The following is a 144179-nucleotide window of genomic DNA, read 5'->3' on the forward strand; positions in this document are numbered from 1 at the left end:
GCCTTGAAGGCAGCGGTCGCAGCGTGGCCTGGAAGGAGTAGTTGGGGGCAAAAAACACCATTGAGCGTCACAGATAGCCTGTCTATAGTTTTACACAGTCAATAGATAAAGCATCATCAACTCCTGTGTTTCACATTGCATAGGATTGAGTGCATGCTCGGTTCCCCTTACAAAGCTCTGCCTTCACAAGCTTTTTTAAAGATTTTCATTAGCCTACAAGAGTGAGGACCAATGAAATTAAAACATATTTTTTGTTTCTGAGGAAATATGATCACTTCATAAAACGTAATACAAATCTTCAAAGGTTATTCAATCTTATATTATTCACTATTGTAATAATTTGTATTTTACTCTTGTTTGCTAACTCTTGACCGTTGATGGGAACGATTTATTCATGTTTTAGTTTTTTACAACGTTTGTTGTCCATTCAAAAATGTGAAAAAGCAGACACTCCAAGTCCCATAATACCTTGCGTGGCAGATGAGACTCGCAGGGCTGGGAGTGGTGGATTGCTGTAACGTGACACCACATCCGGCTTTCTGAGCAGCTGCTTTTTCTCACCCGGGGCTACATAAACAACGGCCGAGGCTCGACCGGTAAAAGTAGCCCGAAAGCCCGAACACAATCTGCTAGACGCGCTGTAACCATAGACAGGCTGTAACCCCGCTAAACAGACATCACGGTACGTTCACGGGCTGCACGAGCTTTAATGTTGCTTTCATCAACTTTAACCTGATGACATACGTTTGATTGGAGCAGAATGTGTGTGTCATAACGCCGTCTATGTGGTGAGCAAAGGTTAAATCTGATAACGTTAAGTTAAAACCAACGAATGTCAAACATTAAACTAACTTCACCCCAGTACTGGGAGCGGGCAAGGACGTACTGGGAGCGTGCAGGGACATAGCCTACGAGCTGTTAAACTCACTCGCTCGGTAGGACTTCTGTCTTGGTAAGTTAGAAGCTCATTTCGATTAAACAAACGCATTATTAAGTGAGTCCTGAAAAAAAAAGTCGTTGTCTTTAGTGTATCGCTCAGTGTTGATAACTTTAACTGGTAAAGGTAGCCTATTGGTGGCTTTCTTTTAAAAGAAAGTTTCTTAAACAGGTTAATCTATTAGAACATAGGCTAACGTTAAACACGCACGTTTTTACCTAATGAGCAGTTTTTTTTTTTTTTAGCCCATTACCCCTAACGTTATTCACAGAAACTTCACATCATTCACATTAATGCATTTTTAAAGCATGTTGTAGGGGACAGGAATGCGCTTTTCCTACTCTTCACGCGGTTATTGCTTTTAGGTTTTAATGTCATGGTCATTTTAGCTGAGATATTGTACTGATATTTTAGTAGTTTTAATCCTTAAAAGTGAATGTATTATAACTTTGTGAGTCTTAATTAACATGCAAGGAAAAAAAGAAAACCATGCAAATGGTTAAAGGTCCCATGGCATGAAAAATGAGAATCGAGTGCCATACGTCAATGAACCGACTCACTCCTGTTTTTTTCTTTTACTTCATTCGTGCCGTTGGCATTATATATATGTCAATGGTTGGCCGTTGTGTAGCTGGTATTCTTCTGCTACTGTGTAGTAATAGCTCATTAGCGCCTCCACTGGACTGGAGTGGTGGTGGTAGAATCAATCAGGAAATTAGCTACCTAGACCCTATGCCGAACGAGACCGAATGTAACCGTGCAACCAGCCGGCCCGCTCGAGTCTAATGTAACCGTGCAACAGGCCGGCCGCTCGAGTCTAATGTAACCGTGCAACAGGCCGGCCGCTCGAGTCTAATGTAACCGTGCAACAGGCCGGCCGCTCGAGTCTAATGTAACCGTGCAACCTGCCGGCCGCTCGAGTCTAATGTAATCAAGCGGTGTCTTGGTTCTCAGCAAGTTTTTATTAACCAAGCCTTGTTTCTGGTGCATCTTAGAGGATTGTGTTCACGGCAATTCACACATTATCGATGGGAAGTACAGTACATCACATACAAATACACGTCATGTTATTTTGGTAGTTATGTTAAAGGTCCCATGGCATGAAAATTTCACTTTGAGTTTTTTTAACATTAATATGAGTTCCCCCAGCCTGTCTATGGTCCCCCAGTGGCTAGAAATGGGGATAGGTGTAAACCAAGCCCTGGGTATCCTGCTCTGTCTTTGAGAAAAGGAAAGCTCAGATGAGCTGTTTTGGAATCTGCTTGTTATGAGGTCATAACAAGCAAGGTTACCTCCCCTTTCTCTGCTTTGCCCGCCCAGAGAATTTGGCCAACCCATGAGAGAGAGACATCATGGCTTTCAAACGAGAAAAGTGGCAGTTGGTCAAGGCCACACCCCCACCCTCCACCTTGCCCCTCCCACTCTCCTCCTCAATAGCTTCAGACACAGAAATGGCACATAATAAGGAAAGCTCATTGTGGGACTGGCTCTAGTGGCTGTAGTTCTGCACCAAAGCTGAATTTTGGGAAAGAGACTTAAGATATAGTATTAGGGGACCACTAAGGTCTATATAAAAGCATCCAAAGAGCACCATGTCATGGGACCTTTAAGTTAAATGTTAGAGAAGTGAATGTTGCTACGTGGTAGCTAGGCTAGGCTGTCACAAGGAGACCGCGCACCAGGCTACTGAACGAGACTGTAAGGACCGTAACCGAGGGTACTGCATGAGTCTATATTCAAACGGGTGTCTAGGTTCTCGGCAAGTTTGAGTTATCAACCGATAGCAGAAGCCTTTCTCGTGCATCTTAGATGATTGTGTACATACAAATTAATAGATTATATTATTGATGGCTATCACATACAAATGCATGTCATGTTATCTTAGGAGATATGTTAAGTTAAATGTTTGTTACGTGATAGGTAGGGCTGTCACCAGGAGACTGTGCACCAGACTACTGAACAAGCCCGTAACCGTGCCTAATGCGTGAGTCATGTAATCAAACGGGTGTCTAGGTTCTCTGCAAGTTTGAGTTATCAACCAATAGCAGAAGCCTTTGTCTCGTGCATTTTAGAATTGTGTTCATGGAAATTCATATGCTACATTACCAAGGAGAAAGTATTAGGCCTATATCACACAAATACACGTAATGTTATCTTGATATTTATGTAAAGTTAAACGCGATCACCCCCCCCCCACACGCCGCCGAGGGCAACCGAACCGGTGACCAAATCTATTAACTCGGTAGGCCAACCAACGACCGTCTGCTTGAACCGACTCCCGTAAAAGAATCGGTTGTCCCATCACTAATGAGGTCATAAGGAGCAAGGTTACCTCCCCTTTCTCTGCTTTGCCCGCCCAGAGAATTTGGCCCACCCATGAGAGAAAGAGAGACATCATGGCTTTCAAACTAGCAAAGTGGCAGTTGGTCAAGGCCACACCCCCACCATCCACCTTGCCCTCCCTCTCTCCTCCTCAATAGCTACAGAAATGGCACATACTAAGGAAAACTCATTGTGGGACTGGCTCTAGTGGCTGTAATTCTGCACCAAGGCTGAATTTTGGGAAAGAGACTTCAGATACAGTATTAGGGGACCACTAAGGTCTATGTAAAAGCATCCAAAGAGCACCATGTCATGGGACCTTTAATTTATGCCAGTGCATAAAATTCTGGGACATATTTAATGAGTTTTAAAGTTGACGGGTTTTTTTATAGCTTATTTCAAATCTTCAATTATTTCTATTTGACAATAAATATTTATGACTACATTGTAATATATATATTTTTTTTTTTAGTAAGTTGTGAGACTGTGTAGGTGTTTTCTTTTTTTTTGATCAGATATCATTTAATGAATATAAACTGTTGAAGTTGAAGCCGCGGTAACAAAGTCCCACCCATTCACCTGCCAAGGTGGGCTGGCTTTAAGGTGGACCAGCTATTCTCATTTTAGTGACATGCTGCTTCCTCCAAAATTTGCCTTAGTAATCTGTCGCTCGCTGTAACCGACAACCACTACGTGGTATGCAAATAATTGTGAGATGATATCACTAATATGCAAATGAGCATATGACATCATGTGCACCTAAGCGCTCCTAAAACCCTGGGCTTCACTTTTACGGTCTTTGCATCAACCCCTGGTCTGGACCTAAAACACCTTTAAAAAGTATCTACTCAGACTGTAACCAATGACCGCATGCACCAAATGCTTGCTCTTGGGGGGTGGGCGCGGGTGGGGTTGGTGGTTGGGTCTCTGTAAATGATAAAGGAGTGGTATAGACCTACTCTATCTGCAAAGTGTCCTGAGATAAGCCATGTTATGATTTGACACTATAAATAAAATTGAATTGAAATATTGGTGCTAAATTGTCGTCAGATAGCTGACTACATAAAGCTGCGCTGACACTACGTCTGCTCAGAAAGATCTGGCTTGCAGACTATCCGTTCACTATCCGCCAGCTCCCTGGCTGTCTGGAAGTTTTAGCAGTTCCACTGCCTGATTTTTGCCACATGGCTGCTGCTGTCATAATGTCCGATATATAAACTTTAATGAGCTTGTTTTTATTTTATTGAAGTCGTGTTTTACATGCTGTGCTAAAACCGTAGTCTGTGTCTTCCAGTCGTCATCTTCTTTGACTAAACTTTATTGGAATTTTCGCTGGACCGACTGGGGGTTCCTTGCTTATGTTCCGTGTGAGCACCACGTCGTGACCGATAAATTGATTTGTACAATGTGACTACATTCAAAGCGTGCAGAATGACCGGTAACCCAATGTGCAAGATAAGGCACAGTGTCTGCACAGCTTTTAGTAACAAACCCACAGCCATCAACTAGGGGTGGGAATCACCAGAGGCCTCACAATACTTCTGTCACGATACGATATTATAGCATTTTTAAACATATTGCAATTTATTACCCATTTCCCAACTTCAAATTTTTCCCATTTTTCAATTATGTCCACAAATGGAAATTTTGTCAATATCTGTTTTATCTAAAAAGAAAAATTTCTCAGTTTGTTCATCTCACTTCATTTTTACTGCTGCAAATTGTCAAGCAGACAAACTGACCAATACTTATATAATTAAAGATAGATATGTGGCAGCTGTGTATCGATAAACTATTGCCACAGAATTTTTTATTTTTTTTTCACCCCTACCGTCAACTAATTTTACTTTGAGTGTTGCTAAATTCTGATTATAGCACAGAAATATGTGACGAGATGTTTTTCCAACAGAGCTGCCCACCTCAGACCAGAAGAGAAACCGCCCAGACAAATCTTCCATGTGAAATAATGTATTCATGTAGGACCCCATCATTCACAGTAGGAAGCTTCATGTTTATGTGGAGGCAGCCCACCTCGAGTCGGAACAAAAAAGCTTGGACAAATTGAAGATTGATCGATAACTAATATAATCAAACAAATATTGCAATATTGAAACTTATTACTTGAGTTCACTGTGTATTTTTCTTTGTGTCCTCTTTTCTTTTCTGTCCTTCCTTCCTAGATCCATCATGAATTTCTTCCTGGAAACGATCAAAGTCCTCCTGCTGTCCATCTGGTACAATGTGGAATCTTTCATCCACATCTTTGTGCCCACGAAGAAGAAGAACATCACTGGTGAGGTGGTGCTGATCACGGGGTCAGGTAGCGGGATCGGCCGCCTCATGGCTCAGGAGTTTGCGGCTCGTAGCACTGTGCTGGTGTTGTGGGATATTAACCAGGACGGGATGAAGGAAACTGCTAGACTGGCTAAGCAGAGCGGAGCCAGCAGAGTCCACTACTATCTGTGTGACTGCAGTGACAAGAACGAGGTTTACAGAGTGGCTGACCAGGTAAGGTTCCTCGAAAATCTGAACAACAGGGCACCCATTTACAACTCTATCTTTTCTCCAAGTACCATGCACAGCTTGCTGTACTTGGCTATCCTCCGTGGTTTATTGCAACCCGTTGTTGAGGTATGCCAGCTGCCAAAAAGTCATTTTGGCCATCATTTGGTATAGGTTGAATAACATTGTACTTGTGTCAAGTCTGATAAATCTCTTCATTATTTAGTATTTATGTATAAATACATTTTTGGTAAAACCGCTCTGCACTGGCTGTGCCGTTGTTTTCCTATGGGGAGAGCAGTGGAGACAACTAGAAGGAAGCACCACCCTCCATTGACAGTATGTAAATCTGGGCGTTGCCTGGAAAAGGCAAAGCACTACCCAGCCCTTGAAGGGTCAACAGTTGTGCCATGGTACTGCCTTCAGAATCATTATTAGATTACATTTAATGCTAAAATCCTACAAATATTCTGACTTTATGCTGCACCCTGGGAGAGTCCATACATATACATACTGTGTGTGTGTGTGTGTGTGTGTGTGTGTGTGTGTGTGTGTGTGTGTGTGTGTGTGTGTCCGCTGAAATCTGCTCTACAAGCGTAAAATAGGACAGTCTTCTATTTATGTTTTTTACGCGAGGTGGATCATAACACAGAAATGGATCATAAAGTGTCATTAATTCTTTTAAATTAAACTACCAATATGACTGTGAATGAGCGTATTGGAAGTTTCATTTTGAGAGTTCCTGTTTTTATTTCTTGTGTCCCTCACTTCCCTCTGGAGAAACAACAACCATCCTAGAGCAAAAGCTCTCCGTCTCGCCTGTGACTCACACAATCCTACACAGTGTGTGCGCTGCAGTAGCCAAAGTCGCTCAACAACTTTTTGGGGGAGAGTCATTGACCCCTGGAAAAAGTCTTAGGAGAAACACTGAAAGGTCTTTTATGAAAATGAAATCATTCATCTTCAAACACAGGAATATTAAACCGTGCAGTGTGGTGATATAATAAAAAGGGTTGTCACAAGTAGAAATTTACTTTTTTATAAATGGGGAAAAGTTTTGCCTTCTAACAGACGGACACAACGGGCTCAATAAGTCTTTCATATATCAGTCTATCCTGTTGCTAAACCAAAATCAGTGGGCTGCCAGTTAAGAACTGAAACAACTTTGGGGTTTTTCATTTGCTGATATTCAGTAGAGGTGTTGAAATTAATCAAATAATTGATGCATCGTGATGCGGACATGGACGATGCTGCATCGATGCAGTGGCATTACAACGGCCACTTGGTATGCCATGGGGTCAAGGGCAATGCTAACTTTAGATCAGGCTACTGGTTGCTATGTTAATGTAAAGGGAGGAAACCAAGCAGTGGATCAAACCATTGTGAGTCAAGGGAGTGGGGACTCAAAATGGCTATCCTTTAAAATGCATTTTTTTTTGCCCCGTTTGTGTTTGTATTGTTTTACTACTTACACAGTTATTTGAAGTATATATCATATACAGGGCTGCTCATGAGTATAGGAACCCCTGCTAAAGTTGACTAAAAAGAGGAATAATAAAAAAAAAATGTTGGAAATTGATCTTAATGCCTTAATTGAAAAAAATAGGAAAAATACAACCTTTGAGAATTTTCTTTGTGAATGAATAATGTATCATAAATAAATAAATGTTCTTCCTTAAAATACAGGGGGCATAAGTATAGACACCCCTATGTTAAATTCCCATAGAGACAGGCAGTTATTTCATGGATTCAGGATGCTATGCATGATGTGGGCTATTTTAATTCCAAAAGCCAAGGGAACTTTACCAGGATGCATAGTATCCTGGATCCATGAAATAACTGGCCTTTTAAAAATAAACATCTGCCTGCCTCTATGGGAATGAACGTACACTTACTATTAACAAGCTGAGCAATCGCCGTTTTGCATTGCATCAGTTCATTTAAATGGGTCCGGGCTAAGCCCCCAACCTCCTCAAGTCCTAGAAACACCCCTGGTTAGCTCACACAGCCAGACTAAAACATGTGGTTTAGCTGTGACTCAGGTCACTGATTTCAGCCTGCCTGGGTTTCCTGATACTGTGATCCATCTGCCTGGAGATGCCACAGATGTTAGTCATGTAAGTCATTAGCCTCTCGCTGGGTTGGTGAAGACCAGAAGGGATTTTAGAGTTTGATGCCATGGAGGCACATTCTACTGCCTTTCAACTTTTAAAGGGGCTTGCACTTGGTGACAAAGCAGCAGACTGGATTGGTCCAAACTAGGATGAGCACATAATTGGTCTGCTTGATATAGAAAGGAATGTTTAGCTTGTGTTACAAAACCAGCTAATTCCTGGAATGGTGGTGCTTGATAAGAAAACATTTGCCTATTCTGCCTTTGGGGATGTCTTTTACTAAATGGGATTGCATCATACATGACAGACTTTCCTTTGCTCCATGCAGGTAAAGCGAGAGGTGGGTGACGTCAGCATTCTGGTCAACAATGCTGGGATCGTGACAGGAAAGAAGTTTATGGATGCTCCTGATTCCCTGATTGAGAAGACTGTGGAGGTCAACATTATGGCTCACTTCTGGGTCAGTCACACACAGCAGCCACACAGCTAAGCTTTGGTCCATGTCATTTCTTAGGGAGACTTTTTCTTCTTTGAACATACAGATTTAGAGGCAGGTCAGTCAATATTGTAGAGTTATTTTCTCCAGTTGTCTCCCCATTTAGCATCTCTTTATTATCTCTTCAAAGATAAAGTTCTATCCTTAGGTGTAGAGATGCATCGATCGATCGATCAATCTGTGATCAGCCAGCTGATTGGCCGATCAGTCTCATATATCTGACACAGTGGCAGCTGCGGCACACCGTACAGCCACACACACATCATCTCCTGTGTGGTTCTTCAGTTCTTCAGCGCCAGTGAAGACCTAAAGCTCACAATTTGTAACACCTGCAGGTCCAAAACAAGCCGTGGAGGAGCAACCTTAAAAACGTGGACCAACTAACTGAATCAGACCCATATGACAATGACACGGAGCGTGTTGTTTGCTCGCCTGTCAATGGCGTCTTATAACCTTTTGACCCCTCTAGTTGCTCTCACTTCCGTTAAAACATGGGAAAGACCAGATGATTCGTTAGAGAGTAATTGTTGCAAAATTATACTCTGTTACAGTAATACAGATTTGTTTCTGCCACACAGTATCATTTTTCATTAGCTCATGCTACTTTGCAGCACAGTAATACAGCAGAGACCTTATTTATTGATATATTTCAATATCGGTCGATCCAGCTTAACCGCACTGGGTTTACCCACAATTAAATTTTCCACCTAATGTTAGCTGTACAAGTAGTCGATTAATCCAATATGTAGTTAGCCAGCTGGGGCACACCTGCCCGTTTGCCTGGTTAACAATGAAGACGACAACTCCCATGATCCCACGCAACTTCACGACCTCATCAACAGTCAGTGTATACATCCAAGGTTTAATTTAAGGGACCTCTTAGTGGCAGAAAATTACATATTGGACATTTAAAGGAAAAAATACAAAATGTTTGTGTATGCAGGGCAGATTTTTTAAAAATCCTAATTCGGCCAAGAAAATTGCAGTGAGATGCAGTTGAAAGCTCTAGGAGTTTTTTTTTTTTTTTTTTTTTTTTTTTTTAAAGTTTATTTGACCTTTTTTTTTTTTTTTTTGGGTTAAAATAATCAAGATAATGAATTGACTTGCAGTGTATTTAAATGGCATACTTTGAAAGTGGTTGTCAATGAAATCCCTGTTTAGGTTTCTATATTTAGATTGATGGTTTGTGTGTTTTCTGACTCTTTCTGCTCAGACCTACAAGGCCTTCCTTCCTGCCATGATTGCCAACAATCACGGCCATCTTGTCAGCATTGCTAGTTCTGCTGGACTCATAGGAGTCAATGGATTGGCAGGTGTGTGTGTTTTCTCCTCATCATATGCATGTCACTAATGTTAGGAGCATCTTTCAAATTTAAAATTCTGGTGAAAATTGGTAGTCTCATGATCGGACTGCCACCTCCTTCCTTCATTTAGTGTGACATCTTTAAAAACTTAACGTCTTTCATGCCATTCAAAGATATACGTATGTCTATAAATTTTTATTTGTAAGTCAAGTTAAAACACCTGTACAGCTGCTTTCATGCTTGTTACCATGTTGTGACCATTGGATTGTGCTTGTAAATCCTGTCACCTGGTCAGTGTGTTGTTGATGAACACACTGTTGGAGTTAGGGATGTGCTTAGTAGAGCTGTAATCAGGACTTAAAGTTAGGCCCGACAAGTACATTTTGATTGACAGTTTTTTAAAAGCCTCTACCTGTTTACAGCCCGAAATTAACGGAATGTCACATCTTTTGCATTTCACATAACCCACTGGCTCATTATTCTCATTATGCACATGGTCAAAAGTTTTCCACCCTTCAGACTTTGCTTTCTTTGCCGGTGCAACCAAAACGTAATCGCCAGAGGCCATCCTCTTCAAAGATCTTCAGCTCTAGTGTTTAGTGCATTCTTTCTGTCAGGGTCAATCACAGCATCTGTTAAGTAACGGGTAAAGCAAATGGTGGTCTTTAAATCAGTAGAAGTGTTTTCTGCCTCTGCCTCAATGAAATATTCACACAGACGCAAACAACCAATTAACAAAACACAACTATTAAGCCCTACTGTTAGTGTTCAAAACTGCATTTAGGGGAGAATGCTGATTCTCTTCTCCAGATATTTTACATAATACTGTAGGATACCATAGAACAGGGATCTGCAACCTAAGGCACCCTAACCAATGGCACAGTAGCAATAAGTGTGCAAGATCATTTTTGGGAAATGTTCCAATCCCCATGCCAAATGACCTCGTTCACAGCCATTGACAGAATCACAGCCTGTTATTTACGGTAGTTTGATTGACTTTTTTCCCCCCATCTGCCTTGTGCGGAGACCCGCCATATTCTGCCTCTGATTGGTTTGTTGCCTTCTTCACAGAATGCAGTGTGATGGAAAAAACTAACACTGCCTGAGCAGGCACGGTAGATGATGTACGCAAACAAATGCTGTATAACCATTAGGGTTGGGTGTTTTTCACATTTTTAATTCTGAAATTCCATGCGATAGCCTACATTTATTCTGTACTTTCCCTCTGTAATAATAAAAAAAAAAAATTCTGTTGTAAAAATAATCCCAAACCTATTTATTATATTTACTTGGAACATTTTGTTATTTATTTAGAACATTTTACACACCACCCAAACCCCCCCTTTAATTTTTTTAATTATTGACCAAATGCATTATACAAAAATCAGGTAAACGACGATAGCACATATAAATCAAGACATTTTACAAAAATCTACAGTATTATGAATAAAAATAGATAACAAACAAACAAAATAAAACAAACAAACAAATGGATACATCACATGAAATACACATAAAGTGAGGTATATGTAAACACATAAAATCAAATTTAGTCAGAGGTTTCGGAGGGGGGGAAACTCAATTTTTTTCAAAAGTTTTAATACCTTTGTTGTTTAGCAATCTTAGTAACTTGAGTAAATAATTCACTTCTATGAGAAAATGTAAAATGTTTAGTTTATAATGTTGACACTCCCCTTTAATTACCTGTACAGTAAAAGGAGCAGCTTTACCCTTTATGGCGTATTTCCAGCTCTAGGCCAGTTGTGAATAGGCATCCTAAAATAGGCATCCTAAAATATAATGGTTATAACATTTTAATAAAATAAATTACACTACATTTATAATTACAGCAGTGCTAAGCAAAAGGGAGTAAGACATACAAAAATGTGGCACACAATTGGAGCAAGCACAGATGATGGCAAAGGCGTCAAACAGTTCATGCAGTAAAAACAATACAGAGGAGACAAAGGAAAAGAGAATGGGCACAGAGGCCACATTGAAAGCACATAAAAGACATAAGAACATGGAGGCAGGCAGCGGAGGTGGAGCAGCAGCAACAATGACTGTTCAATTTTATTTATAGTATGAAATCAAAATAAGAGTTATCCCAAGACACTTTACAGATAAAGTAGGTCCCCAAGAGCAAGCATTTAGTGTGACCGTGGCAAAGAAAAACTCCCTTTTTAGGAAGAAACCTCAGACAGACCCAGGCTCTTGGTAGACTGTGTCTGACGGTGCAGGTTGGGGGTGTGATGAACCGTGGCAATAACAGTCACAATAAAGATAACGAACAGTGACTAGAAGTAGTAGTCGTAGTAGTTCATGGCATAGCGGGGCACTGCAGGGCGTTACAGGATGTAGCATGGCACAGTAGAGCATAGTAGAGCATAGCAGGACGCAGCAGGACACTGCAGGGAACTGCAGAGCGTAGCAGGGTGTAGCAGGGAGTGCAGCAAGAGCACGGCAACAGCTGCAACAATGATTTTGGTGCCACCCTAATCAAAGCAAACCTGCTGTGCGAAAAAAACAAACGTAAGGACTCCGGGGAATAAGCTCCCCAGAGCTAGGTTAGTAACAAGCATTTCTGGGACATGAATGCACACAGTTGGAAAGAGAGGAGAGAGAGAAGCTCAGTGTGTCAAAGGAAGTCATGGGGTGTGGCCTACATCATGTGATTCTGCTTCATTCAAGGAACACCCACCTGGATTAAAGGTTTTTAAATTCGGAAGTTATAGATCAAAATGCATCTACATTGAGTATAGCGCCACCCAGGGGTACAGATGTGTAGTATTTGGTATGTGTATGACAATTATCCATTAGGGGTGTGACGAGACGCTTACTCCACGAGACGAGACACATCACGAGATTGGGTTCACAAAAACGAGATTTCTCGTCGAGGTGAAAAGTTGTCTCGTGAGGCGATGTGATGTCAGCGTGATGGAGCGTGGAATTACTATTGAAGATCCCCCTGCCACTTTTAAATCATTTGTGTGGCAACATTTTGGTTTTCCTGCGGAAATAATGAACGGCAAAAGAGTGACAGACAAGACGAACACAATATGTAAACATTGTAAGAAAAAAATGCCGTATACCGCGGCTAACACGGGCACTATGCAAAAACACTTACAGCACCCCCACTCCTCTCTACTAACTCGCGGGTGCAGTAGTTAGTAGTACGGCATTTTTTTCTTTTCACCTCGACGAGAAATCTCGTCACGTTTTAATCTCGCGAGATCTCGTACAACGAGATCTCGTCACACCCCTATTATCCATCTACCCTGCAAATTGGCAGTTGCTCACAATCGTGTAAAGAGGGGAATCCAAACGTGGTTCCAATAGGTCACACCCACTTTGACCATTCAGTACACCATTGTAGGCGTGGCCTCATGAGTATTTCGTAAAAATTAGATGAGCAGTTCATGAGAAACTTTTCGTATTTGTAGCGCTATAGGCCAATCTTCGCCAAATTTGTTGCCGAGCTTCAGAGGGTCATGTCGAAGAAGAATCTAAAGTTTTGCGTTGATAGCCTTTTATTTTGGGCGACATATGCAAAAGTTCGTGTTTTCATAACTAGCTACACAAATTTGTTCATATGTAATTTTTGAATGGAGCAAAATTCTTTTGAAAACTTTTCGTCAGTCTGGATATGCCATGTGCCAAGTTTTGTGCAGATCAACCTAGGAGGAGTTTGATAAAGTAGATGTCGCATTTATTGCGATTTATAAAGGTTTATAAATGTGTGATGTTTTGTATGGGAGTTATAGGCCAAAACTTTTTTTTGGTACAGCGTGTGTCAATTTTTGTGCCTGAGGTTCCTGCAGAGTTCTGGACCAGTCCTGAAAATGGCGCCGCCTGACCATGCATGGTTTAGGCTGTAGCCACACTTTCTCCACTCCATAAATGCTTTACAGTCATTTTTTCAGGTGTTAGAACTGTACTCTACAGTCATCAGAGAGTAATTTTCTGCTGCCTTTCTTTAGAACTATTTTAATACACAGGGTAGCGAATTATCATGCAATGGTGGCATGTAATTCATTAGCGAGTTTTGGGATTTTAGAAAGTGAGAAAATATGTTTTCATAAAAAGTTAAAATTGTATTTATTTAAAGAAGAAATGGTGTAGAATATTATAGATTACATGTGTTTTTTTTATGATCTTGAAGATTTGAAATGGACTTTGGCAATTAACTTTGAGCTATCTATCCTTTTTTGTCACCTAGAAGTAGAGCTGGGCGATTTGTTTCCCTAAAAAAAAAATCTGCGAATTCTTTTTTATAAAAAACTTGATTTTCGATTTGATTTTCCCCCCCTCCCTTCCATTTAAAACAAAATAACTGCAAACTGTAAATATATTTTTAAAATATATATTTATTGTATTTAATTAAAGTGCATCAACATGAACAAAATTGCAAAGGCAAACCCTTTCTCTAAGTGAAAAGTCACTGTGCAGTGTGCAACAAAGATTGTTAAACATCAATCTGATTTTTTTGAAAATATGAATCGATTTGACCTACCAACTTGATTTTTAAATCAAATCGATTTTTTTCCCAGCCCTACCTAGAAGATACATTTGCAGGTACTTTCTTTCTGTTGATGAGCTATTGAAGATATAAATGATTATGAGCAGATGTATGGATTAAACCGGTTTTGGGCTTGTGTTGAGCGTTGTGTGATGTATTCTTTACTTTTGTTATGAGTATGAATGTTATTTATGTAAGTTTATGTTTTATTGTACCTTCGGAGTATGTTTTTGCTGTTCATTTTCCCCCTAACCCTTTTAATTTAATTTCACAAAATGTTGACACAGTGGCAACACGCAGTGACAAACAAGGCATAATTGGGCAACAGTGTGTCAGTGACCCTTACAACCTTTACCCACTCACAGACCAACTCAAATCAGGTCAGAACCAGATGGAGACAGACAGCACAGGCACACACGCATTCATATAGACATACAGACCAAAAAAATAAATAAAAGTAATTTAATGGCAGCTGCATTAGAGCAGTAGAGTAGTGAAAAAAACGAAGGCCTCTTCTGAGTCTTGAGATATATTGAATGAGTTAACAAATTCCAGGACAGGATTCCATGTATCTAGGTACTTCTTGGTAGAGCCTGAGTGAGAATCTAAACTTTTAAAGCTTTAAATTGTAAAGCACCTCCTTAAGCCAGCGGTCATGTGTTAGGGGTCCGGTGAATCTCCAGTTGAGCAGGATCAGCCTCTGGGCTAACCAGGTTGTAAAAGCCAGGGCCCGCTTTAGTGCTACAGAGAGGTTAGTGTCAGGGGGAATGCCAAAAATGACAATAGATTGGGAGGAATGGTCTGGCCATAACTCTGCTTGTGTCGAAAACACAGGCTTCTAGCTTAGGGCAAGACCAGAACATGTGACTGTCGTTGGCAGGGGATTGAAACTGTTACAAAACTCTTAAAATCACAGGTAGAGAACTGGCTGGATTTGATTTGTACAGAAGTAGGTTATCCACAGACAGTGAGACTTTGAGTTGTGTTGGACCATCCAATACCTTTTGAAAACTTCCTCTGAACGGCCAAACGGCCAGGGGTTCTTTTTTTAAGAATTAGGGAGATAGTTGCCTGGTATGCGACGCTGCAGAAACTCTTCGATGTACACATATTTTAGGACTTCCGCGTGGAGAGCGGGTAAAGTTTTGTAATCTTTTGCAGTAAAGCTGGCCTGGCGACTTAACGATTGATTGATTGAGGAGAGTTTGTTTGTCAAAGGAAGTCATTAGGCCTAAGTGACACACCCCAAGCTTCCATCCTTAACAAACAGCCATGTATATCGGCTCTTCCACTCTCTCCACTGCTGGCTGTTCCAATTTAAGGGGAGAGAGGAGCAAGAGGGGTTAGGATTGTGACCGGCCTCTGACTATCTGTTACCACCCCCATCGTCAGCCAGAGAGGACATTATTTCTTCAGCTTCTTCTTGCGTTGTCACCCCGGCGGGAGGTGTGCTAACAGTCCCCCGTGTTTCGCACCCTGGATGTGAACCATGGCCAAGATTATCATAGTTCACAAAAATGCAGTGCAGTGACAATAAAGATATTTCATGCACGAGACTTGTATATAACGCCTGTGACTGCCGGTGCGATTCTACCCGCGGTGGAGTCAGCTGTCACTCTGTGAGTAGAGAATCCAGTCTGCAGTGTTTAGACACTTCACTGATAAACCAGAGACGTGTACAGCAACAATGGACATGGTCAAAGTTTTTGTAGGCTATCATAGAAGTTTTTGTAGGCTATGATAAAACCCTCTCTTATCTATGAGCCTCTGTCTCTCTCCCTCTCTCCCTCCCTCCCTTTTACTGTTGTTGAAAACAACTGAAGGAGCATTCTCAGAGATGGGGCTTTTTTATTTAACATCAGGTAATTATTTTAGATAATTTTTCATTTACATGTGTTGCAGCTGTATATTTTCAAAAAGGAAAGGACCTCTTACATGTGGCTTTGACTTACAACTGAACATTTAGCCCACTATGTAAAAAAAAATAAAAAATAAAAAATATATTAGATATATATGGTTTATCGCCATTTAGACTTTTTGGTCCATATCACCCAACACTACTTGGCTTTATTAGTAGATGTTAGGTCAAAGTCTGTTTGTAGCCTGAGGCGTTCTTTATAAAGGTGAGGGTCTGGGTCAGATGCAGATGGTTTGTCATCAGTGTCCTTAACTTTTTGTAATAGTTCCGCCGTTTGGTACGTCTGAGCTCTACCGATAGCTAGGTTGGGCTGTATTTGCCGATAACCGATTAATCGAGCAATAGTATTTAGAATTGATACACCCACAGCAATGCTACACAAGCATGTGTGTTGTCTAAAACAGTTCTCCTACATATTTGGAGTTATCCAGTGCAAAAATAAACATAATGAGCATTATAATTCAAATAAAGGACAAACTATTTACATTTCTTCAAAAAAGGCCCAAATGTATGCCAAATCTCAAAACACATTCTTCTCTGTAGAACGGTTTAGAACGGTAACGGACGATCTCTGACCTGGAGGAATCTATCTTTCCCACTATATACTCTCTATTCTCGCTTGGATGCCCATATAAGGCGTAATGTGTGACGGACCTGCCTTCCCATTGGTTGAAAACCTAAACCAAGGCATCATGGGAGATTCCCTTGTCGGTAGCATGGAGTTAGCGGCAGAAAAGTCCAAAAACGTGATGAATTATGGACAAAGGCACAAGTTCCAGGATAGAAAATCACCTGTAAAGGCTAGAAAGACCCCAAAGACACACCCGTGACAGCTAATTCGGTACCTTTTTAGCTGCAGCAATCAGTAAGTCTCTACGTTTAACTGTTATTAAATTATCTAAAGATGAATCCGAGGTGCCGTTTGGGATCGTGGACGATCCATTTGGGTTGGACTTGTGTTTATTTTTGTCAGTTTTAACCGCTTGAGGTAAGTTAGCCTACTACTAATGTTTAGCGTCCTCTCAGCCTCGAAAGCAAACAAACATACTGGGCTGTTCTTTCTCTACTAATGCAGCATCTATTCAACAAATTAATAACTTTGATATGACAAAATGTACTGTATACATACCTTTTTGCTGTCGATGCTTTAAAAGCGCATCTGATGTCAGCCTTCTCCGCACAGCATGTGCTCTCCGTGCAGCGCGCAGTAACACATGTCGAAAATAAACAACACGAGGCATCAGTGATAGTTTTTATTTCGCCTCTAGAGGCCGCTATTGTAATGCATGATGCCAGCAGACCCTTCTCAGCTCTCGCGTACTGTGTAATGAATGATAGCACGCACTTCTCAGCCGCTCCAGCAACGGACGCAACCAGAAAATATTATCGGTATGGATTTTTGCCAATAACGATAGTTCCACCAATCAACTATTGGTGCCGATTAATTGATGATTCGGTCGACCTCTAGAAGCCTCCCAGAGTGTAACACTTTCCACACCCTGCGAGTCATTCAGCTCGAAAAATAAAGTGATTTGGGAGTGCAGGAATTGCTAACGGTGATCCTCTACTAGTAATGAAGAGTCTCCATGGTTTTGTAAGCCCAAGTTGTTTGGCAAAACAGGGCTCGAGAGTTAGACCAATTTGGTCGCAAATGCGCCCAAAATTTGTAATGGTGCGACTAAGATTTTTCCTAGGTCGCACCAGTGCACCTAACGTCCTCTCATCCGCTGCCTCTCCACGAACGAAGCGATGCCGTTTATATGTTGCGGTACATGACCCATTCCTTCTGTAAAGCCGTGCCTGTGTTTGGATCTCTCCTCCGCGCAGCCCCGCCCCCATTCACTCACACACCGGCCGGCTCACCTACAACATCGGAAAGCGGCTCATGGAGAGGCACAGCTCCGTGCTGACATTTGTCTACAGTTTTAATTGTTATTAACACAACTGTATATGGTTAAGTATGAGAAGGAAACCTGTATTGGTACCAGTGTTTCCGCTGGTAACTCTCTGTTATTGTGGCCGCCACGGCGAAAAACACAGAAGAAGTTATTGAATGGAACCACGGTAACTTCAGTTTGTTGAATAATAGTGTGTGAGACGGAGCCTGCTGGACCTGGGCGAGAAATGTGACCCATGGCCACATTATCATAGTTCATAAAAATGCAGCGCAGTGACGATACAAACATTTCATAGTCTACACAATACGTAGCCTATGTAACGCCGCTGACCCGCATTCGACCCGTGCAGGACCCATTCATAATGAGTCAGCCTTCACTCTGTGAGTAGCTTCAGTCCATCGTACTCCCCCTCTCTCCCTATATGAGCTACTGGGCTATCTGGTGTTATTGAAAACAAGTGAAGGAGCTTTCTCAGCGATATATATTTTTTAAATATATCCCAGGCTATTTATTTCAGATAATTTACATGTGTTGCAGCTGTATATTTTCAAATTGGGAAAACCCTGTCTTTGCATTTTATTTCAATCACATCTGTTTTGATAAAAGAGCTTGTGACAAAGTGGCTTTGACTTAAAACTGAACATTTAGTCTACTTTGTAAAAAATATAAATTAGAGACAGAGAGATATATATTGTGTATCGCCATTCAGCCGAAAAATACAGAGATATGATTTTTAGTCCTGGACTAGTGGAAGAAGAATTAGAATCAGTGTGGAGGGGCCCAGCTTGCAGAATTTTGATGCTAGGGAGTGTGGCAAGCTGGTTTAGCCAAGGCCAAAGGGGAAGAAGGCCAAATTACATGTGTTGGCCATTGGGCTGGGCGATATATCGATATTATATCGATATCGTGATATGAGACTAGATATCGTCTTAGATTTTGGATATCGTGATATGACATAAGTGTCTTTTCCTGGTTTTAAAGGCAGCATTACAGTGAAGTGATGTACTTTTCTGAATTTACCAGACTGTTCTAGCTGTTCTATTATTAATGATTATTTATCTAAAATCTGAAAATGTGTAGAAGAAAAATGTAACAATTTCAAACGTTGGAAAAAAACTAAAACAAACCTTATGGAGTTTTGATTTCAAAAAAGGTACTCCTGTTGTTATATAGTATTTATGTTCACATGTTATTGTTATTTGAACAGCTGAGCATTGAACCAGGTGAAGAAACCTGTTTATTATTTATTTATTTGATTTTGCAACTGTTCACTGAAATAGCCGGTTTCTATGAAACTACTTGTGACATGTCATATTTGGCTTTGAATTTGACTGAACATATGCTCTCACTTTGCGGAAAAAATATCGGGATATATATCGTATATCAATATTCAGCCAAAATATATCGGGAAATGACTTTTGGTCCATATCGCCCAGCCCTAGTTGGCCATCTTAAAAATTTCATTTATTAAGTGTATGTTGTACCAAATTGGGGTGCTCAAATGCCACTTATCGGTGTAGAGTAGTTGATTCTCCACCTGTTTAAAGTTGGTCATGTGTGGTGATAATAGGGCCATAGGTTAGCATACACTTTTTTGGAGACACACCTGCAAAGGCAAGGTCTTGTAGTCTTAGACTTCCAGAGGTTTTGCTCTATTGCTCTCTCAGCCTGTAGCTGAAAGGCTCTATGGTACACTTTAAGGTTGGGGAGGGCCAGGCCTCCCGTGTTTGTGGTACGTTGCAAGGTAGAGTATTTTAGCCTAGGTTGTTTACTATTCCAAATATACTGCCGGATTGCGGCATCAAGTTTCTTCCAGAAATTTATCGGTGGGGGTCGGGGGATTATTGTACTTAAGAAGTTCACATGATGAACTATGTTCATTTTAACAACAGCAATCCTGTACCATAGCAATGCCGGCAGCACAGACCAATTAGTCAGATCCCTTTTGAACACTACTTAGTATAGTTTCACAGTTGTCCTGGACAACTCGCTGTAGCGATGAGTGGATGGTGATGCCCAAATATGTAATTTTGCTTTGGGTTGGTATTGTATCACTAATAGCTGAGGTCACCTGTTTGTTGTTCAACAGGAGCAGATTAGATTTATTCCAATTGATTTTATAGCCGGAGATTGAGCCAAATTCGTTGAAGATCTTAAGAATGTTTGGAACAGAGTCCTCAAGGTCAGATATGTACAGTAAAGTATCATCTGCAAATAACGATATTGAGTTGTTATTGGATTTAATCTGGACATATTTTATTTTGCCTTGTGGCCTGGGCTAACGGTTCAAGAGAGATTGCAAATAGCATGGGAGATAGCGGGCATCCCTGTCTCGAACCCCGCGCGATGGGGAATGGCTGAGAATGCAGGCCATTGGTTGAGACTATGGCCGTGGGATTCACATACAAAGTACGTACCATGTCAATGAATTTGGCTCCCAAACCAAGCGTCTCTATTACTTGCCACAGGTAGTTCCATTGTAGGCGGTCAAAAGCCTTTTCCGCGTCCAGTGGTAAAACTGCTGCCGTTGTTGTGAGGTTTTTGGCTTCTTCTATTACATGGAGTAATCTGTGTATATTGTCTGCAGCTTGACGCTTTGGTATAAACCCTGATTGGTCAGGCTGGACTAGCTTCTCCATGAAGCGTTCTAGGCGTAGTGCCAAGACTTTGGAATAAAGCTTAATATCAGTCCCATTGAGGCTGATGGGCTTGTAATTGAACACTCCGTAGGATCTTTGCCCTTTTTGTGTATGACCGAAATTAGTGCAGTCTTGGTTTGTTGATGAAAGGTGCCCCTTTCAATGGCCGAGGTTAAAGTTTGTAAAATGATAGGTCCTAGTGTGTCAAATAACTGTAGTAAGAGTTCTGATGGAATTACATCCAACCCCGGTGTTTTCCCTTTTTTAGCGTTTTTTAGCGCTGATTTGAGTTCCTCTAACGTAATAGGTTGACCCAGTTGTTCTGCCTCCTCTGGGTCAAGAAGAGGCAGGTTTAGCTCTTTTAGGAACTTTTGGCACTGCGTCGGATCTGGATTGCAGGAGCATTCATACAACTTTGAATAAAAGGATTGGAAAGTGGCAGTGATCTCCTTAGGATTTGTTGAGATACCTTGGTCCGTGCGGATGCTGTTAATAGCTGCTCCGGACTTGTTTTGTTTTAATTTCAGAGCTCTTGAATAAGCGCCATGTCTATTTTCTTCATAGTCCAGGAATTTAGCTCGTTTGATCGGCCCATTTAGCCCCCTGATGTTAACAGAAAGGATTGAAAGTTCAGCCATCTTCAAAATTTACACGTCTCGAGTACCCTACCAGAATTCACTGATACATTTGTAATACAGGGTGAAGTGTTAGATCTTAGCACAGTGTGGTAAAAACACAAAGCATAAAATAAATCTCCTAACCCTCTGAGACCGCAGACCTGTAGGATACGTGGCCGCATCAAACGCAGCTCTCACAAGAACTCCAGCTCAAAACCGCCCCTCCTGTCACAGAAATTTGCCTCGCCAGTCTCGTGCTGCATTCATAGTTGTTGTAAAATACCCATTTCCCATTCAGTGGTTGTTTTTGTTGTTTAACAGGACTTTACCGGTGAAATAAGTTATTGTTATAAGTTATTATTATTACATTTTTAATAAATCATTTCATTTTGACTCTGTGGCCTTAGCAATAAACAAGCCGTTGTTTAATGTCGCCGAATGTCGTTTTGGGCTCCTATTTTTTATTTAATTTTTTTTAGCTCAACTTTATATTTTTGAACAGACAAATACAATTGAACAAGGTGCTCCTTTATTTATAAATATATATACAGTATACATTTTTATCAGTGAGTAAGTAAATTCCTGAAAATAACTGAAAAGGAGTAGGCCTTTTTCTTCTCTTTTGTCGTGTCCATAAATGTAGCTTCTGGAATAGTCACAAAGTTCCATTTATAAAACATAACATAACATAAGTGTTGACGCTTGTGTAGTATGACAGATTGGTTGGTGGCTCGTTCTGTGGATCCCTGATCATCCTTTCACATGTTTTTTTTTTTTTTTTTTCTCCTCTTCTCCCTGCAGACTACTGTGCCAGTAAGTTTGCAGCAGTAGGTTTCGCAGAGTCTGTGGGTCTGGAGCTGCTGGCAACTGGGAAAGATGGCGTCAAGACCACCATTGTGTGTCCGTACTTCATCAACACTGGAATGTTCAATGGATGTCAAACTAAGTAAGTTGACTGTTTTTCATTTTAACAGACCTGCAAGTGGTGCATGTTTATATTATTAATGCTCAAAGTACAAAGCACAAGTCTCAATAAGCTATGTTTGTTGCATTTTGTAGAATATTTTTTTTTGTCATATTGTACTGGGGTGGAGGCAGAAATCTCAGAATATCTCCAAAACTAGACAAATAAAAGCCAAATTATCTGCATGGAGAGATCCCAGTGTAGTACAGGTGTAACAGTACACAGTAGTTGTGGTTCGCTTCATACCCCAGTTTTGGAGTGGAGTTGGGTATTATTATTATTATTATTATTATTAGTATTAGTATTAGTATTAATAATAATAATAATAATAATAATAATAATAATAATAATAATTAATTACATTTTATTAAACAAATCTCAAAGTTATATTAAATAATACATTTTATTTGTAACACTTTATATTTAAACAAATCTCAAAGTTATATCAAATACGGACAAGTGCTAGGAAAGGGGGGGGGAGAGGAGGAGGAGGAGGAAAAAAAACCTTGTATTCAATGGAGTGATTTGAGGATGGGGGTGATGTGGTCATGTTTTTCGCACCCTCATTAGGATCCTGTAGGATTCCAGTTCTTTTGGTTCTTGATTCTGATCCTTTGATGGGCAGGGTGAAAACAGATCACATGCCAAACATATATATTTTTTTAAACTTGTACTGTGTGTGTGTGTTTCACTTTGCTGGATATACCAAGCTAACTTTCCCTTCACTTTCCTAGAGCTTGACGGATAGCTGACAAGAACTAGGGGGGGAAAAAGGCGCTACCATAATGCTGGCTCTTCTGTGTCTACCCTCAACAATTAAAGCCTGGCTTAAATTCCCTCAGGGCCTTTCACTAAGAGGAAACTCAATAAAAAGCCATTTTGCTGACACTAGATATCAAACAAAAGCCAGACAGACACTATATCGTATTAAGTTGCTCACAAAATACCCCCGCGAATCAAATCTATACTTCAACGTTAACCGGCAAGCCACTAAGCCTGTTTGGAAATGAACACCTTTGCTGAAGTGTTAAAGTCGTTAACGATGATAATGAAAAGGCGAGACAGCACTGCTGCCTTTTAAACGCTGACGGTGGCGATATCAACATGTATCATTGACAAAAAGGACAACACTAAAATGTAATAAAACTCTATTTGCATTGCCTTCCACCTTTTCTTCCGCCCCCTCTGTCTCTCTCTCTCTCCACACACACACACACACACACACACACACACACACAGAGTGCAGTAGACAAGCAAAACTCACTCACTCACTGAATCTGCAACGTTCTCTGTCAGGTAAATGTAGTACAATGTTTTCCTCTGAAGTAGAAGTACACTGTAAGTCAGTAGTAGGCTGTTTGCATATTAAGTGCTGTTGGTGATCGGCTGCGCTGACAGCAAATAGCTGTTGGTGATCGGAGCGGAGTAGAAACCTTGCACTCCGTGGCGCACGGCTGACTTGTGTGCTCGCAGCTCTTAACCATCTTCCCCATACTGCCTGAACAAAACAAAATGTAACTCTTTGTGCAGCGCTGTTGTGTCCAAAAAAGGGCAATGTGTAGTTGTTGAGGAACAGATGAGCAGAACAAAAATTCTTATTTTGGTAACACTTTCTATAAAAAACGGTGCAGCCAGGATGTTTTGGATAGGGTGGTTGTCATTACCCATTATGACCCTCCACCACATTTCTTAATGAGTCCAGTCTCCTGCCCAATGTTAAGCTGACCTTTTTGACCAGCTTGTCCAGTCTGCTGTTTTAATCTGTCAACAAACTGTAGCAAAAAAACTGGGTACTCGCCACCACAGTCTGAACATGAAAATGTGCAGCATGCAAGCTTTGTTTTTGTGATGTACAAACACAACATTTTTCAGTTGTTTTTTTTTTTGTACAAAATACACAACCTACAACTCAAAACATGAACACATCCCGCTTTGTCATCACCACACCCAGACAAAAATCAAGAAAAGATGACACAGTGACTACAATATTCAAAACCATTCAACATAATGGTATCAAAATAGACAAGAAACCATAAACCAAATAAAAATATGTATAAATTACAACACCATAAGCCCATAATACACGTCTCTCCCCAGCACAAAGCTTCTAAGGAGCCCCAACATGTCTTTTTTTTTTTTTATGTTATTGCCTTCTATTTTTTATGAATAAAGCTGAGGTTAAATGGGTTAACCAAGTTACAGTTGTATGTTAAAAACAAGAAGCTTAAACAGTCAGACGTGTCTTTTAGTCCTCTACTCTATACGGTGTAATCACACTACAGATCGCATCATACCTCTGTTGCTTTTATAAACCTTTTTATTTAGCTGTTGAGTCACTCAAAATACAGTACAGATAGGTGAATGCCAACTGTTGGTATATTTGGCAGGGTAGAGGCATACTCGTTAATGCAGCTGTTTAACACTTTTCATCTGCACGTGCAAACTCACACTCTCTCTCCAATAAGGTCTTTGTTTTCTATTGCATGTGAAGAAGTTGGCGTTGCACTGACAGGGTAGATACACACTTGTGAAATCACCCCGGGTCCACGAGACCCGTGCCAGCAATCATGCTAGAAAAAATAGCATCTGCAGTAAAAGGCATCCAAAGATGTCCATTTTCACCCTCTGTTAAACTCTGCGGATAACCCTCACCAGACAGCCCTTTGATTCCAAGCCATTAATTCATGTCAAAGTTAGCACTTTTCTCACTAGACGTAATGCAAATCCCCAAACTGTGATGTTTAGGGAACATGACCAGTGAATGCACCATGACAGACTGCGGTTTGGACCCAAGAGCCCAACATTGAGCTTCAGGCAGCCATACGTATATTTACAGACATATCCACATCCATTAGTATAATGTTTAAGTCATCACTTAGCTATATCAAAATATTGTAATTTATATAGTAGCGACCATCTCTGTTGATGATGCAGCCGTTTATCATAATGCGTATTACTTTGCGGTAGTTGTTTCCTTTTGAACTTCCTATTTTAATTATGGAAAACACTTTGCAACTTTGTTTTGAAAACTGCTGGATAAATAAAGTGCATTATTAAGGATTGTTAGAGTATTGTAGTGTATTCACACACAGTTGTGGTTGGGCGTATTGGCACCCTGTAGTCACCAGTGGAATTATTTCTACTGAGAGTTGTTCAGGCAGCATCTCTAATCACATCTCAGACGATGCCATAAACTATAATGATGAAACGTTTTTGATCACAAAGTCAATAATGCTCTCTTTGATCGCTCTGATGGCTTCAAATGATTGTCTATTATCGCCTCAGGCTACCTCTCTTCGGCTTAAATGAACCAATCACACAATTATGTTCTCCCCTCTGATCTCGCTGTCCTCCTATTTATTTCTTTTCTCTTGTCTTCTTCTTTTTGTATAAAACAAGTACATTGCCCGTTCAAAATGTGCCTGTTTGGAACGGGCTGATTGCTTGGCTTGTTGTGTAGCTTTCTCCAGAACCATTTTACCCCAAAATGACTTACAGAAGGACCCCAAAGCACTTAATATGTAACCCCGCTGTATAGCCTACTACTGACTTACAGTGTACTTCTAGATCAGAGAAAGACATTGTACTACTACATTTACCAGAGAATGTTGCAGATTCATTGCTTAACGTGGTCCATGTTACATGGATGTGTTTACTACTGTTGCCAGGCAGCCTGCTTTCCTTTACGTCCGGTTTCTTCTTCTCTACTACTTCTTGCTTATTTACAGATGATTTTGTCTGTACGCCCTCTGGTGTTTTGGAGAATACTGCAACGAACAATATGTTGAGCATAAACGTCTCTGTGCACGCTCATAGTGCGTGCCACGCACGTTGTCGCACTCGAGGATACCAGACGCTTAACACTTCAGCAGGGGTGTTCATTTCAATTGCCAACGTTAATGTTATTATTTTTATAAGTGAGCAGCACACTTAAACAACTGGACCCATGATGAGCATAGAGTGAGAAGGAAGGAGTACGGTCTATTTGATCTAGTGTCGGTTTATTGAGTTTCCTCTTAGCAGCGCTGTTTTTCCCTCAACCTTTTTACCTCAACCTTTATTGTTTGGTGATTTAGTTTAATTTACACTTTATTAATATCCAATGCTGTCCAAACTGATCCAAATTCCAAAGCCCAAGTTCATTGGGTACCCAGCAAACCAATTGTGAAGTAGATTGGATGAACGGTTGATCAGCTATTTCATAGAGAGAGACACACACACACACACACACACACACACACACACACACACAGAGAGAGAGCGGGAGGTTCCCCGACTTATTGGAGCGATGCTTTGTCACTAATCATGCAGATTTCTTCATCTCTTCCTTTCTCTGTGATTGTTTTAATTCAAGTGTGTCATCAAGAGGTAATGGATTCCTATAGATGTTCTTGTCTTAGATTTCTTGAGGGGTTTGTGTGTGTTTCTGTCTGGGTGTAACTGCCCATACAGAAAGCCACAGTGCTAGGTGGTTGTGAGATTGACTGACCTGTCATGGCAGAGGAGTATAGAGGAGATGTGAGAATCCTACTTTTATGTGAAGGTTGGACGCGTCGGCTTTCATTGATCACTGTCCGTCGGCATCTGTCAAAGGCATCCAGCTGATTGTCTGTACGGCATAAGAGAATTGGTACACAAGAAGAAAAATGGTAGTATGAGGAAAGCAAACAAACGACACAGAAGTCTCTTCTCATTTTTTTTTATCTTCATCTGATCAAGTCAATACACAGAGCTGGCAAAAAATTACATTTGAATGTTCCTTTACTTTAAAACTGAGCGTACACCTCTGTAGGTGCCATAGCAAAAGTTTGTATCCGATTTCCCTTTTATTTATTCTTATTTATTTTCTTTAAGTGACAAATACATTACCGCCGCCTGCTGGCATGGAGAGTTATTTCCTCTCACGCAGGTGCAGAATGTAAGTGGTACGTGGCCGGAGGCTGTAGTCTCTGCATTGTGTTCCAGTGCAATTTTTTTGGCCAAGACAAAGGCGACATGGGCCGACGTGAGGTGACGCCACAGTCGGCCTTTGTCGCCGCTGGTTCTCTGCCGTCGGCTTGGTGTGTCAGGGTCTTTATTTGTAATGACAGCCCTGAAAGCTAGGGACCTCCAAGGGACAAAACTGGAACCAAGATGAATAGAAAATGAAACGTTATGGGCGCCCAGATAGCTCAGTTGGTAGATCAGGAGCCCATATATAGAGGTTTACTCCTCAACGCAGCGGGCCCGGGTTCGACTCCGACCTGCGGCTCTTTGCTGCATGTCATTCCCCCTCTCTCTCCCCTTTTCATTATTCCTGCTGATTCCTCAGGTCTGTATCCACTTTTGTCTTTATGAAGGCTCAGTTTTTCGGTTCGACAGCTTATAAAAACCTAAGTTCTAGGTTCTTTACAGTGTTGGTAGTACCCACATACAAGCTTTTGGGCATTTTTCTGTGTTAAGTTGTTTTCCCCTCTGTGGGCGTGGCTTTTCCAAGTATGACGCAATGCGCTCCATCTCTATTGCACATTTGTGTTACTAATAAGACTAATAAAACATGTTGACTGTGGCTTTACATTACTGATATGGTCAGGTCTGCGTGCACATTTTCTTTAGTCCCAACACACACACTTTATCGTTACCCTGGTAGCCAAACTGTAGTCTCTGGCCCATGATGGAATTCTTATTTCCAAGTGTGGCCCTTAGTGAAGTTGAGTTTGACACCCCTGCTCTACAGAGTGGACTAGCAACATGACTAACTCAGGTCTTTTTTATATAAAGCTCTTAAAGCTATAGTGCATCCACATGATACAAGCCTTCTGTGACCGAGCAAAATTTGAGCAAAGGCATAGCCCTCAGAACCACAGAGCTTTTCAACCTCTTTCAGCTCATTGTTTTGGTTTAACAGCCCACATGTGTAGTGTTTCGGTCAAGTCTCACTGCTCTCAACGCAGTGGTTTCCAGCAGCATCAGTGGAAACCGCTTTAAATAGCCACTGTACACTACTTGCTCAGCAGACAGACAAAGTCGGAGTCTAGCTGGTAAACATAGTGGAGCATTTAGCAGCTAAAGGGACCGATGTTTCCCTCAGGAGTTGTTAGACCAAAAACGGCTACAAGAGAAAGAAGTGTTAAAGATTAGTGACCTGCTGTTTGATGTATGAATTGTCTATTTCTTCCTACTTTTGTGTCATACAAAACACAAACTTTATCTAGCTCTAACAACTTATAAGCCCGAGGTCTCTGTTGTGACACGTAAATTGGTAGACATTGGAATAAGAGTGACTTTCTTTTTTTATACACACACACACACACACACACACACACACACACACACACACACACACACACACACACACACACACACACACACAAATATGCAGGGTCATTGTGGTACACTTCCAGATGTCCTGGGGTTAGCTTTTAAAGGTGTTTTGAGACTTGTGTCCATCCCTTTTTCTGTCTCCCTGCCTTCATCCATCCAACAGCCCCCTGAAGGCACCACAACACATGCTTTACACCAGCACCAAACCCCTGACCTGTCACTTTCTACTTTTCACATCTGTACTCTGTACAATCTTTGACATTGGTCCAGTATTAAGCGAGGTTGCTGCAGTCGGCAGCGGTGAAACAAGCTACAATGTTAAGTTAATTGGACAATTGTCCAGCTTGTATTTACCTTAACAAAAGTGCTGTTTTGTCACTGACAGGCTCAGATTAATATTCTAATTGTCTGACAACATTATGGAAAGGATCCCTTCAGAGTTAGACCTTTAAAACCTCCTTTGAGACCTTTCTATTTAAACAGAAACAGCTCTGACGTCGCTAGCGGTAAACCTACCAGACTCCATTAAAAAAAAAAAAAAAAAAAAAAAAAAAGCAATTCTTTTAGCGTGTATAGAGCCAATATATTTTCACATGTAAATCTGTAAACCAGATTCCTCCCTAGGGAGGTGTTCCAATAGCTATTTGGAGGGATTATATCTCCAACCTGGCCTGGGAACGCTCGAATCCCCAGTCGGAGCTGGTTAACCAAGTTTGGGGTCCCCTGTTGAGCTGCTCCCCCGGTTTGGATGGATGGATGTAAATCTGTAAACCATGTGTTTATTTCAACCAAAACTAGTTGTGATGGTTGCAAAAGTGGAAAGACGACCCAAAACGCCTTTTCTTAGTTTTATGTTAAGTGTATTTTACGGTGCTAAAATTACTGTTGATTTACATGGAATCTGGTAGGTTTAGCGAATGCAATTTTGCGAATGTTTTTTATGTTTAAAAAAAGGATCTTACTCTTTAACAGAACCTACTTAGAAATCCTTCCCATAAGTTGTCAGACACTTAGAATATTAATCTGAGCCTGTCAGTGGCAAAACGAGCACTTTTGTGAAGGTAAATACAAGCTGCACAATTGCCCTATTAACTTACATTGTAGCTTGTTTCGCCGCTGCCGACTGCAGTATTGCATGTTACGCCAAAAACACACCTATGACGTCCTGCCGTGCGCTTGGATTGTTAAAATAGGGCCCTTAGTCCTTATATTTAATAGAGCTCAACAGTGACCCTCTTTCTGAACGTCTCTAGTTCCCGTCGCCTTCCCGTCTGGCGAAATTGCACCAAATTTGACACAGCACGTCATTGGGCAATGTACCCGCCAAGTGTGAAGAGACACACACACACACACACACACACACACACACACACACACACACACACACACACACACACACACACACACACAAATGGAGATTCTGTGCTTTATTGTTAGGTGGTTACATCTGCATCCTGTGTACCTGAGTAAACAATCAAACAAAACCAAAGAATATTCCACTGAGAAAAATCCGTAAACTTCCACATATGGTTCAGACATTACATTTTAAAGGGATATTCCGAGCCACAAGTCATCTCTCGCAGTGCAAACGGGGAACGCAACAGTTGGTGAGTGGTTCAGTGCTGTTAGCAGTCGTAGTTTTTTCTCTGAATCTTTTTTCTTGTGTTCTTCAGGTGGCCAAGACTGCTGCCAATCCTGGATCCAGACTATGTAGCCAAGAAGATCATCAATGCTGTGCTCACAGACCAGGTCTTCCTGCTGATGCCCAAGAGCATGTACCTCATCACTGCTCTCAAGAAGTTAGTGTCTACCTTCTCTGTTCTCTTCCACAGAACCTCTCTCTACAGAGTAGTTCATATCCTCTGAGTCAATAGTGCCGGCCTTTTAGAACTACAGTAAAGTATGTCCATCATTTATATTTTTAAGCCTGTATGTCAAGCCTTAAAGTCTACTGCCTGTTATTTTTAATAGGCCATGCTTACACTAATGGATAAATATAAATCACCACTATTGTCAGACTCTAAAAGCTTTCTGTCCTCACAGAAACACAGTTACACAGACATGGCCAAAAACTCTGCTCAGTCTCAGCAGGTTAATATTGGGTTTCAAAAAGTAAAGTAAACTAAAGTTTCTGGATCACAGGTCATAATCACTACCACTAAAACAGCCAGAGCCTCAGCCATTTAACATTGGGACTTAAAAAATTGAATTATTCCGTCATCTCTCCTGCTTGGATTTTTCCTGAATACCTATTCTGCACATTCCTATGTTGACACAACAACAGAATAACCTTTAGAAAACCAAAAAGGTGGGTTTTTGGTGTTGTTTTTCACCAAACACCCCCCTTTATTTGCCAGGAGCAGCACCGATTAATGTCTGTACTCTCCTTCGCCTCTACTCTGCAGCCAAATTTGGATTAGTGCGCATTGGGACAATGAATGGGACACAGAAACTAATTTGCAGGCCGCGTGCGTGCGTGCATGCATGTGTTTGTTTATGGCCTCCTTGATGGTTTTGGTAATCCATGGTTTGGGGCTGTGGAATAATTGAACTGTAGTTCTGGGTACAGCTGCTTTATTGTTTTAACAATGAATCTACCACAGACTGAGTGAATCCATGGATGTCATCCGTTACGTCAACAGTGTTGTCCTGAAACGTGCTGCAGACTGAGTCGTGTAGTGCAGACTGTAGGGCGGCCTCTGATTGGTTTGACCATTACCTGACCTCACATGTCACTGGGCGCATGCGTCATAGTTTGGTTACATACTTTGACCTCAACAAGATGGCCGCATGGTCGCTCTTACTGAACGCAGACCTGCCAACCTGTACGCATTTTGCGTTGTAGATACGCATTTTGACATCAAAATACGGTGATACGATTTGTCACTTTAAACTGTGCGAAAATCAGGTAACTGCTCTGAGTTCACTCGTTGATGGTAGTAGGTGGATAAAACCTATGGCTAAAACAGCGTAGCAGCCACAAGCATGCTGGAAAAAAAACTAAAGAGTTTGACCAATCACAACGTCGGGTTCCTTTCTCTAATGTCAAGCGGGGATATCGGGGGGGATGTACTGATGGTAAAACAAAAGCATCAGATGCAAGTTATTCCTCCCTCATTCCCGTTTAGTTTGGTTGGTTTCCCCCATATATCTGTGTTTCCCCAAGGGAGGACGGTGCTTGCAAAGGTAAACTGATTTGATGTAGAAAGGTGAAATGAATTAATTTACGTAGCCTACCTGTCAACTTTGGAGAAATATTATTTATATTATTATTATTATTATTAATAAAGCCTTGCATTTGGTAAACAAAGTCTTGGATTTTGTTACAAAGGTCTTATATGTTTTGCCTTTTCTAGGATTAAGTTCATACCGTAACAAAATTAACTGTTACTAATGTAGGCTAATTAAAAACTGACCGCAGCCCGTCGCTGGATGCACCGGAGGACCGAGACACAAAGGAAACATGCCTCTCTGACCGGTACCGGCAGGTTAGCGGTTAAACTGAGTGGAGGATATGCGGAATGTGTCGGTGTTTGTCGGACCTTGGCTGGCCGCTCAGCGCCTTCAGACAAAGCTCAAGCTAACAGGCTAATGGCTTATTAGCTAGCCAAACACCGAGCGGTAACATCTGCAAAGATTGGCTCTGTGAGCGCATTAATCTGCTCGGTGTGTGTCTTATAACAAACAAAGCGAGCAGCCGACGGACTATAACACCTATTGATCCATGCAGGACTTCACTGTGAGCGGACTGTTTAGAGATGATGTGACCGGCAGGTAACGTCAAAGGTTATCTGCTACTGTAGCAGAGCTGCAAATAAACTCTGTGTTCTGCAGGTATTCATGCACGACTGTTGTTGGTGATTTCCAGAGGCGGAAGACTTACTCAGATTATGTATTGCAGTAAAATTTAGAAAAAACAGTGTTGTAGAGTTACAAATGTCTTGTCCGTTACAAGTCCTGCATTCAACATCTTCCCTATGTAATAGTACAAAAGTATTATCAAAATATACTTAAAGTACCAAAAGTAAAAGTGCTCATTATGCACTGTAATATATTTTATTGGACTATATTATGATCCAATTAATTGTATTTAATATAATTGTTTTGTTTAATTCAAGTAGCCTACTTGAACATAATTATTTTCTAGGGTTTAAAATGTATACAGATTTGACATTTAATGGCATTTTTTCCACGTGTGTGCAGCCGTGTTCATGAACCAGAACTTCGACAATAAATCAGTAAATTCCGGGCGCCCAGATAGCTCAGTTGGTAGAGCGGGCGGCCATGTGTAGAGGTTTACACCTCGACGCAGTGGACCCGGGTTCGATTCCGACATGCGGCCCTTTGCTGCATGTCATTCCCCCTCTCTCTCCCCTTTCACTTCTTCAGCTGTCCTATAATTAAAGGCCTAAAATGCCCCAAAAAATAATCTTAAAAAAAAAATAAAAAATCTGTAAAATGCTACTCAAAAAAATGTTTTGAATGCTGTATAGTTTGGAGCCTCAGTAATATTGATACATGTCAATGTAGTGAGTTCCTGGGACCAACAGGTGGATATTTAAGTGAGGACCGAAAGAGTGATATCCGGTGGCATTTCTGGCGGCACCGGAGCAATCACAGAAGGGGAACGTTGTGGATGTAGACTACAGGGCTCTGAATTTACCTTTTTGTTGCCATTCTCAGCAATGTAGTTGGCTATAATCCTCGGTCGGGGTCGGGTGGTTGATTAAAATTGGCCTGAGCAATCTGGATTTGCACACAGGCACTAGGATTAATGAGTAAATAATCTGATTGGCAGCTTCATATAGAGCTGCAAAGATTAATTGATTAATTATCAACTGTTACATAAATGACCAACTCTGATAAACGATTAATCAATTTAAGTCATTCTTTATGAAAAAAAGTCAAACTTGTGTGATGTCAGCTCGTTCAATGTGAATATTTTCTAGTTTCTTCACTCCTCTGTGACCGTAAACTGAATATCTTTGAGTCGTGGACAAAACAAGACATTTGAGGATGTCATCTTGGGCTTTGGGAAACACTGATGGATATGTTTCAGCATTTTCTGACATTTTAGGGACCAACCATCTAATCCATTCATCCAGAAAAAATCCACACATGAATCCACGATGACGATAATCGTTAGTTGCAGCTCTAGATCACTCATTGGAGAAATGCCTAGCAATTGGTGCTGCCAAAGTGTCTCAGGAGAAAGTGTTGTGACGAGTCTCAGTCAGGTGGGCTGTTCATTTCCCAGCTGCTTTTCTGACAGCATGTCAATAATCATGTGTTGAGAATAGGTTTAGCTGGAGTTCACTGAGTTAGTTGATAAATCCAGCAGCCGCCTGCTGGAGGAGACGTTCACACTTCAGTATAATCGCTACTGTCTGGTGCTAATAGAGCAATTCTTCTGTCTGCATTCAGAATGCAATTTCCAATTATTGTTTGGCTACTGTAAAGTAGTACCACTAGTGCTGTCAAACGATTAAAATATTTCATCGCGATTAAATGCATTAATGTCATAGTTAACTCGAAATTAATCGCACATTTTTATCTCTTATAAATGTCCCTTGATTTCTTTTTGTTCCATTATTTTTTTCTCATTTTAATGCTCTTATCAACATGGAAAAGTGGATTGGCTTGCTTTTGTCGCCTGGCTTTGACAAGGGGGTGGAGAATTCCCATTAGCTGTGTGCTTGGCCATCAAGTGGTATTTCAGATTGGACGTGCTGCGATGATAGCTCAGTTCACAACGACAAAACGCACAGATCACTTTGGTCTTGTCAATGGAACCATTTGGCAACTTTTTAAAATAAACTTTCCATTCAGAATCTTATTGGCATCCATTTCGGTGTCTCGCGCTCGCTTTCCACTCAAAACGTAACGTTAGCCTAGTACTCTTTGGCCGGCTCGCAAGCCCAAACAAGTGTTTGCCTATTTTATTTGCGGTCTAGCTAGATCTGGTGTGGTGTTGTAGTTTTTATAACGTTACTAGGTGTTGCAACAGCATGTGGAAAAGAACGACAAAGTTTGCTAGGCCAAAAAGATTGTTAATCTCGCAATAAAAAAATGTACGCCGTTAAAATGGGTTTTGCGTTAAAGCCATTAATAACGCATTTAACTGACAGCACTTACACCTTTTTATGGTTTTTAAATATTCAATTTCTAACCACCAACATTTTTAAAGCGCCCATATTATGCTCATTTTCAGGTTCATAACTGTATTTTAAGGTTGTACCAGAATAGGTTTACATGGTTTAATTTTCAAAAAAACACCATATTTTTGTTGTACTGTACAGCTCTCTCTCACTGCTGCAGATCGTCTTCACCTGGTTTCTGTTTTAGCTACAGAGTGAGACCTCTTTTCTTCTTCTTCTGTACTATCTTTGATTGCACTCGCACATGTGCAGTAGCTCAGATGTAGAGCATGTCAGCTAGCTAACTCTAGAGACAGTAAAAGAAAGCCTGTTTCTCCAACTTTGGTCAGTTACAAGGCAGGATTAGCTGGGAGACTTCTAAATGAGGGTGCACATGTAAGTAGTTCTTTTGTAGATTATGGTGAACTTGTGTGTGTTGTAGCAGTGCTTTGCTATTGAGAACGAGGTAGCATGCTAACGCTAACGCTACGAGCTAACGGTTGTGGTTAGCCAGCTCGTTTTTGGATTGTGACGTCACAATCTGAGCCGATTTTGAGCAGCTCACCCGGAGACTGAAGGCAGGACACATTCAGAAACCGTATCTCACTCAAAACAGCATGGATGGATTTTTTTCAAAGTTTGTATGTGTGTGGAAGCACCAAAATAACACCCCAAATCCCAGAAAATGTTTTTTTCATAATATGGGCACTTTAACCATCACTTACTTGTATGTTTGAAAGTTTGAACAGTCTTGTGCAGTCTCTTCAGGCCAGATGGAAACCAAAATCCTATAGAGGCTGTATGAGAAATGTGATCAGAAAAACTAGCACAAAAGATGTGGCAAAAGATAGAAGGTCTGACAGAGACACTGTATGTTGATGCACTGCCTGCAGCTGTGAAAGCAGCAGAAGTAGATGAATGTGTTGTATATTTGTTCCCTGCCCTCATCCTGTCCCTCCATCATCCTCTTCAGTGTTGTGCAGTGGAAGCAGGCCTCCCTCCTTGGCTCTTACCTGGGATCATCAGTCCAAGGAGACTGCCACACTAAAACCAGTCTGCACTACAAACTGCACTAGTACACATTCAACATGACATTTGTTGTCACTGTAGAACACAGTTGGGGCAAGCTTTTTCTTTGGCCTCTGGCAGTTTAGTGTGCATTCAGACAATCCACTCTCCCTGTTACCCAGAGGCACAACTAAACCTGTTTGTAATGTCATCAAAAGACAAGACGGTGCAGAGAAACTGACTGTTTGCTCAAGTTTTTGTTTCTGCAGGTCCCTGATGATGATTTTCAGAGCATTAAAGCTTGCATATCCAGATATACTGTCCAGTCAGCTGTGTGCTCTGTGTCTGTAGAGTAGCTCCAGGTCATATCATCAGGACTCGGCACACAACTTGTACATGTTTTGATGAAATATAAATGTTATTTTTTTTATATCCAATATCAATTGAGTCACTTTGAGTAAATAAAGACTTAGGCACTACAATGCCCTGTCGGTCAATTGTCCCTGCAAATGCAGATATTGAAAGTGTTTAATAAAGATTGTTGATTTTGTCATGAAGCTGAATTGTGTGTTTTATAATTAAGCCAAAAATCCCACAAGAAGGGTGTATAACAACCAAGTCCCACTCCAGACACTAAGTATGTAAAACTACCGTATTTTTCGGACTATAAGTCGCTCCGGAGTATAAGTCGCATCAGTCAAAAAATGCATCATGAAGAGAAAAAAAACATATATAGGTCGCACCGGACTATAAGTCGCATTTATTTAGATTATAAATACAAGTGTTATTCAACTACACAATAGCACACAGAATAATACGCTGAATACGGTAGGTGTCCGGTATGTTAACGTAACACATTAACAGTTATTGAACTATACAATAGCACACAGAACAACTAGCTAGCAGGGCGTGGAGCATGGAGGTATTAAAAGGCGTGGAGACGTAACTGCACCCTGAACGAGCCCCTCCCGACTCGTTCCTCCAGCTCTGGCCGTCTCGCTTTCAGCCCGCGATTAGCCGATTAGCTTTCTTTGTTTTCTTCATTGCAGTAAGAGTCACCTTTTCGCCAGTCTCCCTCATAAGTTTCTCCCTCATTTCAAACTCTCTTTCTGCTGCTCGATTACCGTTTTCGGCTGCATATTTTACTACCTGCAGTTTGTTATCTCTTTTCTTTCTCAGTTGTCTTTAGGGGGAGTGTTCTAGTTGTCACAAGCCTAGAGCGCCCTCTCGCGGCTGTAGACGGCAATGTTTTCATGTAAAAACATGTTAAATTATATATATTTTGAGATATAAATCGCACCAGACTATAAGTCGCAGGACCAGCCAAAGTAGGAAAAAAAGTGCGACTTATAGTCCGGAAAATACGGTACTCCGTTTTGATCAATATTTTGTTTAACATTCAATTCAAATTCCGGAAGAAAATTTTACAGTGTGCCTACTACTTGGTGCACATCCGAATAACACTAGCTAAGTAGATACATATGTCACACTGTGTGTGTGAGAGAGAGAGAGAGTTATTTACATTGAGTCTGGTGGGTTTAGCAACACAAGCCTCAGCAATTCAATATATATAATTTGCTTAAATTTTTGTGTGTTGAAGTACTACACTACCCACAATCCTTAGCATAACAGCAATGTATCTGATTGGTGGAGATCTCTGTGTGTGTGTTTTTGTGTGTATGTACCCTCTCTCTCCCCCTCCTTCCCTCTCTTCTCCCTCCCTCACTCCTTCTCTCTCCCTCCCTCCGTCTCTCTCCCTCTCTCTCCCTTTAACTCTCCCTCTCATTTCCTCTCTCTCCCTCCTTCCCGCTCTCTCCCTCTCTCTTTCCCTCCTTCCTTCCCTCCCTCCCTTCCTCTCTCTCCCTCCCTCCCTCTCTCTCCCTCCCTCCCTCTCTCCCCCTCCTTCCCTCCCTCTCCTTCCCTTCCTCCCTCCCTCTCTCTCCCTTCCTCTCTCTCCCTCTTTCCCTTCCTCCCTTCCTCTCTCCCTTCCTCCCTCCCTCTCTCTTCCTCTCTCTCCCTCCTTCTCTCCTCTCTCTCCCTCTGGCTTTCCCTCCTTCCCTCCCTCCCTCTCTCCCTCTCTCTCCTTCCCTCTCTCCCTCTCCCTCTCTCTTTCCCTCCATCTCCCTCCCTCCCTCTATCTCCCTCTCTCTCCCTCTTTCCCTCCATCTCTCTCCCTCTCTCTCCCTCCCTACCTCTCTCTACCTCCTTCCCTTCCTCCCTTCCTCTCTTCTTCCCTCCCTCTCTCTCCCTCCCTCCCTCTCTCCCTTCCTTCCTCCCCCCCTCCCTTCCTTCCAGAAGTCTCCATGATAGAATGTGTGTGTGTGTCAGAACTTGTTGCTATGGTGATTTCCACAGTGCAGGGGTAGGGAGGGGGAGAAAGTGTCTTCCATGGGTCAAACATATACATGTATTAATGATAATTAATCCTCTTAGGTTTCTTCTGTAATTCAAAAACCGTGGGTCCAAACGGCAAAATATTATGATCACCAGAAAGATAAAACTATGGCGAACGCATTGATGTGGTTTTTATGTTTGTGGTATGAAATATATGGGACACAGAGCAGGTAACAAACAGAGAACCATCTGCATCCTTCAGGTACTTTTTTCAGTTTCTATCGGCAGTTGGTGTGTCTACAGCAAAAAGTTTGCATCCAGTGGATTCCATAGTTACATGTCTGCGACCGTCACAAAATGTCCTACATTTTGACCAACAATGATGTATGAAGAGTGAAAACTGTATGGGAGAGAGCAATTTGTTTGGAAAACTTTCAGATAATCATAATGCAGTTTCACCCTCTACCTCTCCGCATTCTCTCCCCATACAAACACATTGGAAAATCTCAACCGGTCTGAAAAAGTACTGCAGCTTCATTTTTTTTTAGAGTTTCTATTGGCATTTGGTTTGAAAGTAACAAAAAGTAAAGGTCCGATGGATTCCATAGTCACATGTCTGCGACCGGGATAAGATTTCCTACATTTTAAACAACTATGATGCATGTTGAGTGAAAACTGTACGGGAGAGAACATTTTGTTTGGAAAGATTTCTGAGAATCGTACTTCAGCTCCCCATTCTGACTCCCACTCTAACTCTCAACATTCCGGCCCCATACACACACGGGAAAATCTGAAACGGTCTGAAAAGACGACGATACGTAAACTGTGATTTCGTAGAAACCGTGCTTGATATCCGAATGCCCATTCAGCCCAATAAAGGCCAAAGTCTTGTCTTCGGTTTAAACTTTAAATTTTTTTTCTACATTAAAAGTTTTTTGTTTTTTTTAAAGGCGATACAGCATGGTCCCAAATACGGCTTGTTTTGAGCGATGTTAAGCGATTTCCCGACGATTTCCCATTCAAGTATATGGGACAATTTTGCGCGTTTTTTTGCAGATTTCGTGAAAACCGTGCGGCAAATCTCTTAGAAAACACATAGCACACCATTCCCGAGCGTTACCCACGTGATGATGTCATGTGTGTGCGCGCGTGTTGGCAACGCTTCGTGAGCCTTAGTGGGACAAAAAACAGGCGGAATAATAATAACTAGAAAATTCCGGAAGAAATTTTTACAGTGTGCCTACTACTTGGTGCACATCTCAATAACACTAGCTAAGTAGATACATATGTCACACTGTCACAGAGAGAGAGAGAGAAAAAAATACGAGTTTGATGGATTTAGGATGCTTAAAGTACTGATTATTTATATGGAGTCTGGTGGGTTTAGCGACACAAGCCACAGCAATTCAATATATATATAATTTGCTTAAATTTTAAATACATACAGTGTTGATTTAATGGTGAAGTGTTAATTGTCTTAACCTTTTAGAGCTATACCTTTTTAAAACCTATTTAAGACCTTTCTGTTTACCAGAAACAGCTATGAAGTAGCTAGCGCTAAACACACCAGACTCCATTTAAAAAATAGTACTTTTAGCGAGCATAGAGACAACATATATTTTCACATGTAAAACGGTAAACTATGTTTTTATTTCAACGAACACTAGAGTTTTGATGGTGGGAAAAGTGTAGAGAAGCCTAAAAACGGCTTTTCATAGCTTTATTTGTTTTCTGTCGACTTTGAATGAAGTATGTTTTACGATGCTTAAAGTACTGATTATTTACATGGAGTCTGGTGGGTTCAGCGACGTGAGCCTGTTTTAACATTGAATCATTAATTGTCTTAACCCTTCAGAGATAGACCTTTTTAAAACCTATTTTAGACCTTTATGTTTACCAGAAACAGCTATTAAGTAGCTAGCGCTAAACACACCAGACTCCATTCAAAAAATAGTACTTTTAGCGTGAATAGAGCCAACATATTTTCACATGTAAATCGGTAACCTATGTGTTTATTTCAACCAACACTAGAGTTGTGATGGTTGGAAAAGTGTAGAGAAGACCAAAAACAGCTTTTAATAGCTTTATTTGGTTTCTGTCGACTTTTAATGTAGTGTGTTTTATGATGCTTAAATGACTGTTTATTTACATGGAGTCTGGTGAAAAACAGCTTTTGGTGATTAGGTCTGAAGTCAGTCAGTTGGTCAGTTAGTCCATCATTACATCATGTTAGCTGAGAAATAACACTTCTCCTTCCTTCCTCTCCTCCTCCTCTCATCATCACAATAGAGATAAAAGTCTGGCCGACGCAGTGATGTGGTTTTAAGTTTTCTTGTCCTCTCCTTTTCTTCTTCTCCTGTGGCAGTATGTGTTGCTAAAGTGATTCAACACTGCTTGAGTAAAGGCCATCGACACCAAAGGTATATAGTTAATATCGTTAGTAACAGCTTATCTGAGCTACCTTTACTCTGCTTTCCTGTAAAGAGAGGACAACATGGCCTACAGTAAAGAGGAGGTGTGTGAGGGTGTGAAGTTGTTGCTATGGTGATTTCCACAGTGCAGGGGTAGGGAGGGGGAGACAGTGTCTTCCATGGGTCAAACATATACATGTAATGATAATTAATCCTCTTAAATTTGTTCTGTAATTCAAAAACCGTGGGTCCAAACGACAAAATATTATGATCACCAGAGAGACAAAAGTCTGGCGAACGCATTGATGTGGTTTTTATGTTTGTGGTGTCAAACATATGGGACACAGAGCAGGTAACAAACAGGGAACCATCTGCATCCTTCAGATACTTTGTTCAGTTTCTGTCTGCAGTTGGTATCAAGAGAGCCAAAAGTGGACGTCTGTTGGATTCCATAGTTACATGTCTGCGACCGGCACAAAATTTCCTACATTTTGACCAACAATGATGTATAAAGAGTGAAAACTGTAGGGGAGACAGCAATTTGTTTGGAAAACTTTCAAAGAATCATAATGCAGCTTCACCCTCTAGCTCTCAGCATTCTCTCCCCATACAAACACAATGGAAAATCTCAACCGGTCTGAAGAAGTACTGCAGCTTCAGTTTTGTTACAGTTTCTATCGGCAGTTGGTTTCAAAATAACAAAAAGTAAAGGTCCGGTGGTTTCCCTAGTCACATGTCTGCGACCGGGACAAGATTTCCTACATTTTGACCAACTATGATGTATGTAGAGTGAAAATTTTACGGGAGAGAGCAGTTTGTTTGGAAAGAAATTTCAGCGAATCGTACTGCAACTCTACTGTTTCTATCGGCAGTTGGAGTGTCTAGAGCAAAAAGTGTACGTCCGGTGGATTCCATAGTGTCTGCGACCGCCACAAGATTTCCTACATTTTGACCAAGTATGATGTATGAAGAGTGAAAACTGTAGGAGGTAAACCAATTTGTTTGGAAAAATTTCCGAGAATCGTTCTTCAGCTCCCCACTCTGACTCCCACTCTAACTCTCAACATTCCGGCCCCATACACACACATGGGAAAATCTGAAACGGTCTGAAAAGACGACGATACGTAAACTGTGATTTTGTAGAGACCGTGCTTGATATCCGAATGCCCATTCAGCCCAATACAGGCCAAAGCCATGTCTTCGGTTTAAACTTTTAATCTTTTTTCTACGTTAAAGTATGGCGATACAGCTTGGTCCCAAAGGGGGCTTGTTTTGAGCGATGTTTAGCAATTTCCCGACGATTTCCCATTAAAGTATATGGGAAATTTTGCGCATTTTTTTGCCGATTTCGTGAAAACCGTGCGGCAAATCTCTTAGAAAACACATAGCACACCATTCCCGAGCGTTACCCACGTGATGATGTCATGTGTGTGCGCGTGTTGGCAACGCTTCGTGAGCCTTAGTGGGACAAAAATGTGGCGGAAGATGGAGAATAAGAAATAAGTATGAGAAACAATAGTCATTGTGCCGATTGCTGCTATTGCAGCACATCGACACACTGAACTAGAGAATGCAATTTCTGAAGAAATTGCGGTGTGAATGCTGTATGTTGAAAGGCTGACGCTACACTGCTGATTGCTGACTTGAATTGTGTTAGAAGGTAAAGTAGTGAGAATAGTTGAAAAAGTGGGAATGGTTTTAATAGTATGAATTACTTTGAAATGTTGAATAATACCCAGAATGTTTGAAAATGTTGGCATGTTTTAATTGTTTTTTTGTTGAAAAAGTGGGAATGGGTGTAATTAGTTTGAATGTCTTTGTAAAGTTGAATAATACCGAGAATGTTTGAAAGATGTGGAATATAATGATTTCATATTTTTAATTAATTTTAAGATGAAGCGGAATTTGAATGAAGAAGCAGCTAAAGGAGAATGAATGAGTCTGAAAAGCAGGAAATATGTCATATTGGGCAATCTCAATCAACTGACACAGAAACACGTACAAATGCACACACACACAGACACACACACACACACACAGACAAAGAGAGACACAAACACACACAGACAGAGAGAGAGAGACACACACACACACACACACACACACACACACACACACACACACACAGACAGAGACACACAACCACACAGACAGACAAAGAGAGACACAAACACACACACACAGACAGACACACACAAACAGACAAAGACAGACACAAACACACACACACACACACACACACAGACAGACAAAGAGAGACACAAACACACAGACAGAGAGACACAAACACACACAGACAGAGAGAGACACACAACCACAGACAAAGAGACACACACACACAGACAGACAAAGAGAGACACAAACACACACACACAGACACACACACACACAAACAGACAAAGACAAACACACACACACACACACACAGACAGAGAGAGACACACAACCACAGACAAAGAGACTATGACGACTCTTGTATCAGAGAGGCCTTCTCACAGAAACAAAGCTCTGATGCACCTTTGATAGTCCTGCTCCTAGCTCAAAAACCGTAACTCCTATCTCTAAATGTTTAATACTGTGAAAGACATAACACCCTGCTGATCATCCTGTCCAAGAATGGTGTGTGTGGTGTAAGAAATGTGAGGACAGCAGCTGTCTGAAAAGGGCCTGTTTCTCTTCTCCTCCTGGCATTTCTGTTAGGATTTAGTACAGGAGGCAGTGCGGCAGTTGGTGGAGATGGCTTCACTTGGAAGCTCAGTGTGCCTCATGTGAAAGTCGTATTGCCTCCCTGAGCACATCGTTAGAAAGAGCACAAGATTACCTACATTTTGATGCATGAAGAGTTAAAACTGTGCATGGTATCGCGAGGTAGAAAAAATTTAGCTTCTGCCTCTTTCCACTCTGTCAGTTGGGCCCTGCCCTCTGAGTCCGAACATTCCATCCCATACACACCAATGTAAAAATGTCAGAAAGGTTTTTTTCTAAGCCTCAATGAAGACAGATTATTTTAAAAAGTACCAATGGGTTTTGAAAGTTGAATACTAACGCTGAATGTATGAAAGATGGGGAACGTTTTAAAGTTTGAATGGAGTTTCTCGGTGAATGTATGAATGAGTAGCCAGCAGTTGAAAATGTATGAAAATGTGTCAACTTTGAACATTTTGTACATCCGCTTTAATGGGGAAAAAATGTCCGCTAAACGTTGAAAATCTCGGAAATTACAAATGGTATGAATAATAAAAACAGTAGCACACCATTCTGAATCAAGCCGAACGTTTTGATGTATGAATGAAGTTTCTATGTTGAAAAATGTGGAATGAGTTAATGAGCAAAAATCCGGCGGAAGAATAAGAATAAATACATTTTATCGGTGTAGAATATAGATGTGAATGCCTCCAGCATTCACACCAATAAATTTTATCGGTGTAGAATATAGATGTGAATGCCTCCAGCATTCACACCAATAAATACATTTTATCGGTGGAGAGTATAGATGTGAATGCCTCCAGCATTTACACCAATAATAATAAGTATGAGAAACAATAGCCGTTGTGCCGATGTGCTGCAATAAATCGGCACACTGAATAAGTATGAGAAACAATAGTCATTGTGCCGATTGCTGCTATTGCAGCACATCGGCACACTGAATAATAAGTATGACGAATGTGACTTTTTTATAAATGTATTGGCTAACGTTAGCTAATCTCCCTCTTCTCGCCTTGGCCTACCAACATGTGTCACTCATGTTACGTCTAATGAACAATAACTTAGCTGGAGTGAGAAACGAGGCATTGTGAGGTCTAAGCTAATGTTACATACCGAGGAGGAGGGTCTGGCAAAGCGAAACTACGTACAGAGTAACGTTAGTACAACATCACGGAGCTAACGTTACGTACCAAGTATAGTCGATACAGGGAGGAGTGACAGGCTGCAGCTGGAAATCAGAAGGACGGGAAATAGTTTTAACATGACTTTAAAATCAACATCCATCGAGCCAAAGTGCTTATGTTAAGATTAGTTAGCTCGTTCTTGTTTCCTGTGTCACTAGTTATAGTAACGTTAGCTTAGCTGGGAGCTTCATGGTGACAGCTAAAGTTTATGTAAGCTGTCAGTTAGCTTCGACTTCATATATTACCTTCTAACAGCTGTATTCTCTCAATCTGCAAGAAACAGGTTGCTTATAAATCACTAAAATAGTAGTGACAGCACCGTTTGGCTTAGTTATTAACCATCTGAAACCCAAGTCATTTTTGAACGTTTTGCTCCTGTCTAATTATTCAACTGAGCTAATTTATCATTATTTTTGTAAGTTTTGCATCTCAAATTAACAAGCACAACCACGGCCAGATATAGGAATAACTCCTAAATGTCTTTTGAGCAGTATAACAAAGTTATAATGGCATAAACATAAAAAGGAAAAACGTAAGTTACATTTATTTGATAATTAATGTCATAATAATAATCATAATTCTCTGGGCGGGCAATACAGAGAAAGGGGAGGTAATCTTGCTCCTTATGACCTCATAAGGAGCAAGATTCCAGATCGGCCCATCTGAGCTTACTTTTTCTCAAAGGCAGCGCAGGATACCCAGGGCTCGGTTTGCACCTATGGCCATTTCTAGCCACTGGGGGACCATAAGCAGGCTGGGGGAATGCATATTCATGTTAAAAAACTCATAAAGTGAAATTTTCATGCCATGGGACCTTTAAAGTCAGTAATTGAGTCATAATGTCTGATGTGGTCTGGCAGTGAATTCCGCAGCTTGGGGCAGTGAAGCTGAAAGCTCTCTCTCCCAGAGTGCCGAGGTTCACACTAGGGACATGCAGTAGGCCTGCTGAGGAGGATCTCAGTGAGCGGGCAGGGGTGTAAACTTCCAGGAAGTCAGTGAGGTAGGTGGGGGTATAATTGTGCAGGGCCTTGTATGCCAGGAGCAGGACTTTGAAATGTATTCTGTAAGCAACTGGAAGCCAGAAGCTCATTAAGATATGATGGTGCCTGACCACATGGTTTACCCACATAAAAAGTCTGAAAGGGGCTGGAAGCACATCCCTCGTTAATTAATTTTGTATCTGGCCTGGTACCACCCACCGTGCGCGGATTCGTTCGGTGACTACATTCTAGCATCTACCTCAGGTCGACCGGTAAAAGAGCACCGCATGTCTAGATGACTAGAAAAACTGGAGAATCAGCCATGGCTTACATGTTTGAGCCTCACGACGACCTCAGACAGGAGGATGACCGTCTTGCGGTGCGTCACCTGCTCAGGCGGCTTGTTTGCTGGCATGATAGTGTGTTTTTGCCTTCTGCTTTGCGCTGGAAGTTTCAGGTTTCTTTGCTGACTTTTTCATATCGGCAATTGGTTTACGGATTACGGATTGGTGACATTCCTAATCAAGCTGCTCCAGGATACGTTTGAATCTGATTTCAGAGAAGTGCACAGAATGCTCCACCTTTAGGAGAGGAATGTGAAAACGCCTATTAGGTTAGCAACCGTTTGCTTTATTTGCAATTGTTTCTCAAAAGCATTATATTATGTCTTACAGTTACATGCCAGGATGTAACGTTTGTGTCCCTTCTCTGTCCTTTCTCACACAAAGAGTCTTTGGATCAGAATAGAATCTGTTTTAGGCTCCTGTTACTGCTGTGAGTCTGTTCAGCTTTACAGATATCACACATAGCTAATGAGCAATTCCAGATACAGAACACATTTTGCAATGTGCATCTCGTATCACAATTTCACTCACTATAACCACTACTACGGTCATCAACGTGCCAAAAATATGAACAAGAACGTGGGCTTATTTGCTAACGTTAGCTACCCACTGTTACCTCGGAAAAATCCAGCAAGTCAGACGCAGAGGGACCGCAGTGTTCGCTAATGTTAGCTTCTTGTCTCATCTGGGGTCTGATAAACCGTAAATTCATCAAATTGTCTGCTCTGCAGAGTCGTAGTTACGACTTTATGGCTTTTCATCAACAGGAAGGAGCGGTGGTGTGCCGCTGCTACATGTATATAGCGAAAACCCTGCCTCTCTAGTGACAAGCATTGCACGGATACAAATCAGTATATTCAAGGTCAGACATTTTAATAGACATGAGTGGAACAAAAACACATTTTTGATTCAAAGGGGACTTTATCCTTATTTTCCGCTATCGAAATCTCACTCCCTAATTTTTCAACTCAAGAACCAAGAACAGAACCGATAAGTCTGGACCTTATCAATATGAATTTTGTTTAGAACAGGGTTTCAGGGGGCATTGCTACATCTAAGTAAACACTTTTTTCCGTTCCATTCTGTCTCTTTTCACTGTAACAGTCTGGTGAATAATCGTGGTTGACACTGTGCCTGCTGACATTGACTCACATTCTCAAGCATCACTACAAACTGATAAATCCCACATCCTGCTTTCAAACGTCCGCGAGCACAGTTATGGCACTAATGTGCGTAGGCAGTTTTGATAAATGAGAAAACGTACCTGAGGCCATCTCAGCTGGACCTTTTCTTTGACTTCATCAGTGATTCACTGGTTTCAGGGCAGCGTGGAGCTTTTTTAGTCTGTTTTTCTTTTACTAAACGCCCTCCATTTGTTTACTTCATTATATTTTTACACATTTAGAGTTCAGCTTCATTTTTTTTTTTTAAACAAGCAGGGACTTTAAAGAGAGGACAATAAACAGAAACAGGCGATAAGAACAGGAAATTAAAACAACCTACCCGATGCAATGAATACACACTCACAAAACTACAGGTCAAAATGTGAATAACTGACAGATCCAGGCATGTATGGAAAACAAACCTATATGAAGGAACAGATGGGAGGAAGCTTGGACAGTTCAAGTCAAAGGGGGTGGATGACTAAGCAAACAGTGGGTACTGGGCGGAACATTAGAGTTTATATGATGTGGCTAGTGGCAGTCAGTTAAAGCATATGGGACTGGAAACTTGGGCTGTAGCCAGTGGCTGTAAAGATAGTGGCAGCATCCTTAACTGAATGATTTTTTGCATTTGTGTGTACGAATTCCCTGATTTGTGTGCATTAAGGTTGCTGGCAATCCAGCCTTGGGTGTAAAAAATACACCAGTCCACAAAAATCTCTACCCTCTGAATTAAATGCTGGATATTTAAAACATGATCTTTCAGTGGTCGGGGGAAAGAATCAAGGCTCCCCTCTTCCACTACGTGTTTGCTAAGTGATTCACATATTCACAAAATTGGTTCTTTAACTTTCCATGATCTCCTATAACATTGTTGGATACGGGGGCTGCCTCCAGCTCCCCCAGTAGGGTGTACCCCCATGTAGACTCAGTCCTTGGCAGCAGCCAGGGTTTGAATCCGACCTGCGGCCCAGGTATTGTGTTCATTCACAAAGAAAATTGGTGTCCTTAAAGGTTGGATTTTTCCAATTTTTTTTTTTAAATTAAGGCATTAAGATCAATTTACAAAAGATGATTTTTGAGCTTTGTGCTCCTGGTAGGGTCTCCCAAGGCAACGTGGTCTCAGGTGAGGGGCCAGACAAAGAATGGTTCAAAAACCCCAATGAATAAGCGAGGTAGAGATGGAGTGACCCTGCCCGGAGGAAGCCCGGGGCCCCCGTCTGGAGCCAGGCCCAGACGGCGGGCTCGTCGGCAAGCGCCTGGTGGCCGGGTTTGCCACGGAGCCCGGCTGGGCACAGCCCGAACAAGCTACGTGGCTCCCATCTCTCCAGCCCATGGGCCCACCACCTGTGGGAGGAACCGTTGGGGTCGGGTGCGATGCCACATGGGTGGCAGTGAAGGTCAGGGGCCTCAACGGACCAGACCCGGGCAGCAGACGCTGGCTCTGGGGACGTGGAACGCCCCTGTCCGACAGACTTTCAACTCACACCTCCGGCGGAGCTTTTCGTGCATCCCTGTGGAGGCTGGGGGCATTGAACCCGAGTGGACAATGTTCAAAGTTTCCATTGCTGAAGCTGCGGCGAGGAGCTGTGGTCTTAGGGTCTTAGGTGCCTCAAGGGGCGGTAACCCACGAACACCGTGGTGGACACCGGTGGTCAGGGAAGCCGTCCGACTGAAGAAGGAGTCTTTCCGGGATATGTTATCCCGGAGGACTCCGGAGGCAGTTGCAGGGTACCGAAGGGCCCGAAGGACTGCAGCCTCTGCCGTGAAAGAGGCGAAGCAGCGGGTGTGGGAGAAGTTTGGAGAAGACATGGAGAAGGACTTTCGGTCGGCACCAAAGTGCTTCTGGAAAACTGTTCGCCACCTCAGGAGGGGGCGGGGGAACCATCCAAGCTGTGTACAGTAAGGATGGGACACTGTTGACCTCAACTGAGGAGGTAATAGGGCGGTGGAAGGAGCACTTTGAGGAACTCCTGAATCCGACTAATACGCCCTCTATGTTAGAGGCAGAGCTGGAGGATAACGGGGGATTGTCGTCGATTTCCCAGGCGGAAGTGACTGATGTATTCAAACAACTCCACAGTGGCAAAGCCCCGGGGATTGATGAGATCCATCCAGAAATGCTCAAGGCTCTGGGTGTGGAGGGGCTGTCCTGGTTGACACGCCTCTTCAACATTGCGTGGAAGTCTGGGACGGTGCCAAAGGAGTGGCAGACTGGGGTGGTGGTTCCCCTTTTTAAAAAGGGGGACCAGAGGGTGTGTGCCAAATACAGGGGTATCACACTTCTCAGCTTCCCTGGTAAAGTCTACTCCAAGGTGCTGGAAAGGAGGGTTCGGCCAATAGTCGAACCTCGGGCTGAGGAGGAATAATGCGGATTCCGTCCTGGTCGTGGAACAACGGACCAGCTCTTCACTCTCGCAAGGATCCTGGAGGGAGCCTGGGAGTATGCCCAACCGGTCTACATGTGTTTTGTGGATTTGGAGAAGGCGTATGACCGGGTCCCCCGGGAGATACTGTGGGAGGTGCTGCGGGAGTATGGGGTGAGGGGGTCTCTACTCAGGGCCATCCAATCTCTGTATGACCAAAGTGAGAGCTGTGTCCGGGTTCTCGGTAGTAAGTCGGACTCGTTTCAGGTGAGGGTTGGCCTCCGCCAGGGCTGCGCTTTGTCACCAATCTTGTTTGTAATATTTATGGACAGGATATCGAGGCGTAGTCGGGGTGAGGAGGGGTTGCAGTTTGGTGGGCTGGGGATCTCATCGCTGCTCTTTGCAGATGATGTGGTCCTGATGGCATCATCGGCCTGCGACCTTCAGCACTCACTGGATCGGTTCGCAACCGAGTGTGAAGCGGTTGGGATGAGGATCAGCACCTCTAAATCTGAGGCCATGGTTCTCAGCAGGAAACCGATGGAATGCCTTCTCCAGGTAGGGAATGAGTCCTTACCCCAAGTGAAGGAGTTCAAGTACCTTGGGGTTTTGTTCGCGAGTGAGGGGACAATGGAGTGGGAGATTGGTCGGAGAATCGGCGCAGCGGGTGCGGTATTGCATTCAATCTATCGCACCGTTGTGACGAAATGAAAGCTGAGCCAGAAGGCAAAGCTCTCGATCTACCGGTCAGTTTTCGTTCCTACCCTCACCTATGGTCATGAAGGCTGGGTCATGACCATAGAAGACCCAGGACTAGGTGGAGGGATTATATCTCCAACCTGGCCTGGGAACGCCTCGGGATCCCCCAGTCGGAGCTGGTTAATGTTGCTCGGGAAAGGGAAGTTTGGGGTCCCCTGCTGGAGCTGCTCCCCCCGCGACCCGACACCGGATAAGCGGACGAAGATGGATGGATGGATTTTTTTTTTATTCCTCTTTTTAGTCAACTTTAGCATGGGTGTATTCACTTATGCTAAGCACTGTATGCTAGTAGTGGCTAATGTAGCCTGGAGCCTCTAGCTTGCAGCAGAGATGAACAGAGGACTAAAAAGGTCTACTAAGTTCACTGCTTTCAAATGTAGTCTTCAGCCCCACCTGACACCGACCCAAGTGACATCATCAGTAAAATAGTAATAATAATAATAATAAAAGAACAAATTTGTATAGTGCTTTTCAAGGTATTCAAAGTTGCTTTACAGAGCAGAATAACAGGTCACAAAGAAAAGGGCTGCCTACAAAGCCAGTTTAAATAGATTGTCAGGGTCTTTTTAAAGATGGGCAGGGCAGCAGCAGCAAAGGCCCTGTCGTCCCAGGTTGGTGTCTGCAGACCTGGGCCCAGGTGCAAAAAAGACACAGAAAAAGAGTCAACCGTTTGAATGGCAAAGGCATTCAACCGATCCAACGAGCTGACCATCTGACGCCTGCACACTGGCCAGCAGGATGCCCAGCAGAGAAGTGGCAGTCAATGTTCAATTCCTCCCTGCCTTTTTCTGTTGGTCAACTCGTAGTCATGAGATGGCTGCAGAGATGGTCTTGCTAGCTTGAGCTCATCTTCTCTCCGTCCGACGTCCACCGAATGAAGCTCAACTAATGTTTGGACAGTTTAGCATAAGTATTGTGGCGCTGACAAGAGGCGACTGGAGAGGTCTGCACCTCTAGAACGTTATAAAGTCGCACATACGCCTAATTATGTTTTATAAATGTTAATTATTGTGGAGCTGGGCACACGTGCAAGAGCATCATCTCCACTCCCACAGGTTGCTATAAATAGATGTTGAAACGCCATTAAACATAATTTACATATCAATGCGTGTGCCCGCTCAACGCCTCATTAGACCTTCCAGTGAAAAATATGGCAAAGAAAGTGCAGTTTAACCCATCCTCCGCGAGGATCTTCATCAAAGCAACTATATCATAACCCATGGCTGTGGCCGTTTATAGCATCCACACTGCAAATCCATCACATTTCTGCAAACCGTCATTGCGGTAAAACCTTAATTATTATTATTATTGCACGTCAGGAGGATGATCAATGACTAATACATAGCGCTCATGTTGAAACTGTCTTTAACAAAGTGCTTCGGGATCAAACTAAACGATCGTTAACAGACGACGGTAGTAATGGCCAGCAGGAGGCCCCAGTGTAGTAAACTCATTTCAAGCACCGAAACAATTCGTACAAAACATCATAAGTTAAGGTTTGTTTTCAAAAGAGATTTGAGGACTTTCAAAAAGCCAACATCAACGTTTCAGCTTTAGTGCCAAATTATCTCTTTACACACTGCTCTAGAAAAAATGTGGGTGTGTCAATACAGAAAGCTGACTTTGTTCTGAACATTTTGAAATGAAACACATGGGATCAGTTATATGCAAATACCTTAAAAAAGTAAAGCAATATGAGAAGGTATGTAAAAATGCCCTTAGATCTCAGAGGGTTAAGGTGACATATTTTAGGAATACTCCAACAGTTTACATTGTAGTGGAGCACTGAACTCCAATTCTAGCCAACTCTGATCAGGTGAAGAAAACATCTTGTGTCTTTCCAAGTAATTGTGTCCAGAGAAGTTGTAAATAACAGTGGGTCTCCCTGCTACTAATGTTGTAGTGGACAGGGAATTCTTCAATTCAAAGATTCCCACGCCTAGTTGCCCTAGTTGTGGCATTTCTGTGAAACACTTTATAGTCCAATCTGGTACCATGTAATGATTCATGTAAGTATCAGTCAGAGCTCTGACAGCAGCTCAGTGTCTGCTGTTTAGCCACAGTTCTGTCTGACAGCCAGTGCTCTGAAGCGTCTACCTCACAGCAGGAATAATCTACCTGCATGTTCCCCCAAAACTGACGGAAGAGTTGATCTGTGACACTATAAAACAAGGGGTTAGATTAAAAAAAGGACATGGATGGATTAGTGAGTGTGAGAACAAAGCTGCTGCACACCCAGAGCAAATCTAAGGTGATGCATTTTTAATGTCCCTCAAATGCAGAGCTTGACTGAGTACAAGCGCCCGGCAGAAAACAACAGAGACATAATATAAGAAGTAAATCAGCTGAGTCTTTATGAGCTTCAGTAAAACAAAACACAGGCCTCAAGCTGCCATTTCTACAGCCATCAAACAGCATCCGTTTTATGGAGACACTGGCTGTCTTTATGGCTAGATACAGTTTATGAAGCATGATAATGTTCCAGTCAAGAGCTGTTTTTTAGTACACACCACGTACAATGGTGTGATTTCACTTGCTGTTTTATGTGCAGATGTATGCATTTAACAGGTGTATAAAACAGCTAGATAAATGTAGCATCTCATGGAGCTGTTACTGGTAATTCTTGTCCAGAAATGAAAATTCATCCCTGTAAAAGCCTCTGGATAGTCTGAGCTTCTGACCATACACTGTTGAAAGAACATCTTTATGTTCCCTTGTTTTAATATGTTTTACAACACTAATTCTGATTAACCAGAGAGGGTGTTGTCAGTTTAAGTTCCCCTATACAGGTTTTACACATGGAGATCAGTTTACTTATCATTGTTGGTATAGTGATAGCACTTAAAAGTGTCCTTCTCTTCCACTATGGTTTGGTTGCAGCTCCCTCGCTAAAAAGGTTGAAATCTCCTTGTTGAAGTACATTGTGCTGATATGCCTCTCTATTTACATTAAGTAAACATTTGAAAGCAGAACTTGTACTGTACGGTCACAGGCGGTTTTACCATATGGCATAGGTAAAGGGCCTCGTGAGTTTGTGTTTTTTTGTAAATTATTTTAATAAAACTCAACCTGTAACACATGTAGACATCATGTCAGACTCGGCTCGGCTGCTGCTCATCTAGAGATTCAGCGTGTCCCCCTTTTTTTTGTCTAGCCATCACTAAGTTTGGGTATCGTTAAAAATGTTTCAATAGGGTACCGATACCAATAACGTGACTTCGATACCGGTTCCTGAACTATACAAAAATAAATTACAGCATTACACATTACAGTGCAAATCTTTTTATCTATCTTTCAGCTCCTACTACTTGAGCCCCATATCTATGCAATGTAGAGTTTTTCCTGTGTGTCTCTACGACATGTAAAGTTAGACAGCCAATCACAAACATTATTAGAGCGTGGTAGAGGCATGCTGCGGGCTGATTGGCTCACGGACACTGATGAGATTTACGCCTTAGTATTAAAATTTGGTATTTAATGACGAGGCATTTTTGGATACTCGATACTAAGGAGGCAATTTGGTCAGTGCCTAAAAAGTCGAATTCCCACTTAGCGTTCTAGCGGCCGTTCTTTTTTGAACGACACCCGATAACCCACTGTCAAGACATCTTTAACTGAGAGCCCTGAAGCCGTGAAGCCCCGCTCCTGCACACAGGTCACTGTTTTTTTTTTTTCCTCCTTTGATCTCCACCTTTATTGTCCAGTGGTTTAGTTTTATTCACAGTTTATTAGTCTATATCCACTATGTTCCACTTCCAGGGATTCTCCGGTGCCGCCGGAAATTCCGCTGGATGTCCGTTACCTTCCTCTTTCTTTGTGTCGTAATTTTAAACTCCGGTGGATTTATGAGGACTACGATTAACTGCTCCTGAGATCTCTGCCGGGTAAATGCAGATAGCTAGTCTGCATTTACTAGACTATCTGTCCAATCTGAGTTTTCTGTTGCACGACTAAAACAACCAAGGCTCAGAGCCTTGGTGCCTCTGCAAAATAGCCTGTGTGTGGACTAGCCAGACCTTCCTCTGCAGCGCTGTGAAGAAAGGTCTGGCAATGCGAGACTAGCAATTAATTAATATCCAATATCCAACATTGTCCAAACTGCTCCAAATTTCAAACGCTAAGTTCATTAGGTACCCAAGAATCCAAGTATGAAGCAGATTGGATGAATGATCCTCGAGATATTTAAAGCTATAGTGCATAGTTTCTGCCGCCCCCATCAGGAATTCTAAGTAATGACAACAACAGTGTCGGCACGTCCACATGATACAAGCCTTCCATGATCGCTCCCCACCTACTCCATGCGGTTGCTAGTAACCAAGGAGAACACGGAGGATAAAAAAACATAATGGACTCTTCAGGAGACACGAGTTTCTGCACGGGAAAGTCACCAGACAACACAATCTTCTGAACATAGCCATACTGAGAAATACAGAAAGAGTTGTTGAGCTTGGTAGCAACTCAACTCTGGCCCATCAGACACCGCCTACCAAGAGTCTGGGTCTGCCGAGGTTTCTTCCTATAAGGGAGTTTTTCCTTGCCACTGTCGCAATAGCCACTGCTAATGCTTGCTCTTGAGGGAATTACTGTAATTGTTGGGGTTTTGGAATTTACAGAGTGTGGTCTAGACCTACTCTATCTGTAAAGTGTCTCGAGATAACTCTGTTGTGATTTGATACTATAAATAAAATTGAATTGAAATTGAATTGAACTCATTTGGCAATAGCTTGAATGAAACGGACGTTCATTAATATCAAAACCTTACGCACTAAAGCTTTAAAATACAACAAACTAACACACACATTCATACATACATAAAGAGGTTCCTTGATTTATAGTTAGATAAACTATTTTATTGGTGGGGTGACAAACCAGACATTGGTGATGACAGAAGCTGGCTGTGGTAAAGCAGCATGTTGAGGAATTGTGTGGGCAACACAGTCTCACTCCCTACTCGTCAAATGTATGACGCATGGTCAAGGACCCTGGCGTCAAGTTTCAACGAAATAGGGGTACCCTTGACGTTATTTTTCGACGAGGGGGGTCCGTCAGATAGACATTCATGTTATTCCCTCACCGTCGGATATCGACGAAAGAAAAAAACACGCCCCCGCCCCTTAACTCGAAATCTGTGACAGTTATTGGTATTTTTAGCCCAATAACCGCTGTTTTAATCAACAATATTCACGAGATAGTATCATGGTTTATATGTATTTCTTTTTATGTTATTATTTCGGTATATTTCGCCAGGGAAGCTGGATTGCTTTTTGTTGATTTATATTTTTTAAACTATAATGCTACATCTATCAACATTTATTTAGATGTTATCATTGTATTCATTTCTTTACTTTAATAATATTATTTCGGTCTTATTACCAGTGAAATATTACAGTATATGCTGTAATATAGAACATTACGATATGATCCGAGCAGGAAGCATTCAAAGCCGATAGGCCTATCCCCCAATGCAATGCGGCCATTCATTTCAAAGAATCGGGCAGCGATCAGCTGGTCTTTAACGCCAGGATCGCTTCAATATACATATATACAGTCAGTGATTGTGTCACCAGCAACAACACGTTGCTCAGTTTTATTCCAGTAAGTTATGAACCATAATAACGTTTAAACGAATCTGCGGAAAACTCCGGAAGTGACGTAGTACGTCCCGCTCAGCAGATACGAAGATAAAAATATATAATATTCTTAATATTGATGTTTTTTTCTAACGTTGTATTTGAGGAGTTAAACAATAAAGATAGTTATAATAATAAAATACAGTTTCATGTATTTGTCTCATATATTGTGTGCTCGGCCGGCCGGCGGGCGGCCTCAATCTGAAGTGGAATCAAGCCATTTCACGGCAGACAGCAGAAAGAGGAGCCGAACGAGTCCCCCCACCCACCCCGGAAAAACTACAAGTGCTCAAGCTTTGTAACAGCTTCTGTGGCGTTTCTTATGGGAGTTGTAGTTTTAAAGTATATTGGTATATTTCTCATAAGTAGAAGTTGGCAGTGTATAATTTTGGATACACCCTGGGGTTTTTTGGGATGGAGAACACACTGGTGTCATCAGATTTTAAAAATCGAATCGTTAAATAGGTGAATATAGCTTATTACCATATTTGACAGTGCTTACAGTGGATAAACTTTGGTGACCATATCTACATGACAGCTGAGGTCCAGAGCTTTCTATAACAGCTGGTTTTATGTGTGTAGAACCTTCTGTTGCTAAATGACAGGCCTTCATACATGTACTGGGTTCAAGGTTCAGAGGTCAATATTTCAAAGCAGGAGTAATGTATCCTCTTCAGACTGACATATGTTCCTCTCCAGGTTGAGACCTTTCCAACGATGTGTTTGCTATAGTCCTACGACAACGTTTTAATTTTTACACATCATGGAGACCACTTAGCAGGAGATAGCCTACTTTATTGTCCCCAGAGGTATATTTGCCTTGAGTTCAAATGCTTCACAAATAACACTTGACATATTGTTTTATCATACAGCTGACATACTTAAAATAGAAAAACAACATGAACAAAGTGATATAGGCTAGACTGAAGCACATCACACAGCAACAATCTATTGCTCATCTTTCACAAACAGTGACAAGAGCAACACAACCATGCTTCATATCATGAAGCTATTGCACACCCTCAATCTCAAGCAACATTATTTAAAGTTTTAATTGAGGTAGGTCCAAATTAGGCCTATATCATCATCAACGTTTTTATAGTTTAGAAATGTTAAGTTTACCCATATCTTCTGCCAGAGGATAAGAGCTCATACTTGGCATGGAGAATAAAGATAGAGCAGACCATATTCTGTGTGCTTGCCTGGAGAGACTGGTTTCTATTCCTCTACACAACCTTCATGAGAGTCATAATAAAATTCTCTGTAATGCAGCCTTGTATAACATAAACCATCTGATTCACCGTGGGTGTCTGCTCTAAATGATAACACACACTTTCAACACGGGCCTTCCAGCCAAAGGTGCATGTTGTCCATATGAACACCATTGGGCTTATAGGAGCAGAGCCGATGGATTGGTTCATCAGTTATGACCTCTGATATCCTCTGACCCAGCTCTATCTCGAGAGTTACCTCAACTTCAGTTTCAAAGGTGTGTGTGTGTGGGGGGGCACCAAGGAAAAAAGGTTGGGAACCACTGCTCTGACCCATGTCATGACCCTTTTCTCAGCTTGTGAAATGGTTGAATGAGATGTGTGAGTTTTGTCTTTGTGCAGTAGGGCTGAGGTAGAAGTGTGCCAAAAATGCCATACAAATGTTGTATATGTATACATACCCAAACAAAGCTATATACATCTTACTCAGTGAACAAAAACCTCGGTAACAATCTGCTTATCCTTTTAATTTCCTGAAAATGCTCCTTAAAACTAGTCCCTTCTTAATTTTGAAAAGGTAGTCTCAGTAAAGGCTACAAAGGTTAGGATGGCTACAAGCTGTAACCACGGTGATTGATATGAGGATCATGTTCTGAATATAATAATGAATATGTTAGGCCTACCATAAATTAAAAAAAAAAAAAAGTAATTTATTTAAAACAACTAATAATGCAGTGTGATTTTAAATCAAACTAAGTCCCACACATAAATATACTTATGTTTTTCCCCTTTAGTCTTTGCTATTAATATTCATCAACTGCAAAATTAGAAAATTGCGTTTTTAAATAACTATGTATGGAAAATAAAATAAAAAAATGCTTCTCTTTGTATATTGTTTTTTCACAACAGTACAATTCAAAACAAATGCAAATTAGTCAAACAAGCCATTAGGCTGTATTTCTAAACACTCAACTGTAGGTTTTTTATATAGTATATATAAGGCAAATAAAAGTGCTAAATATAAAACACAATTTTTTCATTATTAGTATTTTATTGTGTAAATTCTCACGTACAACTTGAAACATTCTTTCACAGACGAGATGTGGAATTTCCACGTCACTTCCGCGGATTCGTTTAAACGTGAACAAATACATGAAACTGTATTTAATATTATAACAATCTTTATTGTTTAACTCCTCAAATACAACATTAGAAAAAACATTAATATTACGAATGTTAGGCCTATATATTTTTTCTTCTTCAGATCCGCGAAAGGGGACGTACTACGTCACTTCCGGAGTTTTTCGCGGATTCGTTTAAATGTTATTATGGTTCATAACTTACTGGAATAAAACTGAGCAACGTGTTGTTGCTGGTGACACAATCACTGACTGTATATATGTATATTGAAGCGATCCTGGCGTTAAAGACCAGCTGATCCCTGCCCGATTCTTTGAAATGAATGGCCGCATTGCATTGTGGGATAGGCCTATCGGCTTTGAATGCTTCCTGCTCGGATCATATCGTAATGTTCCGTATTACAGCATATATACTGTAATATTTCACCGGTAATAAGACCGAAATAATATTATTAAAGTAAAGAAATGAATACCATGATAACATCTAAATAAATGTTGATAGATGTAGCATTGTAGTTTAAAAAATATAAATCAACAAAAAAGCAATCCAGCTTCCCTGGCCGAAATATACCGAAATAATAACATAAAAAGAAATACATATAAACCATGACACTATCTCGTGAATAATGTTGATTAAAACAGCGGTTATTGGGCTAAAAATACCAATAACTGTCACAGATTTCGAGTTAAGGGGCGGGGTGTGTTTTTTTTTTTCACGATATCCGACGGTGAGGGAATAACATGAATGTCTATCTGACGGACCCCCCTCGTCGAAAAATAACGTCAAGGGTACCCCTATTTCGTTGAAACTTGACGCCAGGGTCCTTGACCATGCGTCATACATTTGACGAGTAGGGAGTGAGACTGTGTTGGTGTGGGAGCATATGGTTGTCTTCAACATGTTGGTCATTAACTTAAAATGTAAAACCTGTGTGAAAGCTGTGTGTAAGCTGAGCGCCCCCTACTGACTTTATACTGTAATAAATGCTCGCACAAGTACTTTTCAGCTGGTGGAAACAGTTGTACATTGTATTCTGTGGCTTTAGTGGAGTTTTGTCAAGTGTGAGAAAACCTTCCATTACAATCTCAGGGCACAAAGTTGGAAACGTGGAGGAAATACGAGTTGCATCATTGGACGTCAGTGTTTTGGGAACTTTACCCGCGCTGGGTTAAAGTGCACACCACTCACTTTTCTTTCATCCATGCATACACGCTGACACCACTGACTTACGGACTGCCACACTTAAAGCATGGATTTAGTTAGCTGAGGTATATAGTCGGCGGTAACGTTATTACTGTACGTACACACCGCCGCCGACTTGAGCTGCAAAGAAACTCTGGCCGCCCTTTCGAGGACGCTTGTCAAAAAGTCCGGGGAAGCTGTTTGACGCTTTGGCCGCTCTGACGTGGCCGCATTCTTCCATCATGTTCAACACGCGATTGAAGACAAAGCACAAGCAGCCACTGCACGGCCAATACACTGACACTAGAAACCTTTTATAAATTACATATATAAGGACATAATTTGTATTGTTTGTTGGTCACAGCGGCGTCTGTTAGCAGTTAGCCGCTGAACCGCAGCAGAATGCAGGCAGAGCGAGCAGCCGCCAGCTGTTGACCCGTGCCGGACTTCACCGTGAGCAGATTGTTTAGAGACCATGTGACGGCACGTTAACTGGTCCCTATACGCAAACAACGTCACATCATAAATGATAGGGGAACCCAGCAACGGTGATTATGAGATTTCCCTCCATTTTCATGGAACTAATGTCTTGGTAGGAACAACAGTTTACATCGTATGTTTCTCCAGAATCAGCCAGCGAGAAGGACGTCTATATTCCGATTGGTTGCTGCCGTTTGCCGCTGAACCACGTCATAGCTCATTACCATAAAGTTGACCAAAGTTCAACTTTCTGATTGACGCTCAAAACGCCCAAAACGCGACGCTGACAGTTTTGACGCTCCTTGCAGCTGAGAGAAGCCAGCTTCCATTGAAAATGAATGACTTCCGGTATCTTTAGACGCTCAAGTCGGCGGCGGTGTGTACGTACAGTTAGTGTTGTAAGTTAGTATGATAGACACAATTTGAGTTGCAATGGACAAGTGACGCTGTTCCTGTAGGACATCTGCTCGTGCTCGTTGTCTCAAGGGAAATGAACAAGACCAGTTTTTTTTCAAACTGGACCCAATGATCAAAAATCATTAAAATTGGTCCAGTAATGAGTGTGAACACCGTGACCTGCCCTCAAGAACCGAGCTACAATGTAACCTAATGGGACAATTGTGCAGCCTTGATTTTTGTCCACTTAAAGTGATTGTTTTGGGGGCTGTCAATAGGTCAATAGGTTATAATACATCCATGGTTTCGTGTTATCTAAAAGATTTTCAAGTCTCACAGCCCTGTTGATTAGAGGGGGGAAATCCTCTCTCTCTCTCTCGCTCTCTCTCGCTCTCTCTCTCCCTCCATAACATTGTACTCTGGCTCAAATGAATACAGGTGGTCATCGAACTATAACGACCACATCGTCAAAATCATTTAAATATTGAGACAATCTTTTACATAACAGAAGCCTATGATTTCTGTAGACTACTCCGAAACAACAGACTCCCAGAACGCCTTTTTCTTGACTGGCGTTCCACTCTCCACACCGCTGTCTTCAGACAAAAAGTCACCTCGTGAGATTGATAATGTTGTCAGACACTTTTAGTAACAATCTGAGCCTGTCAGGACAAAATTCCAGGCTGCACACTTGCCCCATTAGGTTACATTGTAGCTCGGTTCGCAAGGGCAGGTCACGGTGTTCTCGCTCATTACTGGACCTATTTCAATGATTTTTGGTCACATCAGTCTAAGAGACACTAATGCATGGGGAAATGGGGTTTAAAAAAGGTAAATAACAAAAACGGTAGTTACCTTTTAAGCTTGCATACAGTATATGATTAGGATTGAAAGGTTTACCTTTTGTTTCTAATTGTAGAATTTAAGTAAAACAGTCCTCTATTTAAAGAGCCCCTATTATACTGCTTTTCAACGTCATATGTGTACTCTTGGGGTCTACTAGAATAAGTTTACATGCTTTATTTTTCAAAAACATACTATGTTTCACATATTGCCCATTGCTGCAATGCCTCCGCTTGAAACACTCTGAAACGCTCTCGGCCCACCTTCCTGAAAAGCCCAGTCTCTGACTGGTCAACCAAATTCAAACAAGCCTCTGGGCGAGCTGTACCAATGGGCAGCACATATGGGCTGGCATTCTCAATCAGTGACATCATTAATGAAGGAATTTCAAACAGGAATGTGGGCGAGCCGTTTTTAGTCAGTTGAGGAAAAAGTGCTGTCTGTGGGAGAGAAAGCTCCATTTGGAGTGAAATGTGGCTTTTTTTGTACTTTATACATCTGTTACATACACAAAAAACTATAAAACACAAAAAGACGGGAAAAAACCTTTAAAATGCTGTGCAATTTAAAAGTTGCAAAATGTTTTTTTAAAGTTCAGGTAAAGTAAAATGAACTCCGGCTTGAAACACATACTTGTTCAGTCTCCTAATAGCTGGGGAACAGCCAGCAAGTGAATCATCATAACGGGTGTCAAGGAACTGAAAAACAAAGATTAGTACCGTAATGTGTAATGTTAAAATTTATTTTTGTTAAATGGATTAATAAAATCGGTATCCCAAAAAGTATAGTTCAGGAACCGGTATCAAATTCACGGTATCCGTATCGAAAATCTTTGAATGATACCCAGCCCTTGTGTCCATGTCCATGTGTGCCATTATTCTAATGTAAAATAGCCATTAACAGGTCAAAGGCCAGAAAGCAGAACTGTTCAGGGGTTTAAATGTTTAAAGGAAGAATACGACTTTGCCTCACTAAAATCTTTCTAAATTGACGACTACTTTGTAAGGTTTTTAAAGTGAATATTTGAAATAAAGTGCAGAACTATGTAGAGAAATACATTACATTATATACACTATCCAAAAAACCCTATCAAATAAAACAACAATGTTCTTTTTAAATCTGCTTTGTTACAAAAACCAGATTATTTATACACACAAATTCCTTTTGACCAAGTAATAAAAGGTGAGGCCTGAGGGGTGTATGTGTTGGATGTTGAATAGAGGAAGTGTTAAGTGGTTGCTATGGTTACCATGTAGAGTAAATCAGCCTGCATAGAGGTAGATCTAGTCATAGCAATACTGGCGAGCGCCACTTTCGGCCGCTGAATGCTGCAAGATCAGCATATATAGTGTAGACTTTGAGTTTGTGAAAAGCGCTATATAAATTCAATTTATTATTATTATTATTATAGATTGATAGATTGTTACCTCTTGAAGTAATGTTGAAATGAAACCAGTGTTGTATAATGTTTGCAAGAGGAAGCAATACAATATGTTCTCGTATTGATTTTTTGTCCCACCCCTACTAGGTAATGAAGAGTAGATTTCAATCAGCAGTATCAGGACTTTCAATCAGCAGTATCAAGTCTATCCATCCCCCGTCCTGCATCAGAGTTCAGCCATAGACTGAGATGAATCCCTTTAGATTTTAGACCTGCACAGTGAGGTCCAACCATCAGCTACTAGTTCTCTGACACCCAACGTGTGCACCACTGTGAACAAAGGCCTTCTGATTGCTTGACAAGTGCTCCCATCTCTTTTAGACTTCTAGAGCAGCTCAATGACAGGGATTGATCAGTGATTGGGTGTAATTCTCTGGCTCTGCTGTCTTCCTTGCTTTTTATTATGTCCGCTCATCATCTTTCCCTCACTCCTCACCACTTTCTCACATCATCATCATTCCTCCTCCTCCTCCTTCCACACCATTCCTTTCCACATTATTTAACTCTTTTCCACACCACTCCTAACACCACCCTCTCACCTTTGTGAGTGGTGAAGGTAAACATTACATAGAGATGTTAGTTTGCAATGACAGAGAACAGCCGAACACAACTTTTCTCAACTGTAATTTCATCAAATTAAGACTTAAAGACTGAGATGTTTCAGGTAGGATTGTAGCTACTTTTCATCTATTGTTGCGGTCAAATTGGTGTGTCAGAACAAATGGAGCTTCATGTTTTTAGTTTGTACAACAGCACTGCCTCTGTGGACTTTTGGCTCCTTATAAACACAGACCACTCACCACCCTACAGTACAAATGAATGAATGTGCTTTAAAGGATCAGAGGCAGCGAGGTGTGTGATACCGGATTAAATGTTACAATGAGCTGCTGATGTTTGCAAGAAAGCTGTTATCCCAGTTACACATTGAGTCCTGACACTTTTTTTACATAGTACCGCTTAGTTTTGTGTGAAACCGCTTGGCCTCCTTGCTAGCTAGGTAGCTTAGCTCTGTTCCACAACACATGTAACGTTATCTTACCTGATGTGTTTTATCCAGCACCTGTTTATCAGCCGGAAAGAGAATGTGTGAGTGGCAAACTGACCCTGTGAGTGGTAACCATTTACCCTCTAGGGTTACACTGCAGCCCGGTTCACGGCTGCCAGTTACAGCGTTCTTGCTCAATACTGGACCAGTTTCAAAGATTTTTGTTCACATTAGTCGTGGTGCCTACATTTCCCATAAAGCAATACATGGGACGCTGCATTGGCTCCAATAGGAGGAGGGCAGTGTGAATCACTTGAGCCAGATGATTAAAAATGTGTAATATCTTTGATCCCTTCAGTGCTTCAGCAGAGTTGTTGGATAAGAGAGCATTCTGGAGCTGTCTTCTGTCTCCGAGGAAAGAGCCAATTATTCTCTTTTAGAAAGCTTTTTGTCTCTGGAACACAGCTTACACAAATGGAGTTAGTGTCTTGCCTGTCACCTCTGTTCACTTTGCATAAAAGCTAATGTATTCAAGCTTTTAATAATGTGTTGTATTATCCAGCTCCCCCTTTGAAGACAGTCACTGTTAGTCACCCAAAAGCTGATAACATAGCCTCATTCAGGAAGAGATGCAGGAAGGCATCATTGTGAACAAAGCCTTTTTGCATTAGTACAAATCTTATTGTTGACACTAACAAAAAAAGATTGTAGAAGAATACTTTAAAGGACGACTAAGTTTCTGTGGCTTGGCCGAGCTACAAAAACATTTCCCATAAAAAGGTGATTTTATAGAGTCCTTAAAGGACAATTCCGGCACAAAACGAACCTAGGGGTTATTAACTGATGTGTACCTACTCTGTCGCTCTCTGGGACATGTTTTCATGCTAATCGAATGAGTTTGGAGCTTTGACGAGGCTACCGTGGACTGCTGGTTAGCTTACAATGTTAGTATTTGGGGCATGGGGACGCTCAAATTAAATCGTTATTTAATACCACTAAAAAGGCTCGAAATATCACCACACCATAACGTTAGCATAATGAGGGTCCCTAAATGTGAAAAATGAATTGTCCTTTAAAGGTCCTATGACATGGTGCTCTTTGGATGCTTTTATATAGGTCTTAGTGGTCCCCTAATACTGTATCTGAAGTCGGTTTTCCCATAATTCAGCCTTGGTGCAGAATTACAGCCACTAGAGCCAGTACTACAATGAGCTTTCCTTAGTATGGGCCATTTCTGTGTCTTTAGCTATTGAGGAGGAGAGGGGGGGGCGGGGGGGGCAAGGTGAGAGTGGGGGTGTGGCCTTGACCAACTGCCACTTTGCCCTAACCCTTCCAGATTGGCCCATCTGAGCTTTCATTTTCTCAAAGGCAGAGCAGGATACCCAGGGCTCGGTTTACACCTATCGCCATTTCAAGCCACTGGGGGGGGACCATAGGCAGGCTGGGGGAACGCATTTTAATGTTAAAAAACCTCATAGAGTGAAATTTTCATGCCATGGGAGTTTCTAGTTACGAGTTGTTATAAAAAATTTTTTTTTTAAGATCAATTGAGGCTGCTCAAAAAAAAGTAAGGAAACAGCCATCATTTTCTTGGTCACGGTAACCAAACTTTCTTTTGTCTCCCAAGCAGATGCAGGGCTTAAAGTATACGCACAAGCGGCACATACAGGTACTTTGCTAAAATTCAAGGCCGCGCCCCCTTTTGGGGGATAGAAAACCGACGGTCCCATAGAAGTCAATGCAATTTGACGTGTGTTTGGATCATAATGTGTGACAAATGTGTGTGGATTTTTTTCTTGTTAAACAGATGGTTTGTTGTATTCACGTTTCTTATGAGCCTCATATATCAGTGTGGAAGTCTCGATTAACCTGCTACACAACAGCTGTTTCTCTCCTGATGTGACAGCGCGATTCTTCCCTCTCATAGGGAGCATCGGTGATGCTGGTCTCGTCCAAAGCCTGGACCCATCTATCAGGATCTATTTTAGGACATGGCAAGAGAACAAATCAAAGACTTTGTGGATGTATTGTTGGTGCAACAAACTACTCAGCAACCTTTCGGCATAGTTATTAATTCAAAACAGTTTGTTTAAAGTAAAATTTTGGAGCGAGTCAGTATTGATTGATATGAATTCCGCTAGTTTGGCTCCAAATTCTGTATCAAAAGCTGTGTTTTGGAGAAGGGAATTATTAAATTGCCACCTTCTAGATTTTTCTCCTAATATATCACAATGGAATGTGGTTATCAGCGCATTGTGGTCAGACAGGATTGCTGGTTCCATTGCTATCGTGTGGCACATTGCCATAAGTTCACTGGAACACAAAAAATAATCAATGCGGGAGTGGGTGAGGTGACGTGTGGGAAAAAAAGGTGTAATCCTTGCTAGTAGGATTGTGCATTTTCATCTGTAAGATCATGGGATTCCACAACTGCATTAAACACGTCCGATATGTGTTTTTGGGCTTTCGTGTGGTTGACCCCTTATCTATCCTGATTTAAGTCTAGTACCGCATTCATGTCTCCCCCTATAATTAGTGAGTATTCATTGAGAGAAAGCAATTCATTGGTTAGGCGTGGGATAAAGCTTTCATCATATGTAGCCGGTGCATATACTGAGACAAAGGCCATTTTCCTACTCCTTATTGTAGTACATAAATATGATATCCTGCCTGAAGAGTCTTTAATACTTTTGTCTATGGTGAGTGAGCATCTCCATGACAGCAACACAATGGGGGCCTTGGTTTTGGTTGTCATCACTAGATGCAGCAGCAACTTTACATCTCTCTTACATCTCAATCGCAATATGATTCCTGAATAAGCGCCACGTCTATGTTCTTCCTACTTTTGATCGGCCCGTTTAGCCCCCTGATGTTAACAGAAAGGATTGAAAGTTCAGCCATTTTCAAAATGTACACGTATATATGTCTTAAGTACCCTACCAGAATTCACTGATAAATTTGTAGCAAAGGGTGAGCTGTTAGATCCAAGCACCGTGTGATGAAAACACAAAACATAAAATAAATCCCTTAGCCCTCCGAGAACGCAGACCCCCTTCCCTCTCTGTAGGATATGTGGCCGCATCAAACGCGGCTCGCACAAAAACTCCAGCCCCTCCTGTCACAGGTTAACTGAAAAAGGTCTAATGCTTTCCTATGTTAAACATGAACAATATTACAAAAAAAACCTTGAAACTAAGTCCAAACCATCTATTAAGTTCGGAAATAAACTGTATGAAAAACAAATCAGCCATGTAGGAGTAGTAGACATAGATTATAAAATGTAGTATAATCAAATGCTCCTTATAACTCTGCTCCCAAGCTCATACATTATAATTTCAACCAGCTGTTACGCTCTGAAATAGACTATGTGGGAAACAAACCATGTAAGAGTAGTAAATATAGATTATAAGATAAGTGTTTATTGTGCTCATAGGCTGTGTAAAGTAAGCAGTCCATGTCCGTCATGCTTTCAGCCGCATCAAACATCCCTCCAAAGTCAGATGGTCAGGTGTCAATTTCTGCCAACGCTTCCTTCACTGCGATGCGTACCCCTGATTGAACCCCGCTTTGTTGCCTTTCCAGGACCCTGGCCATGGCCTCCTCCATACGTAGATCTGCGTTAGCATCAGAAATCTCGCTAGCCGTCACCATGGTAGCATCGTTGGCAGAATTCTTTGCTCGGTTAAACGTCAACGGGATCTGCTTTTTCACTCCTGCAGGCATTACACTAAGTTACTGTAGTGACAAGTCAAAGGACTGGCGTCGAATAAAAAAGAATAGACCTGGTTTTCAATAAAAATACGGAGATAAGGCGGAGAGCTCTAGCCTCGAGCAGCCATGCAGTTCATTGGTCACGTGATCCTCCCTTACTGAGAACTTTAGTGTTATGATTTTACAAAAATATAACATGTAACATTTTACATGACCTACAGATCTACTTGGAATAAGTCATTTCATAGAGTACACACCAAGGTTATTATAGTTTTGCATTTTTCATTATTTTTTTTATTTCGTTTTGACTTTTTGTTTTCAAATTCAGTTTAGTTTTAATTAGTTTTTAGAGTGGGTTTGCTAGTTTAGTTTAGTTTTTTGTCTGTGTTTAATCTTAGAACTTTGACCCTCTCACTGTCTTGTGTTGTTGTGTTTTTACTTCATCAAAGTTAACTGAAACATTTTAGTCGCCTAAAAATATCTTGATCAGCGTTCGGTTGCACCTTACTAACAAAGTTAGTTAGCTAGCTAGCTAGCGCTAGTCAGGAAGACAGACAAAGAAGAAGTGACTTCATTCCTGTCCTACAATAAGAGGCTGCCTTATAACACTGGAATTGTTTTTTTAAAAGTGGCAGACTGAGCCTATAGAAAATATGTGTTGTATTCTGATATACAATTTGTTTAGTGAAACTAATAATGAATTTGATGTTTTATTTAGCAGAATTACATTATATTGTTCTGTCCAATATTTCCTATACTTCTAAGCAGATTTTCTGCCATATTCTGATAAAATGCCCCTCCAGCTGAATAATGGTCCCCCCTGTGCCACACCACCTAAAAAATCCTGGAATTGCCCCTGTATACGCAGCCTATTTATTTTATATAAACTCACTATTAAACTATATTTTGCAGCTGCACCATGATCCTGCTCCCTCACAAATATTAACATGCAATCTCCCAATATTAAAGGAATGAAGTTCCATCGCTGCGACCAATCACATCATGCGTGCAGAGTGCAGTGTTATAAACATCATGTAAACAAGCTAACGTCCAGTGTCTCTCCAACCACATTTCAGCTAAAGCTAATTAGCGTTTGACGGACAAACTCACTATTAACATACAGGTTAATTTAACAGGCAGAAAAAAACAGTAACATTGATCCATCACTAAACGGAGAGAAAACCGACGAAATGTAGGCCTATTGCTTATTTTGTTAGTAGGTTTTTATAATCAGCAAAACTAACTAATGTTAGCTGAGGTCTAACTCTGAGAAACACTAAAGTATAACGTGCACGATAGAAGTATACGTAAAATAAAATAACATAGAATTGCTACTTTAGTAGTTGTAAGTAAGCCCTATTGCTAAATCAGAGCAACACAAATACATAACTTTTACCGTTCATCCGGTTCCACTGCTGAAAGAATGAGATGAATGTCAGGTCTACCAAAAGAAATTCTAGTGAGTTTTTTCCAATATAATACATCCATGCTACAAACGTAACACGTAACAAGTTTTTCACCGAAGTTTCTCCTTCTTTCATCTTCCTGTGGAGTCAACCAGCATTTCGGCTGGTTGACCACTCTGCCATTGTAATCCATTTTGGATGAACTCCTAACTTTGGTGTCATAGTACTTCTTACTTCTTTTAGCAGCTTTCTGAGCATTTTCATTTGCCATGGCGTATGCTTCCTCCGTTTCTTGTTTCCATTTCTGCATGTAGTCTCGCTGGTTACTAGAACCTGACTGTGCACAATCCAAAGCGCTTATCAACTGGAAGCCTGGGTGATCTCCTAAACAGAAAATAGAATGGTGAATGGCCGGTCAATTCACAACGGGTGCAGTTATAGGCATAAACCAGTTCGTTCAGAGACTCATTCCAGTTTGAATTTTGTGTTTCAGTTAGTGTCTTTAGCATTTGCACCAAAGTTCTGTTCATACCCACTGATTTTTGAATTCTCTCCCTTGGTCATAGTGGATGCGGGTGGGAAACCCAAACTTCAGGGCAAAGTCATTGAAGATGAGATTTGCAGCAGTTTTTCCTGACTTTGATTTGTTGGCGTAGGCTTGAGGGAAACAGGAAAAATGGCCAACAGTGACAAGGATGTACTCATATCCCCCTTTGCATCAGCCGAGATAGAGGAAATCAATACATACCAGTTCAAATGGCTGTGTTGTTACAATGTTTGTCAGAGGAGCTCTTGTTTTGTGGCATGGCTTTTTCTGCTTTACACAGGTACAGTCACACAGTGCTCAGTGTCATATGGCCAGAAGAAGCGGTCATGTACTAGTGATTGTGTACGAGTGACACTGAGATTTACATAGATACAGCCAAAAGTGACCAGGTTGCAAGGGATTCTTTCTTTTCTTCAACTGGTTGTATCATGGTGGCAATGGTGTCTGGTGGAAGCTCCTCAGAACAGTCTTTCATCAGTGACTCTACATCCAGTGGCATCCTCGACAAAGCATCTGCATCACTGTTCTCTTTGCCCGGCCTGTACTTTATTGTCAAGTGGAAATCAGCCAACTCTGCAACCCACCTGGAAGTGGTTGCGTTCAGTTTTGCAGTGGACAGAGTATAGCTGAGTGGGTTGTTATTGCTGTACACAGTGAAGGTTAGGCGCATAGTACAAATAATCACATAATTTATCAGTGATTACCCATTTTAGAGATAGAAATTCTAGCTTGCCATTGTGGTAGAGCCAGCGTTTTTCTCAACTGTTGTTAAAGTCCTATAGCCATAGGCAATGACCCTAAGCTTCCTATCTTGCTTTTGATAAAGTACTGCTCCGAACCCTTGGTGTGACGCATCAGTGTGTACAACGAATGGCTATGTGAAATCAGGGAAACTGAAGACTGGTGGGTGAAGCAAACAGTCAATCAGCTGTTCAAGTACGTGTTGGTTCATGTCAGTCCACAAGATTGGCTTGTTTCAGGGCACCAAATGGCTTACTTTCTTTGTTTTTGTCTTCTGTGGTTGGTAAAGTACTTTCTCTGAATCTGCTTTCAGGAGGTCATACAGTTGGCCTTCCTAGAAAAGTTTTTGATGTACTGTTTGTTGTAGGTGAGTAAACAAAGCATTTTTCTGAGCTGGATCTTTTCCAGGAAGGAGGTTTAATAAACTCTGAGTCTAACCCTGATGTCTGAGTGGATTTACCCTGAGATGGGAAACTCAGAGTTTTCGGTTCCAGAACAGCTGATTTGAGTTGGTTCAATCAACTAAGAGTAGGTTCACTCAGGGTTACGCGCGTGCACCACCACTATAAAAAGGCAGCATGAATGGAGGCCTGATTCTACGATTCACCATGGTAACAACCACAAACAAACGGGTCGGCAGAAATACTCATGCGCACAAACAGCGAGTTTGAACATGTATTTCGTTAAAAAAACAAGACAGCGGCTGCTGCTGCAAAAGAGATAGAATTGGTGTAGGAGAAAATTGCTGCTCGAGTCAATGCATAAGCATTAACATTGTATTAATTTCATATTTAATCACAGTTAATTTATAATTTACTGGTGAAAACTGGAATTGTATTATATTAGGTGCAATCCTGCGGGCGAAAAAGTAAGCTATACTAATCCCATTCTGAGGTTGCAGCACCATGATCATTAACAGAACTATAATGTATAATAATTTATTTCTTTTTAATGGCTCTCACTGGTTTGTGTCCAGGGAACATTACAAAAACGTTAAAAAAACGTTTCAGAGCGAGTCACACTTTTCTGACGGCTCTGCATACAGTGGCTTTACTATTACAGTATGATCTGCTACACTGTTATAAAGAAAACTGCCGTTTGCAAAAAACATAATGCGACACAAAGAATCTGCTTGGATGTTAAAGCCTGTCCACGATGGTTGATGTTAGTGATTTGCGGACGGATAAGGTATCTACATATTTAATGGACTGTGATAAAAAATACCTCTCAAATCGGTTATGTGGAAATGAAAATACATCTATAGTCGGGACTCAATATCATCTCCCGACGTAAACTCTCTGTGAATTAATACAGCTTTTTCATCAACGGGATCGTCAACAAAAGGACATGACATGTTTGAGAAAAAAACTTTTATAATCTGCCTAACATAAACCAATACGTTTTTTTATTCATGCAGATAACAAACTGCATTAAAATGCGCCTGATACAGACGAGAATGAATGAATGAGGAAATGAGTGAGAAGAAATCTTGAGTTTCTCTCAGTCTCAGAGGGAGGAGAATGAGAGAAACTTGAGGTTTCTTGAAGAAAACATTCTCCCGACTAGGTTAGGTTCACAGGCTCAGTTACCATAGTAACTGACTCTGAGGTTAAGTTACCTCTTTTTCTGAAACGGAAAACCAGAGTTTCCCTCATCTCACAGTAAACAAACTCAGAGTTTTCACTAAACCTGTTTTCTGGAACGGACCCCAGGTCCACATTCTCTGGTCTGATGTCCTTTACTGCTTTAACTGCTTCAAAATGGGCTCGGCCAATTCTGCTGCCCTCTGCAGACACTATTGGACCCAAATAACAAACCTCAGGTTTAAAGAGATCACACTTGGCTTGAGTTTGATGTCATTCTCTTTGAGGTGCTGCAAAACTTTCTACACATGGCTATCGAAGGTTTTACTGAAAACTAATGAATCATCCATATAAGGAATGCAGATGTTATCCTGGAGCCCTTCCAGACACTCCTTCATACAATCCTGAAAAGCTGCAGGAGCATTCATGAGTCCCCATGGGATCACAAATGCTGTCAGTGGTCTGCTTTCTTCAGAGATACATCCCTGGGGGTAAGCTTTTCCCTGATCTAAGAGCAAGAACCAGGATTAACACCTAAATGGTCCATGATGTCTTGGACCTGAGGGAGGGGCTGGCTGTCGGGATGTGTCTTTCTGTTCAGGTCTCTGTAATCTATAAACAGCCGGAGGGTCCCATCCTACTTCCTGACACACACAACAGGTGAAGAGTATGAAGAGTTTGACTTCCTAACCCAGCCCTGTGCTATGAGGTCATGAAGGTAACCCTTCATCTCCTGGCATAGTGCGCAATTGACTGGTTCAAAGTAATTTTCAATTGTTTAATGTAGCCAAGGAGTGACACTCTTCTCTAAGCATTTGCCTAACTACCTGTCTCTGAACTTCGGTAAGGTGAACATTGTTTCAATGAATGAATCTTCTCTGGCACAATTTGCACATTTTTGGGACTTCTTGCTAGCTATGGTTAACCCTTTCCCGTTTAAAGGGGCCTCTCTCAAAACTCCAGTGATTGTACATCCAGCTTGAAAATGTTCTTCTTCCCACAGGCTTGTGCAAATTTCAGAATTGGCCTCCATTCAATTCATGAATTGGAATTTGAATTGAATTGACTCCGCCCCACAGGAATTTGAATTGGTATGACAGGAAGTGGAATTAAATTCATGGCAATTCAAAGAAATTCCACGGAGTCACACATCAGAAAGAATGTGTTGAATCAGTGTTAGGAAGGTTACTTTGGAAATGTAATTGCTTATTGTTATAAGTTACTCATTATAAATGTTTGGATTACTTTATTTGGATTACTTCAAATTGCATCAATGCAAAGCAATTTCCTTTTAATTTGATTAGTAACTAATTTAATTACACATTTTACCTCAGTAATACAACTAAATAAAATTACATTAATTTAGTATTTTAATAACATAATTTCATTACACGTAACTAGTCACTCCTCAACCCTGCATACATTTTGTTCTAAAATATAGATAACTCTTTAAGAGAACAAATAATTCTATTAATTCCACAATTGACAAGAATTGTTTTCTTGATTTACAATAAGTAATAAGCAGTGTAAGTAAGTGTGCTTGCATGCTTTTAAACACATATAATATCCAGTGTTGGGGGTAACTCCTTACGAAGTAATGTCATAATATAATCACATTTGACTGTAACTGAGTAATGTAACACATTAATGTTACTGTTACTGTTGTGTTGTGAGTTGAAGGTGTGTTTAAGCCCTGTATGAGCTATATGCCAGGCTCTTGCTGTGTTGGCTACAGTTATGTAATGAGTAAAGTAATGAGTTACTATCCATAGAGAATAATAAGTAAGGTAATGCATTGTTTTTTTTTAAAGTGAATAATGTGTATTACACGTTCTTGACTAGTGACCCCAACACTGATGATATCAAATAACAATAGCATAATACCATCAAGAGATGGTTTTCAAAATAAAAGACTGTCTGTCTGTTAACTTACTTGTAGATGCCTTTTGAAATTTGAAGTAGCCTTGATTGAGCCACAGACTGGAGCACTGCAGTGCTTGAAAATGGCTCTGTGGTTTCCAGGTGTTCTTGTTGGAATTGGTTCTTCAAAATTAAGTACCTTTTAGGCCTGCTATTATTTTCCATTTTGCTGTTATTACAGGTGTCAAATCTATAAACGTTTGTAATCTGAAGTTGTAACGGACTTCTCATACTTTAAAAAGTCCAGTGTTGACCATCAAATTGTGTAGAAAAGAATCTTTCAAACAAATGTCCACCTCAAATTGTTTGGCAACCATTTTAAATACTTGGTTAAAGTAAAGCATTCTGTTAAATGGAGTCATGTTCTATCATGTTCCACAAAATTACAATTACAATAAATCAAACTTCATTTTTTGTTCTGTGACTAGAGCTTTTAACATTCATTGCTGGGGGAAAACATTTCCTGTTAATGTAATCCATACAAGTAGTTCAAACTAATCATCATCATTTATAGAATATGTAATGTAATCATATCTGACATACAGTATATTGTAAAGCTTCATTGTTAAACACCACTTAAATTATGTATATGAATTTCTTCGAATTTTTATTGAATTGAAATTCTGCTTCCTTTAATTCAAATTTGAATTGTAATTCTAGATCCTGTTTTTGACATCAAGTCAAGAATTGAATTGGAATTTAGGAGTCATTCTCAATTAAATTCTGAATTGTGCACAAGCCTGCACTCCAACAACGAAAGCACAGTGTACAGCGTCCCTCTTTTCCAGTCTGCTGGCAGACAAAACACCTCCTCGGAGCTTTAGCAGAGCGGTTGGAGTAAAGGTTAGGTGCATTCAGGTGCTGCGCAGAGTCAGGTGCTTGGGGCTGCCTGTAGTTGTTGTATTACTGCTGTTGGGAAACAGGTTGCTGGGGCTCCCTATATGGCCTCCTAACTGAAGGTGGGGCATAGGTTTGTGACTGAAACAGGCTGCTGTAATGTCTCTTTAATCTGAGCTATCTCTGCATTGAGACCTATTAGAGAAACTGCACCTGTCTTAAGTTCAGCTAACTCTGTTAACTGTTCAGTGTGTACCTTAGCTTTTGCTTCCTTCACAGGACACTTTGCAGATGGTGTATCTTCTGACTGGACTACACTTACAGTTGTAGCTGGCTGTAGGGCACTTAACCTCTATTTGTTTTGTCTTTCTATCTCATTAGCACAAGCAAGAGTCATCAGTGATCAAGGATTTGTCTTCTTCTTTGTTTGCCTGATATGTCAAGGAAATCACATATATCCAGTAAATTGTCTTAGTGAAGATGTGCATTTCTCATATATTTGAAAGATGAGGAGTATGTTTCAGTGAATTACAGTGCATGCTTGAATACGATGTGTACTATGAAACTACTTATTCCCTGTAGATCTGTTGGTTTTGTTAAATTAATTCAAAGCATTTATAACATTTAAAGCATGTGACCGAAGTTCCCACTATGGGTCAAAATAATGTGCTGTGACCCAGAGGTAACTGTGATTACTGAGAGAAACCACCTGTGAGTGCATCGGTGCTGCATCCCTTCCTGATTGAAAAATTAGAGGCGTTAAAAGGAAATTTGCATTAACTTGTTATTATCACGTTCATTTTAACAGCCCTAATTTCTTTGTTGTGTTTCTCTCCGCAGCGTCCTCCCCATGAAGCAGGGCATTTTGCTGGGCCAGTACCTGGGAGCCTTCAACCTCATGGACACATTCAGGGGACGCTCCACAAAACAGGAGTAAATGAAGAAAGAGAAGAGAAGTTAAGGATGAGTAATATGGAAGGAGACATGCAAATATTAAAGCTGTCTACCTATTGTGTATTGCTGTAATAAGACAGAACAGTAGTCGTGAAGGTTGGACTTGATTGCTCCTCTCATTTCAATGGTTCATGTATTCAAGCATTGAATGCCCGTTAGTCTCTTTATATCTCTCTGTATCAATCCTTAATATCCTTAACGTACCTGTTTTTAAATGGCATGATCATTAGTAAAATTTTAATTGTGATGTTATTAATAACAGTTTGTAATTGAATAGAATATAGTGCTCATAATGGCCTCCTAAATTCAGCCAGCTAGTGTTGTTACCTACTACTACTTGTTGAGGACCAATCATGATGATGTAATGGTGTATCATCAGTCCACAAACAGCCAAGTCAAACAATTTCCTATAATAACAGGGCTCAAAGTCAAATGCCATGTTTGATTTGAATGTCCGTTCTGTAAATTTGTAATATTGTGGTGTGGTTGTAGCCACAACTACAATTGCTTCAACACCGATGGAAACAATACAAAGTGGGATTTATAGAAGCAGAAGTGTTGTTCGTCTGCTATTAAGAGAAGGATAAGTCCCATTCTTCTCATAAGCAAACCCATCAAATCAAATAACAGTGACAGTTTACTTATGCCAACTAACTGTAGACAGAGCTCATTATCTTTAGAATATTCAAAGCTCCAGCATTAATAAAAATGACATATCAGTAGAAGCAGGTTCTAGGCCGTCGTCACCATAACAAAACCTTGTTCACTGTAAACTGATGCTCATCCGTAATACATAGATGCATCAGAGGTAATAAATCTAACTTATTATAAATTTATACTTCTTACTAAAGCTGGATATGTTTTGATTACAGTAAAAATGCTGACACTGCTTTATTCTGATATATTAGCACTGTTGTGAGTGGAGCCATAATAATCATCTCTAAAGGGTTTTGGGCACACTTTTGTTGTTAATCTGGCTCAGGGTTTTTCAGTCTAAATCATTTCCCATTAAAAAAAGAAAGTGCTCATATTCAGGAACAGTCACCCCTACTATGTGATACCTCACCTTGTAAACTTTGGACCACCTGAAGCTCTTGTGTGTTCAGACTGAACAAAAAGCTATTTTCTCCTTGTATTGAGTTTGAAAGCTTGTTTGTTTTTGAAGAAAGCAAATGTACGGACTGCTAAGACATAGCTGTAATTAGCTAGCACTGTAGCAGCGCGTACTAGCATGCTACAGCTAGCTGGAGTGTGAGAGGAGACTTCTACTTTTCTTCTTGGTTCCATATATTGATGAAAGCCTCGAGATGAGCACAAAAATATGAAATCTAAACATCTTTATACTTGTGTGGTCTTAAGCACAAGAAGGCTTGTCATCTTCAGTGAGTAAGGTGAACGTCAGCCCTTTATCCCTCGTTTCAGCTTAGTTTACTCAATGGTTTCCTAGCAACACTCCCAGCTGTGCTTTAACGTTCCAAAATGTTGTGGATGGTGGCATCGTAGGGGGCTTGTATACAGTCTGTGCATGTCTCCTGTGGATGAAAACATTCTCAGAAGTCGTTTTTGAAGTAATATGCATGTATTTGCACTCAGTCTCTTCATTTCACTTATTAAGCACATTTACTACCACACAAGCCTCAGTCTGTAATGGTTATATTATAAAGATTATAATACAAATCACTCATCCAATCCACTCATTAGTTTTCATTTAACAGTGTCATTATTAATATGTAATATGTAATGGATTGCCATCATTTGAGTGTGTGTCATTTGATGTATTTTTTATATGGAACACAACTTCTGTAACAGTCATCTTTACTGATCTATCTTCATTAGGAGATATTACCATAGAACTGTTAATATTAATGGACAAAGCATCCGGTTCAGGGTTAGGGTTAGTGCCTTAAACCTGCATTCTATCTGAGGTCCAGCAGGGGGCGACACATGCGGTTGCAAAAGGAGGTCGGTTTCTGTAGAAGTCTATGAGAAAGTGACCCACTTCTCACTTGATTTATTACCTCAGTAAACATTTTCATAATGTGTTTATGGTCTCAATCGCTAGTTTTAAGTCTTCTGCAATACAGAATGATGTTAATTTTTTAATTATGCTCTCGTTGATCTTAAAATCGACAAAAAAGCAGGGGGTGTTTTAGGGCGTGACTATGATGTGATTGCCAGTGAAAGTGTGTAACGTAACGTTCCTCCCTTTCGTCTAAAATCACATCATCACATCCGCAACCAGCACTGCACCTGCACCCGTAACGGCAAACTGGACGACTCATAGCAGATCGCCACAAACCAATGGGTGACATCACACATCCTCTGTCCATTAATATTAACAGTCTATGGATATTACGCACCTGTTGTCTTAAACATGCTAATCGTTCAATGAGTGCTAAAGGAAGATAACAATGTCAGGAGTTTAGAGAAATGTATCTTAAGGTACATTTTACTACATGTCATATGTTTTCAGAACTTTTAAGTGCAAACTACCTGGAAGTGAAAATTCTGATCAATAAATTAACATTTTAATGTTTGATTTCTGTTTTGAGTGTCTTGTTCAGCATCATGACTAAAGCGAGTTCCCTTACAGTCCCATCCCTTTATCTGAGGAGTGTAAAGCCTTGATTCAATTCACTGCTGAAAGTTAAACGGAGAGCCTTGGCAGCTGAATGGATACAGCGCACCCCACATAACTGCAATGGCACACCTCCTCTCTCTCTCTCTCTCTCTCTCTCTCTCTCTCTCTCTCTCTCTCTGTGTTTCCAAGATGCATCTTTGCTGTCAACACAAAAATAATTTACAATTTGATGGTGTCATTTACACTGTAATGCTAAGAGTTTGATGTATAGACTACTGCTGTATTGAGTGAATGTTTTCAATAATGGTAAAGGTACTGTATTTTTATAGTTCCTTTTTACCTTACTGGACACACACATTCTTAGATCAATGAAGGAGCCAGGGATTGAACCGTCAACCTTGTGGTTAACGGGACGACATGCTATACCTGCTGAGCCACAGCCACACTAAGTGCTGGGTATTTAGGGGGTATTTTAGAGGATAGGAGAAATGACTTATTGCCTACTGTGGCCTCCAAGAAAAGACTGTAAATAATTATTCAATTAAATTTTATTTATTTTCAAATCATAACAGAAGTTAACTCAGGGCACTTTACAAGTAGAGTAGGTCTAGACCACACTCTACAATTTACAAAGACCCAACAATTCCCCCAAGAGCAAGCATTTGGTGCAACAGTGGCTAGGAAAAACTTCCTTTAAACAGGCAGAACCCTCAGGCAGACCTCGGCTCTTGGTGGGCGGCCATCTGCCGCTGCCGGTTGGGACACAGAGACACTGATACAGATATATAGAGATATGATTTCATAATAATTATAGTAGTTGGTATGTAGGCAATTATAGTTATAATAAAGAAAATAAAACTAAGACTAGAAATCATAGTAGTAGCAGTGCACGGCGTAGGAGGGCGTTGAGCAGGACCGTGGCAGCAGCTGCAAACACGATTCAGTGGCCACCACAATCCAAGGAAATCTGCGAGGCAATAAAGCACAATAACTCAGAGGAAGAAGCTTCCTGGAACTAAGTTAGTAACATGCATTAATGGGACATAAATGAACATACTGTAGATGGAAAGAGAGAGGAGGAGAGAGAAGCTCAGTGTGTCATAGGAAGTCCCCCAAAACTATAGCAGCATAACTAAAGGCTGGTCCAAGGCTAACCTGAGCCAGCCCTACAAAGGGTCGGTAGATAAATCTGACATCAATGCAAAACTGGACAGTGTGTTCCTAAAGTAGACACAGAGAGAGATGTGTAGTTTATTTCCCCCTGTCTTTCTTACTCACACACCGGTAAAAGAGACAAACCTAAGTTAAGACCTAAATTAAGAATGAAATATTTCGGGCAACACAACCAGAAAAATGCACCTACAGAGCCATACGCAAACTGTAACGCTATGAGCTCAACACCATAAATGCCATAAAGAAGCAAACAGACAACTTTTTAGGGTTACAGATCCATACAGACAGAATGCGATTTTCCGGGGGGATGCATGGGACAAAGTGTATCCCGCCCTCAAAGTGACCAATGCTACTTCACCAATAGTTGCTCCTCGAACTGTGAATCAACATCCCTCATAATCTTTACTTAAAGGGAGTGTGTGCATTTCAGTTGGAATGCTAGGGTGGAGGGTGATGTGTATACGTGTGTGTGTGTGTGTGTGTGTGTGTGTGTGTGTGTGTATGCTTGCACTATCTACCATATTATACCTAAAATAGAAGTATTTTAAACTATGTAAAGCACTGTAACGTGAACAGTTTTAAGTGCAACAGACTGATAAAACCTGAGCGGGAGCTGCTGGTTATATTTAGCCACTACAGAGCTCTGGGACCCAGGCTACCAAAAATATGAATGTATTTTCAACAGCCGCACAACCTTACTGCATAGTATTTGTCTTATCTGGTGCCATCACTAGGCTGATTTAAGAATTGAATTGAGGCTGCTATATTTAACAGTGAGTTCATTTCATTCAGGTGTGAGGATGGTGGATCAGGAAAGACAGCAGAAGGCAACAGGTAGGTCTAACATTAGGTGGAAGTCTAGAGGGAGCCACTTGATACCAACAGATTTATTTCCTAATATTATTAATATGGAAAAACTAATATGGAAAATGTATTACATGATGTTTGTTTGACAATATGTCTCAGTGGAAAAGAACACTGGGAAGGATTGAATGAGACAGACATGAGGTCGGCGATGGCATCACGTAGAGATGAGACCAGTGATGACATCACGTAGGAGTTCTATTAGACCACACAAAACTAAATGTCCAGTTCGGGCTCTGAGTCCTCCTCACTTTCGTTTCCTTTTGCACTTTAACGTTAGTGTTGCTTACAGATGAAGTCTGATTACTTCTAATGCCAAATCGAAATAATTGAGTATGTTTTTTATATGCTATTAGGCAAATCTTGCCATTGCGAATGAAAAATGCATTTCTGTATCAAAACCCGGCGCATGTGGGAAATATAACAATTAGCCTATGTCTGACAGGAGGGATGTAGATGTATTGTAATGAAAATAAAGTACATTTATATATATATTATACCATATAATTATTTATAATTATGGTAGGCCTACAGTGGCTGATATACTTTAAAATAAACCTTTATTATTTAAACCCCATGCATGATGATGTCCAGCACACACATGATTAACACAATCTCCCCTCTTCGCTCTTCTTGCCGACTAATTTTGGCTACATTAAACATACTCTGAGCATGCATATTAATAATTTCCCACGTACAATGCACATTGCATTGTGTGAGAGGGGCTGGCCCCACTCTGACACGTTCAGACTACCGTAGTCTCCGGCGAACACAGGAGAACGCAGTCTGAAGCAGCATGGCAGGGGCAGACGAATGAATGTGAAATAAAATCCTACTACAAATAATATGCAATTTAGGAAGATGTTATATTCATAGAAGATAATAAATTATAGATGATAATAATCTTGAATTAATTAAAAATAACATAACCTTTGTTTGCATTTCTTTTTGTTGACTAATGACCAGTCACCACTGCAGGTTCCATTGGGCTGAAGATTGTCCACAAGAAAACTGAACAAGTAAGAATAACTGAAGATTTAAATGTAGAGGAATGTTACATAACATTGTTTACAAAGGCCTCCATGTCAGACGCAGAGATATTCATGACTGAATCATTGGGATTAGCGATTATTGACACTGCTTGTACCCGTAGTGTGTGTGGGGAGAAAGCTATACTGATGAAGAAACAAAGAAAAAAACTAAAAAAGGTCAAACTGAAGTCCTAACATTGATAGAAAGTATATCTCCAGATGAGAAACGCAAAGTTTCAAACTGTAAATATTAAAGGGTTTAGGCCTGCCCGTATTTTCAAATCGGGCATGTTCATATTTGGGGTCAGGGTAGTCTATTTGTCTGTCTTTTGCTATGTTTTGTATTGTGCTATGGACCATTTTTTGTGTGTGTCCTGAATAAGAATATGATGATGATGATGATGATGATATATGCACGACGTTCTAATTCCGGGATTGCTGCTGGAAATTTCGACAGATTTCCCTCTTTTTGGATGTCCGTTTCCTTCCACTTTCTTTGTGTTGTAATTTTAAACTGGTGGATTTATGACGACTATGGTTAACTGCGCATCAGATCTCTGCAGGGTAAATCCAGACAGCTAGCTAGACTATCTGTCCAATCTGAGTTTTCTGTTGCACGACTAAAACAACTTTTGCGCATACACATGTTCCACCAAAACAAGTTCCTTCCATTTGCATTTTACATTTTATAATGTCATTTTAATTATAAACAAATGACAGATATGTTAATTGAATATATTTCATGGAGCTGTATAGGCCTGCATAAACTGACCAAAGTAAAGCAGGTTATGAACAGGTTGAAGTTAAAAACCAAGATTGTGTCTTACAGGAAATACACCTATTAGCTAGGTTCTATCATCTTCGTACTCTACTAACTCTGCAGGTGTAATGATATTAATACATAAATCTATTCCACTGCAGATTGATGATGTAACTGAGGATAGGTAGATTATTTTTTTATTTAAAGATTCTTTTTTGGGGCTTTTCTCTTTATTATAGTAACAGTGGCTAGACATGAAAGGGGGAGAGAGATGGGGGATGACACGCAGCAAAGGGCTGCAGGTCGGATTCAAACCCGGGTCTCTGCAGGACGCTCTTACCGGGTGAGCTAGAAGTCGCCATGGATAGGTAGATTATTATTCATACAGGGCCACATTATGTCTACACGTCTTAATTTAATCAATGTATATGGACCAAATGATGACAATGTCCATTTCTATAACAATTTGTTTTTAATAACAAAACAACCAGGCAAGTATATTATCGCAGGGGACTTTAATTGCGTTCTTGATCCAAGTACGGATATGTCCTCTGGAGTGGACAACACTCACACGCCAAGATCTAGGAAAGCATTACATCACTTTATAAGCTAACTGAACCTAGTGGATATATGGAGACATCTAAATCCATCAAAGAAAGAATTTTCCTGTTGGTCTAGTGCTAACAAAAGCCACTCTAGAATACATTACTTTTTGTTGTCAGCAGAACTTCTCTCTAATATCAGAGGCTGCCATTGTAAAAGTACAGTCATATCGGATCATGTAGCCGTATCATTGGTTTACGTGGAGCCAAAGTTTGATATTTACTCTGAGTTTAACACATCCCAGACAACGGACACAATTACATGGGAAGGCATTTATTAGAGGTCAAATTACAGGGTGATGTGTATACGTGTGTGTGTGTGTGTGTGTGTGTGTGTGTGTGTGTGTGTATGTACGCTTGCACTATCTATTTTTGTTGTTGCTTTCCCCTTTCACAACTTTAAGCTGAGTTGACAACCATATATGGAGAAAACAAGACCGAAATGTAGTGCTTATATCGAAATTGGCCAAACTAAAACAAGTACTGAATAGGATCAAACATCTTAAATCCAAAATAGTATTTTGCAGGAATCTCATTTGATTGCTTCAGACATACCTTACCTGAGTAAAAGATTGCCAGGCCAAGTGTTTCATGGTTTTTACAACACTCACGCAAGGGGAGTAGCTATCCTCATAAACAAGTCTATAACCATTTTAAGTCACAAAAACTATTCAAGAGTCATCTGGGAGGTATATTATTGTTCAAGGAAGCATCATGTCGCAGAAACTAAATTTTATAAATATATGTGGTCCTAATAAAGACAATTCAACCTTTTTTGAAAGACTATTTCTGACTGTATCTGATTTGGAAGGCCTTTACATTATCAGAGGGGACTTTAACTGTGCTCTCGACCCAGTGTTAGACAGATCCACTCAAGTGGGCACAACTCATGTACAAACTAGGAAAACTTTGAGCCAAAAGTTACGGACAATAGAAAACCAAATTAAAAAAGCTGAGACTGAACTTTATGATAATATTTACCCTGAAAAAAATGTGTCTATCTATGCGCTATGAGAGCTAACAACGATAAATTAACCACAGATAAGGTGGCTAAAAGTCTAATGTGGACTTAAACTGAAAATGCAAGCTGAAAGAACAATTAGCAGTATAAAGTCTCTGTCCGGCAGCTTGAAAACAGAACCATTAGAGATAAGCAACACTTTTAGAGACTTTTATAAATTGCTATACAAATCCGAAAATACAGAAAACCGTAAATAACAGAATACATTTCTCGACAAGTAAAAATTTCGGACTGTAGCGGAACCAGGTTTATGGTATCTTCGCATCCTCGACCGCTTCACACGTTTCAGCACTGGAAACTTTGTGAAAACAAAGAAGTCATCTGAAATGATCAACTCCTTTATTCACACTTGGATTAGTGTCCATTGCGCCTCCCAGAGGCTATATGTTACCGGCCTCAGACCTAGGGGAATCTGGGCAGGTACAAAGCCACAGGCTGGATAGCACTGTGGGTTGGAAAGAAGTGGAGATACAGAAATTATGTCTTTCTCAAGCACTGGATGTTTATTTCTCTCAGCCAAATATCTCTTTTTTGTTGTTGTTTTAGTTTCTTTTCAAAAAGTAATTAAATAACAATGCCAACAGATAGCCCTAGCACACACTAGGACACGCGACAATTACCAACACATACAATTATAAAATACACTATACTTATATAAATATCTCAATACTACGAGATCCTAAACTGTAGCTTTAACCATTACATGGACTATATCATATATAAATGGTCTATAATTACACTGAATACAATAAACAAACCAATATGTAACACATTGGTATAGATCAGATAAAATACAACATCCATTAATAACTATTATTAATAATTGTGAAATAGATACCAGTCTTACGGTATAACATATCAAATATACATCAACAAATGACACGATAAATCATATTATATCTTGGATGCAACAACGGGGAAATGAGGCGCCACACGCCAGCCACAACAACGGGACGGGGCCGCCTACTCACGGGACGCAACAACGGGGAAATGAGGCGCCGCACGCCGGCCACAACAACGAGACGGGGCCGCCTACTTGCGGGACGCAACAACGGGGAAATGAGGCGCCACACGCCGGCCACAACAACGGGATGGGGCCGCCTACAACGGGACGGGGCCGCCTACTCGCGGGACGCAACAACGGGGAAATGAAACGCCACAACGGGGGAAATAAAACGCCACAATAACGGGACGGTTATGGTTAGGAAAAAAGAAGAACGGGGAAAGAAACCGTCACAGGCCTTTCGCCTTATCAATACTACTCGCTACCGTCAGCGTTCTGGGATCACGAAATATGCTTCCCATTAAAATGCATTGCTTTCAATTTCGTAATCGCCACACGAAAAAAAAGGCATTTACGTAACTTGTCCACGACTTAATAGATTACATAACGTAACTATATAACGAACTGCCATGAGACCTGGTTGCCTTTTCATGGATCAAATACCAGGAATACTATATTAAGATTTAAACTGGTTACGTGACGGTGTGATAATTGATCACCAAGACAACGCATCGGTCGGCCGTTTGCGCCTATGTCTACCGGCACGCGCACATCAACTGACGGCAGCGTAGCCTCCGTAGGACATTGACAAGCTCTGGCTAACAAAAGGTATACTGAACAGAGCACAGGCAATACAAGCAAAATGATACAAAGTACAAAGAGACATAATAGACGTTACATATTACACTTAAACATACTGATGTTCAATCAACATGACACTGTTTACTGTCCGTACAGAAAGACGAGAGAACGGAGCCTTCACTGACGGTGACGGGCTAACTTCAACTAGCTTCTGCTAGCTCGCTAGCTAAAGCTGCTAGCAAATACATATAAACACTTCCTAATAACCTTTCTACACAGAACATGACAACATCCATCATATAGACAACCGTACTAGTGATATACTCTTTTGGTACATATTAACAGAGATTGGAAAGGTTTAAAAATATACCTGTGGGTTGGAAAGAAGTGGAGATACAGAAATTGTCTTTCTCAAGCACTGGATGTTTATTTCTCAGCGCTCGAGCTACCGTCTCCACGGCAACCCACTATGGTGACACAGCGCCATCTACTGGCATGAAGTGAAATACATGAAACTGTATGTAATAAATGTAATAAAATAAAATAAATAGGAGGAGGTAACAGTTTTCTTTTTTTTTAAACTAATATATTAGGGCATTTTATCAACCCATTACATGTACAGTGACAATGGTGGAGAATTCAACAACAAAGAGATCAGAGACATGGGAAACCTTTAACATTGAGACAAAAACAACAGCAAGACAGTCCCTGGAACAACGGACTTCACGAGAGACATAATCAAACGCTCACCGATATCATCCAGAAGGTCAAACGAGAGAATGGATGTGACTGGCACACTGGTCCATGCATGGGAGTGATGCTGCACCTGCGGGCAACACGAAAAGTAGGGCCTAATATAGGCTGTGTAGTTATGTTGTTGTGTGGGTTATGGATGGATGACGCCCTCACTCGTCATTTACCTATACTTCCTATACCATGGGCCGGCGCTGCAGGCTGGTTAAAGTTTACTTTTAACTGACGTTATGCTGGTCTGGCTGAAATTCGCTGAAACAAGCGCTAACATTAGCTAATACGCTACAGCTAGCTGGCGTTAGGCTTAGTAATGCCAATGTTTCCTTTTTTCTCTTCCAGTTTTGTTTAAATGCCAAATTTATTTTCGATACCAAAATTTACTGTCACTGTATTGGCTCCATGACCCACCGTCCTGAATATAGCAGTGGATACAGAGTTTCATCTAGCCTTTCCATTACAAAAGAACTCACCACAGACAGCACTCACCACAGACAGCACAGTTGAAGAGAAAGTTTGGATCACAGAATGACTTCTTACAAAGTTACGTATCATTAAATCAATTTACCTTATCCTTAACTATGTTTTGATTGAACAGTTAATATAAAATTATATTGGTGGTGGTGGTTGATATCATCTATCCTAATCCAGACTTGATGGCAAGATGGGAATTAATATTCATCTTTAATGATAATAATTAATCTTTAGCACAACATCTATGTTATAAAGAGAGAGCTGGCTGATTGATTTATAAGATACGTTCAGATCTTATCAACAGATGTCACAATGTGTGTGTGCGTGTGTGTGGGGGGCAGAAAGAAATAGAGTGTGAGTTATCTAGGTTTTTTAATTAATTATATTATGATATGAAGATACATACATCTTTGGTATTATTTTGATTCAGTATTATTAGCATGAACAAACTAACAGGGCCTTTAAAGCATATGACTAACGCAATCATATATTCTTCTTATTTATTTTTTTAAAGACCAAAACCAACAAAGCCTGTTTTTCAGAGGTGGGACTCAGCCTCAAGCCCATTGGTTCCTTCTGAAGACACACAGTACATCTTTAAAATGACAAACTATGAACAAAAAGTAAGGAAATGTGTATTTGCCAGATTATTATTGGTAGAGTAAAATAATATTAATAATATTGTCGGGGGGCCTGGTTAACTCACCTGGTTGAGCGGGCAGCCCATTTATGGAGGCTCGGTCCTTGTTGCAGCGGCCACGGATTTGGTTCCGACCTGCAGCCCTTTGCTGCATGTCAGTCCCCCTCTTTCTCCCACTTTCCTGTCTTAATATAAAAGGCAAAAAAAAAAATAAATCATCTTAATAATAATTAAAGCTGCAAGCAGCGCTGGACGGGCCCTCGCGCCTCTGTGCACGTTGGGGTTACGCGACTGTGCATTTGTGCGGAACTCCCTGCTGAGTTCAATGATACCTCACAAAAGACTCTACATCATACATTTTGTTAGCTGTGAAAGGGGGGGTGGCCAAAGCATAGGGGTCAGGGCAAACCTTTACCAATAAAAAAGGAAGTCTCTGCTGAGTTCATTGATACCTCACATAAGACTCTACCTTAAACAGGTCACCTTTTTTCAACTATCAAAATTCTTTGGATAACTTTCGTCATGAGGGTCAACAGATACTACATGCAAAGATTCAAGAAGGTTGAAATCACATCCTAGGACTAGTTCGAACGAATGTAAAACACATAAAACATGGGCGGAGCTAATGAAGGTAAATGGGAAATATGTCCAGAATGATTAGAGCAATATGTGTATTAAATCTGATGAAGATCGGAGCAACTATGTCCAAGTTAAGGCGCTATGGAGCCTGCTTGCAGGTATGGGCCAAATCGCGTACAGTTTTGCAAAGCTCCCAGGTGTTTATGTGGGTGGCAATTTTTGTGAGTTTTCGTATATATTGGCCGTCAAAAACAAATTAGGGGGCGCTATAGAGCAACCATACCACTCCCAAGCCTAAATGTGAATTCAGATGAAAGAGTATTTGTGCACCCTAAAGTCCTCAAAAAAGTGTTCGTAAAATGAAGATTTTTGCACGAAAACCAAGATTTCGGAAATTTTGTAATTTTTATAAATATAAATATCAATGGGTTCCTGCGCATGCAACAGCACTAAAATTGTAAAGTTAACTCCTCAATATCAGAGGGGAAAAAATATAAATTTATTAAGTATTTTGACTCAAGTCTACGTCAAGTCTCAAGTCATGAATATCAAGTCAAAGTCAAATTGAGTCTTTTATGAGTCAAGCAAGTCTCAAGTCCTAAAATTTGCGACACGAGCCTAACTCGAGTCAAGTTATGTGACTCGAGTCCCCTATGTCTGCAAACCAGTTCCTGTTTGGCGAGGGAACATCAGAATTTGTGTGATAAAAATTGAAAAGCTACACAATTTACCGGCAATTTCCGCTGGTTGCGGAACAGCTGCGGAACAGCTCCAGAACGGTGGCGGAGTCAATAGGTTTCCATTAAAGTCAATGTGTGTATTTCCACTGACTGTGGAACAGCTGTGTTCCAACTGCGTCCCAGCTCCGGAACATTTCTCTAAACCTAGTAAACACAGAACACACTGTCGTCAGTCATTGTTTTCATCAGAGAGTGTTGATAGTAGTCAAGAAGGATCGTTGTTGTCATTACTCACTGAAAGGAAGAAAATATGATGGCTAGTAATAAGAAGATACTGGCGTTGTCAGCTCTCAGGCTTCTTCTTGTGGAAGAAGCACTGATTCGCTGGTCAAGGGCTAATCAGATTGGTCATTGAGTCCGACTGCCCACTGGCCGATTCAACAAGTCGAATCGGCCAAAATGAATGCCAACGGCTCCTCTGACTGACGACGGCACGGAACACACCGAACAGACTCGAGTCACCGACCTCGCCAGACTGTCCGACGGCAGATTATCGGGTTGGTGTTTAAAGGATAACTACAGTTTTTTTCAACCTGGTTGGACATTGATAGCCTCGTAAGACCGTCCTGATCTTGTGAGCTCCAGTTTTCCACTCGCAGATCAGTCTGGCATCTTGAGATAGAGAAGATTTGGTGCTATTTGCCAAACGACCGACTAAGCAGCGTTGGTTTTGAGGCGGGTTTAGGTGTGACGCAACGAGAAGCGACTGTTCAGTCAAATCAACATGGCAGCTTCCACAGATGAGATAAGCATAGCTATCGCGTAAGTTTTATCCAAATTAGAGTGTATTCCTTCATTGAAAGAAGAGCAAAAAATGGCACTGGAGGCTTTTCTTGGAGGAAAAGATGCTTTTGCTCTTCTACCGACTGGTTTCGGCAAGAGTTTGATCTGATTGGTTGATTTGGCCTGTCTATCACCAACATAGGTGGTGATAGACAGATGATTTATCCAATCAGCTAACCAGTATTTTCGCCCCTTCCCAAAAGTTCTCCAACGGAAAGTTCCCAGATGGATATGCCAAGCAAATGCGAAGCAATCCATCTGGCGGAGTCAGGTTAGGACATCGGTCCAGTATTAAGCAAGATCGCTACAGTCGGCAGCGGCAAAACAAGCTACAATGTAAGTTAATAGGGCAATTGTCCACTTTGTATTTACCCTCACAAAAGTGCTCGTGGACGGGTGTTTTTATGTTTAAAAAAAGGATCTTACTCTTTAACAGAAAGGTCGAGCTCCTTAAAAATCCTTTCCCCTCAAAGATTGTTGTTCCCATCAGTCACTTAGACACAAAAACATAGGAAAATAGGGTTGAATCCAGATTGAAAAAAATGGTAGTTACCCTTTAAAGGGGTGATAGTCAGGGTTCTAAATTAACTTTTTTGATCACCAGCCAACTTTTTGCTTTTTGGACATCTCTGACAGTAGTTGACAAGCAACATGTCATGTGTAAGGTTAGATGAGAAGATCGGTCAAGTACGCATTCCTGACTTTTGTCACGCATGCATACCTGCGTACCAGTTATGTGCAAACAGTATCTATCTTTATATCTGTCTATCTTTATATATATCTACCGTATATATCTGTCTTTATATCTATCTATCTATCTTTATATCTATCTACAGTATATATCTTTATATCTAGCTTTCTATCTTTCTATCTATCTATCTATCTATCTATATATCTGTTTTTATATCTATCTATATTTATATCTGTCTTTATATCTATCTATCTTTATATGTCTTTATCTATCTACCGTATCTATCTTTATAGCTTTCTATCTACAGTATCTATCTTTATACCTTACTTTATATCTATCTTTCTTTAGATCTATCCATCTACACTATCTATATTTATATCTATCTATCTATCTTTCTATATATCTATCTATCTACAGTATCTATCTATCTTTATATCTATCTATCATTTGAATCACGTCTTCAGAGCTCTTCTTCTTCAGAGGTGGTGCCATCAGAATCTGAGCCACCCTCTGTTCCTTTTGTTCCATGTTTGTGCACAAAGTCAGGCCTGTGTGAACGCACACTGTCAGCATGCCAGATGTCAATGGCTTTGGTTGGATCAAAGTCTTTGATGTCAGGTGAGCACAACTGGGTTTTAAGGAGGTCGGAGAGGGTCTCACCTTTTAGGCGTGAGCGCCAGTCACTCTTTACCTGCTTCATAACACTGAACCCTCTTTCACAGTCAGCTGTAGTTGCAGGGATGGTGAGGAGAGCATCAAAAAGATCAAGAACATCAGGACACCGATGGCGCAGCATTCTGTTCACAGTAGGCCAGGTCTTCTCAAAGGTTCCTGTAGCAGGATGAGACAGGCAATATGCATTATGCACTTGCAAACAATTATACATTTTCAAATGCAACTTTAGTTATTAAAAGATGGCATCAAATTTGGATTGTGTCTTTAACAAATTACATTTTACTCTGATTCCTGATAAACAAAATAAAACTGTCTCACAATATTAGACATTTCAATAGAGCTTGGGAACTTTTCAAGCACTTGTTTAAAAATGCTACTGATAAGGTACATCAGTATGAGATTTTCTTTCTCAAACATTCTCCAAGTACCTTGGCTGAATGCTGCTGCGTACAGTTCAGTCTTGAGAATTGTCCATTGATCAGGGATCAACTCCACATCCACTCCAGCAGACAGTAAAAGTTGTCGGAAGTGACTGATGAGTTTGTTAACCTCTTCATCACCAAAATCTGAGAATAAAAGGGAAAAAATTAATATAAAGTTAAGCAGTTGTCTTAAAACATAAAATGCGTAAAGATTTGTTCATTACATTTGAATTGCTAACCTGAACTCGTGTCTGCCTCTGGCCAGCACTGGAAGCTGGTCAGCCGCATAGCCTGCAGGACACCACTGTTCACATCGCTAAATCTAACAGTGATGCACCGGCAAAGAGAATCGATCAGCTCATTCTTTGCCTTGTCATGCTGGTCGGCATCAGTAGGCTTCAGGAGGACTCCCTCATAGGAGTCTGTGTACAGCACTGCTCTCAGCTTAGGCCCAGGTCTACAGTTGTGCAGAGATAGATGGATGGGCATCTTTTTATTTATACTGAGGTGAAAACACACAAACACAACCTAAAATCAAATCATAAATTATAGGGTATAGTAAAAGATACCTACCTTGACTTGTACTTTTCTATGACAGCCTGAGTAGAGGAAAGGCAGCTCTGAGCTTCAGCCAGGGTTGACAATGACCTCTGCAGTGACTTGGAGAGGTTGCTCAGTTGGAAGATGGTGTCATGGAGAAGGCAGAAAAACCTGAGCACTCAACCATCCTTGCCTATTTTGAGGAACACCTTGGCTTTTGCCCTCAGAACAAAATTGATGTTTGTGGCCTCCTGGGACTACAAACAAAACAACTGCATTATATCAAACAACATTTAAAACTGATTAAAAGAAAAAGAAAGCAAACATTAAATAATCCATCTACACTGCTGGTTTTAGTAGGCTATAAATTAACATACCTTCTCCTCCAAGTGGCGTACAATGCCAGCATATCCCCTGAGAAAATGGTCAAGTGCTTTGAAGAGATGTGGTAGCCACCGGGTTCCACCTACTCTGGTTGGCATCAAAGCCTTCATGTGGAGCTCCCTGAAGTGTTGCTTTAGGTTGGCCCTGTTTACTCCACTCTTATGATATAAGGTGTAGAGTCCACTCAACAGGTCCTCAACTTTCCTGGCCATCACATTTTTCCTTATTCGTCTGAAAAGGCAAGCTCTAGCTTATGGGCCATGCAGTGGATCCCCAGCACATTTGGTCTGTCTACACGCAGTTTTGTAACTACACCATTGTTTACTCCTGTCATTACAGATGCTCCATCTGTGGTGATTGCCACTAGCTTGTTCTTCCAATCAGTGCTGACTCCACTTTCCATTATACTGCACACTGCTTCAGCTATATTTGTAGCATCTGGCTTTGAGACAGCTTTTACCCCGACAAAATCAACTTTGACCTTCCCCTCACTGGCACTCCTGACGTAGACCATTTCTTCTTCCATCACTGCACTGTCCAGAGATCCATCTGACATGACCGAGATGAACTTGCCATCTGATAATCTTGCCCTCATCTTTCTTCTCTCTTCTTCTGCTATGTAGTGTATGAACTATTTTGCCTGGTAGTCATTTGTGTATGTCTCTCCTATCTTCAAGCCTTTCTTCCTGTCCACCCTGAAATTAATTTCCGTGCAAATGAAGCCACTGTTAGCGCCTACAAAACAGTAGCTACATGTCAGTGAGATTTTTTTTCTTCTTTTTGAAACCCCCAAAGGTAAAGTTTCACCTGTGTCTATGTAGCTAAGCACTCTGAATCATATTAAATGCACTGTTTCTGAAACATGTAAATAGTAACATTAATTCACTTACTCACACATCCATGTGAAGTCGGTGAAAGGCCTGCCCTTTTTTCCGATGGCGTGGGCATTTGTAGCTGCATCTTCTCCAACTCAGACGTCTTCAATAAAGCGAGGCTTCTCCCAGCAAGGCTCTCTTCCATACGGCCTGTCTTGGCAGTTTTAATCCTTAGGCTCTCCTGATGACTTTGATAACTCTCATGGTCCTTTACTGCCTCAACTTTAAAATTAGTAGTTCCTACGACGAAATTGTTCGTTTTGTTTTTTTCTTTCGCGTAGATGCGGCAATCCTGACAAAACATGACGACATTTTCGTGATCAAACACAAGCCATTCACGACCTGTCAGCCATTTAGCATTACATTTTCTTTTCTTCGTTTCTCTGTTGATATCCTCATCCCCTGCCTCGTTCCTCTTCTCGCCCCCAGAAAGTCTGTCCCAACCACCGCAGCATTTAGTTGAGCTAATCTTAACTTTATACTTTACTTTACTAGCTAGCTAGCTAGCTAACTATCTCTTCTTTCAGTCTACTCCCTGCTCCTGACTCCGTTCGTTTCCATGGTTTCTCGCGCTGGTTTCACTGCAAAACTGCGCGCAGCCAATGGGCGTATGAAACGTCATCACGTAGCATTACGGCACAGTGTTCTTGGGAAATGTAGGAAGTACTGCCAGGCGGATAAATGACAGAGAACAGAGCCTTATGTGTCATGCATGTAATGCCTCATACATCACCGGCCAAATTGGCTAGTAAGTTTTTATTAACACCTACCAAAATGAATTTTTACCCACATTTGGCGGGTTGGCAGGTGTTAATTTAGAACCCTGGTGATAGTGTAGTGGAAGTTTCCTTTACAGCAGGGGAGAGTTTTCAAAGTTTAGTAAAGTGAAACAAAAAGGACAGTCTGAAACTAAAACCAAGTTGGGTTTTTGTATTTTATTAAAAAAATATATATTTGCAAATATAGGAGCAACATGATTTCACAAAAGGCTGCAGTCCAGTGTGGAGTCATTCCGTCAAATGAGTGAACAGAACACCAGGCTTATATGCATCTTCAGAGTGACAGCACACACGCACTTGGCTTGTTATGACGCTACAATTTTTACAGGCAATCTGATACACATAAAGACAATCCTTAGTACTGCTTTCAACTCATTATTGGATTCAATCGGTTTCAGTCAGAGTGTGCACAAGCCGACGCACTGTTTTAACCACACCCTCGACCTTGTATTGAAATTGAGGATTTAATAATATTTCCGCAGAATTCAGTATTAACAGATCATTCTTTAATCACTTTCGAATTCTTACTACCTGACTATATTAAATTAGATAAAAGCTTCTACACCAGATGCCTATCTGACAGTGCTATAGCTAAATTTAAAGAAGATATTCCAACAGCATTCGACTCTATGTCATGCCTTAACATAACAGAGGACCTCTATGTTAACCTCAGTCCCTCTCAAATTGATACATTTGTAGACGGTGCTACGACTTGCCGACGGACGACCTTAGACTCCGTTGCTCCCCTGAAAAAGAAGATGATGAAGCAAAGGAAATTAGCACCTTGGTATAACTCCCAAACTCGCAAATTAAAACAAATCTCGCGAAACCTCAAATGTAAGTGGCGTTCCACAAAAGTGGAAGAATCCCGTGTGGATTGGCAAGAAAGTCTCAAAACCTATAGGAAGGCCCTAAGAAAGGCCAGATCAGACTATTACTCATCACTAATAGAAGAAAACAAGAACAACCCAAGGTTTCTTTTCAGCACTGTAGCCAGGCTGACAGATAGCCACAGCTCTACTGAGCCTTCTATTCCTCTAGCTCTGAGTAGTGATGACTTTATGAGCTTCTTTAATGATAAAATTATAACAATTAGAGATAAAATTCATCACCTTTTGCCCTTAAAGGAGAATTCCGGTCGATTTCAACCCGTAGCTCTGTTGTTTGTAAATCAGGAGTACTGTCAGTAGCGAGAAAAACGAAAACAAACGGTGCCGCCTACACCGAGTTATCCTCCTGCTAGATTTTGCACCCAACAGTCTTAAACAAGGCTTAAACAGGGCAAGTTTTAAACGTGTTTTTAGCCTCTAAACGTGTTCGAAATGCCATTACTAGTGCTTAGCCATGTGCAGTTATTCCTTACGAGGGAACACAGCGAATTTGACGGCAGTAGATGTGACAGAAAAGCATAAAAGTTGTGTTAATCCTTACCTCTGTTTATGTACTGCTTTCCAGTCAAGGCCTCAACAATCGAGTGCCGATCTCATACAATCCAATAATCCAAAATGTATTTTTTCCACAAAAAAACGATTTGCCGAGGTCCTGTCCATAGTAATGAGCATGTATCAACAGGCTGTAACCTGACACCGCAGTGAAGCGGAGCTGCTGACCTACAGTTCAAAAGTTCAGGAGCTCATTTGCATAGGTAACCTAGCAACGGCGGAGCCTGCCTGTCGGCAGAAGCAGGGAGGAGCTCACAGAGCTGACAGACGGAGCTTGGAGTTAGATCAGGACTAATATGAGATAATGCTTCGAGTTTGTGCCTTTCCAAATTGCGGCAACCAAATGAAGAGAAATTTGAGATTGTGCTTTCACCGTCTACAACCTCCGCAGCCGGGAGATTTTACCGTTATGGCTGGTTGCACTTGATGCGGGTACATGGTGGTGCTCGTGTGGATACTGTATCGCAATGACCACCGAGGAAGAAAGCCTGTGCTGTAAGGATACAGCCTGGTCTGGACGCGTCAATGGACATTGTTTCCCCCATACAGAGAGGTTTCCCCATCTGATCTATAAGGATGATCTAACCGGACAGACCTGATGGCCAGCTGTCTAATGAGTGAGTACAACAGGCTTTCGTGACTCTGTCTAGCTTAGGTACATTTGTTTTTAGTTGTAAATACACATTCAAAACACTATCGATAATCAAAACACACCTCTTCACATTAGCTTTCCACATACAATAATCTTACATTTCTCACCTGATAGTTACTGTTTTTATTGTTTTTAATTGCTTCTAAATATGCTTGTTGTATGTGTTGGTTTTATTGCCTATCTGTTTTTAATGTGATGTATGTGCTGGTTTTTACTGTAAAGTGTCTTTGAGTATGATGAAAAGCCCTTATTTATTATAAATAAATGCCTCACTTCTTTAGTGAAATAACCAAAGCTCTCCCTCTCCCCCCCCCAGCCAATGCAGACTCGTGGCCTACCGGGTGATTCTGGAGTGGGTTCTGAGAGGAGAGTGCCTTGGTCGGGGCACCAGAAGAACATTGCCTACTTGTGTTATAGCAGCAATCAGACAAGAGTACCCCTCCCCAACTGGAAGTTACACAGGATTCAAAGAGGCAGAGGACATTTTCTGAGTCAAAAACTATCATTACTAGTAATACTTGGTATGGCCATTACTAGGAATAAATAAAGCAATTGCACAGTTATATTAGGAAAACGTAAGAATATGTATATTGTACAAGTAAAGTTGAATAAGTAAATTGTAAGAATAAATAAATTGTAAGAATAAGTACATTGTACAGTTCTATACTGCACCTAATAAAAACCCAATTACAAACAACTATACACAATTTCAGTGGTAACATGTTGCTTTCTGCTTTGGCATGTCGCACCTCCTTCAGTGCCATTAGGTCATTAGGTCACCAGTGTCAACGTATGGTGATGCAAAATACATTGTTTTTGAGCAATGCCTCCTCAGCCTGTTCAAGACCTGCTCTGTGTGCACAAGGGTCTGTAATGTCCTGCCACGCAGAACAGGGTCCTTCCTAGCTATTGACCAACTATACCCTCACTGACAGTTCTTCATACAGTGGAAGAGTCAGCCAGTTATTGGGAGCACCCCTGTGGGCAACCTTCTGCTGCCATTTAATTTTGTGGAGCTTCATTTTCAAAGATGAAAAAGGTACTGTGATCATTGTCCCCTGCTGAATGTGTTTGTCTAATGCTCAATTCATAACTGATTTACTTTTAATGACGTTTGTGAAGTGGCTATCAAAACTTTTGCAAGTTCAATGATCACTCAACAATTTGTATATCTTGCTATGTTCGGTATGTAAACTAATTTCATTATGGTTGTCAAAGAAGCTGGACCAAGCAAGGACTGTGCTTTGGTGAAAAAGTAGCATAAAAGCATAGTCTTTCTACCGTCTCCAGAACAGAGAAGGTAACGAAATGGAAGTCGGTGTTGAACCACATTCAAGATGTGAGCAAGTGGTTTCATCAGGTCTGCATTCTAAAGCAATGATTATACATGCTGTGTATCTTCATCAATATTCATGGTTTCAAATAACAATTTAAACTTAACTCGTAAACCAACCAATCAGCGCGCAGCTCATCTAAATATTCATGAGCATACCATGTAAGGAAGAAAATCGTTTCATTCTAGGGCTATTTCACAGGGTTGCATTAGGGCGCATAGAACAGCACCCGGGCCATTTTCAGCCCAACCAATGTTACATACCCTATTCGGAGACCTTAAGGAACAGTGTGAAATACCCTATATAATCATTCTATTGTAATGGGAAAAATTACATTTAAGCATAATTCCTTATATTTTTATGTTTCATTTGTACTTTAATTCTCTCACAAATGCTGAAAGAGTTCATCTCATTTCCCACATGTAGATTTTGATTCTAACTTTGTGAGACACCCAGTCTGGAACATTATATTAGCACTGTTTGCCTGAACCGATAAAGGTACAAGGTCACCCTAAAACTATCTCTAGTTTTCTCATGCCAGTTGAGATGTAACTGGGGGGATGACAGTCGTACAGGGAGGAGGAGGTGAGATGGCTCCAAGATGTCTCTTGTGTTTCTTGATTCAATTCAATTCAATTCAATTTTATTTATAGTATCAAATCATAACATAGGTTATCTCGAGACACTTTACAGATAGAGTAGGTCTAGACCACACTCTATAATTTACAAAGCCCCAACAATTCCAACAATTACAGTAATTCCCTCAAGAGCAAGCAGTGCAACAGTGGCGAGGAAAAACTCCCTCTTGGGAAGAAACCTCGGACAGACCCAGGCTCTTGGTAGGCGGTGTCTGACGGGCCGGTTGGGGGTGTGATGAACAGTGGCAATAGTAGTCACATTAAAAATGGAACAGTGACTGGATGTAGCGGGAAGCTGCAGGGTTCAGCAGGAAGAAGCATGACATTGCAGGGCACCGCTGAGCTCAGCAGGGAGTGCAGCAGGAGCACGGCGACAGCTGGAACCAGGATCTTGGTGCCAACGTTCTCCAAGGAAATATGCTGGGGGAAAAAACATAAGGACTCCTGGGAGTAAACTCCCCAGAAGCTAGGATTAGTAACAAGCATTTCTGGGACGGGATACACACAAATAGTAATAGTAATAGTAATAGAAAGGGAGAGGAGAGAGCATCTCAGTGTGTCAAAGGAAGGAAGGAAGTCCCCGGCAGTCTAGAACTATAACAGCGTAACTATAACAGCGTAACTAAGAGAGACAGGTCATAAGGAGAGGTAGCTTTTTCGGGCTTAGAACTCTCCCCCTGCCGGATCAGGCTTTGCTGGCCTGCCTCCCTCTACTTTGTTATGTATTATTAATCTAAAAATTATGAAGAGAAGCAGGTGGGCCAGTTAGGTGAACACTGCAACTCCTCACTCCTAGAGACTCTAGGTACCACCAGTAACTCTGCATTCTGGGAGTGCAGTGCTCTAGTGGGACAATAGGGTATTAGGAGCTCTTCTAGATATGATGGTGCTAGACCATTTAGAGCTTTGTAGGTCAAGAGAAGGATTTTAAACTCAATCCTGGATTCAACAGGAAGCCAGTGCAGAGAAGCTAATACAGGAGAAATATGATCTCTTTTCTTAGTTCTTGTGAGAACACGCGCTGCAGCATTCTGGATCAGCTGGAGAGTCTTAAGGGACTTATTTGAGCAACCTGACAGTAGGGAATTACAATAGTCCAGCCTGGACGTAACAAATGCATGGACTAGTTTTTCAGCGTCGTTTTGAGACAGGATATTCCTAATTTTGGCAATGTTACGAAGATGAAAAAAGGCTGTTTTTGAGGTTTGTTTTAGATTTGCATTAAAGGATATATCCTGATCAAAAATAAGCTAGCTGACTGGTTTCGTCTGGTTTGATTGACAAGTATAATTGGGTGTCATCCGCATAACAGTGAAAGTTAATTGAGTGTTTCCTAATAATATTGCCTAGAGGAAGCATATATAAGGAGAATAGAATTGGTCCAAGCACTGAGCCTTGAGGAACCCCATGGCTAACTTTAGCGTACTTGGAGGATTTATCATTAACATTAACAAATTGAGATCAATCAGAGAAATAGGACTTAAACCAGCTTAGAGCAATTCCTTTAATGCCAACTAAGTGTTCCAATCTCTGTAACAGGATTGAATGGTCAATAGTGTCAAATGCAGCACTAAGATCTAGTAAAACAAGAATGGAGACAAGTCCTTTGTCTGCAGCAGTTAAAAGGTTGTTAGTAATTTTCACCAGTGCTGTCTCTGTGCTATGATGCTTTCTAAATCCTGATTGAAAGTCATCAAATAAACTATTGCTATGTAGAAAATCACATAACTGATTAGCAACCACCTTCTCAAGGATCTTGGATAGAAAGGGAAGGTTGGATATAGGTCTATAGTTTGCTAAGACCTCAGGATCGAGGGTGGGTTTTTTTTTTTTTCAGAAGAGGTTTTATCACAGCTACTTTAAATGACTGCGGTACATAACCTGTTAATAAGGACATATTGATCATATCTAGTAATGAAGTGTTTACCACGGGTAACGTGCCGAAGTTAAAGGAGAATTCCGGTCGATTTCAACCCGTAGCTCTGTTGTTTGTAAATCAGGAGTACTGTCAGTAGCGAGAAAAACGAAAACAAACGGTGCCGCCTACACCGAGTTATCCTCCTGCTAGATTTTGCACCCAACAGTCTTAAACAAGGCTTAAACAGGGCAAGTTTTAAACGTGTTTTTAGCCTCTAAACGTGTTCGAAATGCCATTACTAGTGCTTAGCCATGTGCAGTTATTCCTTACGAGGGAACACAGCGAATTTGACGGCAGTAGATGTGACAGAAAGGCATAAAAGTTGTGTTAATCCTTACCTCTGTTTATGTACTGCTTTCCAGTCAAGGCCTCAACAATCGAGTGCCGATCTCATACAATCCAATAATCCAAAATGTATTTTTTCCACAAAAAAACGATTTGCCGAGGTCCTGTCCATAGTAATGAGCATGTATCAACAGGCTGTAACCTGACACCGCAGTGAAGCGGAGCTGCTGACCTACAGTTCAAAAGTTCAGGAGCTCATTTGCATAGGTAACCTAGCAACGGCGGAGCCTGCCTGTCGGCAGAAGCAGGGAGGAGCTCACAGAGCTGACAGACGGAGCTTGGAGTTAGATCAGGACTAATATGAGATAATGCTTCGAGTTTGTGCCTTTCCAAATTGCGGCAACCAAATGAAGAGAAATTTGAGATTGTGCTTTCACCGTCTACAACCTCCGCAGCCGGGAGATTTTACCGTTATGGCTGGTTGCACTTGATGCGGGTACATGGTGGTGCTCGTGTGGATACTGTATCGCAATGACCACCGAGGAAGAAAGCCTGTGCTGTAAGGATACAGCCTGGTCTGGACGCGTCAATGGACATTGTTTCCCCCATACAGAGAGGTTTCCCCATCTGATCTATAAGGATGATCTAACCGGACAGACCTGATGGCCAGCTGTCTAATGAGTGAGTACAACAGGCTTTCGTGACTCTGTCTAGCTTAGGTACATTTGTTTTTAGTTGTAAATACACATTCAAAACACTAATCAAAACACACCTCTTCACATTAGCTTTCCACATACAATAATCTTACATTTCTCACCTGATAGTTACTGTTTTTATTGTTTTTAATTGCTTCTAAATATGCTTGTTGTATGTGTTGGTTGTGTTATCTGTTTTTAATGTGATGTATGTGCTGGTTTTTACTGTAAAGTGTCTTTGAGTATGATGAAAAGCCCTTATTTATTATAAATAAATGCCTCACTTCTTTAGTGAAATAACCAAAGCTCTCCCTCTCCCCCCCCCCTCCCAGCCAATGCAGACTCGTGGCCTACCGGGTGATTCTGGAGTGGGTTCTGAGAGGAGAGTGCCTTGGTCGGGGCACCAGAAGAACATTGCCTACTTGTGTTATAGCAGCAATCAGACAAGAGTACCCCTCCCCAACTGGAAGTTACACAGGATTCAAAGAGGCAGAGGACATTTTCTGAGTCAAAAACTATCATTACTAGTAATACTTGGTATGGCCATTACTAGGAATAAATAAAGCAATTGCACAGTTATATTAGGAAAACGTAAGAATATGTATATTGTACAAGTAAAGTTGAATAAGTAAATTGTAAGAATAAATAAATTGTAAGAATAAGTACATTGTACAGTTCTATACTGCACCTGTCTGTTATAGTGGTTTTATAATATAACAATACACATTACATTTGTGCTTTTGTGTATTTGAGCTTTTATGTCTTTACTTCAAAAAAAAAGGAAATAATATCACAATCTAGACACAATTAATGTAAAGTATGTACAGTACAGTGTGTGGTTTTATACATAATCATGCTGCAGCATAGTTTGAAGTGTACAAAGAAAAAAATTGTTCAGTACTCTTTTCCTAGGCCTAGAACATGCTCTTATAATGTGACCTGGCTTGAGCAACCAGTTCACTCTTATCCAGCAGAGGAACTGGGGCTATGTTACAAAGCAGTCGCCTTCTTCTCAGTCCATGACGGGGTAAGGGCTTTTTTCTTCTGTGGACTTGAAATAACTATTTTGAAACTGGCTGGATGACCAGCTGGATGCCTTCTTGGAGTTGACTGTGGCACTGCAGCTAATTCTGTCTCTATGTCACTGGATGGTGTCCCCTAAATAAGTAAGAAGGAGAAAGAGCATTGTAGTAAGACTCAATGGCCAAAACAGTAACATTGAGGATGCATCTATCATAATCAGTGTTGGGTGTAAGGCAATTACAGTAATATATACATTTTTGCTGTAACGCAGTAATATAGCTCATTACTAATTACATGTCGGTAATATCATACACGGGTCTCAGTAACGGGAGTTACAACATTTAGTGTTTTTTTTTTTTTTTTCAAGAATTCACCAACACCGTGAAACATTTCTTCACAGAAAAAAAAGTGAGAATTACAATAGCCTTGGAAAGTATAAAGCATAAAGACGTTACCTCCAATTTGTCTGCAGCAGGTCTTTTCGCTTTAGGAATGGCATTTTCCTTCAGATACCGGGTCTTGACGCTCTTTTTGGTGAAGTCGATGTTCGCTGCAAACACGGTAATCTCTCTCATGTAGCTAATGTTATCAAGGGAGCTGAAGTGCAACCAGCCATAACGGTAAAATCTCCCGGCTGCGGAGGTTGTAGACGGTGAAAGCACAATCTCAAATATCTCTTCATTTGGTTGCCGCAATTTGGAAAGGCACAAACTCGAAGCATTTTCTCATATTAGTCCTGATCTAACTCCAAGCTCCGTCTGTCAGCTCTGTGAGCTCCTCCCTGCTTCTGCCAACAGGCAGGCTCCGCCGTTGCTAGGTTACCTATGCAAATGAGCTCCTGAACTTTTGAACTGTAGGTCAGCAGCTCCGCTTCACTGCGGTGTCAGGTTACAGCCTGTTGATACATGCTCATTACTATGGACAGGACCTCGGCAAATCGTTTTTTTGTGGAAAAAATACATTTTGGATTATTGGATTGTATGAGATCGGCACTCGATTGTTGAGGCCTTGACTGGAAAGCAGTACATAAACAGAGGTAAGGATTAACACAACTTTTATGCCTTTCTGTCACATCTACTGCCGTCAAATTCGCTCTGTTCCCTCGTAAGGAATAACTGCACATGGCTAAGCACTAGTAATGGCATTTCGAACACGTTTAGAGGCTAAAAACACGTTTAAAACTTGCCCTGTTTAAGCCTTGTTTAAGACTGTTGGGTGCAAAATCTAGCAGGAGGATAACTCGGTGTAGGCGGCACCGTTTGTTTTCGTTTTTCTCGCTACTGACAGTACTCCTGATTTACAAACAACAGAGCTACGGGTTGAAATCGACCGGAATTCTCCTTTAACTTCGGCACGTTACCCGTGGTAAACACTTCATTACTAGATATGATCAATATGTCCTTATTAACAGGTTATGTACCGCAGTCATTTAAAGTAGCTGTGATAAAACCTCTTCTGAAAAAACCCACCCTCGATCCTGAGGTCTTAGCAAACTATAGACCTATATCCAACCTTCCCTTTCTATCCAAGATCCTTGAGAAGGTGGTTGCTAATCAGTTATGTGATTTTCTACATAGCAATAGTTTATTTGATGACTTTCAATCAGGATTTAGAAAGCATCATAGCACAGAGACAGCACTGGTGAAAATTACTAACAACCTTTTAACTGCTGCAGACAAAGGACTTGTCTCCATTCTTGTTTTACTAGATCTTAGTGCTGCATTTGACACTATTGACCATTCAATCCTGTTACAGAGATTGGAACACTTAGTTGGCATTAAAGGAATTGCTCTAAGCTGGTTTAAGTCCTATTTCTCTGATTGATCTCAATTTGTTAATGTTAATGATAAATCCTCCAAGTACGCTAAAGTTAGCCATGGGGTTCCTCAAGGCTCAGTGCTTGGACCAATTCTATTCTCCTTATATATGCTTCCTCTAGGCAATATTATTAGGAAACACTCAATTAACTTTCACTGTTATGCGGATGACACCCAATTATACTTGTCAATCAAACCAGACGAAACCAGTCAGCTAGCTTATTTTTGATCAGGATATATCCTTTAATGCAAATCTAAAACAAACCTCAAAAACAGCCTTTTTTCATCTTCGTAACATTGCCAAAATTAGGAATATCCTGTCTCAAAACGACGCTGAAAAACTAGTCCATGCATTTGTTACGTCCAGGCTGGACTATTGTAATTCCCTACTGTCAGGTTGCTCAAATAAGTCCCTTAAGACTCTCCAGCTGATCCAGAATGCTGCAGCGCGTGTTCTCACAAGAACTAAGAAAAGAGATCATATTTCTCCTGTATTAGCTTCTCTGCACTGGCTTCCTGTTGAATCCAGGATTGAGTTTAAAATCCTTCTCTTGACCTACAAAGCTCTAAATGGTCTAGCACCATCATATCTAGAAGAGCTCCTAATACCCTATTGTCCCACTAGAGCACTGCACTCCCAGAATGCAGAGTTACTGGTGGTACCTAGAGTCTCTAGGAGTGAGGAGTTGCAGTGTTCACCTAACTGGCCCACCTGCTTCTCTTCATAATTTTTAGATTAATAATACATAACAAAGTAGAGGGAGGCAGGCCAGCAAAGCCTGATCCGGCAGGGGGAGAGTTCTAAGCCCGAAAAAGCTACCTCTCCTTATGACCTGTCTCTCTTAGTTACGCTGTTATAGTTACGCTGTTATAGTTCTAGACTGCCGGGGGACTTCCTTCCTTCCTTTGACACACTGAGATGCTCTCTCCTCTCCCTTTCTATTACTATTACTATTACTATTTGTGTGTATCCCGTCCCAGAAATGCTTGTTACTAATCCTAGCTTCTGGGGAGTTTACTCCCAGGAGTCCTTATGTTTTTTCCCCCAGCATATTTCCTTGGAGAACGTTGGCACCAAGATCCTGGTTCCAGCTGTCGCCGTGCTCCTGCTGCACTCCCTGCTGAGCTCAGCGGTGCCCTGCAATGTCATGCTTCTTCCTGCTGAACCCTGCAGCTTCCCGCTACATCCAGTCACTGTTCCATTTTTAATGTGACTACTATTGCCACTGTTCATCACACCCCAACCGCCCGTCAGACACCGCCTACCAAGAGCCTGGGTCTGTCCGAGGTTTCTTCCCAAGAGGGAGTTTTTCCTCGCCACTGTTGCACTGCTTGCTCTTGAGGGAATTACTGTAATTGTTGGAATTGTTGGGGCTTTGTAAATTATAGAGTGTGGTCTAGACCTACTCTATCTGTAAAGTGTCTCGAGATAACCTATGTTATGATTTGATACTATAAATAAAATTGAATTGAATTGAATTGAATCAAGAAACACAAGAGACATCTTGGAGCCATCTCACCTCCTCCTCCCTGTACGACTGTCATCCCCCCAGTTACATCTCAACTGGCATGAGAAAACTAGAGATAGTTTTAGGGTGACCTTGTACCTTTATCGGTTCAGGCAAACAGTGCTAATATAATGTTCCAGACTGGGTGTCTCACAAAGTTAGAATCAAAATCTACATGTGGGAAATGAGATGAACTCTTTCAGCATTTGTGAGAGAATTAAAGTACAAATGAAACATAAAAATATAAGGAATTATGCTTAAATGTAATTTTTCCCATTACAATAGAATGATTATATAGGGTATTTCACACTGTTCCTTAAGGTCTCCGAATAGGGTATGTAACATTGGTTGGGCTGAAAATGGCCCGGGTGCTGTTCTATGCGCCCTAATGCAACCCTGTGAAATAGCCCTAGAATGAAACGATTTTCTTCCTTACATGGTATGCTCATGAATATTTAGATGAGCTGCGCGGCTGATTGGTTGGTTTACGAGTTAAGTTTAAATTGTTATTTGAAACCATGAATATTGATGAAGATACACAGCATGTATAATCATTGCTTTAGAATGCAGACCTGATGAAACCACTTGCTCACATCTTGAATGTGGTTCAACACCGACTTCCATTTCGTTACCTTCTCTGTTCTGGAGACGTAGAAAAAGACTATGCTTTTATGCTACTTTTTCACCAAAGCACAGTCCTTGCTTGGTCCAGCTTCTTTGACAACCATAATGAAATTAGTTTACATACCGAACATAGCAAGATATACAAATTGTTGAGTGATCATTGAACTTGCAAAAGTTTTGATAGCCACTTCACAAACGTCATTAAAAGTAAATCAGTTATGAATTGAGCATTAGACAAACACATTCAGCAGGGGACAATGATCACAGTACCTTTTTCATCTTTGAAAATGAAGCTCCACAAAATTAAATGGCAGCAGAAGGTTGCCCACAGGGGTGCTCCCAATAACTGGCTGACTCTTCCACTGTATGAAGAACTGTCAGTGAGGGTATAGTTGGTCAATAGCTAGGAAGGACCCTGTTCTGCGTGGCAGGACATTACAGACCCTTGTGCACACAGAGCAGGTCTTGAACAGGCTGAGGAGGCATTGCTCAAAAACAATGTATTTTGCATCACCATACGTTGACACTGGTGACCTAATGACCTAATGGCACTGAAGGAGGTGCGACATGCCAAAGCAGAAAGCAACATGTTACCACTGAAATTGTGTATAGTTGTTTGTAATTGGGTTTTTATTAGGGTATGCAAGAAAATTGGCGTGTTAAGTGCTTTGTCTTTTGTGATGACTATGATATCATTGTTCCTCTTATTACTGCTTTGCCTGTTTCCCATAAAAGTGAGACTTCTGGAGAGTTGTTCATTTCCAGGAAGGATGCCCACTCTTTTAATCAGTGAGATGAAGTCTGAATCTCCTAATAGTGATGTATTAAAACGCCATCTTGTTGGAGATTTAACATACAGTTGGATGTGGAGGGGAAACGGGAGTAAAACAAAAGAGAACAAAGAGAAATATAATTCCTTTATTTAGGATATAAAAGCACAGCAAAGCATATTACTGTATGACATGATATATTTTAACTATATTGCCTTACTGTAGTAGTCTACAGTAAGGCAATATATTTAAAAAAAAAAAACGTATGTAGGCCTATTACAAATTTACACGTTAGCACTTCAACTTGAAGACCAACACATTCTCACACCCAACTCGTAAAATAAGGATGTTCGGTCAGGAGCCTTTTTCGTTCTTATTGACGTTAAAAGTCTCCTTTAGCGTCTCATGTAAACGTGCTTGGTCGCCACTATTGCAAGGGGAAAGGACGCCTCAAAAGCCAGGAAACGGCCGCGGGTGAAGTCGGGAAACGGCCGCGGGTGAAACGGAATCGCGGAGGTAAAAACAACGGGGAAAGGACGCCTCAAAAGCCGGGAAACGGCCGCGGGTGAAGCGCGACAATAACGGAATCGCGGAGGTTGGGTTTAGGAGAAAAACAACGGGGAAAGGACGCCTCAAAAGCCGGGAAACACAACGCCACAGCTGGGCGCTAACCCGAGTCTCTTCAGTGAAAGTCCGGTGTTTTACCCATCTGCCACCCATAGGCGGAGTTTGACATTCGAGCCAGGGGTGGCAAAAAAAAAAAAAAACTCATTGTAGCAACTGAGACCTGGGGAACACAGCACGATCACATATGGACAAAACAAACATGCTAAATAAACATATGTTTATTTTTTTTAGCAGATTTGAATTTACGTTGTAACAATTTAAAACCTCGAGCTCAATTTAGTTAAAAAAAGAAGTCCATAACACTTATAATTCTTGAGCGACAGATGCAAAAAATCCACAACAATCTCTGTCCCCACAGGGCAGGCACAGACACAGCCGCTCTGCTGCTGCGCAGGCTGCACGCTTCTCTGTTCACAACGCTGCCTGTTCTGCTTAACGTGACAAAGCTTAACGTGGTTTAATGTACCTCAACAACGATCACCAAATTTATCATGGCCATATCTTGAAATGAACACTTATGCCTGTCAAAAGAACTTGACAGGCTATGGCGAGGAAAAAGCGAGGAAAAAGCTTGTACCTAAACAATGATTACCAAATTTCTCTCATATTGCTCCTCATAACCACTGAAAACTGTCAAAAAATCTAACCAGAAATGTGGTGATGATTGATCGTTGTTTAGGTATATTAAACCACGTTAAAGCTGCAATATGTAATATTGTATGTAATACTGGCAGCTAGCGGTTAAAATAGTTACTGCACTACCAATTCAAAATACTGGAGTCGTCTCCCCCGCCCCCTCCTGCCCAGACTCGAAGTTCACGTTGGTTGCCAGGCTGAGACCGCAGCATTCACAACAATGTTGCTAGACGCTTTTCTCACATAGCCAGACATTACTCCACAGCACAGCGGAGTAGCTAACGGTAGATGCTAGTCTCACATAGCCAGACATTACTCCACAGCACAGCGGAGTAGCTAACGGTAGATGCTAGCTATATTGACATTGTCATAAAAGCCCGTGCTCACGCGGAGCTCTGTAACCAACTGACAGACACACTTTTTCGGCTTAAAATTACAGTATGAACCGCTAAAAACACAACAACCTCACTGTCCTCTCCACACGCCAGTCAGGCACACTTCCTCGGCTTAGAATTACAATACGAAACGCTAAAAATACCACTACCTTGGCGACGGAACACACTTCATTGGCTTAGAATTACGGCAACAATCGCTAAACACACTGCAAACTCACAGTCCTCTCTTTCCGATTTACAGCCCCCCTCTCATGGTTTAAAATAACTCACCGTTGTCGGCCGCTAGAAGAGGCTACACGCTGTAAACAGCCATGGGCTGCTTGCCTGGTCCTCCCGGTAACGTTAACAGTTAGGAGGGTTAGCATAACGGCGTTAGCCAGGACCAGTCGGGATCACTTTACTGGCTATGTTTCAATTGTTTTTGCGAGTAACCAACTCGGGTACTCTAGCTATATAATTCAATGTGAGTACACAAATGTTTAAATGACAAAAAATGCCCGTCCCTAGTAGCTGTGATAAATTAGCCTGAAGCTAATGCTTACCTGTTCAGGAGAAAATAAGCCAACTCTGCGTCCTTTTGGGATCTAAGCTGTCTCCATCTTTCAAATACATCTCCAATATTTACCAGGGTGTTGTTACGTCTCTGGTCACGCAACTGTTAGAAACATGCCGTTTTCTTTTTTTTTGTGTCATGTAGAATCTATCTCCGTTGATCCTGTTCGTTTGTGTGCTGCTTTCATGGCTGTACTAACGTTACAGCTGTAGCGTGCTGGGTTTATGTTTTTACAGGTATATCTGGCAACCCGGCCTGCCTGTCAAACTGGGCCGATAACAACATACAGATCAAAACATAAACATAAATTCCGTCACGGAATGTAAATTTCAAAAAGAAAAATACTGACATTAGCATTGTTGTCAGAAAAGATAGCATTTCAGTTTAACATGTTTCCTTAATATCTGATGAGGCATTGGTGTCATTTTTGGATTTATTACAGAACAAATATTACATATTGGACCTTTAAGCTTTTTCATGTTAGGACTTATAAAGCCCATGAGAACCGTTGGGAGTCAACCAACAGCTGCTCCGCTGCCCTGCTGAAAATCTGAAGCAGAAACGCTAAATGTCAGATAACGTCCATAATAATTGGACTTTGGGTTCTATTTTTTGACAGTTTTCCGTGGTTATGCGGAGCAATATTAGAGAGAAATTTGGTAATCATTGGTCATTGTTTACGTACATTAAACCTGACCTGCACGAAAGAGAAAAAAAAGTATGCGTCATTGTACCCAGCACTTCTGGAAATGTACCTCCGAATGCGTCTCTGTCCCCAGCACATTTCAAACCAAACTGACGCACGTGGGCACGGCTGTGTTGGAGCACAATAGACAGACGGTGGCAGAATGCCCCGACACTTAAATTCAACTAACATGTAGGTTAACAGTGAACAATCAGTGTTGGACCTCCAGTCTGTTGAGATGCCTCTCCAAACGCAAAAACCCAAGCGCAATCGCACCATAAAACGTTAAGACACTTTAAGAAAAAAGATCAGTATTTTGCCGTAATCCAATGACATGAAAACAAGTCATCCACAGCGATCAGTAGATTCACAAACAGAGTCACGGTGTATCCAGCAAGGCCTATACGCGCATCACATTCACCAGTCAGCTCCAAACAGGTGAACGAGGTGAACTTTGCCGTTTAAATAAAGTGGAATAAAATGTATCAAAGTCCAAATCTACACAAAACGCGCATTCAATTAGTAAGCTGACAGCAAATGTATATACATGGCATTTAGGCAACCTTTATTGTAACGTTGGCACGGTAAGATGTCCCAACTAGTGCAACAAATTATTGTTTTATGCGTCCTGCATATGCGTCAACGATGGTCTCAGGTGAGAGGCAGAGCCCTGAAAAAATATTTTTACTAAAGCAGTATATGAAATCAGACGTATTACCTATCCCCATTTAGTTGTTTTGTGTTTTTAAAGTATTTATAAAATATCTGGTTATGTCAGAAGTAATTATTCCACTCATTTTTGAAACAATGCAATTACCTGTTTCAGCTACCAGGGGGGGCAGTGCTCCCCCTGTCCCCCGCAAACTCCGCGCATGCTGCCACCCCAACCATCCTCCTTACGCAGCAATTTCCCCTTACATACCACTCGCTAAAGCTCATTCAACTGCGGCTCTCCCCAGTACGTTACACAAATACGCCGAAGGGTGCCTTTTTCGTCGCATCAGACGCTGAAGGACACTGCCCAAACGTACTTATTTTACGAGTTTGGAATGAGAACTGGTTGTGAAGACCAACAGCCAACTTAACCAAAAAACTGTAAACAGCAGTATGAACACAGGTAAAAAAGGAGAGAGCAGAGCTAGCAGGCTGTGACTTTGAAGTCACTTTAGTTGTTTACTTTGCATTCGCAGTAGGTCAATAGTGTCTCTATCCGCAATTTCATCCAGAAACTTCCACATATCTTCCATTTTGTGAAAGACAAACTTCAATGGATTCAACTGATGCATCTCGTCTTCATCCATGGCTGCACACAATAAAGCCAAACACACAGTTCTATATTAACAGTTTATGTTATCCACAGAAAAAAAACTACGCTGCCTTCATGTGCTAGTGGGAAGATCCTACTTCGCACTAAATTGGAATTACGGGTATGTTATGTTCAAGTGCTTTGTTGTCGGGACGAAATGAAAAAAGGCAGACGCAAGGTTTAGTCTCACCTGCTTCTTGGGCCTAGACTAGTCTCTGAATTTCCCACTTGAAATAATGATTTGAGGGGGTGTTAACTAGACCAGCCCACAACAATACACCACTCGTCCTTGCACTCCCCTTCAACACGTACATGTACAAGTACATACCCGTAGCAGGGCTCAAATTAGAACCATTGGCCAGCCAAATGCTGGTAGATGTGCTTCACTCACCAGCCAAAAAACAATGGTCTATTGAGTGGTAAAATTTTAACATTCACTAGCCAATTGGCTGGTGGACAAAAAGTTAATTTTTAACACTGCATACCAGCCGATTCCGTACCCCTATACCAGAGATCTTCCACAGGGGGTCCGGGACCCCTAGGGGGTCCTCAGAGTTACTGCAGGAGGGCCCGCCAAATGATGGCATAATGTATAATAATTTGCATAATGTTTTGTCAAAAATTGTCAACATGAATCCAACATATTATTAGCAAATATAAATTGGCCTATATTTGTAGTAGGGGGCCAATGATCCATCTCTCTCAGTTAAGGGGTCCTTGGCTTAAAAAACGTTGAAGACCCCTGCCCTATACACTATAGCTGAGTGTTAATAATGCGTTCCATTTGTACTTGGAAGTCAGATTTTCAAAGGTCAAAGTCAGAAACACGCTCCCTGAACTTGGACTCGCATTACCCCAAGTACAAAATCCAACAGAAGCTGTAAGCTGAAAGCTGTAGTAACATACAGCTATAAGCACTTCTGTTCTATTTGTGTCCCACTAAATCAGTCGTACACACAGTCCTGTCCGTCTTCTATCTGTAGGCATGTTGTTATGCCCACATAACAACATGTGCATATTTGTATGCACAGAAAACAGTGTAATGCGTTAACTACTGGTATTGCTAACCATGGCTTACCTGGCTAGAGCTATCCCCACAATGAAAAATCTGACTTGTAAATGGAATGCATTCAACTTGGGTGTGACGTCATTCCCAGCTTGGGCTTCCGAGTTCCGAGGTAAATGGAAAGCACTATAAGTAAGATAGACAATTTCTTTTCAGCACTGTAGCCATTTGTAATAGACATTAGTTGCTAAAACAATCATTTGACATGCCTAAATCTCGTGGTTTTAGCTAAATACAAGCACTTTTGTGGAAAATAGTTTTCCCCGTCAGAGGGGGCGGAATTTAAACGTTCTCTGTTTTCAATGGTTGGACGAAGAGGGCCATAGTAGGATGTGATTGGCCAGTGTTCAGATGAGAAACAAACCAATGGGCCAATCATATGATCTCTCTTCTCTCTATGGGCCGATCTCCCGGTACTACCAATGGCCAATCCATACCTGGCAGTAGGACGCCGCCATGCCATTTTCACCTGGCAGCGTTGCATAACTTAGTAGGTGTCCTATGTCACATTTTAATGGACACCCTACAGCCAATCCGAATCGACTATTCACCCAGACCATGGTATAAAATAAAATATTAGACTGTGGATTTCCAGAAAACAGGCTGCATGTGTCTACGACAATGCACCGACCATGGTGGCTGCGCGACCGGTACAAGTCGATGCAGACATTACATACACTAGATAACATAATACATAACACCGTGTAACATAATACATAACACCGTGTAACGCCGATGACCTGTCGATGTGCATTCAACCCGCGCTGGACTCGGTCATAAATCTCTCTCGTGAATCAGCCGTCACTCTGTGAGTAGAGAATCCAGTCTGCAGAGTAGTTCTGACACTTCACTGATAAACCATAGATTGGGTGAGTGGTCAGAAATAGTTTTGGTATAATTAACTTCAGTTTCTGCCAGAGACGCCTTCTTTTAAAAGTAACGTAAAAGTAACAAGTAACGTAAAAAGTTACTTTCCATAGGGGTTTAAATGGTCTGGAGGTTCCCTAAAAGCCTACATATAAAGGTCCCCCACCCCTCTATGTTAAATAGGTGATTACAGCTGTGGGTCAAACTGACAAACAAACAAATACATTTATTATGATCGTATTTGTTTGAATGGTTAGGGTTATACGCGGATGTCTGCACAGAGTCCACACTTACACCCTCTGATGAAAAAATGACATCATGCGGACCCTTGCAGACCCAGAGAATATAATCTAGGCTTAAGTGTGCGTGTTTACGCATTTTCTGTTGTGAAACAGGCCCAGGCTAACTTAGAGACCAGAAGGCTATTTCACAAAACCTAGACAGGATTTTCCAGTTATCCTGGCTTAATTTAGCCTTGACTCAGTTTAATAAAAGCAGTGGCACCTGAGTGGCACCTAAGTTACCATGGGGATTTATTATTTATTAAGTGCAGCTAGTCTTTTCTGTTCACCCAGCAGTGGTTTTTACCTTATTATTATTATTAGCCTCCATTAAAATAACACAGATACAGTGGGGGAAATAAGTATTTGACCCCTTGCTGATTTTGCAGGTTTGCCCACTTACAAAGAATGCAAAAATCTACAATTTTAATCATATGTACATTCTAACAGTGAAAGACAGAATCCCAAAGAAAATTCCAGAAAATCACATCATATGAATTTATTAAAATTGATAACCATCTGATGAGGAAAAACAAGTATTTGACCCCCTGGACAAACAGCAAGTATTCTGGCTCCTACAAGCCAGTTAGTCTTTCTTTAAGACACAGCCCCAATCCGAACCAATTATCTACATCAAATACACCTGCCTCACCTCGTTACCTGTATAAAAGACACCTGTCAACACCCAAACAACCAGCATCCAACATCACCACCATGGGCAAGACGAAAGAGCTTTCTCACGGACATCAGGGACAAGATTGTTGATCTGCACAAGGCTGGGATGGGCTACAAGAGAATCGGAAAGCAACTTGGAGAGAAAAGATCAACTGTCGGTGCAGTTATCAGGAAATGGAAGAAGCACCACACCACGCCAACCTCCCTCGGTCTGGGCCTCCACACAAGATCTTGCCTCGTGGGGTGTCCCTGATCATGCGAACGGTGAGGAATCATCCCAAAACCACAAGGGGGGGAACTGATGAATCAACTGAAGGCAGCTGGGACCACAGTTACAAAAAGAAACGGTTGGTAACACACTACGCCGTCATGGATTGAAATCCTGCAGCGCACGCAAGGTCCCCCTGCTCAAGAAGAAACATGTACAGGCCCGCATGAAGTTCGCCATTCACCACCTGGACGACTCAGAAGAGGCCTGGAAGAAGGTGATGTGGTCAGATGAGACCAAAATAGAACCTTTTGCCTCAACTCAACTCGTCGTGTTTGGAGGGCAAAGAACACCGAGTACAACCCAAAGAACACCATCCCCACCGTCAAGCATGGTGGTGGCAACATCATGCTTTGGGGGTGCTTTTCAGCCAAGGGGACGGGACAACTCCATCGTATTGAGGGGAGGATGGACGGGGCCATGTATCGTGGAATTCTGGACCGACATCTCCTTCCCTCAGTGAGAGAGCTGAAGATGGGTCGAGGATGGGTGTTTCAGCACGACAACGACCCTAAGCACACCGCCAAAGCAACAAAAGAGTGGCTGAAGAAGAAGCACATCAAGGTTCTGGAGTGGCCTAGCCAGTCTCCAGACCTGAATCCGATTGAAAATCTTTGGAGGGAGCTTAAAATTGAGTTGCCAGGCGACAACCTCGGAACCTGAATGATTTGGAGGCTGTCTGCAGGGAGGAGGGGCCAACATCCCTGCCGAAATGTGCACAAACCTTGTCACCAACTATAAAAACCGTTTGACATCTGTGCTGGCCAATAATGGCTTTTCTACAAAATATTAACATGCTGTTTGTCCAGGGGGTCAAATACTTGTTTTTCCTCATCAGATGGTTATCAATTTTAATAAATTCATATGATGTGATTTTCTGGAATTTTCTTTGGGATTCTGTCTTTCACTGTTAGAATGTACATATGATTAAAATTGTAGATTTTTGCATTCTTTGTAAGTGGGCAAACCTGCAAAATCAGCAAGGGGTCAAATACTTATTTCCCCCACTGTACATATTGCTGTTCAGTTTAGTACTGTTATTATTTTAACATTCTGACCGTCTTATATTGTGTTTATGCAGACTGCTGTTCATATTGTTGTTAGACATTTGATGAATATAATATGGCTGATAAAGTTGCAAATTGTGTTTTAAATGAAGTCAGTGATAAGAGCAATATATAAAGTCCTATACATGTGTTTCTATAATTGGCAACGATTTTATTTGGCATTCTTTGCACACAATTTGTGTTTTGTCCAGTAAATGGGACTATAATTTGGGAGGTGAAACAATTGTACAATCCTATCAAATTATAGGCTATTATAGGCCACTGTACACTCATGAAACAACAGAGAGAGAGCATACCTCAATGGTTTTTGCCCTTTTATTTTGCTCGGGGAAATAACTGATGAATAGCCTACTCTGTGTTACAGTCATGTTTACAGTGTGCATTTAATTTATCACTTCATTCTCGTTATTGTTTCTAGATAGAGTCCAATTTCTTCAGTGTCTTTTTTTCTATGTCCATATATACGAGGAAGCAAAGCATATAATATGTAAAGAAGGATTCTTGGCCGCTGTGATAAAACAGTGAGAAAACGGTGGCAGACAATAGCGGACCAACTAAATCATAATCTACAAATATACATTTACGGACTACGCCTACTGCTGTCAACTGCAACCATTCAAGGAGTTGCTGTCATTTCATAAACAAATACTTGTACACTTTGCCTTAAAAACGAGCAGTGTAAGTTAATATGTTCCTTAAGAAATGTATAATGTAGCCCATATGAGAGAGAGGGAAAGAGAGATTTGGGCATCGTATTCTAGCATTGTGGATTAGTGGTTGTAATGGTTGGTAATGTAGTGGTTGGTCAATTTCCTGAGTAACTATCTTCTGCTCACTTTTAAGGCAAAGAGTACAACTGTTAATTTGTGCAGATGATTAGTGGTCTAACATTTGCACAAATTAACAGTTGTACTTGAATGGTATGATTATGACGGTTTCAGTTGAGAGCAGTGGTCAGTAAATCCATTCAGCTGGTCCGCAATATTGTCCACCATGCTTTCTCTCGCTGATTTATTACAGTGATCGTGTTTCTTTGTTGTGGTTTTTTACAAATGTTTCACTTAATCAAACTTCCACAAGAAGGTGCTGCTCACTCTGTATGAAGTATGCACAATGAATACTCTCCAGTTTAGCATCAGTAAATTTGTGATCGCGATCTGTTAAATTATGCTTTTGTGAAGTAGACCCTGGGGCCCAGCTGAGTCTAGATTAGGGAAAAGTCAAAGATGAAAGAGGGGAACCAAATGTCCAAAAATATAGAAGAAAATAAAGACCATGCAACCAGCAAAAATAAATAAATCACAATAATAATAATCACACAAGAGTAACCTAATCTACACACTGCCATGTGACACACAAACCTATTGATCAGAAGCCTGTTGTGCAGTCTAATTGAAGTAAAATGCTTTTATGTTCCATCCCAACAGGACTGAATGATCCCTCATTTCACAGCTGAAAGCTAAATGAACAGCTAGAGAGGGATATGGAGGAGAGAGATGGAAAGAGGAGAGAGATGAGGAGAGAGAGAGAGAGAGAGAGAGAGAGAGAGAGAGAGGGATAATTATGATCTATAATTGAAAGACCTCTGTCTCTATCTGATGTTCTGAGTAATAACAAAACAAAATTACTGAGCTTTATTCTGTTTTTGCCAGCAAACATTGCCAACAGAGCAACTATTACATCCATCTCACTGTTTTATTTACAACCTGTTGGCAAGATTTTCATGCTGAATTCCCTGCAGGAAGTATCGACTATGAAGTACTGTAGTGAGGAGGATATGCTACAGCAGTATTTGGTAGGATTTTGCGGTTTTAAACCTAGGGCCAGTGCAGAAGGCCTTAAATCTTCTGACAAACAAGAACTGGAGTGTTTGACATCTACAGTTTGCTTTGGATTCATTTAACTGCATTGTACCCTTAAACATACAATATGTAATTTTCTGCCCTTAGGCCGTAAACACAGACTTTAAAATGACGTTGTGAAGTTGCGGGGGATTATAGGAGTTGTAGTTTTTTTAAATTCCAATTTTTTTTAAATTAAAATTAAATTTTAATTAAAATATATCTGTTCACGGATAGGTTTATTCATCCAAGTTTTATTTATGTTACGTTTATTCATCTTATTCTAATGAAATAGCTGCAGTTTACCCCTACATAATCACGTTTTTCTTGATTCGATTTGTATTGGTAGCTGACCAGTTAGCGAGCAAGCAAGGTAACAGCAGCTCAAACCACAATATCACAATATATTTCACATCAGAGTCACTTTTTGGATGTTTTCAGCACCACGGGGAAAGGGGTTGTTTGTTCTATTACTCAACGACGCTGAGAGACTTACTTCGCAGGTGGGGGTGGCTGGCAGAATCTCCGGGCCGTAGGAGAAGGCTGATGGCCCGTGTTATGACGAAAATCTCACAGCTGCCCAGAATTATCTCCCCCTTCACTTTTTTCGAAATTAAACTGTAAAGACAGGTAGGGAGGAGATTTTCGGAAACAACACTATTACTTCCACCAAACTGGAAGAATCTCGTGTAGATTGGCGAGAAAAATTATAGGAGGGCCCTCCGAAATGCCAGATCAGACTATTACTATAAAGTTAGCCATGGCGTTTGTCTGCCGGGGAAGTTCCTTCCTTCCTTTGACACACTGAGCTGCACTTTCCTCTCTCCTTCCATTTGTGTGCATCCTTGTACCAGAAATACTAACCTAGCTCTGGGGAGTTTACTCCCCGGAGTCCTTATGTTTCTTTTTTTGCCCAGAATATTTCCTTGGAGTAGGGTGGCACCAAGATCTTGGTTGCAGCTGTCGCTGTGGTCCTGCTACACCCTGCTACGCTCTGCGATGCCCTGCAGTGTCCGGCTGCGTTCTGCTGCGTCCTGGTGGTGCTACGTCCACCCATGCTCTGCTGTGCCACGCTACATCCTGTAATGCCCTGCAGTGCCCTGCTATGACTTGGTCCTGGGCTAATTCGCTCTGGATGGCGGGGGGCATGTGGGCATAGACGCTGTAAACCAGTCTCTCAATGTCATTTGCCAGATCCCTCAGCGGCTCCCCTGGTTGTCACTGTCTGCTGCACAGCTTAGAGCAGAGCAGGCTATCCGCAGAACATTCTCCAAACCTCCTCTTTAAGGCTCCCACCAACGCATCATAGTCACTTCTATCATCAGGGCTTAGCAGCAGGCTTGAAAAAGCATCACCAGTTGCTAGTTTGAGGGCCTTAACTTCTATGTACCACTTGCCTGCCTGAGCCAACAGTTCAAACTGAGCATGAAATGCCTCCCAGTCAGTCTTGCCATCGTACCTGGGAGTCTTAATTGAAGGCAGCCTGACCACTGCGACTTTGACTGCCACTGCTTCCTCATCGGAGTGGGCCAAAACCAGCATCAGCTGCCTTTCAGAGTCATGTCTCTTACCTGCTCTCTGTGCTCAGTGTGCTCCGCTGCTCTCCAAGCCATAGTCCATTGGGCTCTCTCCTCCCGCTTGATCTTTGTGTGTTTTTTATGCAGCATTTCCTCACCACATAGTGGTCACAGCAGCAGCTCTCTGTTAGCTCGTTGTAGAAAAGACCGCGGCCTTTGGAAGCCTCATGGCAACGACTTATATTCGTCTTTTAACTTCTGACACCAGTGTAATGTCCCTCAATAATTTTAAAGCAGAAATATGACATATTGCACCCTTAAATTATAATCATGAAGAAATTTAATGGAATTTTTATTTCTACTGCAAAAAACATAGTAGTTTTTAGACTCTGCTAATCTCTATTGGATGTAAAGTGCATTTAAACACACAAGGGATTCACAGGTAATGATGCAGCATGTCAACCAGTGTAATTTGATTTCATTGATATCACGCTCACTGTTTACTGTTCACTCGTTCCATCATGTCAACAATGTATTTACTTACAGTTGAGGCAAACATAACATCCAGCTGCTGCTGCTTTACACTAAAAACTAAATATGGGGTGATTTTCATTGCAAAGGATAGAAGAATACAACTTTATTGTACGCAATTATAAGCAATGTACTTGTCACCATGGTTAGCCCAAACTAGTGTTAATTTCATTAGACGAGACGAGACTAAATGTTCTTCAACAACCTTTTTTCCATGACTAAGACGAGACGATGACGAGTCTGCGCCGATGTCCAAAAACGTTGACTAAGACTAAATTAACATGCATTATTGTTGACGAAAAAAGACAAGACTAAAATGTTTTGCATAAAATAAAAACTAAGATAAAATCTCTCTTCATTTTCGTCTACAATCGTCTCTACTTTTTCATCATGAGATAGAATATTCAGCTGTTACCGAGACCCGGTGCTACGGCACCGACAGGTGCCCTAACGTTATCTACCGGACCTAATAGCAACGCAGATTTTGGTGCCACTTAAATGATTGCGCTTCTCTCTGATGCTCCTAAACGGACGTTAGAGTCAACCAAAACATCACTGCACGGGACGCTAACACTACACTTGGCAGCAGGTAACGTTAGCATACCGTTAGCTAGCAGTTGGAGTAAACACGGTTACAATGCTGACAGCTAAACGGTGTAAAGGTTTGTCTCTATTTCACTGTGTAGGATTCCAACACGAGACGTACGACAGTCTGCAGCTGCCGTTGTCTGAAAAACAACACATATGTTGCGTTCACTTGAAATATGCCTTGCCAGTTTCGTGCTGCATTTATTTTAGTGTAAAATATCCCTTTCCCATGCAGTGGTTTTTTTTTTCATTTACTGGTGAAATAAGGAAGAGGCTCAATATTTATATAACTTTATATAATTTATTTATTTTTATAACTATTTGACTGAAATGGTTATCATAAATAATTTATTTAAAAAAAAAGACTAAAATGTTTTGACTAAAATGGCGAGACTTTTAGTCGACTAAAACTTGACTAAGATACCTTGAGTTCTCTTTTGACTAAAACTAGACTAAAATGACGAGACTTTTAGTCAACTAAAACTTGACTAACAAAATTGTTTGGCACAAGACTAAGACAAAATTAAAAATAGGTGACAAAATTAACACTAGCCCAAACCGTGAACGCTCATCAAAAATGTATCTACAAAACAAAAAAAATGTCAGTTTCAGCATTGACATTTAATCAGTTTTAAATAGAGAGTAATGAAACAGTTAGGAGCAGCCACAGTAAGCTGCTATGACGAGCTGCAGGTGACAGCTGCACACCTCCAACTTCTCCTTTTACTGTGTTCTGCTGTGTACTACTTGCACTTTGTGCAGCATGCAATCCAATTGAGTTTGAAGTTAGTATTGACTGACTTCTTTATTAAGACAAAGTGAGTTTGTTTGGCTGCATTGTAAACAGATACACCAGCTGCTCTTCTGTTGTATTTGCTGAAGTAGCTGCTCAATCGTGATCATTTGTAAACTATAAAGAAATCTATTCGTTAACGACCTTATTTTCATGACCAAAAACAAAGACTTAAACAATCAATAATATGAAATAATAACTTACATGTCAGAAAGACTGTGGAGCCCAGTTGACAATGAGCACGTACAGGTTTGGCCAACAGAGGGGGGCTACTCCATAGCGGACAATAGATGCTAGACCATTAATGTAGTGTGAGTGAATAAGATGGGAAAATGGGAAAGGGAAAGAAAGAAGTAAAAAGAGTGTAGAGCAGTGAAATGGAAAGTGAAAGAGAGAAAAGAAAGGAGGAGACAAGTGATTACAAGAGGAGGCGAAAGATTGAAGGAGAAGAAAAAGTAAGAGAGATACAAGAAGAGTGACGAAGAGCAGACAGCAAAGTTGCAATGGCTCTTTCCAAGAAAAGGAAATGTCATTTAAATGAGAATATGATGAGGGAACGCCCAAGTCGCCCAAGATGAAACAGTGGTTCACTGCACCATTTGTAATTCCTCATGTAATTCCTCGGAAGTGGTGAAACATCTGTATGACTCTTTAAAAAGCCCTTCAAGGGACGGGCATTGGAAATTATCAATAGCTATAAATGCTGTGATGCTGTACATTGGAGATTTGTTGCACAAATGTCTATGTTGTAGCATCTTTCCCTATTCAAATAAACATGAAAAAAAAAGCAAAGAAGCATAACACCTTTCTAACTGCTCGTGCTGGTTAGGCATCTGTCACCATGTTCTTCAAGAAAGTAGAGCCATCTTACATAAGAAGAATATGATCTAGCTGTGCATGAAGGTGTCTTTGCTTACCACATTATGCAACACAATCATAGTAACAGATATATGGACAGCACAGGCCAACTGACAAGGGAAATGCATGAGCCAAATTTGTGCTAGGACAAAATGTGATGCCATAGTGGGAAATGTGTTAGCACCTTGGGCCACTACATTGGTAGGGAACTTGACTAGGTGAAATGTGTGTCCCTGTCCATTGAAGCACAATTTTGTTGAACTAAAAGGAGAAGCAGCAGCAGAAATTGCAGGTGGGGTTCTGGTGGTTATCCAAAAGTTTAACCTGGAAAACAAAGTTGTGGTGTTCTCTGCTGACAACACAAACACCAACTTTGGAGTTGTTCCTACCAAAGGTAAGAATGCCCTGCAGCAGGCCTAGGTTGTCCTGCCCACATCATTAATACCACTGCCAGAACAGCTTTGGATATACTGTACGTATTTCGGATAGATGTTGAGTACCTGATCACAAAGATATTTGGAAATATTTATGTTTTCACTGTCAAAGTTGAAAGACTAAGGGGTTTGGTAGTTTGTCAGCCAGGAGTACTATAAGATCATAGGATAGAGCAATGTTCGCTGGTTGTCCATGCTCTCCTGCTCTCTTGTTCATGAAAACCTGCCCATATTCAGTGACACAATCAAGATGCTTGAAGCCAAAACTGACTGCAAGACGAGATGACAACTATAATCCACTTTTGGTCATGGGACTTCTGAGAGAATTAGAGAAAGATGAAGCAGTGCCCAAAGAGAGCATTCTAAAGACATCCCAGTCATTCTTCACTACTGCTGTGGACTATTTGCAAGCCTAAGGAAAGCCTACAATCTAAAAGAAATTGCAATGTCTCCTGCTAAAAAGGCACCCTCAGTGTATATTAGCCACACGCTGTTGGGGCTGCTGACAATGTGGCTGAGGTCTAGGGAAATGCTGATTTTATTGGCTCTATGCCAATGCAGCACTGGCATGCTACACGCTACATGCAAATGAACAGAGCTGCTGCTAAATGACGGCGGCCGGGTGAGCAGGTGGAATGGAGAGAGACATTAATCTGCATGTAACGTTACTGCCGGTGCTGCAGTGACAGAGCCGTTTGAAAATCAGCAAAGTTTTCTAATTATCTTTCAACCTCCTCCTGATCTAACAGAAACAACAGTTGAGGGGAGTTTGTGTCAAGCCATTGCCAACAGTTCTCAGTACTGAGCTAAACTCTGCCCACTTTTTAGCGGTTAAATAAAATCTCCGAACTTCTCCCACACCCGCTGCTTTGCCTCTTTCACTGCAGAGGCTGCAGCCCTTCGGGCCCTTCGGTACCTTGCAACTGCCTCCGGAGTCCTCTGGGATAACATATCCCGGAAAGACTCCTTCTTCAGTCGGACAGCTTCCCTGACCACCGCTGTCCACCACGGTGTTCGTGGGTTACCTCCCCTTGAGGCACCTAAGACCCTAAGACCACAGCTCCCCGCCGCAGCTTCAGCAATGGAATGTTGAACATTGTCCACTCAGATTCAATGCCCCCAGCCTCCACAGGGATACACGAAAAGCTCCATCGGAGGTGTGAGTTGAAAGTCTGTTGGACGGGGGCCTCCTCCAAACTACCTGTTTGGGCTTACCAGGTCTGTCCTGAGTCTTCCCCCACCCCCTGACCCAACTCACCACCAAATGGTGATCGGTTGACAGCTCCGCCCCTCTCTTCACCTGAGTTTCCAAAACATATGGCCTCAGATCAGATGAAACGATTATAAAATCGATCATTGACCTTCCGACTAGGGTGCTCTGGTACCAAGTACACTTATGAGCATCCCTATGTTCCAACATGGTGTTTGTTATAGACAGTCCATGACTAGCACAGAAGTCCAACAATAGACAACCACTCTGGTTCAGATCAGCAGGACTATGGAGTCCCCCAGTATTCGGTTTCCAAGAAGGCCGAATACTCCGAACTTTTGTTTGGTGCATATGCACAAACAACAGTCAGAGTTTTCCCCCGTACAACCCGCAGGCGTAGGGAGGCGACCCTCTCGTCCACCGGGGTAAACTCCAACATAGCGGCGCTCAGCCGGGGGCTTGTGAGTATCCCCACACCTGCCCGGCGCCTCACACCCTGGACAACTCCAGAGAAGAAAAGAGTCCAACCCCTATCCAGGAGTATGGTTCCAGAACCGAGACTGTGCGTCATCATCATTTCACTTCTTTATAATAATGTAAAGTCTTTTACGTGTATTATAATCTCTGTTTTTAAGAGTCTTCTCTTTTGTTCTCATCACCCAGAGTACCAGGACCACTGAATTGCTGTTCAGATGGGGCAGTGCTTCTTCCAGATTTCTCTGTTATGGTGTGTCTGTTAAAGGCAGCGTTGGTAACAATAAATACACAATATACACTTTTTTAAAGATTATTTTTTTGGGCTTTTATGGCCTTTAATTGATATAATAGCTTGAAGACAGGAAAGGTGAGAGACAGGGAGGACGACACGCAGCAAAGACCCGCGGGTCAGACTCAAACCCATGCTGCTACCAAGGACTCAGCCTACATGGGACGCACACTCTTCTGGTTGAGCTAGAGGTCACCCCCAATATATAGTTTTTTTATACATTGCTTGTCTTTACATTCAAAAGGAGCAAAAATGAACAGTAATCTCTAGCTGCTGTAATCCTGTAAAAACGCCCACCAATCACTACCTCGCAGACCGCTTAGAAAGAACCAATGAAATGCCTCCTTGCCACGCAGCACATCCCCTATCCATGAGGAGCCTGAGCTCAAAGTACATAATTGCCAGTCGAGTTATTGCAAGTCTACTAAAGAATGGAGGAGAAAACTTGGCAAAAGTTGCTGCTGCGGTTACTTGCAGCTGCCCGCCCTGCTATAAAGGCAATGGGTGCCTGAGCACCTGCCCCTTTGCTTACGAACGTCCAAAGTGGCCGTTTAAATAATCAATGCTTTGTAAAATTACACATGAACATTTAAAAATGTACGTGTGAATCAATTATTCGAGACAAAAAAATGTTTTAAAGTAATAATATAGAAGTAAAGTTGCTAGCCTCGTCTACCTGCGCTGCTGCCGGTAGGTGACGTCATAGGCTATCAACGTGACCTTTCACATTTGCCTGCCTGCAAGAGCATCGTATTGTTGTTGTGTTGAGTTGCCTAGTGTTCTGCGTTCATGTGATCGTTTTGGATCCTTCAAGAGGGGTCTCGACTGATCTGTTGATCTTACAATTAAATAATTCATTAAAAAAAACGTAGAGTTATGATTTGTATATTTTTTATTAGTGATATTTTATATTGTATTGTCATTATTGTTTTTATTACTATTTTGCTGGACAAAAGTGTCTGCTAAATAAAATAACCATAACCCTTCCCAAAAGCTACAATAAAGCTGAGAGTAGTATATGCCCTGGAAAAGAGCTAATTTATCAATTCAAGGAACACTGATTTTATAGATCACACAGACTTTTCAGCTACCCAACAGGCCACCGCTAGCATTTTCAATGTAAGCTTAGCAGTTAGGTTACCTGACAACCACTAACTGTAATGTTACAGCCAAACTGCTTGTTATTGTTATGACATGAGGCGCACATAACGCACGCACGCACGCACGCACGCACGCACGCACGCACGCACGCACGCACGCACGCACGCACGCACGCACGCACGCACGCACGCACGCACGCCCTCCTTTCATGAGAGTCCCTCTTAATTTGCTCGCTCCCATGGCTCTGTCATGGTCACTCGCCTCCTCCTCGGCTCCTTCTTCCCTGTCATGATGCTGTTTCTGCTTCTCTGTATAGCCAGCCACCTCTCCTCCTCCTGTGCTTCAGGTAATGCTGATGATGAAGCAGCTACTACAACCCCAAACATGTCAGAAATGTCGGCACATTTTGAGGAATCCGCCTGTAGATTCATAATTTTTTTCTCCTGTAATTTCTCTGCACCTCCCTTGGTGGTCGTTTGTCCATTTTAACGTGGTTGCTAAACTTCCAGCAAAACTATTACAGCTCGTGTCTCAGGGCTGAGAGGCGTGGCCATAGTGGGTCGTAAATTTGCTGCCCGCAGTGGGGAAGGGGGTTTCTGGATTTGATTGGGTCAGGCCAGTGCCAATAAAGAAAATTAACCAATGGGCCGCTGTGAGTTCTTTATGGGCCGGCGCGGCCAAAAAAACAAACAAAAAAAAGGCCTATTTATCGGCGATTCGGCCCAAAAGTGCGTCGGCCCACCGGGAAAATGCCCGGTATGCCAGATGGCCAGTCCAGCCCTGACTGTCAGTTTGAAGTATAGCCTATGTTTGCCAGCAAAAGCTTTTCAACAACCATCATTTTAAACTGAATTGACCGGTTAAAGTGGCTAAAACAAATATCATCAAAATGTTTATTTTGGAAGTTTATTTCAATAAGAGTAAAAGAAGACATGCAAGCAAAATAGACCAAATCTCTAAATTGACCAAAACATGAAAAAAAGTGTCTTGCATTAAGGTAACTTCATTATTTTGATCAGCATTTGATAATTTCAGCAACAGCCTTTTTCAGTTTAGTGTGAAGATTGTTGTTGAGATTTTTTATAAAAAATATTTTTTTAAGTGTTATTTATTCCAATAACACCAAAATAATAAAAATGATGTATTGCCATTTGCAAAATCAACAAATTCTTAGTGGAACTATTCCCTCTCCTTGGTGCAGTCACTTGTTCTAAATATATACTTGAAACTAGTTGCATAGAAAACATGCACATTGTGGCAGAGATCCCTTTGCTGTTTGTGATTAACCTCATGAATACTAAAATGTGTCTGTGTGAACTGATTATTTTGTTGAGTGTTTATTAAAACTATTAACCAATTGCGTAAGGGAAAAGAGTTATGTTAATAGATTAAGTGTTTTGTTTAAATTTCATATAAATAATTATTAACTACTAAGACAGCTACAACTACTACAACTAACGTCAACACGGCAATAAGCCTAACGTTATGTGTGTGAACTGATATTAGGGTTAATATTGAAGATCTACAGTTGTGTTTTTCTCAATATGATGTTAAGTGGCTGATTAGTGGGTTTGCTGCAGTTAAATATGTATCCTCTGTCCCAGGCAAAACCTAATAAAAATAAAAATAAAAAGCACAAAAAGTAAGGAAATTTGTGTTTGGGAGATTATTTCTCTATGGTAACAATGCGTTTTGGCAATAAATCGTATATCAATGGAAAGCCTGTTTAGTTCCCTTTCAAATGGTGCCCCATTTGTAAGGAACATGCATTTGTGGGATGAGCAGCAGTGCTGAGTATGTGGGTTGCGCCCATGAAAAATTTGCCAAATCTTCTCTGCCAATGCCAAACAGCTTATTCTGCCATTGACTCGTTTGGTGGATTGGATGATTCTGCCTACGGCAGTTGGATCGTAGGGTCAAAGTCTGGAAAAGATGCAGAGAACGCTATGCTGATTGCTGCACCGATAGAGTAACATCTTTTGGTGGAGGCAGTGTGATGGTGTGGGGCAGCATCTTCCTCACTGGAAAAACGAGGCTTGCCATCATTGGAGGCAATCTCAATGCAGAGAGATATAGAGATGAGATTCTGCAACCAGTGGCAGTCTGGGACCGAACTCAACTTCAATCATCCAATCCACTAAACCAGTCAATGGCAGAATAAGCTGTTTGGCATTGGCAGAGATTTGCCAAATTTTTGCATGTTCCTTACAAATGGAGCACCATTTGAAAGGGACCTAAACAGGCTTTCCAACGGTATAAGATGTATTGCCAAAAAGCATTATTACCACAGAGAAATAATTTCCCAAACACAAATTTCCTTCCTTTTGTGCTAAGTTTATTTATGTGGAGGACGCAAGATAATTTTATAATTTAGTTTAGTATGACTGCGTGGTGAACCTATGAACCTAACTTATATTTAGACATCTGACATTAAAGATTTGTGTTGTTGTTGCCCAGATAAAATGACAAGAGAAAAGAAAAACAGACATGTTTCCATACACCAAAACGCCAAGTAAGTACAATACATCCTCATATCAAGACAATTTGATAACATCTTTATAAGAATGGGTGCTTATGGAAATATTAACGTCACTATGTCACAGGCAAAGGAGACAGAAAGAACTGAGGAACAGGGAGACCATGCAGGGACAGTCAGGTTATGTATACCTGAGAGTCTCAGGTAAGTGTGTTGAGCTTAGTTAATATTTTTGGAAGTGTGTGGCTGTCAGGGTTAGCAGATGAGCTTTACCAGTGGCTCACTAATTTACATTATGATCAGCTAATATTATATATTAACAAGTGTACAAAAGAATTGTATTTCTTTTAAATACACTTTTTCAAAATAAGTCATTATGTTTTAAAGGTCCTATGACATGCTTCTTTTTGGATGCTTTTATATAGGCCTTAGTGGTCCCCTAATACTGTATCTGAAGTCTCTTTCCCAAAATTCAGCCTTGGTGCAGAATTACAGCCACTAGAGCCAGTCCCACAATGAGCTTTCCTTAGGACGTGCCATTTCTGTGTCTGTAGCTTTAAATGCTATTGAGGAGGAGAAAGTGGGCAAGGTGGGAGGAGGGTGGTGGTGTGGCCTTGACCAACTGCCATGCTTGGCTTGTTTGCAAGCCAAGCATTTTCTGGGCAGGCAAAGCAGAGAAAGGGGAGGTAACCTTGCTCCTTATGACCTCATAAGGAGCAAGATTCCAGATCGGCCCATCTAAGCTTTCATTTTCTCAAAGGCAGAGCAGGATACCCAGGGCTCGGTTTACACCTATCACCATTTCTAGCCACTGGGGGACCATAGGCAGGCTGGGACAACTTATTTTAATGTTAAAAAACCTCATAAAGTGAAATTTTCATGCCATGGGACCTTTAAGATATTTTTGTGGCTTGATTGTGAATTTAAAATAAATATAAATAAATGGTTTTAAAGAAGAATATTTTTGGTCAATTTAGTCAGCTTTTTCATTGAATCAAGAGAAACACTGTACAGAAGGATAATGGTACAGTCTCCATGCTACACTAATGATAGTATTAAGGCTTTCCTCTGTGTACACATATCCCCTACAAGTATAATTGTGGCTGTATTATTTGTGTACCCTTAAAAAATTGCTCTTCAGAAATTTTTATTGTCCTCCCCAACTGTTAGATGAGAATTACGCCCATGCTCCAAGTTTCACAGAATTTTTGTCATGTCAAAGATGGCTTCTTATGCTACGTTTACACTTGGCCGGCTATTTTCATAAACGGACATTTCAACCTCTCCGTTTTCAAAAATAACATTGTGCACAGCTTTCAGTTTTCAGAAGTGTTCATTTACACGTACCCGTCTATATATGCCGTCAATGCAGTCAAGAGCATACCAAACCTGTAGGAGGCAGTGTAATGAGAAGCACAAGCCCACGTCAGAATCCCGAAAATAGCAACAACAGCAACAAATCACTTCCTTTTTCTCTCTCTCGGCTGCCTAAACCTCAGTTTGTCTCGCGTTACATGCAAACGTGCAAATGAAGATTTCAAAAATCTCCACTCTGGCCGGAGTTTGTAGAAAGACTGTTTCAGAGGCGAATTCTCCGTTTGCGTGTAAACGAAGGGTACAAACGAAGGGAAATGTCTCCGTTTGTAAAAAATAACCATGTACGTGTAAACAGGGTGCTAGTTGTGCTGTGTATCGCAGAATTACAATTTTTACAGGATCTGGTGCAACAGTTTATTTTTGTTGAAATGTTAAGTAAGACATGTAGAATAAATTGATTTGAATGAAATATCACTATTTTAAAGGTAGACTATGTAATACAGTATATGCTTTCTGTTCTTAAACACACAGTTTTCAAAGTTGGCCCCTCCTCCCCGGTTCAGACCACCAAACACACAAAAATAAGTGCCACGTCAACTCTATGAAGTGATTTTGGAGGGGGAAATTATGTAGTTAAACACACTGGTTGGCTCACAACCACCTGTTCCTTGCTCATTTTCAGGTTTTGGTGGACGACTAGTGGGGCCTGATTTGGTTGTTTGCTAAATTGATCCAGGCTTGGGGACAACTAAATGCCAATATTGACTCATAATCATAACGCCACATGCTAGGAAGTCAGCCTCATATGACAATCATCATCTAATCAACATGAAATGTACAATGTAGGGTTTCCACTTGATATTGAGAAACAAAATACATGTCCCATGCCACCCCCTTTACTGTAGCCACGCCCCTGTACTTCAGCCACTAATGTGCGGTAGGCGAGGGCCCGTCCATTGTAATTCTGTTTTTTTTTTTTCTGTATTAGATTTTCTTCACCCATCAGTACCCAGCAACAGTTATGAAAAACCTCATTAGACCTCATTATATTTCAAATTACATTATAGTTCAAGTTGTGACTGTGTAAAATGGTTATGTCATACAGCTCATTAACAGGGTGGCTACAATTCCTTATTAGGCCAAATGCATATAATATTATGTAAAGTCTAATCCTTAGAAAAGTAAGTAAGTAAAGTTTGTTTATATAGCACTTATCACAGACAGAGTCACAAAGTGCTTCACAGGCCAAATAAATACTACAAAATGAAATGATAATCAGTAAAAATGACAATAAATCCCAATAAACCACATAGGCATAAAGTAATACAGTCAACAATGTGGCGCCTGACTAAAAAGATGCGTCTTTAGCTGCTTTAAAAAAAAAAACATAAATCATGATGCAATCCGTTCCACAGTCTAGGAGCCGCTCTGTCACCTTTAGTTTTCAGCTTGGTATGGGGAACAGCCAGTAAGCCCTGATCTGAGGACCTCAAAAATCTGCTGAGAACATCAGGCTGCAGCAGACACTAATATAAGTTGGTGCCTGACCATTGATGGCTATGTATGTAATTACAAGAATCTCAAATTGGATCCTGAATTTAGGGACCCAACATGGTTGTCAAGGACTCAACTGGAATGTGCTGATGTTTACGGTAAGCACATTATCTCCTATTATTTCCGGTGCTTCCGTGTCAGTTTGCTGTTCCAGCTAAACTTATTCGACTAATTGCCTGGATTAAATGTAAACTACTACTACTACTAGTTATACTCAAGCACTTATAGTAGTTCTCTTCTCTTACAGCAACTGCCTCGCTGTTGTTTAAACGCTTTTAGCCAGTTTAGCAATGGCTTATTTTTCTCCCTCTCCTACTCTCTGTTGCTCGGTGTCTCAAATGTTTAGCTATTCCTCTGCCTCCTTTAGTGATAAAAATACATGTAATAAATGTAGGTTAGTTGCTGCTCTGGAGGCAAGGCTTAGTGAGTTTGAGGCACGGCTCCGCACCATGGAATCTAAATTGTATGCTTCTGTAGCTAGCCAGCGCTCCGTAGCTGGTGCGGGCCAACATACTGTAGCTTCTGTTAACAGTCGGGGCGAGTGGGTGACTGTCTGAAGGAAGCGTAGCGCTAGCTCTAAACCCGGAAGCGCACATGGCAGCGGTCGCTCTAAACCAGACCCTATGGCTAACTACCAACCTCTTCGTCTTTCTTACAGTTTCTCCCCATTCAGTGACACACCCGCTGAGAAGCCAACTCTGGTTATTGGGAGCTCTATACTGTGGAACGTGAAGTTGGCGGCTACCAGAGCGGGCAATGTGGAATCCTATCTAAAGCTGCTGGCTAAAGATAACTGTAAGATCATACTTCATAGGTGGTAATGATACCCGATTACACAAATCGGAGATCACTGAAATTAACGTTAAGTCAGACTCAGTAGTTTTCTCTGGACCCCTGCCAAACCTGATCAGCGATGACATATACAGCTGTATGTCATCCTTCCACCGCTGGTTGTCTGGGTGGTGCCCAGCTAATGATGTTATCTGCGTAGATAACTGGAGGGCATTCTTGGGAAAGCCTGGTCTGATTAGGAGAGACTCCATTCATCCCACTTTGGACGGAGACGCTCTCCTATCAAGAAATCGATCTATTATCGGTCATAAACCATGACAACCCAGAGTTGAAATCAGTAATCAGAGGTGCAGTGCTACGCGCTTCTCTGTACTTCCACATAATTCCATAACTACGGCGTCTGTCCCACGACTCAAATCAGTTAAATCAAAGGTAAACAAAAGAGGAGCTATACTTAAGAACATAATTGGAATTAAAACTACCACTGCAATGATAGAACAGAATAGGAAAATTAGATGAATCCACTCCTCCCAGTCATATTAATACTCATATTCCTCGAGGCTCTGGCCGAGGAGGGGGGACTACCAAGAATACCCTGGAAAAGAAAAAAGCCACCTCAGGTGGCACTGCGCCAGAGCACAACATGCAGTATGGAGATGCCAGAGACTGAATTACAAAAATAGGAGACATTTTAAAAGAATTGCGAGACACAACGAAGCACATCGACAAAGCTGAATAGCATATTTCAGCCGTGGAAGATACAAATGTTGAGACTGTGAAGCGTGTTTCCTACCTGGAAGAATCTAAGGCTTTGCTGCAGGAAAGTGTGGATGACCAGGAGCACCGAGGAAGACGCAAAAATCTTAGAATAGTCCGAATCGTCAGAGGGCGCCTTGGCCATACAGTTTATGGAGACAGGGATTCCCAAAGTTCTCACAATTACTACCAAGACCAATCATGCTCGAGTGCTGGAGGCAGCCAGGTGGGCAAAGAAAACATTTAAATCACTGATGGGTAAACCTCTACTGAATATGAATGTTGATATTACTGATTTTTAAGAAGGATAAACCAGGGGATGAATGTTCATCCTATTGGACTATTAGTTTGTTAAACCTGGATTTTCCTATCCAAAACATTAGCCTTAAATACATTTTAAAAAGCCTTAAATCTCCCCTCATATCATCAGTAATGACCAGACAGGGTTTATAATGGTAAGCACTCTTGTAACAATGTTAGAAGGTTGCTTAACATTATTCAATTGTACCATAAAAACAACCTTAAAGGTATGGCATCAAGAGTTTCAGAGTAGCATAATAATATTCAACCTGTTGCCTATGGAATATCTAACATATTGGCATAGAAGTAAAATTGGTATATTTTTTTTATATTTGGACTCCATTCCTGGTTTATGTGGGACCTAGACTGTCTTATATATTTTTGAAGGCACTCCCTGGACCAATGATGAAGTGATAAATGCTGAAGGGAAAATTTGTCATCTATACTTAATATTTTGTTTATTGTCTTGTGTTTTCTTTGATATCCCACCATGCTTGTGAACTGAGGCCATGCATTGCTGTGTACAATTTTGGAGAGACTGTGGCATTGGGTAGGGGCGGGGGGAATTCAAGTTTAAAAGAAAGTTTATTTATATATATAATTGATAATAAAGACGTTCTAAAAAAAGAATTGTGAGATTTAAGTAAGAATAAGTCATTCTATCAGTCGGGGGGGCATGTCCCCCTCCAATTTTAAACTTTCAGTTTTATTACCTTGCTAACATCTCTCTGAACAGTGTCCTCTTACAGTCCTGCCACCAAATTACATATGAGAGATCTGAATTGATACACTCATCAGCTTCAGTTATTATTGCTATTATTATAGCTAGCTCACAGCAATTATGCTTAAGTAAGACACGTTTGCCCGTGGTTTAATTTACTGGCTACAAGCATAACGCCCTAACCATCTAATTGGTGGAGTTTCAAGGCTGACAAAATGATGATTTACACTGACAAGGTGTAATCATAACTCTCCTAAACATATGTCAGAATTGAACATACTGTAAATCCAAGATAATCCAGTAAAGTATGTGAGCGCCTCAGTGAAGATAGAAATGCTACATGCTATATCATTAAGTATAAGTTTAGGTGTCATGTCCAATTACTTCTATTACTACTTCTTATAACTGTTAGCACATTAATAATACAGGACTTTATGCAACTATTTACAAAACATTTCTATTGCTTTTGTTAGTGTAGCAGTTTTTTCGAAAAGCAACCAATTCCATGTTATATGCTGTGTTGATATACTTATTAGCAAAATTTGCATACTTTAAAGTATAATGAGCCTGCTGACTTTATTGTGTCCCCCACTTCTAAAACAGACACACACAAGCTTGAACACAGTAAGTCATACACTTTAATTATACACTCAACTAACACACCTCGATCAACAGATTATTTTAATAAATAATATCAGGATAACCAAAAACAGACCAAAAAAATGATTTGTGTACATCGACACGTTTATCTTTTTTTCTTTTTTTTATCATTACAGAAGCAGTTGAACCAAGTAGGCAGCAGCACGTTATACAAAGCAGAGGGGTGGGCAGTTGATTCAAACACCAACAAGTCCAGATTACAAGGTGATTGGTTGAAGAAAGGGGGGAGAGAAGGGTCATAACTATATGGGGTCCTAGTCCATGAACCCCCCATACCTCTTCTGTAGCTCGCTGCTGTTTTCCCAGGCCCGTTTCAACACCCCCCCACTCTTGCTGCTGTCCACCAGCCACTCAGGTCTGCCCACGCGCCTCATGAATCCTCCGTAGCGCTTCTTGAGCCCGCGGCCTAACACCGCCTCCAGCAGGTCGCCCTGTGTAGCCCCTGCTTCAGCACGACGCATGAAGCCTCCGTACCTCTTTACCGCCTCACCTCCCTGACCATCCCCCTCACCACGGTGCTCAGCTGCTGCATTGAGAATTTTAAGGATCTCCAGGCGAACATTTTCTTCTTCATCCTGGTTTCCAGGATCTTCTAGCACCCCCTCTGGAGAGGAGGAGCGGCGAGACATGAAACCACCGTAGCGCTTCATGAAGCCGCCGTACTTCTTAGCCAGCTGGTGTTCCGGTAATGTTGCGTCCTCATCGTCAGCTGTCATGGCACCCACTGCTTCCTGTTCCTGCTGTTGGCGGGGGTCAGCATTCAGAGGAATGTGGTTTTCTTCCTCCAATAGGAAGTCCTGGCACAGGCGCAGCTTCTGGCTGTCCAGCTCACCGTTGCACTCAAGTGAGCATGTCTGGAAAAATAAGGTTTGCTAGTTATAACATGAAGTCATGCTTCAATTGGAATATCAAAAACTGAATCACTATGGTTTTAGACAATCATATCATGCCACAGTTTTTTCCTTTTGCTACAACTTCTAAATTGCTCCAGTATTGAGCAAGAACGTTGTAACCGGTGGTGATTTGAACACTGGTTGCCCAATGACATTGCAGCTTGTTTTGCCGCTGCTGACTGCAGCAGTCTTGCTTAATACTTGACCAATTTCAAAAAATGGTTGTTCCCATTAGTCACTTAGGGCATTTTCACACATGAAAGTCCAAACCAAGGTTCATGTTTTTGTTACATTGTATACATTTGATCCGGTAAGTTTTGGTTTCACACTGCAGTTATGCAAGCGCACTAAAGATCTATACATGACAAAACTACGTCCTGCCGTCATCACATACGTGAGCTGCATCTCCAGATACTTGGAGATATTAGTAGATAGATTAGTAGATACTAGTGATTGGTTTGTTGACGGGCTTCCCCGTCCTCTCGTATCCTCTCTCTGTGTCGGAGTTTTTTCAACTGACTGCTGCTCTCCCCAACTGCCGCGGCTCTTTTTGTTCTGTTGTGATGTTGAGAAGCAAGACATGGGAACTTTCTTTCTGGAGCATTTATACAGAGACAAACTGCTCTGATAGCCAACAGCTGTCTGCTCTGAGCGCATTCACCGTCGCTCTCTCTCTCTCTCACTAAGCACCGAGCTATTCCTTAAAAGGAGCTTCCCCGGTCTTGTAACACAAGGAGAGCCTGCCAGAGCTTCTTGTATTTGGTCCGAAAGTCCGAACCATCCAAAAAAATGCTTTCACACTATAAACAAACCGAACCACCTCTTTTTATCGGACCAAAATTTGGTCTTTTGATCCGGATCGTGGTCCGCGGGAGGTTTCACACCTGTAATTTTGGTTCGGATCAAACTAAAAAGTCTGAAAGTCCAGACCAAATAAGATATGTGTGATAACGCCCTTAGACAAAAAAACATTTGAAGATATGGTGCAGTAGTTCTGTAGAAAATACATGTATTTGCTTTCTTTCTGGGAATGAGATGAGAAGATGAATGTCAATCCTATGTATCATATGCGTGTTGAGTACGGAGCTGGAGTCAAAACATATTTACTATATATATTGTAATATATATCACAAATCACTTGCAAATGATTTTGTTCAGTTTAATTTGAAGATTTTTTATTACTGATTATTTAGGACTGATCAGTGCTCAGGGCGCGTTCAGAGCGGGTTGTGTGGTGGTAGGAGTGTCACTTAAATGGCTTATTTGTGTAATGTCTTGTTATGTTATTTAACCCCTCAACATAGCACAAGTAGACTATATTTCACAATTACTGTTTTCTGCAGTGATGTTTCCTGTTTCCTGTATGGGACTCTCACACCGCCTTAAAATGGACTGCTAAGTCTGATTGCTGGTTACATGACTGGCCACAACAACTTGATGTTGGGTTGTAATTCTCCAAAAGTTTGATCTGTCTCAACAATTTTACAGTATTAAAGCAAAAACAAAACAATAAATGAATAGCTAAATCTAGAAATGCCCCAATCACATTTTTAGCCTCAGATACCATTTTTTTTGTTTGTTGTTTTGGTTAGTTATAGCCGTTAATATGGCTAATTGTAGTGTATTGGGATCTCCACTAGGCAGCAGTGTAACCAGATATATAATGGTGTGTCACTCTTTAGTAAACCTTTGAATTAGAATTAGTCTTGTTTCTTATACCCTCAGATTTTTCCTAAGTCGCACCGGTGCACCTAACGTCCTCGCATCTGCCTCCTCTCCACGAACAAAGCAATGTCGTTTACATCGATATGATTTAATGTTGCGTTACATGACCCATTCCTTCTGTAAAGCTGTGCCTGTGTTTGGATCTCTCCTTTTACTCTCCGCGCAGCTCCCCCCCCCCCCATTCACTCACACACGGCTCCCTTGCCAACATGGAGAATGTAGCGCCACCGGTCCAAACTGCTGACATTTGTCTACAGTTTTAATTGTTATTAAAACAGTGCTATATTGTTAAGTATGAGAGGGAAACCTGTAATGGTACCAGTTTTTCCGCTGGTAACTCTCTGTTATTGCGGCCTCCACGGCGAAAACAATAAATAAATGCAACTAACTTCAGTTTGTTGAGTAAGACGGAGCCTGCCGGACCTGGGCAAGAGATGTGACCCATGGCCAGAATATCATAGTTCATAAAAATGCAGCGCAGTGACGATACAGCCATTTCATAGCCTACATAAGACGTGTGTAATGCCGCTGACCCCCCAAAGCGCTTTCAACCCGTGCTGGGACCATTCATAATGAGTCAGCCGTTATTCTGTGAGTAGCCTTCAGTCCATCGCACTCCCCCCCTCTCTCCCTCTGTCTCCCTATGTCTTTCTGTCTGTCTGTTTTTTTGTTTGTTTTTGTTTTTAAAGATTTCGGCCTTCATTTGGATAGGAAAGCTGAAGACATGAAAGGGGAGAGAGAGGGGGGAATGAGATGCAGGAAAGGGCTGCAGGTCAGAGTTGAACCTCTAAATATACCAACTGAGCTATCCGGGCATCCTCTTTCTCTTTCAATCGAATAAAAATTGTTGTTGAAAACAAGTGAAAGAGCTTTCTCAGATATATATATATATATATATTTTTTTTTTTTTTATATATATATACTAGGCTATTAATTTCAGATAACTTTCATTTACATGTGTTGCATATTTTCAAACTGGTAAAGGAAACCCTGTCTTTGCATTTTATTTTAATCACAAATCTGTTTTAATAAAAGAGCTTGTGAAAAGTGGCTTTGACATAAAACTGAACATTTAGCCCACTTTGTAAAAAAATACAGAGCTATATATTGTGTATGTTGGGTGCACCTAAATTTTGTGCTGGTGCACCTAAATAAAAAAGTTAGGCGCACCAGTGCAACCAAGGCAAAAAGTTAGTCTGGAGCCCTGTATGTGTGTAGTAGTTTATGGGCGGCTAGAAGAGATTAATACCGATCACGTGTTTTTCAATCGGGGCATACCTAGTTAAATCCCAAAATCAAATACCTACCCAATGAATGAATATCCGAACAGTAAAATTTCTTTCTTAATTTTTTAAGGTGGTCCCAAGTCTTCTTGAATGACCGCCTAAACACATCCAGACACACCCACGAGAATAGCTAACCAATTGTTGGTAACTAGGTGGAACGAGGGAGAGAATATCATTGCCGTATTGAATAATTGGAGCCCATACGTAATTTTGTAATTTTGTAAATTTCTGATCCTCTGGAAATAGGAAAAACAGGTTAAAGATCACATTTTTTTATTTGTCAAGCCGGAAAAAATTTTAAATTTGATATTTGAACCAATTTTTCTGTTTGTGCTTAGAAAATTGAACTGATAAACGTTATGTGGACCAATTCCACTTCAGAATTATCTACAATTCCACTATAACACAGGCTGCATAATGTTAAAATGCTAAAGCTGCACTTAGTAAAATATAGTAAGCCTAAAACTGACATATGTGATGACAAATGTCACGTAATGCCTCACATCTTATTGCTTGTATCCACTTTTGTTTTCCTAAAAGCTCTGTGCTCTTTACCCAGTTGGCAGTGTATCCCACCACACAGCAACTTTTGGCCGATATCTGTTTTTTTGCTAGCAGAAGGGGTTAACAGGAACCACCTTCACGGAATACAAAGTAAATGAAGAGCAATATTTTAAGCTAGTTTTGAAGTTTTTTATGCCAAACAACATCCACGCTTTGATTCTGAATGTATCCATGAATTTATTCTTGACAAGATCAACAAATAAAAAAGGACTATGATTCAAAGCTGAGCAATCAATAAATAATCGATTAGTCTACAGTATATCCACGACGTTCTCCTTCCGGGATTGTTCAGGTGCCGCCGGAAATTCCGCCAGATATCTTTCATTTCGGCCGGCACCTTTCTTTGCGTTGGCATTTTAAACTCCGGTGGATTTATGAGGACTTTGGTTAACTGCTCCTCAGATCTCTGCAGGGTAAATCCAGACAGCTAGCTAGACTATCTGTCCAATCTGAGTTTTCTGTTGCACAACTGAAACAACTTTTGAAGATACACACGTTCCACCAAAACAAGTTCCTTCCTGAGGCTATATTGCAGATGTGCCGTTGCTCTGTGCAGCGCTAAGCACCACCCAAGCTGATTGTGATTGGTTTAAAGAAATGCCAATCTCTGGTAATGCAAGACTAATAATCGATTAGTAGATAAAAAGAATGAATTTGTTCAAGTTCAAAAATGGATTCATTCAGGTTCTAGCTTTTTTAAGATGTCCTCTTGGGCTTTAGAAAATTGTGATGCGCAATTCTTTGTTATTTTCTGACATTTTGTTGATGAATTCGCAATTAAATACCACTTTAGAAAATGTATTATGTGAGAACATGGGAATTTAACGCATTTTAAATCATAAAATCAATCAAATCGATTCAGATTCCATCTAGATTTTTCACTGACACAGCTTTGACTTTTCCACTGTTGTTTTCCCCCCCACTCTAGTCATCAATGAAACCATGACGATAAAGCGGAGACCGGAGATTAACAAAAACTGTTTGCAGCCAGTCTCGTCAGTGAGGCTGCTGTAGAAGGTTGTTAGCGCTCTCCCTTTGATCCATTTCTCCATTCTACGGGCAGACTTCAGTCTTTAACCAGCTAAACTAGCTCACAGGGCTCAAAAAACTATTGTGTGGGCGTCCTCAGCCCTTACTTCTTCTCCTGACGAGTAAAACGTTTATTTGTCATTTGGGATGATGGTGGGATGGTAAGCAAGTGTAACTGTAAAGCTTTTTAGGAGATGTCCACACGACAACGGAACATTTGAAAATGTCCTTTTTCCTTTTCAAAACTATGCTGCGAGTTCCAGCCTACAAATACACAGACTAAACAGAGTCAAAGCAGAAAACATTGTTAAATAAATGTTCATTTAAGTTTGGCAATAATGTGTCTCATTTGTTATTATTATTATTACATTGTAGTATTTTATCAGATGCAGAAAAACAAGATATCGACATTATTCATGGGACGCCGGTTGCCCTGCTGTATAAATATCAGCATCAGCCATGAAAAAAATAAAATAAAATCAGGCGACCACTAGTTTAGATAGAGAAGAACAGACAAAGACTACACAAAAGAAAGAAAGTCATGAGGGAGAGGTGACAACAGTCAGATGCTTTGGGAGAACACAGCCTGTTTTATTCTCACTTACTCCGTTAACTTAACAATTTCTCTCTTCAAACCATCTGTCCCAGGCTGTTTCTCACTCATTGACACAGGATCCTATTCATCTAATGGACGCCTTTCCTATTAAAGCTGTGTGACTCCCACACCACCACCCACTTCTCCCAGTCATCCTTTAACTATGTGAGTTCATATAACCCCAGTGGCAGGAGTACAATCAGACTAAAGGCATCTGCTGAGCCCTGGGGGCTGCACACTGCCAGGAAAACCTGCTCCCAACCTCATGTGTGCCATTGGATTTCATTTATTTGATGGCATGAAGGAGGGATTCTTGCTGAGCTTTCAGCGCTGCGCGGGCTTATGAAGACAGAATTAATGAACTGGAAAATTGAATTGAGGACATATTGCCACTTTAGGGGCTGGAAGAGTGGAGGGCAGCAACACCCTTTAGTGGCCATAATTGGGAGTATACAACAAGTAATTATTGTGTGAAGAAGAATAGATGGATTGAGTTCAAAGCTAAAAAAAAATAATTAAATATGACGTATGACATATTTACATTTCTCTTGTTACAGCTCATATTACAGTAATTCTACCCGAATAGGAGATACAATAAGAGATTGTTGAATGTAAAAATGTGAAGTTGTTTAGATTTTTAGTCTTTCTTTTAACCAGCTCATTTAATGTCTTTACATCAATTAAGCAAATATCTCAATATCGCAGAATTAGAAAGGAGAGCATTAGGCTAGTCAGACATATGGGAAATGTTATGGAAGTCATGAAATCCACACAATGGAAATGTACATGTCACACACTCAACTGATACAATTATACTAATGTGACTTTATGAGGAGGAGAAACCAGACTGCTGATTGTTACTCACACTGCCATACTTTACTTCTTTAGTTTATTTATCATCAGATTTACCAAGGGTGAGACATTAGACTGTCTCTGTAACCTTACACATTTCTCTTGTATTAATTATTATTAGTCTGTAAGTGTGTTCTAAATATAAATAAAAGTTATAATAATAATGATAATAATAATAATAATAATAATAATAATAATAATAAAAAAATAATACGGTGACATTACCAGGGAGGAGAAACCAGACTGCTGTCCCAGCAGACGGTACACGCACAGTGCACACTCCTTCCCGCACTCCGTTCCAACCACCAGCGACACACACGCGCCCAGCAGCAACATCCACACGCAGTTGCTGTGTGCAGGGGCAGCCATGGACTAACGGCAGAAAAGGGCAAAAAAGTTCAAACTTGTCAGACTGTTAACATCCTTCTCCGAGAACAAGTCAGATTCAGGTCAACAGGTCATTTAGCAATTTAAATTACTAATACTGCGACTATTGCAATTATTGTTACTACAAATTCTGCTTCTGCCAGCGCAGCCTGCTGCTGTGTAAAGTCCGTCATTTGAACACAGTTGTAAAACTGTAAAGTGTATTTGCCTGACCTGGATGCTGTTCAGACTATGACTCGTATTAGTCTTAGTGACAGCATAGTAGTATTAACCGTAGCAAAAGGCCAATTATATAAGCGGTTGTCTCCTGTAGCCTAAATGAAGAAGTTCGTTTCTTACCTCTGTTATTTTAAACGATACGTCAGCTGGTCTCTGCTTTCCCTCGGGGGTAGCGGCGGAGTGGGAAACTGTCGAGAGGCGGGAGCCTGTGGACCCAATATATGTACCCGCGGCTCCTTGTGTTACTCTGTGTTGTCCAATCAGATACGCACAGCCGTTCTCTCCTCTATCCCTCACTAGCCGCGCTCTGACTTCGGTCAGTTTTCCGTGACACAAACTGTAAAGTACCGGGCCGCCGGTTAGAAGAACAGCCGTTAAACTCTTGTGGAGCCCGTTCAAAGTGTTCGGTGAAGTGCTGCGGCTGGTGGCTCCGCGGCTTGTTAAAGTAGTTTGAGTGGCTTACGTCACCGGGGATAATGGGGAGTGGGTGGAGGGGTTAATGAGAGATGTGACGTGACAGCCGCCCGCACCCCCCTCCCCTCTTCACCATACGCACACACCTATTTTCTTTCACACATCGACTATATCAAGTCATCTGTTTTATTGCTTCCCAAGGAGTCTGGGACGTAGATAACAAACGGCGGACTACCACGCAGGTTCTGCGTGGGAGTAATATTTCATGTTAGCATTTATGTCTTTAGGTGTGTGTGTGTGTGTGTGTGTGTGTGTGTGTGTGTGTGTGTGTGTGTGTGTGTGGGTGGGTGTGGGTGTGTGTGTGTGAGAGAGAGAGAGAGACGTTTTATCCTTAATAAAGATACAAGCTTCCTGGTGTGGTTGGGCCAAGACAAACAGCTCCGCAGGGTTAGGACTGATATATGACATAGCGCTTCATGGATCACTTTTTATTAAAAATCCTATATGCATGAATCCTGATCACAGCTTTTCATTATGTTTTTATTATTCAGATTTTCTGTTTGATGTCTGTTCAGAGATTGAAAAGTCATTAATGTGCTACATATAATTTCACTCCTCAGTCTGTAAAAGCAGCAGTGAAACCAACCTACCTTTGTGTATAGCATATATCTCTTTTCTGGGAGCTTTTTTTTTTTTTTTTTTTCTGTGACGTGATTGGAATGACAGGAAATGTGCCCAAGAGGGTCAATAACCAAATAATATTTTTTTAACATCAGATGTCATTATGGTCTCTTATTTCTTTATTTGTTTTACCAAACAAGACACAGAAAACCCCATTTTGCAAAGTTGTATGTAGGTACAAGAAGCTGTATGGTGTCAGTCCCAGAATGTGCATTGTAGACTACTTCTGGGGACATTCTGGTCATACACCAACTTTGTTTTTTTTGTGTACTCTAAATATTAACATTACTGTTGCTTACCTCCAAGTTATGAGACAAAGCAATTTATCATGTTTTTCCACACTCTCCCGCACAATGCCTCTACTTTACACAAATGTATGGCCATTTGACTCCCTGTGGTCTGTACATGAAGAATCGTACAGATGTTTGAACACGCAAACCTGTTTGGCCAGTCTTACCAGCCGACCATGTTGAAATGGAAAGCGCAGCGAGTGGCAACAAAGCTTTAGGGGTGCACGACCAAGGGCTGCAACACATTTTGGAGCCTTTGTGAGCCCTCGCGCTGGCCGGGACACTCAGGATGTAAATTAATACCTGAATATTGGATCCCAAAATGGTGCCTATTCAGTTCAATACGAATTGCTTATCTGGCGCACACTAAGAAAGTTTCAAAGCTTTCAGGTTTATTTCCGTGATTTGCTGAATATTCGCAGTAGTCAGGGCCGTACGTAGCCAGGGTTAAGAAGTGAGTGAGGTCCAGACTTTCAGGACGAGCAAAATTCACACCAACATGACACCCACAAACACAACCCGAGCTATACACTACACAAACACTAATTATACAGAGGCACATGTTGGCAAAAATACTTTTATTAAGGTGCACAATTTGTCACAATCAGTGGTAGAAAATGATTAAGTACATTACTCAAGTACTGTACTTAAGTACAGTTTTGAGCTATTTGTACTGAGTATTTTCCTACTTTATACTTGTACACTACTACATGTAAGAAGGAAATATTGTACTTTTTACTGCACTACATTACTTGACACTTATAGTTATTTTTTACATAAAAAATATGTACGCTTGAATGATGTGATGCAGTACTTTACTAGTAATCTACCCAGTAGTATGCAAAGAATCTAAAATTAGCTCCACGTTGACAAACTGCAAAATTGAAACACTTACATTTAGTTGTTCGTGATTAAACAGGATAATAGAGGCGCCATGGTAGCTCACATGGTACTAAAGCTCAATCCTGGTCAGATAGAACCCGGCCCATGTTCTATCTGACCTGCGGTCCTTTTTTTTATACTTTATTTTTTATTATATATGAACATAAAAACAAAAGAACAGAGGACTAGGACATGACAAGAAGTAGGTGCAAATATGAGAATGGGATAAGCACAGGTACAGTACACAATCCATACAGATCTTGACATACAGAAATAGAGTTGATGACCCGCGGCCATTTGTTGCGTGTCATCCCCCTCTCTCTCCCACATTCCTGTCTTTAGCTGTCCTATCCATTAAAGGAAAAAAAAAAACACTTTGAAAGGAGCCATGCATAATGAGTAGCCTAATTGTGCTTGTGATACTTAAAAGTACATTTTGCTGAATAATACTTCTGTTCTTTTGCTTCAATAACATGTTAAATTTAAGACTGGTCACAGTTTACTCTCGCTCTTTGTGTGTGTGTGTGTGTGTGTGTGTGTGTGTGTGTGTGTGTGTGTGTGTGTGATGTTTGTTTGAAGAACACACTGGGCTTTTCCCATTTCTGAAATTTGTACTTCCTCGACTCCATGATCCTCCAGCTTGTGACCCATAGATCATTCTTAGTGTGCCATGTTGAATGATGTCCCGATTCCTAAAATGCACAACAAGGAGAGAGGAGCGAGTAGGCTCCCCGGAGGAGCTATAACAAGGATACACCAATGCATCCTCTGCGGAAGTCTTTTTACTCGTGGCATGTAAACCAAGAGGAGTGACAGAGAGAGAGAGAGGAAAAGAGGGAGAGAGAGTTAGTTATAGCTGAGGTCCTTTGGTTAATCTACAGATCGGGCCGGTCAAATCATAAATTCACATTCTGATTAATAGCAAGTGGGTAAATAATACATAATTAATGAGGAACATATTATTAATGTTCTGTAAAACATCAACATAGCAGAGCTGCTGTCAGAGAGACTTCATTTGTAAGTGCATCCCCAGAGAGACCCTTGAGAAACAGCAGTTTAACTTCATTAGGAATATTTCAGAAACTAAAGGTCTAGTTCTGTTTCCTCTGTCAAGTTTATAACTACAGTTTTTAATTTTGCTGCTTAAATGTCTGATGTTATCAACTGCAGTGGCATTATTGAGCGCATGGAAAGCATCTCTAATCATTAAAGGAGAATTCCGGTCAATTTTTAAGTTAATCTTGATCGCTATAACTATGCAAGTACAGTCGATAGAAAAAAAAAAAGAGCCGAATTGGTGTGGTCAACACGGAGTAGCTGCAGCTACGTCTACGAGCTTCCACTTAGCTAAAACAGCAGTTGTCTGGGCAAGTTTTAGAGTGCCTTTGTACCTCTTAACAGACACAAAATGAAATTAAAATGTTTTCAACTCAGACTGTGATAAGTGTGTTCAGCCAGGCTTATTCTGTGATAATCATCACGCAACAGTTCCATGTGTATTTGTAGCTCATCCATTTTGTGTGTGATCAATCTGGTGTTGGTGAGTAGGAGGCTTGGCATTGTCAATCTGTGTGGTAGTTCCCTTAGCCACGTAGCAGGCCCGACCGGGATCCTTGCTTCTGATTTCTCCCTGCCTTCATCGTCTCCCGCTCCCAAAAACAATCTAGTGAGCGGGTGGCCAGGTCATGCCTTCGCGACGAAAACTTGAGGTTTATTCCCCCTCAAAAATAGATAATTGAGCACTGTAGTGGTTATGACCATGTTGGGGACCAAGAAGCTGGTTAAACAGTGATTTGGCTCAGATTGAGTTGACTGGTGAGACACAGGGGAGGCAAGACAAAGGATCTTGGCCTAGTTCTGGGCAGATATTAGAACTAGTGCGTTTTGTTTTGTTATTAATGAGCAAATGGTTCGCTACCATTGTTGCCATTAATGTGATCTGATTTAATCATGTACTGGTCCATATGTGATTATTAATCTGTGCTGTGAATGTATAAATTGATCACTATACTCGTTGATTTATGTTGTGTTAAGTAGCTGGGTATAACTGTAATCGCTACCTGCTTAAATCACTCCTTTCACGGAGTTACTAGTTACTGTCTGCGATAGAATCGCGAAAATCAGCTGTTAGTCA

The 144179-nt window shown here is 41.1% G+C and overlaps 3 protein-coding genes across 6 annotated transcripts; 1 reads left to right on the top strand and 2 right to left on the bottom strand.

Annotated features, from left to right (window-relative positions):
* Window positions 1-501: 501 nt before the first annotated feature.
* Window positions 502-76856, top strand: LOC114565674 (epidermal retinol dehydrogenase 2). 4 transcript variants are annotated; one of them, XM_028593865.1, is made up of 7 exons: window positions 502-682; window positions 5440-5767; window positions 8204-8335; window positions 9585-9684; window positions 22068-22212; window positions 30207-30332; window positions 74819-76856. In XM_028593865.1, exons 2-7 carry the CDS (start codon window positions 5447-5449, stop codon window positions 74913-74915), a joined length of 921 nt encoding a protein of 306 aa, XP_028449666.1. In that variant the 5' UTR covers window positions 502-682; window positions 5440-5446; the 3' UTR covers window positions 74916-76856. The 4 variants fall into 4 exon arrangements, with proteins under 4 accessions (XP_028449666.1, XP_028449664.1, XP_028449665.1 ...); XM_028593863.1 differs by lacking the exon at window positions 74819-76856 and adding an exon at window positions 35644-36235 and having other exon boundaries at window positions 502-952; XM_028593864.1 differs by lacking the exon at window positions 74819-76856 and adding an exon at window positions 35644-36235 and having other exon boundaries at window positions 502-788.
* A 12798-nt stretch (window positions 76857-89654) lies between these two features.
* Window positions 89655-90591, bottom strand: LOC114565231 (zinc finger protein 862). Its single transcript, XM_028593147.1, has 3 exons — window positions 90543-90591; window positions 90310-90447; window positions 89655-90037 (listed from the first exon to the last, which is right to left on the bottom strand). The coding sequence occupies exons 1-3, from the start codon at window positions 90589-90591 to the stop codon at window positions 89667-89669; spliced, it is 558 nt and encodes a 185-aa protein (XP_028448948.1). The 3' UTR covers window positions 89655-89666.
* A 41632-nt stretch (window positions 90592-132223) lies between these two features.
* On the bottom strand, window positions 132224-140223 carry LOC114565705 (proenkephalin-A). The gene is made up of 3 exons (XM_028593907.1): window positions 139899-140223; window positions 139398-139544; window positions 132224-133082 (listed from the first exon to the last, which is right to left on the bottom strand). The coding sequence occupies exons 2-3, from the start codon at window positions 139539-139541 to the stop codon at window positions 132483-132485; spliced, it is 744 nt and encodes a 247-aa protein (XP_028449708.1). The 5' UTR covers window positions 139542-139544; window positions 139899-140223; the 3' UTR covers window positions 132224-132482.
* Between the last annotated feature and the right edge of the window lie 3956 nt (window positions 140224-144179).

Source organism: Perca flavescens, chromosome 12, assembly GCF_004354835.1.
Source record: "Perca flavescens isolate YP-PL-M2 chromosome 12, PFLA_1.0, whole genome shotgun sequence".
NCBI classification, from domain to species: domain Eukaryota; kingdom Metazoa; phylum Chordata; class Actinopteri; order Perciformes; family Percidae; genus Perca; species Perca flavescens.

Coding starts and splice junctions, on each gene's coding strand:
- LOC114565705 (XM_028593907.1), bottom strand. CDS start 139,541: ATGGCTGCCCCTGCACACAGCAACTGCGTGTGGATGTTGCTGCTGGGC. Junction 133,083..139,397: donor AGTCTGGTTTCTCCTCCCTG/GTAATGTCACCG, acceptor TTATTTTTCCAG/ACATGCTCACTTGAGTGCAA.
- LOC114565674 (XM_028593863.1), top strand. CDS start 5,447: ATGAATTTCTTCCTGGAAACGATCAAAGTCCTCCTGCTGTCCATCTGG. Junction 8,336..9,584: donor ACATTATGGCTCACTTCTGG/GTCAGTCACACA, acceptor CTTTCTGCTCAG/ACCTACAAGGCCTTCCTTCC. Junction 9,685..22,067: donor AGGAGTCAATGGATTGGCAG/GTGTGTGTGTTT, acceptor TTCTCCCTGCAG/ACTACTGTGCCAGTAAGTTT.
- LOC114565231 (XM_028593147.1), bottom strand. CDS start 90,591: ATGCGGCTGACCAGCTTCCAGTGCTGGCCAGAGGCAGACACGAGTTCA. Junction 90,448..90,542: donor AGAGGCAGACACGAGTTCAG/GTTAGCAATTCA, acceptor TTTTATTCTCAG/ATTTTGGTGATGAAGAGGTT. Junction 90,038..90,309: donor CGCAGCAGCATTCAGCCAAG/GTACTTGGAGAA, acceptor ATCCTGCTACAG/GAACCTTTGAGAAGACCTGG.